General features: G+C 41.1%; 1 protein-coding gene across 1 annotated transcript; it reads right to left on the bottom strand.

Annotated features, from left to right (window-relative positions):
* Positions 1–34,823: 34,823 nt before the first annotated feature.
* Positions 34,824–99,739, bottom strand: NTRK1 (neurotrophic receptor tyrosine kinase 1). The gene is made up of 17 exons (XM_075844790.1): positions 99,490–99,739; positions 69,543–69,617; positions 68,904–68,975; positions 63,263–63,331; positions 62,511–62,665; positions 62,286–62,428; positions 61,844–61,979; positions 59,709–60,038; positions 59,270–59,287; positions 56,983–57,041; positions 55,713–55,815; positions 46,510–46,656; positions 45,580–45,710; positions 45,213–45,385; positions 41,991–42,231; positions 38,815–38,973; positions 34,824–36,155 (listed from the first exon to the last, which is right to left on the bottom strand). The coding sequence occupies exons 1-17, from the start codon at positions 99,726–99,728 to the stop codon at positions 35,970–35,972; spliced, it is 2,436 nt and encodes an 811-aa protein (XP_075700905.1). The 5' UTR covers positions 99,729–99,739; the 3' UTR covers positions 34,824–35,969.
* Positions 99,740–142,143: the final 42,404 nt, after the last annotated feature.

Below are 142,143 nucleotides of genomic sequence, written 5' to 3'. Positions count from 1 at the left end.
GGTGGCGCCTTCTTCTGAAATTCCATTTAAAGCCATTCTTATATATAGTTTACTATTTATATTTTCTCTATAATGTGCCCCATATCCTATACTCAACAGTCTCTCCATCATGTATATGTATATATCCCCTCTAATCAGGTCAACCCCCCCCCCTCATATCTATCATTATATATGACAGGTCTTGGAGCAGCACCAGTAAGCCTCTTGTTTTTACTCTGAAATACTCCATATATTCCCAGACCACTCATCAACCATCTGTAACCTTCCCATAATGCCTGGCGGCAAAGTCTCGGGGGGCATTTAAACTGAGAACAGTTGATGCCACAGTTTTTCCAATAGGCACCACTTTTGAGGGCGTTCCTTAATGGGTGTAGGGTCCCATAATAAATCATCTCTCATGTCCTCCCCACCCACATGACAAATGATGATTAAAGGACCCAAAACCTGTTTTTTTTAACCCCTTCCTGTATTTGGAAGTAGATATACATCACAAGCAGGACTAAAAAACAACTTGCGATCTTGTGGATACCGGCACATAATAATAGACATATGCCAATACATTGTACAGATAAAAAAAAAAAAGAAGAAATAAAAATCTACCAAAAAGACTAAAATAAATTTTAAAAAAAATTGATTCTGGTGATGGTTGGCCACATGATCGCCGGGATGATCGCCACTGGAAGAAGGATGCTGCTGGGTCTAATCCCTTACATTGACAATAGACACAATATTAGGGTCGATTCAGTCCCAGTTACAATGGAAAGTAGAGTTCAAAAATAATAAAATGAAATAATAAAGTCCCCCAAAGATAGTCTGACCTTTGAGGGACAGGCCACAATAATAAAAAATAAATAAATAAAATACAAAATTACACATTAAAATTCCCGCTCCATTAAAAACTCTCCCCCCGCCAATCATTCTCTGACCCAATTACCCTAAAATACACACAATTTATAAAAATTGACAGTAGAAAACAACGATCACAAATAAAGCGTATATTTGACGGTAAGGGTATGTTCACACGTAGTCAACAAAAACGTCTGAAAATCCAGAGCTGTTTTCAAGGGAAAACAGACCCTGCTTTTCAGACGTTTTTTGACCAACTCGCATTTTTCGCGGCGTTTTTCGCGCCGTTTTCGCTGCGTTTTTTACGTCCGTTTTTGGAGCTGTTTTCATTGGAGTCTATGAGAAAACAGCTCCAAAAACGTCCAAAGAAGTGTCCTGCACTTCTTTTGACGAGGCTGTATTTTTACGCGTCGTCGTTTGACAGCTGTCAAACGACGACGCGTAAATAACAGGTCGTCTGCACAGTACGTCGGCAAACCCATTCAAATGAATGGGCAGATGTTTGCCGACGTATTTGAGACGTATTTCCAGACGTAAAACGAGGCAAAATACGCCTCGTATACGTCTGAAATTTGGCCGTGTGAACATACCCTTACACTCATTTTTTTTTCTGGTTAGAATAAACAGTTAATAAGCATATTTATTTTTACTCTTTGCAAACTATAAGCCTAAAAATGCTAATAAATACAAAAAACAAAAAGCAAAAGTATGTGTATAAAAATCATGAGCAAAATTACTGCATTGGTCACGAAAAAAACATCGCAAAAAATCAGGTCACTATCTCAAAACATATAAAAGTTATAGGAGTTAACTAGCGCATGCTAAAAATGTCTAAGAAGTGCGTGGTCCCTAACCGGTTGCACAAAATATGTAAAAATCAAATTTTTATATTAATAGGTGTTTTATTCAGCACATGCATAACATAAAATAATATACGCCTGTTAAGTCATATTACAAGTACATTGTACATTACTTATCCTGTACTGATCCTGAGTCATATCCTGTATTATACTCCAGAGCTGCACTCACTATTCTGCTGGTGGAGTCACTGTGTACATACATTACATTACTTATCCTGTACTGATCCTGAGTTACATCCTGTATTATACTCCAGAGCTGCACTCACTATTCTGCTGGTGGAGTCACTGTGTACATACATTACATTACTTATCCTGTACTAATCCTGAGTTACATCCTGTATTATACTCCAGAGCTGCACTCACTATTCTGCTGGTGGAGTCACTGTGTACATACATTACATTACTTATCCTGTACTGATCCTGAGTTATATCCTGTATTATAGTCCAGAGCTGCACTCACTATTCTGCTGGTGGAGTCACTGTGTACATACATTACATTACTTATCCTGTACTAATCCTGAGTTACATCCTGTATTATACTCCAGAGCTGCACTCACTATTCTGCTAGTGGAGTCATTGTGTACATACATTACATTACTTATCCTGCACTGATCCAGAGTTACATCCTGTATTATACTCCAGAGCTGCACTCACTATTCTGCTGGTGAAGTCACTGTGTACATACATTACATTACTTATCCTGCACTGATCCTGTGATACATCCTGTATTATACTCCAGAGCTGCACTCACTATTCTGCTGGTGGACTCACTGTGTACATACATTACATTACTTATCCTGTACTGATCCTGAGTTACATCCTGTATTATACTCCAGAGCTGCACTCACTATTCTGCTGGTGGACTCACTGTGTATATACATTACATTACTTATCCTATACTGATCCTGAGTTACATCCTGTATTATACTCCAGAGCTGCACTCACTATTCTGCTGGTGGAGTCACGGTGTACATACATTACATTACTTATCCTGTACTGATCCTGAGTTACATCCTGTATTATACTCCAGAGCTGCACTCACTATTCTGCTGGTGGAGTCACTGTGTACATACATTACTTATCCTGTACTGATCCTGAGTTACATCCTGTATTATACTCCAGAGCTGCACTCACTATTCTGCTGGTGGAGTCACTGTGTACATACATGACATTACTTATCCTGTACTGATCCTGAGTTACATCCTGTATTATACTCCAGAGCTGCACTCACTATTCTGCTGGTGGAGTCACTGTGTACATACATTACATTACTTATCCTGTACTGATCCTGAGTTATATCCTGTATTATACTCCAGAGCTGCACTCACTATTCTGCTGGCATATGAAAACGGGTTTTCTAAACTGGACAACACCTTTCTTTAATAAAGGATATTTTCAGATGTCCACCAATAAAAAGAGCAATGGCAGAATTTGCATATTTTTTTTAAACCCTTCTGACAAATAATTTGAATTATTCTAGCCGTGCCCCATTGCTCGTGTTTGTAGCCCTCCACATACAGCATGCAGGAATGTCCACACTAATTCTTCATGGACTTTGTGCTAAAATTCTAATTACTCTTAACGATTTTTACAATCCAGAACATCACTACCCCCCACCCTTCTCTTTCCGCTTATAGACATCAGGACATACATCTGCCGGGGGGCTCAGCGCTCCCTAAATTAGTCACAATTACCATAAAGTGCACCTATAATGTGTCTTCGGAGGGAATTGATGTTACTGAGCTCTGCGCCCCCGGCCTAAGAGCAGGGAAAGACATTTATTTAGTTACATAAAGGGATGACAATCCCTGAGGTGACATCCAGTCAAAGACAAAAACTCAATATGATTATCATGTGCAAGTAGTAATAATAGGACATGGATATGGGGGGGGGGGGGTGTCTAAATTTATATATATATATATATATATATGTTACACAACAATGAGATATAGAGAGATATATAGAGATAGAAGAAAAAGAGATAAAGAAATAAGATAGAAAAATTGAACACTGAATTGGACTGTCTGGTTCTTCATAGATCAGTCAGGGCCGCACCGTCCATGAGGCGAGATGAGCCGCCACCCCCTCCTGCACTATAATTGTACCTGCGTCTATTGGACGCAGATACAATTCCTTGCATAAGCGCTTAATGGCGTCCGTGACCCTCTATTCAGCTTCTTTCAATGGCATAAAGGCTTTTTTTCTGTTAAAAGTGTGAGGGGCTATATGTGGTGCACTACCTACAGAGGGGCTGTATGTGGGGGCTATATGTGGAGCATTATCTACAGGTGGGGCTGTATGTGGAGCACTATCTACAGGGGGTGGGGGCTATATGTGGAGCACTATCTACAGGGAGGGCTATATGTGGGGGCTATATGTGGAGCACTATCTACATGAGCTACTATCCACAGGGGGTTCTATGCAAGGCACTATCTATGTGGGGCACTGTCTACAGGGGGTGCTGTGTGTGTGTGTGTGTGTGTGTGTGTGTGTGTGTGTGTGTGGCAAAGTGTATAGCGCTACTATAATCATGGACATTGTATGGTTCTATTATAATTAGTGGTGCTCTGTATGGCGCTATTATATTTAGGGGCGTTGTGTGTGGCACCATGAGAACTTTAGAATTCTGAGTGAGAAAACTGCAGAAATGGGTCATGGCCATCATAGAGGTCTGGACCGGATGGAGACGTCACCTGTGAGTCACTTAATGTAAATGTTTATTTTGCCTCTAATGAGTAATGTAGTCACTGTATGATCTGCAGTGGGATGATAGGTGTTGGGGATGTCAATCAAGAACTGTGGGGGGGGGGGGGGTCGCCATTTACATTTTCGCCTCAGGCAGGAGAAAAGCTAGATTCAGCCTTGATCACTGTTGATCGCTGAGGTTCTAGCAGTGAGACATCCTGTGATTAGGTTATTATGAGGGAAAACTTCTAACAAATCGGCATTGTAGAGAGCGCGTGTATTTATATATATATTCACACTGCACACATCGATATCACTACCGGTATAACTGGAATATATAAAGTGGTTCTAAAGTTTTCCTCGGTATAAACGATGTCTTAATCACTCTATATAGATGCAGACAACAAGTAAAAGAGCTGACGCTGCATCTCAGTCCGCAAGAACCCGTTATTTACATTTCCCATTCACCGCGCCTGAAAACTGAAATGAAGCTTTTCTCTCATTGAGGAAATTGACATAAAATCTAATCTATCGACCTCGGCTCCTCACATCTTAAGTACAGTATATGGGGAGAAGTCTCTGTTTTGTGGTAAACAGGGGAGGAGATTCGACCTTTTGGGTCTTGAATTGGAGCCGACCGTTAATTACATCTCACCGAGTTCTGCTCTTCAGTGGTTTCAGATGGATGCAGCTCACCACCAGGAGAGGAGATATCACTTAACTGATTTACCCATCCATGCATTGATGCCAGTAAAGACCATCTGGCCGCTATCAAGGCTTATACTGTGGTGTAAAATATTTAAAAGAAATAAGAGCCGATGAGGATATACAGTGTGAGGATCGCTCTAAAGAGAAATTCCAGTCACAAACGTCAGTGTAATGCACTATATACTGCCCCCTATATACAAGAATATAACTACTATAATAGTGAACCCTATATACAAGAATATAACTACTATAATACTGCCCCCTATATACAAGAATATAACTACTATAATACTGCCCCCTATATACAAGAATATAACTACTATAATACTGCCCCCTATATACAAGAATATAACTACTATAATACTGCCCCCTATATACAAGAATATAACTACTATAATACTGCCCCCTATATACAAGAATATAACTACTATAATACTGCCCCTATATACAAGAATATAACTACTATAATACTGCCCCTATATACAAGAATATAACTACTATAATACTGCCCCTATATACAAGAATATAACCACTATAATAGTGCCCCCTATATACAAGAATATAACTACTATAAGGGTATGTTCACACGGCGGGGGTCCGTAACGGCTGAAATTACGGGGATGTTTCAGCCTGAAAACATCCCCGTAATTTCAGCCGTACCGGCATGTGCAGGCGCTTGAACGCCGCGTCAATTACGGCCGTAATTAGCGCTGCTATTCATTGGAGTCAATGAATAGCGGCTCCAATTACGGCCAAAGAAGTGACAGGTCACTTCTTCTACGCGGGCGTCAATTTACGCGCCGTCATTTGACAGCGGCGCGTAAATATACGCCTCGTGTGAACAGACAAACGTCTGCCCATTGCTTTCAATGGGCAGATGTTTGTCAGCGCTATTGAGGCGCTATTTTCGGGCGGATTTCGGGGCAAAAACGCCCGATTTACGTCCGTATATAGGCCGTGTGAACATACCCTAATACTGCCTCTATATACAAGAATATAACTACTATAATACTGCCTCTATATACAAGAATATAACTACTATAATACTGCTCCTATATACAAGAATATAACTACTATAATACTGCCCCTATATACAAGAATATAACTACTATAATACTGCCTCCTATGTAGAAGAATATAACTACTATAATACTGCCTCCTATATACAAGAATATAACTACTATAATACTGCCTCCTATATATAAGAATATAACTACTATAATACTGCCCCTATATACAAGAATATAACTACTATAATACTGCCCCATATATACAAGAATATAACTACTATAATACTGCCCCCTATATACAAGAATATAACTACTATAATACTGCCTCTATATACAAGAATATAACTACTATAATACTGCTCCTTTATACAAGAATATAACTACTATAATACTGCTCCTATATACAAGAATATAACTACTATATTACTGCCCCCTATGTACAAGAATATAACTACTATAATACTGCCCCCTATATACAAGAATACAACTACTATAATACTGCCCCCTATATACAAGAATATAACTACTATAATACTGCTCCCTATATACAAGAATATAACTACTATAATACTGCTCCTATATACAAGAATATAACTACTATAATACTGCCTCTATATACAAGAATATAACTACTATAATACTGCTCCCTATATACAAGAATATAACTACTATAATACTGCCTCTATATACAAGAATATAACTACTATAATACTGCTCCTATATACAAGAATATAACTACTATAATACTGCCTCTATATACAAGAATATAACTACTATAATACTGCCCCCTATATACAAGAATAGAACTACTATAATACTGCCCCCTGTATACAAGAATAGAACTACTATAATACTGCCCCCTGTATACAAGAATATAACTACTATAATACTGCTCCCTATATACAAGAATTTAACTACTATAATACTGCTCCTATATACAAGAATATAACTACTATAATACTGCCCCCTATATACAAGAATATAACTACTCTAATACTGCCCCCTATATACAAGAATATAACTACTATAATACTGCTCCTATATACAAGAATATAACTACTATAATACTGCTCCTATATACAAGAATATAACTACTATAATACTGCCCCCTATATACAAGAATATAACTACTATAATACTGCCCCATATATACAAGAATAGAACTACTGTCACGGAGCGGGTTAGTGGACCCACTAGGCCGTACCGCCGCAGCGGGGAGGCAGCTGGCCAAACAACAGGACACCCCAGAAATACAATGTCCCGCACAAGGGTACCTGAATAGTCCAGATGGTGGCGCAGCTCTGGCACAGATGAGATGGGTGCAGCAGATGGCGCCAAACGTGGCGGATGACACAGGAGCCGCAAGTTGCGCCTGACGTGGCAGATTCCTCCGGACGTGGCAGATGGCACAGGACGTGGCGGATTCCTCCGGACGTGGCAGACGACACAGGACGTGGCGGATTCCTCTAGACGTGGAAGATGACACAGGACGTGGCACGACTTGATACTAGGGCAAAGCACGGGAAACAGGAACGGGGAACAAGGTACGGGTGACAACAGGAACGGGAAACACTACGGGACCATTTGCAAGACAGACTGGGAAAACTAACAACGCTCAGGCATCGAATTAGGGGGCTGGACCCCTCTTATAGCCCAGGGTACTCACGGGTCAAAGGTTGTTCAAGATGTCCGGTGCGCGCGCTGCCCTTTTAAGAGCGGGGACGAGCGTGCGCGCGCACCCTGCGGGCTCCGGCGGAGGTGAGTGGATGCAAGCGCTGGTGTCTCCTGAGGAGGAGGCTGGGGCCAGCGCTTGCCGACTTGTGGTTGCGGCTGTCAGCGGGAGGCTGGAGCTGACAGCCCGCAGCCGCGGACATTACAGTATCCCCCCTCTTACGCCCCCTCTTCTTGGGACCGGAGCGAGAGGGAAACTTCTTTAGAAGAGTAGGGGCATTGAGGTTCTCCTCTGGCTCCCAGGACCTCTCTTCGGGACCAAACCCCCTCCAATCCACCAAATACAAGGTCTTTCCTCTCACTCTCTTCGTGTCCAAGATCTCCTTTACCTCAAAGATGTCCGAGGAGCCGCTGGGAGCAACCGCAGGGCTGGGAGTCTTGGAATAGCTGTTTAGGATCACAGGCTTTAGGAGGGAGACGTGGAAGGAGTTGGGAATCCTGAGGGTAGGAGGCAGCCGAAGCTTGTAGGCGATAGGGTTGATCTGCTGCAGGACCTCGAATGGTCCAAGGAACCTGGGAGCGAACTTGTATGAGGGCACTTTCAAGCGAATGTTCCGAGAGTACAGCCAGACTTTAGTCCCCGGAAGATACTGAGGCGGCTCTCTTCTCTTAGTATCTGCCTTTCGCTTCATGCGATCTACTGCCAGCAAAATAGAGGACCGGGTCTGTTGCCAGATTTGCATGAAGTCCCCATATGCAGAGTCAGCAGCGGGAACCTGAGATGAAGTCGACACAGGAAGAGGGACTCTGGGATGTTGACTGTACACAATGTGAAACGGAGTGGAAGTGGTGGACTCACTTGTGTGGTTGTTGTAAGAAAATTCGGCCCATGGTAGAAGCTGTACCCAGTTATCGTGCTGTGAAGAGATGAAATGGTGGAGATAATTTTCCATGATCTGGTTGATCCTCTCAACTTGCCCATTGGACTGGGGGTGATAGGCAGAGAAAAAGTCCAATCTCACATCCAGGAGTTTACAGAGGGCTCTCCAGAACTTAGAGGTAAACTGAACCCCCCGGTCGGACACAATGTGAAGAGGCAAGCCATGCAAGCGGAAGATGTGCAGAATGAAGACTTGCCAGACGAGGAGCAGAAGGTAGGCCGGTCAGCGGCATAAAATGAGCCATCTTAGAGAACCGGTCCACCACCACCCAGACAGTGTTACATCCTGCTGAGGGGGGAAAGTCCATCGCAATGTGCTGCCAGGGGGCATTGGGTACAGGCAGAGGTTGAAGCAGGCCGGCAGGCTTGGAGTGAGTCACTTTGTTAGAGGCACACACCGTGCAAGCAGAGACAAAGTCCAGAACATCCTTAGGTAGCGTGGACCACCAAAAGTGACGAGCAATCAGGTCTCGGGTTTTACGGACACCGGCGTGCCCAGCAAGTTTAGAACTATGTCCCCAGCGGAGAATTCTTCTCCTGTCCGCCAACCGAACAAAAGTCCTCCCAGGAGGGATGTCTCTAACCTGCAGAGGATTAGCAGTGACGATGCAGGACGGGTCTATGATGGTCTGGAGGGACTCCACCGTGTCTTCCGTCTCAAACGATCTGGACAGGGCATCGGCCCTCACATTCTTGTCCACGGGACGGTAGTGGAGCGCAAACAGAAAACGGGTGAAGAACAGCGACCACCTGGCTTGACGAGGATTAAGTCTTTGAGCGGACTGAAGGTAAGTGAGGTTCTTGTGGTCGGTGAAGATCAGGATGGGGTGAGCAGCGCCCTCCAGAAGATGTCTCCACTCTTCCAGAGCCAATTTGATGGCCAGCAGCTACCGATCTCCAATGGAGTAATTGCGCTCAGCAGAAGAAAACAGTCTAGAGTAGTAGCCACATACTACTGCCTTTCCTTTGGAGCTCCTCTGGAACAGAAGTGCACCTGCACCGACAGAGGAAGCGTCCACTTCCAGTGAGAACTGCCGATATACGTCAGGATGATGGAGGATCGAGGCTGAAGTGAAGGCTCTCTTCAGGCTATTAAATGCAGACTCTGCCTCTGGAGTCCACACTTTGGCGTTCACACCCTTCTTGATAAGGGTGGAGATGGGAGACGTCAGAGAAGAGAAGTTAGGAATAAACTGCCGGTAGAAATTGGCGAATCCCAGGAACCGCTGTATGGCCCTTAAGCCTTGGGGACGTGGCCACTCCAGGACAGCCTTCACTTTCTCAGGATCCATCTTGAGGCCTTGATCCGAGATGATGTAGCCCAGGAAGGGCAGAGAACTCTTCTCAAAGACGCACTTCTCCAGCTTGGCGTATAAATGATTCTCCCTCAATCGTAGTAGAACCTGACGAACATGCCTCCGATGAGTTGTCTGATCTGGGGAGAAAATCAAAATATCATCGAGATAAACAACAACACAGACATAGAGGAGATCTCGCAAGATATCGTTAACGAACTCCTGAAACACTGCTGGAGCGTTACACAGTCCGAAGGGCATCACCAGGTATTCGTAGTGCCCGTCCCGGGTGTTAAATGCCGTCTTCCATTCGTCACCCCGGCGAATCCGGACTAGATTGTAAGCCCCACGCAGGTCTAGCTTCGAAAAAATGTTGGCCCCTCGTATGCGATCAAATAGCTCAGAGATGAGTGGCAACGGGTATTTGTTCTTGACTGTGATCAGGTTGAGGCCCCTGTAGTCAATGCAGGGACGAAGGGATCCATCCTTCTTTTTAACGAAGAAGAATACAGCCCCGGCCGGGGAGGAAGACTTTCGTATAAAACCCCTCTCCAGATTCTCCTTTATATAGGCCGACATGGATAGAGACTCAGGCAAGGAGAGAGGATATACCCATCCACGGGGAAGAGAGGCATTAGGAACCAGTTCAATGGGACAGTCAGAGGTGCGATGTGGAGGCAGCGTCTCAGCCTCCTTTTTGCTGAAAACATCTGCATACTGAGCAAAATGGGGAGGCAGTCCCAACAGCGACTGAGGCAGAGAAGGCTTGACAGGATGGATCTGCAACAGACAACGACCATGGCACTTGGAGCCCCATTGGAGAACCTCTCCAGAATTCCAGTCCAGGACTGAGGCATGTAGTCGAAGCCAAGGCAGGCCCAGCAGAACAGGATTGATGGCCTTGGGCAAAACAAGGAACGAAATAAATTCAGAATGAAGTACTCCAACCTGGAGCTTCAACGGCTTGGTTTTAGAGATAATGGGATCAGGCAGAGGCAGTCCATTAACTGAGGCAACAGCCAAAGATGTCTCCAGGGGAACTGTGGGCAGCTGAAGATGATCCACCAGCTCTTTCTGAATGAAATTTGCAGCAGAGCCAGAGTCAAGATAGGCAGAGACTTGATGTGTCCTGTCGCCGGATACCAGGGTCACAGGAATAGTCAATTTGGAAGCAAATCCTCTGTTAGATTCTGTTCCACCTAGTGTTGTCTCTCCAACCAATCCTAGGCAATGGGATCTCTCCGGCCTCTGGGGGCACAGACGCACAATATGGCCTCCATGGCCACAATACAAACAAAGTCCAGAAGTGCGTCTGCGTTGTTTCTCCTGGGTAGACAATTTAACATAATTACTCTGCATCGGGTACTCTGGTGGGACGACTGAGGAGGATTGCGGGACAGCAGAATCCAGCCTGGGAAGTTCTCTCCCCCGGAGAACCTCTTGGGAACGTTCCCGGATCCTCATGTCGACACGGGAGGCGAGTAGGATAAGATCGTCCAGGGTAGATGGCAGATCGCGAGCAGCCAGCTCGTCCTTGATCACTGAAGACAGTCCCTGCCAGAATGTAGCCACCAAAGCCTCGTTGTTCCAGGTCAATTCAGCAGCCAGGATACGGAACTGAATGGCATACTCGCCCACGGAGAGGTCTCCCTGGTGTAGGGTCAGCAAGGATGCAGAAGCCGAAGAAACTACCAGGTTCCTCAAAGATCGAGCGGAAGGTCTGTAAGAAGCACTGCAAGTCCCGGGTCTCTGGTCCCTGATGTTCCCACAGAGGATTGGCCCATGCCAGGGCTTTGCCGGTAAGGAGAGAGATGATCAAGGCGATCCTGACGTCATCCGAACAGAAGGACCTGGCATGTAGTCTGAAATGGATCAGGCACGGATTCAAAAATCCCCTGCAGGACCTCGGATCTCCGTCATAGCGTGGAGGTAGCGGCAAGAAACACAGGGGGTTGGTACCGGTACAGACAGGAAGTGTAGCAGGCGGAACCGCAGGAACGGGTGCGGAGATGACTGTGGACGGAGCAAGCAGCCGATGGGCTATGGCGTTCACCGACAGGAGGAGCTGGTCTTGTCGTGACTGGAGATCCTCCATCTCGCCAGCATGGCTTGTGTAGTCAACGTCTCAGGTTGACCAGCGGGGTCCATGTCCTGAGCGTACTGTCACGGAGCGGGTTAGTGGACCCACTAGGACGTACCGCCGCAGCGGGGAGGCAGCTGGCCAAACAACAGGACACCCCAGAAATACAATGTCCCGCACAAGGGTACCTGAATAGTCCAGATGGTGGCCGCAGCTCTGGCACAGATGAGATGGGTGCAGCAGATGGCGCCAAACATGGCGGATGACACAGGAGCCGCAAGTTGCGCCAGACGTGGCGGATTCCTCCGGACGTGGCAGATGACACAGGACGTGGCAGATTCCTCTGGACGTGGCAGATGAAACAGGACGTGGCACGACTTGATACTAGGGCAAAGCACGGGAAACAGGAACGGGGAACAAGGTACGGGTAACAACAGGAACGGGAAACACTAAGGGACCATTTGCAAGACAGACTGGGAAAACTAACAACGCTCAGGCATCGAACTAGGGGGCTGGACCCCTCCTATAGCCCAGTGTACTCACGGGTCAAAGGTCGTTCAAGCTTTCCGGTGCGCACGCTGCCCCTTTAAGAGCGGGGACGAGCGTGCGCGCGCACCCTGCAGGCTCCGGCAGAGGTGAGTGGATGCAAGTGCTGGCGTCTCCTGAGGAGGAGGCTGGGGCCAGCGCTTGCCGACTCGTGGCTGCGGCTGTCAGCGGGAGGCTGGAGCTGACAGCCCGCAGCCGCGAACATTCCAACTACTATAATACTGCTCCTATATACAAGAATATAACTACTATAATACTACCCCTATATACAAGAATATAACTACTATAATACTGCCTGCTATATACAAGAATATAACTACTATAATACTGCCCCTATATACAAGAATATAACTACTATAATACTGCCCCCTATATACAAGAATATAACTACTATAATACTGCTCCTATATACAAGAATATAACTACTATAATACTGTCCCCTATATACAAGAATATAACTACTATAATACTGCCCCTATATACAAGCATATAACTACTATAATACTGCCCCCTATGTACAAGAATATAACTACTATAATACTACCCCCTATATACAAGAATATAACTACTATAATACTGCCCCCTGTATACAAGAATATAACTACTAGAATACTGCCCCCTATATACAAGAATATAACTACTATAATACTGCTCCTATATACAAGAATATAACTACTATAATACTGGCCCCCTATATACAAGAATATAACTACTATAAGACTGCCCCCTATATACAAGCATATAACTACTATAATACTGCCCCTATATACAAGAATATAACTACTATAATACTGCCCCCTATATTCTAGAATATAACTACTATAATACTACCCCTATATACAAGAATATAACTACTATAATACTGCCCATATATACAAGAATATAACTACTATAATACTGCCCCTATATACAAGAATAGAACTACTATAATACTGTACCCTATATACAAGAATATAACTACTATAATACTGCCTCCTATATACAAGCATATAACTACTATAATACTGCCCCTATATACAAGAATATAACTACTATAATACTGCCCCTATAAAAAAGAATATAACTACTATAATACTGCCCCTATATACAAGAATATAACCACTATAATACTGCTCCTATGTACAAGAATATAACTACTATAATACTGCTCCTATATACAAGAATATAACTACTATAATACTGCCCCTATATATAAGAATATAACCACTATAATACTGCCCACTATATACAAGAATATAACTACTATAATACTGCCCCCTATATACAAGAATATAACTACTATAATACTGCTCCAATATACAAGAATATAACTACTATAATACTGCCCCCTATATACAAGAATATAACTACTATAATACTGCTCCAATATACAAGAATATAACTACTATAATACTGTTCGCTATATACAAGAATATAACTACTATAATACTGCTCCTATATACAAGACTATAACTACTATAATACTGCCCCCTATATACAAGACTATAACTACTATAATACTGCTCCTATATACAAGAATATAACTACTATAATACTGATCCTATATACAAGAATATAACTACTATAAAACTGCCCCCTATATACAAGAATATAACTACTATAATACTGCTCCTATATACAAGAATATAACTACTATAATACTGCTCCTATATACAAGAATATAACTACTATAATACTGCCCCTATATACAAGAATATAACTACTATAATACTGCCCCCTATATACAAGAATATAACTACTATAATACTGCCCCCTATATACAAGAATATAATTACTATAATACTGTCCCTATATACAAGAATATAACTACTATAATACTGCCCCCTATATACAAGAATATAACTACTATAATGCTGCTCCTATATACAAGAATATAACTACTATAATACTGCCCCCTATATACAAGAATATAACTACTATAATACTGCTCCTATATACAAGAATATAACTACTATAATACTGCCCCCTATATACAAGAATATAACTACTATAATACTGCCCCCTATGTACAAGAATATAACTACTATAATACTGCTCCTATATACAAGAATATAACTACTATAATACTGCCCCCTATATACAAGAATATAACTACTATAATACTGCCCCCTATGTACAAGAATATACCTACTAAAATACTGCCCCCTATATACAAGAATATAACTGCTATAATACTGCTCCTATATACAAGAATATAACTACTATAATACTGCCCTCAATGTACTGAGCTATTAATACACACACATATACATATATATATTTTGATTTCATTCTGTATAAAAATTGAGAAATTGTAAGAAGAACCATTTGGATTTGTCCTTTTCGTTTTCTTTAGATTTGGGGCTCCTCAGAATATTGATGAATTCAGACTCCTCAAGCTAAGAATGTCTTGTTTCCTGTTCGGGGGGGGGGGGGGGGGGGGAGGCGGACTATCCACAAGGATAGTGTGGGTGAAGGTGTTGAGTTGCCTCAGCAGAAGACAACCTCTTACGGAGCTGAGTTTGAAGACAATCATTAGGGTCTACTTCTTATGGGTTCACATATAGAATTCATTCGAGGAAATGTCCATGTGTCCAATTACAACAAGGATCGTGTGACATGTGGATTTGTACAAGTTCTGTATAGCTGGAAGGTGGACACTCACAATACCCTGGTGGACCCAAATAATCTCTGAGTGCAACCTTCACTCCATCTGCTACTACAAGACATCCATTGTGCTTCACTGAGATCCCGCAAATGAGTTCACATGGTGCCCCTGTCCGTGTGCCGTACCCACCAACTACCCGTTTATCCATCATAACTTCTTTCCCAACGTCTTCACATCATCTTGGAACAAAAACTGCAGGAGGAACCAAACTAAAGAGAAGAATTATAAGTTCATTAAATGGAAGGTACACGCTCCTGCCTTAGAGCCCTCTTTTAACCCCTTAACCACCCTAGATCTTCAGGAATATCAAACATTAACCCATAACCACCCTAGATCACCTTAGATATTACAGTTAATCCCTTCACCACCAGAGCTACTAGGTATTGTCTATTATACCCCTTTAAGACCACCATGAGTACTATCACTAACCCCTAAGTGAGGGGAAGGACACATAACTGCAGGATCAGACTACACAGGGTTTGATTGTAGTCTGTAACCATGGAGACACAGATCCATATCAAAGGTTTATACACAAAATGATAGGGGATTTATTTTTTTTAAATAAAGCCGTAGGGCAAAGTTGCTTTATTTTTTATTTGAGATATATTAGAGAAATAAAGAACAATGGTTTCAAAAGTTTACACACCCTTTATAGAGATATCACAGAGATAGGGGGAGGCGGCACTGATTTATCCCTAGTGCACAATTTATTTTTAAGAAATATAAAAATTAATAATATTGTCAGTAAGCCCCGAGTGCTGATCTCTCATTACCATGTCGTGCCCCCGGGAATCACAACCAGCCATTTATAAACAGATACTATAGGGTGCCCAGGACCATCACTGCTCACTATTACTTGGAAAATATTAATTTATTGGAGGGGAGCATTAAATAAAAGACAGTGACCCCCACCCTCAGGTCTGTGTGGTATAATTTCACACAATCAGAATTACATTGGCAGCACTTTAGGATGGTTTATCCCCTCGATACGTGACCATAGACAGACAGAGATGGCCCACCCTGCAGCAAAGCTAAATAGGTCCTAGGAGGTTATTCCTGCTAATAGGGTAGAGGGCGCTAAATGCTCCAAGCTTTATAGAGATAAGAGGCTGGTCTCAGAGAGGCCGCATAAGATCTTACAGCCATCAGGATATGGCTATATACAGATGTATAACTTATACCAGCTGTACCTATATAATTATATACAGAAGATACCCAGGTTATACCGGCATGCTCAATATCACTATATACAAGAAGATGTATAACTTATACCAGCTACACATATATAATTATATACAGAAGATACCCAGGTAATACCAGCATGCTCCATATCACTATATACAAGAAGATGTATAACTTATACCAGCTGTACATATATAATTATATACAGAAGATACCCGGGTTATACCAGCATGCTCCATATCACTATATACAAGAAGATGTATCACTTATACCAGCTGTACATATATAATTATATACAGGAGATACCCAGGTTATACCAGCATGCTCCATATCACTATATACAAGAAGATGTATAACTTATACCAGCTGTACATATATAATTATATATAGGAGATACCCAGGTTATACCAGCATGCTCCATATCACTGTATACAAGATGTGTAACTTATACCAGCTGTACATATATAATTATATACAGGAGATGCCCAGGTTATACCAGCATGCTCCATATCACTATATACAAGAAGATGTATAACTTATACCAGCTGTACATATATAATTATATACAGAAGATACCCGGGTTATACCAGCATGCTCCATATCACTATATACAAGAAGATGTATCACTTATACCAGCTGTACATATATAATTATATACAGGAGATACCCAGGTTATACCAGCATGCTCCATATCACTATATACAAGAAGATGTATAACTTATACCAGCTGTACATATATAATTATATATAGGAGATACCCAGGTTATACCAGCATGCTCCATATCACTATATACAAGAAGATATATAACTTATACCAGCTGTACATATGTAATTATATACAGAAGATACCCAGGTTATACCAGCTGTACATATATAATTATATACAGAAGATACTCCGGTTATACCAGCATGCTCCATATCACTATATACAACAAGCTGTATAACTTATACCAGCTGTACATATATAATTATATACAGAAGATACTCCGGTTATACCAGCATGCTCCTTATCACTATATACAAGAAGATGTATAACTTATACCGGCTGTACATATATAATTATATACAGAAGATACCCAGGTTATACCAGCATGCTCCATATCACTATATACAAGAAGATGTATAACTTATACCAGCTGTACATATATAATTATATACAGAAGATACCCAGGTTATACCAGCATGCTCCATATCACTATATACAAGAAGATGTATAACTTATACCAGCTGTACATATATAATTATATACAGAAGATACCCAGGTTATACCAGCATGCTCCATATCACTATATACAAGAAGATGTATAACTTATACCAGCTGTACATATATAATTATATACAGAAGATACCCAGGTTATACCAGCATGCTCCATATCACTATATACAAGAAGATGTATAATATACCAGCTGCACATATATAATTATATACAGAAGATACCCAGGTTATACCAGCATGCTCCATATCACTATATACAAGAAGATGTATAACTTATACCAGCTGTACATATATAATTATATACAGAAGATACACAGGTTATACCAGCATGCTCCATATCACTATATACAAGAAGATGTATAACTTATACCAGCTGTACATATATAATTATATACAGAAGACACCCAGGTTATACCAGCATGCTCCATATCACTGTATACAAGATGTGTAACTTATACCAGCTGTACATATATAATTATATACAGGAGATGCCCAGGTTATACCAGCATGTTCCATATCACTATATACAAGAAGATGTATAACTTATACCAGCTGTACATATATAATTATATACAGAAGATACCCGGGTTATACCAGCATGCTCCATATCACTATATACAAGAAGATGTATCACTTATACCAGCTGTACATATATAATTATATACAGGAGATACCCAGGTTATACCAGCATGCTCCATATCACTATATACAAGAAGATGTATAACTTATACCAGCTGTACATATATAATTATATATAGGAGATACCCAGGTTATACCAGCATGCTCCATATCACTATATACAAGAAGATATATAACTTATACCAGCTGTACATATATAATTATATACAGAAGATACTCCGGTTATACCAGCATGCTCCATATCACTATATACAACAAAATGTATAACTTATACCAGCTGTACATATATAATTATATACAGAAGATACCCAGGTTATACCAGCTGTACATATATAATTATATACAGAAGATACTCCGGTTATACCAGCATGCTCCATATCACTATATACAACAAGATGTATAACTTATACCAGCTGTACATATATAATTATATACAGGAGATACCCAGGTTATACCAGCATGCTCCATATCACTATATACAGGAAGATGTATAATATACCACCTGTACATATATAATTATATACAGAAGATACCCAGGTTATACCAGCATGCACCATATCACTATATACAAGAAGATGTATAACTTATACCAGCTGTACATATATAATTATATACAGAAGATACCCAGGTTATACCAGCATGCTCCATATCACTATATACAGGAAGATGTATAACTTATACCAGCTGTACATATATAATTATATACAGAAGATACCCAGGTTATATCATCATGCTCCATATCACTATATACAAGAAGATGTATAACTTATACCAACTGTACATATATAATTATATACAGAAGATACCCAGGTTATACCAGCATGCTGCATATCACTATATACAGGAAGATGTATAACTTATACCACCTGTACATATATAATTATATACAGAAGATACTCCGGTTATACCAGCATGCTCCATATCACTATATACAACAAGATGTATAACTTATACCAGCTGTACATATATAATTCTATACAGAATATACCCAGGTTATACCAGCATGCTCCATATCACTATATACAGGAAGATGTATAATATACCAGCTGTACATATATAATTATATACAGAAGATACCCAGGTTATACCAGCATGCACCATATCACTATATACAAGAAGATGTATAACTTATACCAGCTGTACATATATAATTATATACAGAATATACCCAGGTTATACCAGCATGCTCCATATCACTATATACAAGAAGATATATAACTTATACCAGCTGTACATATATAATTATATACAGAAGATACCCAGGTTATACCAGCATGCTCCATATCACTATATACAGGAAGATGTATAATATACCAGCTGTACATATATAATTATATACAGAAGATAAACAGGTTATACCAGCATGCTCCATATCACTATATACAAGAAGATGTATAACTTATACCAGCTGTACATATATAATTATATACAGAAGATACCCAGGTTATGCCAGCATGCTCCATATCACTATATACAAGAAGATGTATAACTTATACCAGCTGTACATATATAATTATATACAGAAGATACCCAGGTTATACCAGCATGCTCCATATCACTATATACAGGAAGATGTATAACTTATACCCGCTGTACATATATAATTATATACAGAAGATAAACAGGTTATACCAGCATGCTCCATATCACTATATACAAGAAGATGTATAACTTATACCAGCTGTACATATATAATTATATACAGAAGATACCCAGGTTATACCAGCATGCTGCATATCACTATATACAAGAAGATGTATAACTTATACCAGCTGTACATATATAATTATATACAGAAGATACCCAGGTTATACCAGCATGCTCCATATCACTATATACAAGAAGATGTATAACTTATACCAGCTGTACATATATAATTATATACAGAAGATACCCAGGTTATACCAGCATGCTCCATATCACTATATACAAGAAGATGTATAACTTATACCAGCTGTACATATATAATTATATATAGAAGATACCCAGGTTATACCAGCATGCTCCATATCACTATATACAGGAAGATGTATAACTTATACCAGCTGTACATATATAATTATATACAGAAGATACCCAGGTTATACCAGCATGCTCCATATCACTATATACAAGAAGATGTATAACTTATACAAGCTGTACATATATAATTATATACAGAAGATACCCAGGTTATACCAGCATGCTCCATATCACTATATACAAGAAGATGTATAACTTATACCAGCTGTACATATATAATTATATACAGAAGATGCCCAGGTTATACCAGCATGCTCCATATAACTATATACAAGAAGATGTATAACTTATACCAGCTGTACATATATAATTATATACAGAATATACCCAGGTTATACCAGCATGCTCCATATCACTATATACAGGAAGATGTATAACTTATACCAGCTGCACATATATAACAATATACAGGAGATACCCAGGTTATACCAGCATGCTCCATATCACTATATACAAGAAGATGTATAACTTATACCAGCTGTACATATATAATTATATACAGGAGATACCCAGGTTATACCAGCATGCTCCATATCACTATATACAAGAAGATGTATAACTTATACCAGCTGTACATATATAATTATATACAGAAGATGCCCAGGTTATACCAGCATGCTCCATATCACTATATACAAGAAGATGTATAACTTATACCAGCTGTACATATATAATTATATACAGAAGATACCCAGGTTATACCAGCATGCTCCATATCACTATATACAAGAAGACGTATAACTTATACCAGCTGTACATATATAATTATATACAGAAGATACCCAGGTTATACCAGCATGCTCCATATCACTATATACAAGAAGATGTATAGCTTATACCAGCTGCACATATATAATTATATACAGCAGATACCCAGGTTATACCAGCATGCTCCATATCACTATATACAGGAAGATGTATAACTTATACCGGCTGTACATATATAATTATATACAGAAGATACCCAGGTTATACCAGCATGCTCCATATCACTATATACAAGAAGATGTATAACTTATACCAGCTGTACCTATATAATTATATACAGAAGATACCCAGGTTATACCAGCATGCTCCATATCACTATATACAAGAAGATGTATAACTTATACCAGCTGTACATATATAATTATATACAGAAGATGCCCAGGTTATACCAGCATGCTCCATATCACTATATACAAGAAGATGTATAACTTATACCAGCTGTACATATATAATTATATAGAGAAGATACCCAGGTTATACCAGCATGCTCCATATCACTATATACAAGAAGATGTATAACTTATACCAGCTGTACATATATAATTATATACAGAAGATACCCACGTTATACCAGCATGCTCTATATCACTATATACAAGAAGATGTATAACTTATACCAGCTGTACATATATAATTATATACAGAAGATACCCGGGTTATACCAGCATGCCCCATATCACTATATACAAGAAGATATATAACTTATACCAGCTGTACATATATAATTATATACAGAAGATACCCAGGTTATACCAGCATGCTCCATATCACTATATACAAGAAAATGTATAACTTATACCAGCTGTACATATATAATTATGTACAGAAGATACCCAGGTTATACCAGCATGCTCCATATCACTATATACAAGAAGATGTATAACTTATACCAGCTGTACATATATAATTATATACAGAAGATGCCCAGGTTATACCAGCATGCTCCATATCACTATATACAAGAAGATATATAACTTATACCAGCTGTACATATATAATTATATACAGAAGATGCCCAGGTTATACCAGCATGCTCCATATCACTATATACAGGAAGATGTATAACTTATACCAGCTGTACATATATAATTATATACAGAAGACGCCCAGGTTATACCAGCATGCTCCATATCACTATATACAAGAAGATGTATAACTTATACCAGCTGTACATATATAATTATATACAGAAGATGCCCAGGTTATACCAGCATGCTCCATATAACTATATACAAGAAGATGTATAACTTATACCAGCTGTACATATATAATTATATACAGAATATACCCAGGTTATACCAGCATGCTCCATATCACTATATACAGGAAGATGTATAACTTATACCAGCTGCACATATATAACAATATACAGGAGATACCCAGGTTATACCAGCATGCTCCATATCACTATATACAAGAAGATGTATAACTTATACCAGCTGTACATATATAATTATATACAGGAGATACCCAGGTTATACCAGCATGCTCCATATCACTATATACAAGAAGATGTATAACTTATACCAGCTGTACATATATAATTATATACAGAAGATGCCCAGGTTATACCAGCATGCTCCATATCACTATATACAAGAAGATGTATAACTTATACCAGCTGTACATATATAATTATATACAGAAGATACCCAGGTTATACCAGCATGCTCCATATCACTATATACAAGAAGACGTATAACTTATACCAGCTGTACATATATAATTATATACAGAAGATACCCAGGTTATACCAGCATGCTCCATATCACTATATACAAGAAGATGTATAGCTTATACCAGCTGCACATATATAATTATATACAGCAGATACCCAGGTTATACCAGCATGCTCCATATCACTATATACAGGAAGATGTATAACTTATACCGGCTGTACATATATAATTATATACAGAAGATACCCAGGTTATACCAGCATGCTCCATATCACTATATACAAGAAGATGTATAACTTATACCAGCTGTACCTATATAATTATATACAGAAGATACCCAGGTTATACCAGCATGCTCCATATCACTATATACAAGAAGATGTATAACTTATACCAGCTGTACATATATAATTATATACAGAAGATGCCCAGGTTATACCAGCATGCTCCATATCACTATATACAAGAAGATGTATAACTTATACCAGCTGTACATATATAATTATATAGAGAAGATACCCAGGTTATACCAGCATGCTCCATATCACTATATACAAGAAGATGTATAACTTATACCAGCTGTACATATATAATTATATACAGAAGATACCCACGTTATACCAGCATGCTCTATATCACTATATACAAGAAGATGTATAACTTATACCAGCTGTACATATATAATTATATACAGAAGATACCCGGGTTATACCAGCATGCCCCATATCACTATATACAAGAAGATATATAACTTATACCAGCTGTACATATATAATTATATACAGAAGATACCCAGGTTATACCAGCATGCTCCATATCACTATATACAAGAAAATGTATAACTTATACCAGCTGTACATATATAATTATGTACAGAAGATACCCAGGTTATACCAGCATGCTCCATATCACTATATACAAGAAGATGTATAACTTATACCAGCTGTACATATATAATTATATACAGAAGATGCCCAGGTTATACCAGCATGCTCCATATCACTATATACAAGAAGATATATAACTTATACCAGCTGTACATATATAATTATATACAGAAGATGCCCAGGTTATACCAGCATGCTCCATATCACTATATACAGGAAGATGTATAACTTATACCAGCTGTACATATATAATTATATACAGAAGACGCCCAGGTTATACCAGCATGCTCCATATCACTATATACAAGAAGATGCATAACTTATACCAGCTGTACATATATAATTATATACAGAAGACACCCAGGTTATACCAGCATGCTCCATATCACTATATACAAGAAGATGTATAACTTATACCAGCTGTACATATATAATTATATACAGAAGATACCCAGGTTATACCAGCATGCTCCATATCACTATATACAAGAAGATGTATAACTTATACCAGCTGTACATATATAATTATATACAGAAGATACCCAGGTTATACCAGCATGCTCCATATCACTATATACAAGAAGATGTATAACTTATACCAGCTGTACATATATAATTATATACAGGAGATATCCAGGTTATACCAGCATGCTCCATATCACTATATACAGGAAGATGTATAACTTATACCAGCTGTACATATATAATTATATACAGAAGATACCCAGGTTATACCAGCATGCTCCATATCACTATATATAAGATGTATAACTTATACCAGCTGTACATATATAATTATATACAGAAGATGCCCAGGTTATACCAGCATGCTCCATATCACTATATACAAGAAGATGTATAACTTATACCAGCTGTACATATATAATTATATACAGAAGATACCCAGGTTATACCAGCATGCTCCATATCACTATATACAAGAAGATGTATAACTTATACCAGCTGCACATATATAATTATATAGAGAAGATACCCAGGTTATACCAGCATGCTCCATATCACTATATACAAGAAGATGTAGGTATATTAGATTTGTCTACGGCCACATTAACCCTTGCTTATCTGGCTACTTGGATCTAATTTTCCTACTTTTGATCGGACTTCCACCCGGCGCTTTTAGCTGAATAAGGTAAATTCGGACAAGAAATGGATTGAAGGGTAGTGGAAGTTACACCATATTTATTGTCTTATGATCACCCCCCGGGGACTTGATTCCAGGCCTTTCCCTTTTAAATGTTGTTAATGAGCGGTAGAGCAGGAGAGAGTCGAACATTTCTCTTCGCTCCTGTGCAGGGTCCTATGTCCAGTGATTTTGTGGTCAGGGGTAATGCACTTCACTTACAGAGACGGAACAGGATTAATGTGCTCCATATACAACTGAGTATTGATCCTCAGGCAGAAGAATAAAGAAATAATGAGGAGCGGGCTGAGACATGGAGGACCCTCGTTTTATAACTAGCATGGCCGCCATTTATAATGACATCCGATCTCGCCGTAAAGCAGTTATGCCTCACTGTAGACCCATAGTCTAATAGGACTAATAAAGTACTAATATACTTTGTAATTCAATTCCTCACCATTTTCAAGATCTCTGCTTACTGTCAGTAATTGGAAATATTCTTATTTATATGCAGAGGCTAAAAACATGCACAGATCTGATACTTCTTACAGCTTGGGGTGTGCTACAATTCTATAAAGTCTGGACAAGCGTTTGTGATGCATTTTACCTGCACTGATACATTGTAACAAATTATCGGGAAATGAGAATTTGTGCTGCTTATGTGTTTAGCACACAGATGATTGTTTAGACTGGATATAATTGTAACAACCCCTCAGCCGTGAGATTTTTTTGGTCTCTGGATGTAAATAAGATTTTTCTAATTCACTGACTGCAAGCAGAGATGTTTAAAATGGTAAGGAATTGAAACACAAAGTGTTTTAGAAAGCTATAACTTTTTAGTATACAATGATGACACTTTATTTATTATTATTATTCACTTTATTGTGCCGCACCAATAGAACAAAACATACTTACCCAGAACGCGCTCCTTCTTCCTGCAGTCCGGCCTCCTGGGATGATGTTGCATCCAAAGTGACCGCTGCAGCCAATCACAGGCTGCAGCGTCACATGGCCTGCAACGTCATCCAGGGAGGCCGGAGCTGACGTCAGAGGAGGGAGAGGGTAAGTATGATCGGAATAGAACGGAAAAATGTGGTGCGATTTTTCGGACGGAATGTCCTGCGGGTTCCAGGTCGGACTCGCTGCGGAATTTTTATGCAGCGTATCCGACCAGTGGGAACCCAACCTAAACGTTTAAAAAATATTTGACATGTCATAACGGCTTCTGCAGCTTCGTTTTAGCGATCGTTGAATTTCGCTGCGGACAGTCCGTTTTTTACATTTCTTTCTACACATTTTTAGGAAAGTTAGTTCAGACGTTGCAGAAAATAACTGTGCGGAAATTAGGCTGCGGTGCAGAATTTTCCCTCCGCGGCATGCTCATGACGTTGCGGAGAAGAAACGGAATTTCACTGCGTATTTCAGCCTTTGCAATGCAAGAACTGAAATCTGTGGCAAGTCCGCTGTGTTTTCTGCAACGTCTGAATTACCTGTCAAATATGCAAATATTGGTGCAGATTCGTTGCGTAATTGCCCCGAATCTGCACCAACATTTGCAGCGGAAAAACTCTGCCACGTCTGATCGTGGCCTAACAGAAGCAATATATAAAAGAAAGCCTAAGGCCATGGTCAAACGTGGCGGAATTTTTCGGAAAACGCGCCAAAAAACGGCCGAAAATGCCTCCCATTGATTGATTTTCGCGGGAAAAAGAAGGGATATGCCCTATCTTCGGGGTTTACGAATAAAAAATAGTAAATATAAAATAATAAATGTAAAATAATATATTTAGAATAATAATAGTAATACGAATAAAAATAACAAACAATTATAATAACCAAATAAATAATAGTAAATATAAAATAATAATAAATGTATACTACTAATAATAAAAGACTAAAAAAACTATAACAAACAATTATAATAACAAAATAAATAATAGTAAATAATAAAATAATAAATATATAATAGTAATAAAAACAATAGCAAACCAAATAAATACTAGTAAATATAAAATAATAATACATGTATGACTAATAATAATAATAATATGAAAACTAAAGGACAATAATAACAAAAATGACTGCCTGATTTGAACGATTAAAATAAATTTATTATGATATTCTTAAAAATGGGCCCTTAGAGCCAAATTAACAGGCTCAATCATTAGGTCAGCTATTATATATATATGCTGAATCCCAACGATTGACTGGTAATAGCGCCGTACCACGCTACACCTTGCGCTATGTTGCGCTCGTCCGGCTCTTAAAGCCACGTACAATACTCTGGTCAGCAATAGGGTCAAAACCTCCAAGGTTTGGTCGCAAGCCCCCTATTACGAGATCACTGACCAGTATACTTCTCAAAGTTAGATTGTTAGTTGTAATATTCTATCGTTAATCCAATATTACAACTAACAATCTAACTTTGAGAAGTATACTGGTCAGTGATCTCGTAATAGGGGGCTTGCGACCAAACCTTGGAGGTTTTGACCCTATTGCTGACCAGAGTATTGTACGTGGCTTTAAGAGCCGGACGAGCGCAACATAGCGCAAGGTGTAGCGTGGTACGGCGCTATTACCAGTCAATCGTTGGGATTCAGCATATATATATAATAGCTGACCTAATGATTGAGCCTGTTAATTTGGCTCTAAGGGCCCATTTTTAAGAATATCATAATAAATTTATTTTAATCGTTCAAATCAGGCAGTCATTTTTACAATTTAACGGAACGAAAACCTTGGTTATCAGTGAGATAGTAATATATCGACAATAATAACAACAACAAACAATCATAACAAAATAAATAATAGTAATTAATAAATGTGTAATGTTAAATATATAATACTAATAATAATAGTAATAAAAACAATAACAACAAAATAAAGGACAATAATAATAATAATAATAATTAAAAAATAATAATAGTAAATTGAAAATAATAATACATGTATAATAATAATAATAATAATAATAATAATAAAAAAAATAATATGAAAACTAAAGGACAATAATAACAAAAACAATCATAACAATAAATAATAGTAAATAATAAAATAATAAATGTCTAATAATAAATATATAATACTAATAATGACAAACAATAATAATAATAAAAAAATAAATAATAATAAATATAAAATAATAATAAGTGTATAATAATAATAAATATATATATATATATATATATATATATATATATATTATACTATATACTTGCACTAACGTTATTATTCCTGACCCTGCACTTTATTGTATATGGATCAATATGCTCTGGTGTCATAGGGGTTAATAGTGTTTCCACATTAGTATTTTTTGTCCTGCGTTATTATTATTTTATTTTTTTATAAATGGAAACTGTTTTTGGCTGAGCGAGACCAAGAAGAGATCCCCGTCATGGGAAGCGTCAGAATTTCCATTTTTTGCCTTCTCACCGGAGATTTAGCGGAGAGCACTCACCATGGATGTAGATGACTAATAATTTATTACAGAATTAACTGTTCATTGTTACCGGTTTTACCACAGTTGCAGTTTTGTTTCAATGGCAAAAATTTGCATGAATTTCCCGGTGCTCAAGAGCCAGGTCTACTATAGTCCTATCTTAAAGGACCCTCCAGCCAAATATGAAAACCCATCTCCCACATATGTTCTCCAACTATTCCTGGTCACACTATGGTTTCTACATTGCAGCAACTCTTGGCTGTTATCTCCATGACACATTTATCCCTAGACGGGTGTCAGCTGATTTAAAGGCGTTGCCTAGATTTAGGGGTTGTCTCATGAAGACAACCCCTGTCCTTATGCTCCATTAGGGCATATGGACGTCATAGATAGGAGTCACCTGCCCGGGGTCCCCCTCTATGACAGAAAACGGAGAGCTGCTCTTACAAAGCTGACTTGATCTTATCTGAATGGCCACCATGCAATACTACATTTCCTATTCTCCCGGCAAAGCCAGCTGTTTGCCAGGGGCGCCGGGAGCCGATCACTGCGATTAGTCCCTGATAAGACAACATTTTTAAGCAGGACCCCCCGCCACCTACTGATCACAGGAAGGCGAAAAATTTACATAACTGTGGCAAACAATTGCTGGCTGTTGTGGTGGGGTGTCATCTCGCTGTGTCCGGATCTGTCTGTGGAGGTACTCTGGCTAATCATTATGGGGGCACACTGCCTGGTTGTGGTCTGTTGGTAAAGCTTGGATTTTATGTGGGTACTCTGACTTTGTGGGCACTCTGGCTGTCATTATTGGGGTATTCTGGGTGGTCAGTGCCTGTGAGGGTACTTCGGCTGACATTATGGAGGCATTCTAGTTGGTGGTTGACTGTGGAGCCCGGGTGACATTGTTGGGGTACTCTGACTAGTTGGTGTCTGGGGGGCTTTATAGCGGTCGTTATGGGGACACACTAATTGGACAATATCTGCATGGGGCACTCTTACTGTCATGACCGGACACTCTGGCTAGTCAATGTCTATTGGGGTGCTCTGGTTGTCATTATGGGGATACTGTAGTGCCCTGTCATTATGGGGAACTCTGGCTGATCAACACTCTGGCTGTTATTATGGCGGCACTCTGACTGGTTAGAGTCAGTGAGGGCATGTTGAATGCTCAAAATCTGTGGGGGCACTCTTGCTGTCATTAAGAGGACACTGTAGTGCCCTGTCATTATAGGGAACTCTGGCTAATCAATATCTACTTATTATGGAACTCTGGTGTAATGATGGGGGTAGGGAAACGGCCAAGTGAGCCCTAATCTACCCACCACTCTGTCCCTACCTACTTGCAACTACCCGCCCTAGGCGACGGGATACAACTGGGCGGCGGTCCCTACGCTCAGTAAGTGCATGAGACAAACAGACAAGGGTACACAAAGCTAAGGGAAGCGGGGCAGTTGCCCACGGCAACACCGTGAGCAACAAGAATTGTGAACGAGCCGAGTCAAACCAGGAGTGTACGAGGTACCAAACGCAGAGCAGGAGAGTAGTCAGTAAGCCAGGGTCAGTATGGAGCAGGATCAAATAGTCAGAAGCTGTAGCTGGGCCAGGAAACCACACGAGAAGAATCACAAGCAAAGGAGGAACAGGAAAGGCAGGTATAAATAGACAGAGGGCGGGAGCTAGCTCCGTCTGGCCAGGCTGTGATAGGTTCTCCCACTCCTAAGCCTGCCATCCTGAGTGGTGGAAGATGGAGTCAGTCTCAGAGACATAGACTCAGGTGCAGACTGATTACCTATGGGCGTGGATACAGAAGTTGTGCCTGGCATTTCCTTTACATCTGGCTGTTATTATATGGGAACTCTGAGTAGTCAGTGTCAGTGGCGGCCCCCTGCTCAATATCTGAAGGGGCACGCTGGCTCTTATTATGGGGTACTCAGAGTGGTCATTGTCAGTGGAGGCCCTCTGACTGCTCAATATCTGTGGGGGCACTCTGACAATCATTATTGGGGCACTTTAGCAGGTGAATATCTCTTGGTGTACTCCGGCTCTCATTGACTGTGGTTGTCACTTAACATTCAGGTGCAAATTTTCCTAGTAACATATTATTATCGTTATTATTATCATTATTTTTATCATTATTATTATATATTTTATACCCGTCAGTGTTGGTTATAACAAGAACTGTAATGATTTTGGTTTTGACAAGTAGAAATTCAGAGGAATCCCATTCATGCAGCCCCTGATAGTCTAGAAATTCTGGCACATGTTCCTGACACGAAAGTGCAAGATAATCCGGAATATGACAAGACAAGATACAGAAAACTGAGCAGAGACCCAATGAGGAGGAGATCCTCTGATTATTTAGGATGTCACCTCTATATACTTTTAATTTAAAGCAAAACTATTGTGTGGTCTGAGGGGGCGGAGCATGACACAGGCATTCAAAAACACCAATGAGAAAATCCCTGTGTCATGCTCCGCCCCCTCAGACTTTGGCTTAACACAACATATCAGTTTTGCTTGACATGTTCCTTTAAATTTTATATACTTTTCTGTGACTGTCTGAACATCCAGAAATTCTACAATTTTAATAATATTAGTAATATTTATCTTCCCTTCTCCTTTAAATCTTAGTGGCAGTCAGAAGGGTACAAGCATAAAGTAGCCGTGCCAAGGCGTGCCCTCACAATGTCACCGCTGGTTACGGCCTCTCTCTCCCCTGGGGGCACTGTGGTCCTTCAGGTAAGAATGACTGTCACTCTCAATAAGACTCTGAGGTGTCTCATTCTGCCATCCTGGCGGAATATCAAAGCCGAGAGGGCACCTTGTAGGGTGCGACGCTTATCTCCGACACACAGAACAGATGCACTTTGTAGTCTAGTGTCAGACCATATTGTCTTTTATGCGTTCATTATTGATTGATATATCGTGAGATATATTTTTAACACCTTCCTGCACTGGACGGGTACGGCAGTTCCTTTTTTTGGACATCTGCATCCCCTTTTGGGTACATCTGACCTCCCTACATACCCAATTGGGGTAACTTTTGGTTAGTTGCGTACAAAAACACGTGGCCCCCTATTGAAGATCATAATGGACCCCTATTATGGTGCCGGATGGTGTTAGTTCCCCTCTGCACCCCATGACCATTGGGCCAACTCCCCCTTGTTTTCTTACAATGCGGTTCCTCTGGGGAGGGGAGTCCTGCACAGGTCATAGCAAAGGGAATGGGACCAACCAGGGCTCCATAGTAGTCACATGGTCCGCCTCTATGGTATATCCGGCCGAATCTCTGGTGACCTATGATTTATCTCTTTATACAGGAAGTCTGGGTCCTTTAAAGTACCCCAGGACTGTCCTTTGATAATGCCTGTTAGGGTATATTTTAGGTATAGACATACGGCAGTGCAATTAAAAAAGTTGCCCCACACATAAAAACACTTTTTTTTTTAGTTAACTTTATTAAATAGCTGTCAGATAACAGTAAATAATATGTACATATTTGGTATCCCCATAACAAGAACATCCTGTACAATAAATTGAACACATTGTTTATGAAAATTGATGAAGAAGCAACAGCATTTGTGTGACATAAAGTAGTGATGAAGGATTGTCTAACCCATATCTCCAGTCCTTAGATCCTCCAGAAACATTTATAGACATGTGACCAATGTAAGCTAAAGGGGGAGGCGGGCAGAAATGGAGATATACAGGAAGTGTCTGTGTAGTTATGTGTAGGCGGGTGACTGGGTGACCAAATACAGCTCTCTATAATCTCCAAAATGGCAGCAGCATCCTATCTGTTTACAGTAGGTGAAGTCCAGTTCTGGAGTACAAACTGCTGCACTAACTCGGCAAAATACTGTGAAGAATAAAATAACCAGAACCTTCATGAAGAAGAAACGGCAAAGCTGTACGGAAATAATAATGGTGAGTATCTAAGACTGTGACATAATATATTTCCTTAAACATTCTTCACCTAGCAAAATTGCTTGATTGATTAGGTCACTGTCCTCCATTCAACAAGATTCATACACTCTTCTCCTGAAATACTTTGTGCTGCTGTGGTCTCTGCTCTTTCCTCGTCTGTTACCTCCCACTTTCCACCATTCCTTGTGACATGCAAACTGGACCTCGAATAACAACATAGGTTGTTGGCCCTCCACAAGAACAGCACACTCCTCCTGAAATACTCTGTGCTGCTGGTACCCCTGTCTGTGATCTCCTCTGTGACATGTGGCCCTGTACTAACTAATATAATAACACAAATAGGCAGCTCAGTTTCCCCCGCAGAGTACTACCCTCTCCTGAAATACTCAGTGCTGCTGTGAACCCCTCTCTTTCCTTTATTTGACTTTCTAATTGTCTCCATTCCGCATTTAAATCATGAATTGCCCCTGCCACATAAGCGGACAGTTCTACATGTCTCCTGAGATCAGCACACTCCTTTTCTGAAATACTCTGTGCTGCTAGATGACCCACAAATAATCACCCATTGCAGCAAAAAGTAGACAAAAATGAGAAAAATTTAATATTTATGGTAATAAATCGATATAACGGAGGGCACAACTTATTACTGTTATTTACCGCGAGAGCGGGGGAAGCAGAATATACAATAGCAAGGCCAGAGCGAGAGACATTACTGGGAAAGAAGAATGAGGGGTCCCTGCCCGAAGAGCTTACAATCTAGAGGAAATATTAACGTCATAACCAGTCTACATATGAGGGGTAAAGGGGAGATACCAGGAAGATTATGGTCGATTTAGGCTTCAAGTCCTCAGATTACATAATATATATATATGATATATCCAAGCACAAGAAGACGAAGGGTGGAGATGCTGAGGGTCGGTATCAGAAATACATGTCAAGTTCTGGATAACTTTGGCACAAGAAACATATCTCCGCTCTAGATGTGGGCCGGTAGTCCTCCATACTGGTTCCGGCACAGACGTAATTCATGCCCAAAGGATAATGTGTCTACAGATTAATTACACACAGAATATCCCATAGAATATCCCATATGAAATGGCAGGAAAATATTGAAGGAACGTATCCAAGAAATAGGTGATATGTCTATGTCTCCATAAGGTCCACCTCATCGGTTGATGGATGGGACCTCCATTGGTGAATAAGGAACCTATTCCATAATATATTAATCCAGGATTTATCCCGACACCAAAGTACTATGCACTTCATCATTTAGGAATATTCCCATTATCCCAAGGAGCGGCATAGTGGTAATGGTTATAGACCAGGAGAAGGTCCTCAACCTTTTTTGGTTTGAGGAACCTATTTTCTTTTAGTCAACCTTTTTACCTTGAGGAACCCCTACGAAATGTTTCCGTCTACTTCAGAGAAGTTTGTTCCGTTCCCATTCTTGGACCGGCTGAGGTAATCCTACCATCCCTACTGTAGCTTTTACTTCTTCGGTCTTCTGGGGGACCCTTGACCAGATTCTACAGAACCCTGGTTGGGTAACATTGCTCCAAGGGGACGTAATAAACTTAAGTGGCTTCAATCAGAAGGAGAACAGTCTACTCATGGAGCCAAACCGTGAAGGTGCCATGTGGCTGTGACATGATGAGGCCGTTGAGTCCTTCTTCCATGTCCTATGGTATTGTAGATGGTCCAGCCTTCTGCTGAGGGATGGACATGGTAGGTATGCTCTGTCTTCTGCAGGCTGCACATTTTGGCACTGGCCCTTGGGCCCCACCTTGTGCACGTATGTTGCGAGGGTTGCAAATGGACCTAGGTCAAGTAGATGGTAATAAGACTAACAACACAATGACATCATAGCATTTAGAGACACTGAGTTGCACTCTACCTGCTTAAGGAGATGCACGGCACTGCAGAAGAGGACTGGCTAAGCTCCCAGCAAAAAGTGACTACGAGGACCTTTGGGTAATAATATGATAATGAAGTAGGGGGAATATAGTGTTAAATACTTTCAACATCCTTTTACAGCTATAATCTACATACAAAGTTGACTTTGGAAATACATTAAACTGCTTTCCTTGTACTGATCCTGAGTTACAGACTGTATTATATTCCAGAGCTGCATTCATAATTCTGCTGGTTGAAATTGTTTACAGACACACCCCTAACAGTTTGGATGAGCTCCTTTAATCCAGGGGGCAGTTAGTTTTTGCTACATCAGATTACTGTATAATGCCTGGTGCAAAGACAACATTTTAGACAGGCAGAGAATGCAGGAAGATGGCAGCTCTAAAGACAACTGAATTTTGAATGCATCTCTGGAGTGTAATAGAGGATGTAACTCAGAATAAGCACAGGATAAGTAATGTAATGTATATATACAGTGACTCCACCAGCAGAATAGTGAGTGCAGCTCTGGAGTATAATACAGGTGTAACTCAGGATCAGTACAGGATAAGTAATGTAATGTATGTACACAGTGACTCCACCAGCAGCATAGTGAGTGCAGCTCTGGAGTATAATACAAATAAAACTCAGGATCAGTACAGGATAAGTAATGTAATATATGTACACAGTGACTCCACCAGCAGAATAGTGAGTGCAGCTCTGGAGTATAATACAAGATGTTACTCAGGATCAGTACAGAATAAGTAATGTAATATATGTACACAGTGACTCCACCAGCAGAATAGTGAGTGCAGCTCTGGAGTATAATACAAGATGTTACTCAGGATCAGTACAGGATAAGTAATGTAATGTTTGTACACAGTAACTCCACCAGCAGAATAGTGAGTGCAGCTCTGGAGTATAATACAGGATGTAACTCAGGATCAGTACAGGATAAGTAATGTATGTACACAGTGATTCAACTTTATATGTACATTAATTCTATATGCAAACCCTAAGATGGTGGACATGTCCTTTAAATAAGGAGAACTGAAGACCTCTGACTTGTCCCTGTGACTGACCTACAACCACCGTTCAGCAGAGATTTTGATATGGACTCTCTTTATTTTATCCTATGAATGACACAAATCCTTACTAATCACAGCAGGACATTTCTATCAATGATACGATGCAGCTTTCAATTGCAACCGGAATAAGTATATTTTCAGCAGCAACGTGCAACTCATCGGAATGGGTAAATTTAGGTGAAGGATCCATCAGCATTACAGAGTATAGAATTCTAATAAATTAACATATATGGGAAACGATCCATTGCCTCATAGGATAGGAGGAAGCCATGTTTAAGAAAACCTTGATGGACGTAGAGGACATAACATAGAGTCATGGTGTCCACCTGGAGTCAAGACTCATCCTTGAGGGCCACGTTATAGTTGACTCAGCTATATCTTCTAATCACACTAGTGTCCTCTAGGAGACATTGGGTCTGTCCTCTAGGAGACATTGGGTCTGTCCTCTAGGAGACATTGGGTCTGTCCTCTAGGAGACATTGGGTCTGTCCTCTAGGAGACATTGGGTCTGTCCTCTATTGTGCGTTCATAGTCCTCGCCTTATTCGCCATAGTCCTCGTATATTCCATAATCTGTTTCTACTAGGACCTATCTCGGCATTAAAGTTCCCTTCCCTACCACAATTCAGCAGATGCAATGGAGACATTCTGTCCAGGCGAGATCTAGGACCTTATATCAGTCAGAAGTCTATAGAGGTGAAGCGTTAGCAAAGCTTCTTCTGCAATATTTAACAGAGTGATGGACTTGCAGGAGATATTAAAGCGGTCATCTTTGGTCTTCATAATCCGTTGCTGATTATTCTACTGCAGAATGTCTAAATATACCGGTGGGGCCTTGACAAGAGCTTGAAGCTTGCGGTGGATCTCCTTAATGTTGAGCCTCTGCTGAGGTTCTCTTTGCCAGCAGCCTTGCATAATGGAGTAAACTTCAGTAGGGCAGGTTCTTGGTCTTTCGAGAACTCGTCCTTGGGTGATGCATTCAATGGCCTAAGGTAGAAGGAAGTCAGATCAGTTGACATGAAATGAATACAGAAGAACATGGTAAACCAGGTCAGAGATGACCTCAAGCTATAGTCCTAATTTCACCATTGTCTCCTCTAGTGGAAATGTGCAAGTCAACCAGAAGTATGTGGAGAAGTTTCTCATGAGGAACCATACTTTGGAGGATACGGGACCAAAAATTATATTCTATGCCATCATATTGAGCTCCACTCGGCCAATAGATGTTTAAAGCTGACCTGCCAAACTTCATAGAGATATGTCAAAATACTTCCTACGTGGAGGAGAGCTGAAAACGACTGTAAGGCTATAGTGCACGTCTATGGGCCATCTCCAGTTCTCCTGAGTAAGCCAATAGGAGCCTCAGCAGTGCTTTGGAAGCTTCGTTCTAGTGAGCGGTAGTGATCTCATAACCCGTGTGCTATATGGTCACGCCAAGGGCATATGAGAAGGGAGACCATAAGAGAGACCTATCTATCTAATATCTATCTATCTAATATCTATCTATCTAATATCTATCTATCTAATATCTAATATCTATCTATCTCATATCTATCTATCTCATATCTATCTATCTATCTATCTATCTCTCTATCTCTCTATCTCTCTATTATCTATCTATCTATCTATCTCTCTATTATCTATCTATCAATCTCATATCTCTCTATTATCTATCTATCAATCTCATATCTATCTATCTATCTATCTATCTATCTATCTATCTATCTATCTATCTCTCATATCTATCTATCTCATATCTATCATCTATCTATCTATCTATCTATCTATCTATCTATCTATCTATCTATCTATCTATCTATCTATCTATCTATCTATCTATCTATCTCCTATCTATCATCTATCTATCTATCTATCTATCTATCTATCTATCTATCTATCTATCTATCTATCTATCTATCTATCTATCTATCTATCTATCTCATATCTATCTATCTCATATCTATCTATCTCATATCTATCTATCTCATATCTATCTATCTATCTATCTATCTATCTATCTATCTCTCATATCTATCTATCTCATATCTATCTATCTATCTATCTATCTATCTATCTATCTATCTATCTATCTATCTATCTATCTATCTATCTATCATCTATCTATCTATCTATCTATCTATCTATCTATCTATCTATCTATCTATCTCATATCTATCTATCTCATATCTATCTATCTCATATCTATCTATCTCATATCTATCTATCTCATATCTATCTATCTCATATCTATCTATCTCATATCTATCTATCTCATATCTATCTATCTCATATCTATCTCATATCTATCTATCTCATATCTATCTATCTATCTATCTATCTATCTATCTATCTATCTATCTATCTATCTATCTATCTATCTATCTATCTATCTATCTATCTATCTATCTATCTATCTATCTATCTCTCATATCTATCTCATATCTATCTCATATCTATCTCATATCTATCTCATATCTATCTATCTAATATCTATCTATCTAATATCTGTCTATCTAATATCTGTCTATCTCATATCTCTATCTATCTATCTATCTATCTATCTCATATCTATCTATCTATCTCATATCTATCTATCTATCTATCTATCTCATATCTATCTATCTATCTATCTATCTATCTATCTATCTATCTATCTATCTTTCCATCTATGTATTATAGTATGGACATATATATATATATATTTTGCCTGCCAATATAAGTCTAGACAAAGTGTGTCTATATAATGATATAACTGGCTCTATTAACAATCACAAGTACCTGTAAATACAATTACATGTCAAGAATAAATAATGTTGTGTTTGCAAATGTTCCCCATCTCCCTGCCAAGACGCCTTGGGCTTCAAGTAACCCGATCCCTCCCGATGCAGTAAAGAGCCACTTATCTGGGTGTCTCCTGAGTTCATTAACTTCTCCAGTTCCTGAGGAGGTCACTTACAGGACCCACCGGGCATCAAAATTAAATTATCCCCATTGAGCACTGGAAAAAATTAAAATCAGACTCTTCTTTCTTGATATGAATTTATTTCCTGAGAAAGCTTTCTTGGCATCAGTCAGACCTGCGTGGGCAAAAGGAACCGACGGGTGCCCAGATAAAACCTGACATTGGCACGTCTTAAAGGGGATTTCCAGGTTAATGTAAATAAATCTTAATCATTGTATAATAAAAAGTTCTGCAATTTTCTATTATACTCTTTGTTTCCGTTCCTTGTCATTTTCAAGATCTCTGCTTGCTGGGAGTGAATGGAAACCTTGCAAGAGGCAGAAAATCTGTATGAACCTAATACTTTCTACAGCTGAGAGTTTGCTACAATTGTATCCAATCAAGACTATTCTCTGTAAAATAAATACATCAGCAGCACAAATCTCTCTCCTGTCCTGATAGTTTGCTACAATGTATCAGTGCAGGCCACATTTAACAATTGTTACAAATGTTTTGTCACATCACCGCAAAGATGACACCCCATGTTGCGGCCAGTGTATATACCATACATGGCGTCTAGACAGCAGCAGAGAGCAGGGTCAGAATCACATTGGGTTAATAGAAGTAAATACTATAGAGAAAAAAAATTGGTGCACTGTGTCTTTAAAACAAAAACAAAAAAAAAAAAAACATTCAGCATTTTACCTCCGTATTGGAAAGCTGGTACCATGGTTGCTTCCCGCAGGTAAAGATCTCCCACAAGACTACTCCAAAGCTCCATATGTCACTCTCCGTGGTGAATTTACGATACAAAATACTCTCAGGTGGCATCCAGCGAATGGGCAGCATTGTCCGTCCCCCGACCTGTAAAGAGAATAGAAGCCCCCGTTATCTGAATGTTTTCCAGCTATTTATTATGATAATATGAACATAAATATACAAAAAGAAACGGTCAGGTTGTCAGAGCCACTCCCACTTACTAGCCTTTAAACAGTCAAATATCATACTGACAGGTTTTATGGTTTCCGTCTAAATTTTCCATGATGTGCAAAGTTATACAAGTTTATGTTTTCATTGATTACAATTTTCAACATCTCTGTCTGTTGTCAGTGAACAAAAACATGTTTGTTTGCATTTAAAGGCTAAAAAAAAGGTCATGATTATCTGACACAGTTACAAAAGAAAGGGATGTTACCATTAACTATTCACAACCCTAGACCACCAGGGATGTTATCATTAACTCCTTCACAGCCAGAGACCACGAGGGATGTTACCATTAACTATTCATAACCCTAGACCACAGGGATGTTATCGATAACTCCTTCATAACCCTAGACCACCAGGGATGTTATCATTAACTCTTTCACAACCCTAGACCACCAGGGATGTTACCATTAATTATTCACAACCCCAGACCACCAGGGATGTTACCATTAACTCCTTCATAACCCTAGACCAACAGGGATGTTACCATTAACTATTCACAACCCTATAACTTCAGGGATGTTATCATTAACTCCTTCACAGCCGGAGACCACGAGGGATGTTATCATTAACTATTCACAATCAGAGATCACCAGGATGTTATCAATAACTCCTTCACAATCCTAGACCACCAGAATGTTATCATTACTTACTTCACTACCCTAGACCACGAGCGATGTTGTCATGAACTCCTTCACTATCTTAGCCAGCCAGGGATGTTACCACTAATGCCTTCATTGCACTAGACCACCACCAGGAATGTTCCCATTAACCCCTTCACTGCCATATGCCACCAGTGATGTAACCATTAACTCCTTTACTACCCTAGACGATCAGGGATGTTATCCATCACTGCAGGAGAAATTAAGACTATCTGGCCGTTAACTGTAGCAATAAAGGAAGTATTATTTTTTTACCGTCAATCTTTTTAAATATTAGAAGATCTAAGTTACAGGTATGCTGGCGGAATAGGCACAGAGGCCTTAAGTTGACTGTATCTGCCCCTGTTTACAAAGGATTTTTTTTTTTAAACTCTGGATATAAAAAGGAAAAATGGTTCTATTCACTGACAACAAGCAGAGTTATTGAAAATTATAAGAAATTGAAACACAAAGTAGGCAAATTGAAACCTACCACAAGAGCCCCCAGAAGAAGTGCCAGGTCAAGGGAGTATAGAATAGAGGTGGATCTAGTGAATAGCGCCACCTACTGGAGATAACCAGTACCTTTATTTAATTTATTTTATTAATAATTAGCATCTATTATTTCTTAATTAGAGATTTTTATTACAATCACCAGCTCTACTATTAGTTCATGATGCAAAAAAGCTCCAATTACTGGACTATATTTTGCCTTTATTGATTGTATTAGAAACATAAGTCGTGATGCACCTCCCGGATCCCCATCACTCCCCCAATTTTCCCCTCCGTTTGTTTCCCTGGATTTTTCCGTTCTCTAAGTGATTTTCTTGTATTCCCATCACAGGCTGCATTAAATATGAATACAAGTCTGACAAAGAGACAACTTCAGAGCACTAAAAGGGAAAGAAAGAGGCTCGGGCAATTCAGGATGTCACAAGTTCAAATCCCGCTAGAGCCCTTGAACAATATGAAGATGGATAGGACCTCCTGACTGCAGGGAGGACTTGGCAGGTGCTTAAGGTTCACTTGGGCAATGAAATCTCGATCTGGACCGGTGCCATCACCAGACCAGGGCAGCCAAATGCTCGATAGTATCTGTTACTTACAAATGCAATGGCTTTTTATTAGGATTACCATCAAACAGAAATCCTAATTTAATAGGGCTTTTCCAATGTTATGAAAGATTTACTGCTAGTACAGGCTCACGCTGGAAGGGAGGGATTTAGTGCTCCATTCTCGCATTCAATCCCTGGGTGACCACGTCCTGGCCTTGGAAATACGCTATTTGTGCATGTACCTGCAGTTTAGAACTAATCTCTAGTTACTACATCTAGGAGGTTTCAAAGTTTAAATCCTCTTACTGTAAAGAATCCTTTCCTATATTAATGATAGAATCATCTATCCTCTAAATGTACATGATGTCAGTCTGTTGTTCTTGAGTTGAATAATTAATGAACCAATACTTTATATCGACCCTTTAAATACTTATAAATATTAGTAAGATCACCTCAGGCACCTAATTTCCCCACGCTCAACTTTATTATATCATCCCATTTAGTGTCCCACTTTTGAACACTCTCCAGCTTGGCTAGATCCTGTGTGGAACCAGAACCTGCACCCCATATTCAAGATGAGGGATTGCTAGAGGGGTAATAATATATTTGAGTCACAGATTTTTATCTCTTTTTATGCTCTCAAAAATTGTATTTGCTTTTGCAGCTGCTTATTGGCATTGAGTGCTGCTTATTGTTAGCTAAGTCCTTTCCTTTCTTTAGTCACACTACATACTCCCTCATCAATAGGATATGCCATAAGTGTTTGATCGATGGAGGTTAAACCACTGAGTCCATCACTGATCCCAAACAGGGGCTCTCCATTATTTACTAGGTGGACTCACATTGGGCCACTTCTCTTCATTCGGACACTCTTGTCTATTATGGCTATCATTGTGTTTGATAAGGATCAGTACAACGGTCAAATGATCCACATCATTCCCATCGATCTGAGTGAATGTGGAGTTGACGGGACGAGGAGCTTCAGAGTTAATCTCACAACCGCCATGGCTCTTGTTTCTCAATGAAGGGCAATAGACCCTCTGATCTCGGCAATCACTACACATCAGAATAAAAGCAAAATATATAATATCGAACTTTGAACCCCATAAATGAGGAGACCATGCTGAAACTTGTAGGACTCTCAAGCCTACTGGGCCTAATAATATACTCAGCCCTGTTTGAGACATTCCCATGTTCTTACCCGGTAGTAGTCGGTGCTGTAGATATCTCGGGACATCCCAAAGTCACCAATTTTGACAACTAAATTGTTTCCCACAAGGCAGTTCCTTGTAGCAAGATCCCGGTGGACAAAGTGGAGAGATGCCAGGTAAACCATGCCAGAGGCAATCTGGCTGGCAATTTGTAACATCTGGGTCAGGTTGAGTTGGCCAAACGGTTGTCCATTGCCGTTATCCAGAATCTTGGCGTCTGGTCCATGGGATCTGAATGATAGAGGAATGAAGAAAATTATATTTTGTAGACCATCAGAAGATCTTCTACATGAGTTATGTCAACAGTCAGAAAATGTATAACATACAGGTCGATGTCAATGGTTGGGGCCAAAAGACCTGGTGGTCTATGGGCTTCTAACTCCTCCTCCAATGGTTCCACAAGGGGCAAGCTCTGGTTTTTGGAGGCAGAGGTGTTTACTGCAGAGATTTCTAGCTGTACCAAGCCTTAAAAGGTACTTACTAGCTCCCCCTACATCAGCCATAAAATAGGCCGATGTGTGACCAGCTTAAAGGGGTTTCCTTATGATTTCTTATCCTTGTGTAGAAAAAGTTGCAAATTTTGGTGCACGTCATATTTGCACTGAAAATTGGGACTTTTTACTCGGGGGTGGGTTTAGCCTAGAAGGGGCGGGGCCACCATCACATTGACATATATACGATCATTTACGCTAGAAACAGGAGTAAATTATAGCTCATAGATGTTAAATTCTGATGCAAGGACAGCCCAGGGTGCATCTTTTAATAAATTTGGCGCATTCTACTCCGGCAAAGTCTGGATTAAGACTGGCGTATGAAACCTCAGTCTAAGTTAATATGCCCGGTGTGTTTCAGTTCTTCATTATTTCAAGAGCTCTGCTAGCTGTAAGTAAGTGAATTTTCTTGATCACATCCAGAGACTCAGAAACCTTAGGCCATGTTCACACATGTCAAATTTGCATATTACAAATCTGACCCGATCACCTACATTATCCGTAGCAGAAATGTGAGACCTTTCTGCCACGGATGTGCAACTTTCTTCTGTGGTTGATTTTTTTTCCACGTGGGAGACAAAAATCTGTCCAAATATTTTCCGTAGCATTTGAACAGGGTTGCGGAAACCTCCTTTACATGCGTGGAACGCAAATTATTGTCGGATTTGAGGTGAATACGCTGCACAATGCACGTCAAATCCGGGCACGTGGGAACGGGGGGCCTTACAGAACTAAAACTGTACTTCTCACAGCTGAGAGTTTGCTACAATTGTATCCAGTCTAGCCAATCCTCTGTGAGCTGAACACACTGATACAAACTATTAAAACAGGAGAGAAATGTACGCGGATGATGTATTTAACTCAAGGAGGATTATCAAGATTGGATACAAACCCTCAACTGTGAGTAGGACTAGGTCTGTATGGGTTTTCACTCACTGGTAGGAATGTTAGTATTCACTGACAGCAAACAGAGATCTTGAAAAAGTTGTAATCACATAAAGCCAGGAGGAATTGTCACACACACACACACACATCAGAGTCCACAAAGACACTTGTCCAAGGACTCTCTGTAGATCCACCAACTACGATGGACTCGGAGAGAATCCATGTTCCCGTCCATATTAGAAATATTTCACGTGACGGAGAGATGTGATTAGCGAGCAGCCGCCCTCGACAAGATACATTCCCAGTGTAACAATAATCATAAAATACGGTGTCTCTGCGATCTCCCCATCAGTACCCGGACACTGTACGATGCCACTGGCAGCCCATAGTCTATGTCTAATACCTACGGGACCAATCAAAAAAGTCTCTGTTTATTTCATGTGATGGGCAATCTCCTTCTATTTAAGCCTCTCAGACAGATAATCTAATCAATATTGCAAAAAGGAGTGCATTAGCCGGCGAGATGGCAGGCATAGAGAGGCCGATCCACAGTTATAATGGCAGCTCGGGAGTGGGGGCGGGGGAGTGGCGGCTGAAGGGAAGCTGTAAAAATGACAATGGAAATAGGGAGCGGGCCTAAGCATTTGGGTCCGGCTTACAAGTTGTCAAATTACAAACTTTTATGCTGGGGGGTTAAAAAAAGATATCTTGAATGTATAAGATAATTAAATAAAAAATATAACATATCAGGAAAATCCCTTAAATCCGGCAAGTCTGGAGCTACTTCTTCCAGAACCAAATCCGAGATCTCACCGGAAGCAGAAGACGGAGAAGAGATCTCCAGCGTACTCCATCCGAACCTCTTCTGACATGTCCCCAAAGCCATCCCCTTCTTACTCCCTGCTATTCTTCTCTTACCAGATGGACCAGTACTCCGCCATGAAGGTCCATATACAACCCAGACAATGATACCCTATCCCTATACCCTACTGAGTTCAATCCAAACTCTCTCGCCTTCTATTTTCACCATTAAAGGGCTTCTCCGAGTTGGACAATCCCTACTTGTTAGAAGGCATCATAACAATCAGCTAATCACAAAGTGTCCCCCTGCTGGGATCCGCAGTGATCGGCTGTGATCTGCGGAGAAACCTGGTGGTAAGCGTTTAATTTCCCTGCAGCACCACCACAGGTGAAATTAAGCATTACACCATGTCCATTCATATCAATGTGTTGTCTGTGTTATACAGGACAGGTCCTTCAGAGCTAGAGATGTTCTTTGTAAGCACTCTCCACTTGGGATAAGAGATGAGGATCCTGAACATAGGACCCTCTCTATTAACTCAGAATTCCCTAATTGGGTGTATGTTTTTCTAAACTGACCTCCCCTTTAACTCCCTTCATTTACTACCCATCTTCCCATGTCCCTACTACATGTCCCTCTTCCCCTTCAGCTCTTAAAAACATTTCTTCCCCTTCCCAATGTTATTGTTCAAAGAGATTTACATTTTCAAAATCTCAAAATATTCTCAAAAATGGGACAAGGGTTCCCAGCTGTGGGGGTTCCCAACTGTTACCAAGGGGTAATCGGCCGGTAAGTCCTCATTTCCCTGAAGTTCATGGATCTCCTTTGTGATATACCTGGATGGCTAGTTACTCATGATTGGGTCATCTATGTAGCAGCTCTAGAGGAAGGTCCTGAATGAGCCCGATCCCTTATTAACCATGAATACCCTCATAGAGTATTTGAAACGGGATTGTCTAAGCCGTTACTCCTGTAATAAAAAGTTGTGTAACATAATTTCTCAGCTTCGAGTCATGACGCTGGTGGTAACGGACCTGAGGAAGCGGTTGAGATCTCCATATTTCATGTACTCAAACACCATGATGAGCGGCTCCCCGTCAGTGCAGACGCCATAGAACTTCACAATGTGCTCATGTTGGAGGACTGTGAGAAGCTCGGCCTCACGTTGGAAGTCCTGGCGGGCGGCCTCCGTAGCTTCTTTCAGAGCCTGGATCCAGTCAAAAGGAGAATTTATCATCGATAGTAAAGAAATGTTGTATTATAATTTGAGATATCAACAGGGTTCGGGAAGTCATGGAGGGGGTCGAAGGATTTGAATTCTTGGACATTTATAAAGAGGGGGCCAATTTTTGGTGGCACTGTCAGATGGCAGAAAGTGTTGGCTCAATGTTTCTCCATTACCTTTACAGCTACCAGAGTCTTCTCTTCATCTGGTGTCAGGTTGTAGCACTCAGCCAAATACACCTTCCCAAAAGCCCCCTCTCCCAGCTCCCACTTTGGCGCAATGTCTCTCCTCTTGATGTGTTGAACACCTGGAATTGAAGATATTATTTTTATTGTCCTTTACCCCGAATATCAGTCTGTCATTGTCCTGTACCCCAAGTGTCAGTCTCATTATCCTGTACCCCAAGTGTCAGTGTCTCATTATCCTGTACCCCAAGTGTCAGTCTCATTATCCTGTACCCCAAGTGTCAGTCTCATTATCCTGTACCCAAGTGTCAGTGTCTCATTATCCTGTACCCCAAGTGTCAGTGTCTCATTATCCTGTACCCCAAGTGTCAGTGTCTCATTATCCTGTACCCCAAATGTCAGTGTCATTATCCTGTACCCCAAATATCAGTGTCTCATTATCCTGTACCCCAAGTGTCAGTCTCATTATCCTGTACCCAAGTGTCAGTGTCTCATTATCCTGTACCCCAAGTGTCAGTGTCTCATTATCCTGTACCCCAAGTGCCAGTGTCATTACCCTGTACCCCAAGTGTCAGTGTCATTATCCTGTACCCCAAGTGTCAGTGTATCATTATCCTGTACCCCAAGTGTCAGTGTATCATTATCCTGTACCCCAAGTGTCAGTGTATCATTATCCTGTACCCCAAGTGTCAGTGTATCATTATCCTGTACCCCAAGTGTCAGTGTATCATTATCCTGTACCCCAAGTGTCAGTGTCATTATCCTGTACCCCAAGTGGCAGTGTATCATTATCCTGTACCCCAAGTGTCAGTGTCATTATCCTGTACCCCAAGTGGCAGTGTATCATTATCCTGTACCCCAAGTGTGAAACAAATATTTGTTATCTAGAGATATTTGTACGAGATCATTATAAGATCTTACAGGCATCACAGAAGTATTGCGGGTTCTCGATGAAATTGTGTTTGGTTCCATCCAGCTTTCCGTCAGCAGAGGTGAGCGGGCTGCTGCCAAAATTCATGAAGTGCAGAGACATGGCCAAGTCATCTTCTTGTGCCAACACCGCCGCCCCTGAAGAAGAGAGAATCTACTGAGCACATAATACAAGATGCTCCACGGTAGAGCCAAGTGCCGACGAGAAACCCGAAGGAACATCCTAGTTATGACACCACATCATATATCCGCAGGTGTAGCTAAACTTTATCTGCATATACGGTGTACTTGAATGCAATCTATTGTCCCCTGTTATCAGCCATTTAAGGCTGGGGATTGCCTAGCTTTTGTTCTTGAATGGGATCACTGACAGAAAGTCCAGAAACTCCCTATATATATGTGACTGGTATCAGCTGTTCTATGTAAAACTCTGTATCTGATTGCTGTCAATGAATGGAAACATCCTTGTTTACATCCAGGGGCTGAAAACTCATACTGACCTTATACTTCTCGCAGCTGAGGATTTGCTACATTTTTATCCAGTCTACACAATCAGCCTGAACTCCAAGCTAATATATTTTTGCTGTACTGATACATTGTTACAAAATATCAGAACAGATGAGATAGTTGTGCTGCTGATGTATATAAAATAGCTGAGGATTGTCTAGACTGGATACAATTGTTGCAAACTCTCAGCTGAGGGAAGTATTAGGTCTTTGTGGGTTTTTGGACTCTGAATATAAACCACGTTTGTATTCACTGACAGCAAACAGAGATCTGAAACACAAAATATATTAGAAATTGCATAACTTTTTATTATAAAACAAAACTTCATTTAGATAAAACCAGAGTTCCCCTTTAATTTTTTTTACTGTGGGGCTCTGGTATATCCACACTCTCTGCTGTCCTGTATGTTATCCTGCAATATTATATGGACCCCCATAGACATCAATCCCTATAGCTTGACATAGCAGAGGCCCTAATGGTGATGATGGGCTATACAATTATCATGGCCGCACAATTTTTCCACTGAAGCTTTGTAATATGAGCTGAGATCCAGATGGATATCAAATTAATATATCTTTAGGAAGGAAGGGAAACCATAATATCATATAATAGTCACTAGGTGGGCGGATACACATTGTAAATATATATATGTTCATATATGATCAACAAATTAATTTTCCATTACAATGATTGTAAGTTATATTAAAGGGGCACTAACCCTGAAAGATGGCCGCTTATAAAAGTGCAACTTCTAATATTATTCACATAACCACAGTGTGTCAGAGAATGCTGGGAGTTGTAGTCTCAACAGTTTTAGAGGGATTACATATTTCTCTCCTAGCATAAGTTATATTATAAAGGAATGACATCACTTCTCTCCTAATATAAATTATATTATAAAGGAGTGACATCACTTCTCTCCTAATATAAAAGTTATATTATAAAGGAATGACATCACTTCTCTCCTAATATAAGTTATATTATAAAGGAATGACATCACTTCTCTCCTAATATAAGTTATATTATAAAGAAATGACATCACTGATCTCCTAATATAAGTTATATTATAAAGGAATGACATCACTTCTCTCCTAACATAAGTAATATTAAAAAGGAATGACATCACTTCTCTCCTAATATAAGTTATATTATAAAGGAATGACATCACTTCTCTCCTTATATAAGTTATATTATAAAGGAATGACATCACTTCTCTCCTAATATAAGTTATATTATAAAGGAATGACATCACTTCTCTCCTAACATAAGTTATATTAAAAAGGAATGACATCACTTCTCTCCTAATATAAGTTATAATATAAAGGAATGACATCACTTCTCTCCTAATATAAGTTATATTATAAAGGAATGACATCACTTCTCTCCTAATATGTTGTATAATAAAGGAGTGACATCACTTCTCTCCTAATATAAGTTATAATATAAAGGAATGACATCACTGATCTCCTAATATAAGTTATATTATAAAGGAATGACATCACTTCTCTCCTAATATAAGTTATATTATAAAGGAATGACATCACTTCTCTCCTAATATAAATTATATTATAAAGGAATGACACCACTTCTCTCCTAATATAAGTTATATTATAAAGGAATGACATCACTTCTCTCCTAATATAAGTTATATTATAAAGGAGTGACATCACTTCTCTCCTAATATAAGTTATATTATAAAAGGAATGACATCACTTCTCTCCTAATACAAGTTATATTATAAAGGAATGACATCACTTCTCTCCTAATATAAATTATATTATAAAGGAATGACACCACTTCTCTCCTAATACAAGTTATATTATAAAGGAATGACATCACTTCTCTCCTAATATAAGTTATATTATAAAGGAATGACATCACTTCTCTCCTAATATAAGTTATATTATAAAGGAATGACATCACTTCTCTCCTAACATAAGTTATATTAAAAAGGAATGACATCACTTCTCTCCTAATATAAGTTATAATATAAAGGAATGACATCACTTCTCTCCTAATATAAGTTATATTATAAAGGAATGACATCACTTCTCTCCTAATATGTTGTATAATAAAGGAGTGACATCACTTCTCTCCTAATATAAGTTATAATATAAAGGAATGACATCACTGATCTCCTAATATAAGTTATATTATAAAGGAATGACATCACTTCTCTCCTAATATAAGTTATATTATAAAGGAGTGACATCACTTCTCTCCTAATATAAGTTATATTATAAAAGGAATGACATCACTTCTCTCCTAATACAAGTTATATTATAAAGGAATGACATCACTTCTCTCCTAATATAAATTATATTATAAAGGAATGACACCACTTCTCTCCTAATACAAGTTATATTATAAAGGAATGACATCACTTCTCTCCTAATATAAGTTATATTATAAAGGAATGACATCACTTCTCTCCTAATATAAATTATATTATAAAGGAATGACATCACTGATCTCCTAATATAAGTTATATTATAAAGGAATGACATCACTTCTCTCCTAATATAAGTTATATTATAAAGGAATGACATCACTTCTCTCCTAATATAAGTTATATTATAAAGGAATGACATCACTTCTCTCCTAACATAAGTTATATTAAAAAGGAATGACATCACTTCTCTCCTAATATAAGTTATAATATAAAGGAATGACATCACTTCTCTCCTAATATAAGTTATATTATAAAGGAATGACATCACTTCTCTCCTAATATGTTGTATAATAAAGGAGTGACATCACTTCTCTCCTAATATAAGTTATAATATAAAGGAATGACATCACTGATCTCCTAATATAAGTTATATTATAAAGGAATGACATCACTTCTCTCCTAATATAAGTTATATTATAAAGGAATGACATCACTTCTCTCCTAATATAAATTATATTATAAAGGAATGACACCACTTCTCTCCTAATATAAGTTATATTATAAAGGAATGACATCACTTCTCTCCTAATATAAGTTATATTATAAAGGAGTGACATCACTTCTCTCCTAATATAAGTTATATTATAAAAGGAATGACATCACTTCTCTCCTAATACAAGTTATATTATAAAGGAATGACATCACTTCTCTCCTAATATAAATTATATTATAAAGGAATGACACCACTTCTCTCCTAATACAAGTTATATTATAAAGGAATGACATCACTTCTCTCCTAATATAAGTTATATTATAAAGGAATGACATCACTTCTCTCCTAATATAAATTATATTATAAAGGAATGACATCACTGATCTCCTAATATAAGTTATATTATAAAGGAATGACATCACTTCTCTCCTAATATAAGTTATATTATAAAGAAATGACATCACTGATCTCCTAATATAAGTTATATTATAAAGGAATGACATCACTTCTCTCCTAATATAAGTTATATTATAAAGGAATGACATCACTTCTCTCCTAATATAAGTTATATTATAAAGGAGTGACATCACTTCTCTCCTAATATAAGTTATATTATAAAGGAATGACATCACTTCTCTCCTAATATAAGTTATATTATAAAGGAGTGACATCACTTCTCTCCTAATATAAGTTATATTATAAAGGAATGACATCACTTCTCTCCTAATACAAGTTATATTATAAAGGAATGACATCACTTCTCTCCTAATATAAATTATATTATAAAGGAATGACATCACTTCTCTCCTAATATAAGTTATATTATAAAGAAATTACATCACTGATCTCCTAATATAAGTTATATTATAAAGGAATGACATCACTTCTCTCCTAATATAAGTTATATTATAAAGAAATTACATCACTTCTTTCCTAATATAAATTATATTATAAAGGAATGACATCACTGATCTCCTAATATAAGTTATAATATAAAGGAATGACATTTCTTCTCTCCTAATAAGTTATATTATAAAGGAATGACATCACTTCTCTTCTAATATAAGTTATATTATAAAGGAGTGAAATCACTTGTCTTGAAATATAAGTGATATTTTGTAGGAATGACTTCACGGCTCTACAGTTCCCAGCAATGACGAGGCTCATCCTATTCTGAATCACTGAACTGACAAAAGATCTTCTCTACTATCACTGGAAGCTGTAGTTGTAAGGTCTCGGGAGATTTCCTCATGTATATAAAGCTATACGCTGCTTATATCTAAGTATGTAGGGAGGTTGCGACATACCTTCCATGATGCTACAGAGCCACCATTTCCACCTAGTAGACATATACAAGATCGTAATAGACATACAAAGATGATACGTGCAGAGAAGCCCTCTCCATGATCCGGACATTCAAGGTCCATGATGCTTTGCTACATGGTCCTGAATTCCAAGATGACCTAGCTGAGATTGGTTGTCTATCTAGTTTGGAGAACTTCCAATGTAGGAAAGAGTAATATTCCTAGAGATTACCACCCAATGATCTGACCCATAATGTTAAGTTTGGGCAGTAAATAGTCCAGGTCAGTTGGTATGACCCTTTAAAGGGGGTGTTCCAAACATAGATTTTTAAGACATATCTACTAGATATAAAGTTGTAATCTAGGTAGGGAAACCCACCAATTCAGAGAATGGAGATGATCAATCCCATTGGAAGAAATGGCCACGCACGTCTGGTCACCCTCAATTAAAGTGAATGAGAGATACGGAAATGCTGCTTTATGCCATTTTCTCCACCGAATATGGGGACCAGCTGGACCCCCACTGATCACACTTTCATGTAAGAAGACCTGGGCCATGGAGTAGAGATCCTCATGGGATCATGATAATTAAATTTAAAATTAGGGTTGAAGCTCCTCTGACATAAGGTCAAGGGAATATCTATAGTTCATTAGAAAGACTGGGCTTCTGGAATTTTGAGGGCAGAAAACATAGGAAAATAGCGGCAGGTTATGGTTGGTGGTTGACGTCCTCGGGTAAATTTGTGAAAAGGGTAGCAAAGAGCAGTTGATTGGTGTCAATAGGTCACCTGGTCTTTGGTAAAGTCAAAACTGGAGAGAGGGTCTCTGTAATACCTCAAAACCAGCACCCTCTTCATTTTTGTAAGGAGTATATGTGCCTATAGTCTATAGTATATCTAGGCGCTTGTCTACCCATCGTTTCAATCTTGCTGTAGGGTTCCAACGCCATGGACCCTGATGATCAGCAGAAAGAAAAGGCCATGGCACTTGCTGGAGTCTATGTGGTTGAGTCTATATGGTTGGGTCTATGTGGTTGGGTCTATGTGGTTGAGTCCATGTGGTTGGGTCCATGTGGTTGGGTCCATGTGGTTGGGTCCATGTGGTTGGGTCCATGTGGTTGGGTCCATGTGGTTGGGTCCATGTGGTTGGGTCCATGTGGTTGGGTCCATGTGGTTGGGTCCATGTGGTTGAGTCCATGTGGTTGAGTCCATGTGGTTGAGTCCATGTGGTTGAGTCCATGTGGTTGAGTCCATGTGGTTGAGTCCATGTGGTTGAGTCCATGTGGTTGAGTCCATGTGGTTGAGTCCATGTGGTTGAGTCTATGTAGTTCAGTCTACGTGGTTGAATCTATGTGGTTGAGTCTATGTGGTTGTGTCTGGTACCATTAAAGTGAATGGGGTTGAGTTTGGGCTGAGCTGCAGTACCAGTCATTACCTCATAAATGAGAGTAGTGCTCTGATTATTACTGCGGTAAAGCGTTCTGCTGATTGTGAGGATACTGGGGATCGGTCCCCCACTGATAACACACAAGGTCCATAGCGGAATATGTAGATGCATCATAAAGGGTTACTGCTCTGCGGCCATAGCTTTGAAGTGCTGAGGCCACTTTTCCATCTCACACTCACAATCTTTTTCGGCTCTTCTCTGTCTGCGGACCCTTGGGAAACAGACGCATCAAACCCATTTAAGGCTTGAATCAATTTCAAAAGTGAATTAGCCGCTTCTTACAGCCTGGCGCGGGGGAACAAGCTCTAATGAAGTGCGGCTCTTCCAAACACTCTCTTTTCTTGCCTTAGTTAAAGTTGAGAAAATGCAGTTATGCATATTGTAGAAAAACAATCTTAAGAACGCCGATTCCCGGCTGCCGTTAACCCCTGAAGAGCCAGAACGGCTCCATGAATAGGTTCCCAAAGTGCAGTGACCAGGATAGGGACCAGTCTAGGTAATGCCAGGGCCACATCTGCCATCAAACTTGGTTTTCCGTGACTTTAATATTGATGGCGAATTCTTAGTAGAAGACATCAATGTTTTATCGACAAGGGTCCAATGCCCCTGAAGATCAGCTGAATGAAGAGGTTGCAATGTTCCAATGAGCACCACGTCCCCTTCAATGTTTGCCTAGGCACGACGCCGTCTATATGGTTGTGGCTGTGCCTGGTACTACAGCTCGTTGCAGCTCAGTCCTATTAAAGTGAATAGGACTGAGTTGCAGTACCAGGCACAGCCACAATACGGCGCTGTGCCTAGGCAAACAATAAAAGGGACACGGCACCTCGTAAACTCCGTCAGTTCAGACTAATTTTGGCCATACACATTAGATGTGTTTCAGCCAAACCCAGAGATTTTGGCAAGACCGGCTGACAATCTAATGTGTATGCCGGCGTACCGACTCTCCCCCGACAGCAGATCTCGGGGGAGGGAAGGGTCCAGCATGGTGAACTTCAACATGCCCAATCCTTCTGTTCATTAGTAGATAAACCGCTGCCAGAGGAGTCTGGCAGCGGCCTTTTTCCTTCTCCCTACGCCGAGCCGAGCGTGCATGTGTATAGCGAAGTCGGGAGGAATAGTTTTATAGCCAGTCAGACTCTGTTCACATCCGCATTGTGGATTTCATTTTTCTCATCCATCATAGAAAATACAGAATTCAAGCTGTGTCGGACCCATTTAACTTATAATGGGCTCCGTTTGGTTCCAAAATGGTGCCCCTCGATTTGGCAGAAAATATTGCGCTGCAAGCTTCGCCATTTTTTCAGAAAATTAAGATGGAATTTGTGACGAAGGCTCCAACCCAGATAAGAACTCCTTGAACTGATCCTGAGTTACAGCCAATATTTAAGTCCAGAGCTATATTCATAGTTCTTCCGTCTTCAGAGCTCAAATCTCTCAGCATCTCCTTCCTGTTCAGTGTCTGCACATAACTTGCTCTGGAGATATGCGTTCTGGGGTGTGCAGTCTTTACACCACCACTATAGGATGTATAAAAGACTTATTGTCCCACTGAATTATGGGAGCTCAGATAAGTTCAGCTTAATAGTAAAGTTTCTTTCACTGGGGGAGGAGCTTTTTCTGCTGACTGGTTCACTTTATGCTTCTGCTGAAAAAACATGGGACATTTTTTATTTTTTTTTTGTGAGGAGACACTTATGGTGGGATAATTCACTATCGAGCACATCCTTAGGGATCTATTTACCCAGATCTTATCCGGATTCGGGCTCTTAGTGAAAGATTGTAATGACACGAATCGCTCACGTATGTTTATATAGCAAATAAGGAGATGGAAGCAGCTATTATATCACAAGAGGAGCCTCCTGTTTAGACAACCTTCCCGTCACCTTTGATGTTTAATTTTTCAAATTTTATCGAGTCTGAGACTCACGGAGATAAGTGGCTGATGTCACGGTGTTACCATGGTATGGGTTTTGGAGGGACTATGTCAACACTGACGAATTTCCCTGCCTAGAAGTCCCATAATATTACCAATTTTACTTCTTCCTAACAGTGCTCTCAATATCACAGTAAAATTCCATTAATCGGTCACCAATGGGATCTGATAGGTGCCGGATTGTCAAATATTCTGGATTATTGGAGAGTTATACAAAAATATACAACACACACTTCTAAGGGTAGATAGAGACCCTCTAAAAGAAAACCCAAAATAAAATGTTAACACACATGCAGCAGATTATCAGAATTATGGTATGCCAGATTAAAGGAATTATTCTGAAACTTTAATATCATATCTATGACCTTTTAACCTGTCGCTGAACTACAAATCATGCAGACACTGAACAAGTAGGGAATGCCGAGAGATTTCAGCTCTGAAGCCTAGTTTTATGAATGTGCCAGAATATGTTCTGTGTAGAGCCCTGAAGGATATAATAAGGGATGAAGAAATGTATATTCTCTATAGTATTAAGTATATATTGAAAAGGGTTGTAATCTCCCCTGTTCTTACCCCCCATTAGCCAGAGCAGCGCTCACCATGCAGGATACTATATATCTGTCCACTGTGAATGTATCAGCAGGTTGTTCCAAGGTTAACAGATGATTTCTGGGGGTTCATCAGTCACCCCCTAACATATAGCTCATAATTGAGAGAGATGCCAAATGTAAGGGTGTTGATCAGGATGGACAACCCCTTTAAAGAAACACTGCAGGCTGAAATATACACAGTATATTCATTAATGCAGGGAATAAGGGGGCGGAGCATGACACAGGGATTCGAAGAACACCAAAGAGAGATTCCTTGTGTCATGCCCCGCCCCCTCAGGTCCTCAGGCATAACACAGGGTGTCAGTTCTGTCTAATAGTCTTCTTCATGATATTAAATTCTGAGTTCTGGGCATCTTTTATCTTGGTAATAAACATGGTGAAATGACATAGGGCTTTGTGAGGTTTTTCATTAGAACAAAGCTAAAGGAAAAACGATCATAGATTTTTCTACATATATATTTCCATGGCTCATATACAACATGTCAATCAATAAGGTAGAACTTACGGTTGATTCCAAACTTAGAATGTCGTCCACACTTATTAAGTACAATCAGCATAATGAGAAGGAACATGCAGGCAAAGACGGCCAGGCCCACCGCCACAGAGACCTGATGGAAAACACAAACTCCACAGTCAAAACTCTCAGCTTCACGTAAATGCACATTACATGCATTTTATTACATATTTTGTACTGATCCTGAGTTACATCCTGTATTATACTCCAGAGCTGCACTCACTATTCTGCTGGTGTAGTCACTGTGTACATACATACATTACTTATCATGTACTGATCCTAAGTTACATCCTGTATTATACTCCAGAGCTGCACTCACTATTCTGCTGATGGAGTCACTGTGTACATACATTACTTATCCTGTACTGATCCTGAGTTATATCCTGTATTATACTCCAGAGCTGCACTCACTATTCTGCTGGTGGAGTCACTGTGTACATACATTACATTACTTATCCTGTACTGATCCTGAGTTACATCCTGTATTATACTCCAGAGCTGCACTCACTATTCTGCTGGTGGAGTCACTGTGTACATACATTACATTACTTATCCTGTACTGATCCTGAGTTACATCCTGTATTATACTCCAGAGCTGTACTCACTATTCTGCTGTACAATACACTTCCCAGAATATAAATCAGCAGAGACACTAAATAAGCCAGAAATGCTGGGAGATTTCTGCTCTGAAGCCTGCAGAATTGTTAATGCAGTTGTGGACTACAATACATTCTGTTACTCAGGGAAAGATACATAATGAAATGCATTTACTAATTTCTTTATATCAATTGTAAAATGATGTTCAATGGGGGGCATATATGTCTTAAGCCACACCCACCAAACTGAAAACTGTCAGCAAGTAGGGTAAACCAATACGGCAGTGCTTGTACTTACACCGTTTTTAGCTTCAAATCTACTGCCTGCACTGATTTTAATAAATGTTCATTTCCAGGGACCACAGTTTGACCTGTCTTCCCCACAACACAACGGCTCTTAGGATGTGTTATAAAATATATTATAATGCTGCCATCAGCCATATTTATTACTTAGTGGTTTCTGCTTTTGCCTCAGGCCAGAATATTTTTTTTTTATAAATTACCAACAAATTAACACACTGTCAACAGAGCATCAATTACGTCTTCAATTACCTCCAGCCATGTAATTACGCTGCTGTGTGAGCGTCCTGCGGTTCTACGTGCCGGTAACCTGAGGTTTGTGTTTTATGCCGCAACATCAACAATTTTCAAGGTAACAAACTCACCCCAAATGTATTGTCCTCCACCGTCTCCACTGGGTTGACATACGTGCTGTTGCCTCCGCCTGTTGTATATAAGTTGTTATAGCTATATTAATCACATTCAATTAATTGCACTATACGTATTACAGTATACATCCACTTTTGACCACCAGTAGTTTCAAGTCACTGTGTACATGTAGATTCTGAGTATTATACTCCAGAGCTGCACTCACTATTCTGCTGGTGGAGTCACTGTTTACATACATTACATTACTTATTATGTACTGATCCTGAGTTCCATCCTGTATTATACACCAGAGCTGCACTCACTATTCTGCTGGCGGAGTCACTGTGTACATACATTACATTATTTATCCTGTACTGATCCTGAGTTACATCCTGTAATATACTCCAGAGCCTGCACTCACTATTCTGCTGGTGGAGTCACTGTGTACATACATTACTTATCCTGTACTGATCCGGAGTTACATCCTGTATTATACTCCAGAGCTGTGCTCACTATTCTGCTGGTGGAGACACTGTGTACATACATTATATTACTTATCCTGTACTGATCCGGAGTCACATCCTGTATTATACTCCAGAGCTGCACTCAGTATATGCCGTGGAGTCACTGTGTACATATAATACATTACTTAACTTGTACTGATCCTGAGTTACAGCCTATACTATGCTCCAGAGCTGCACTCACAATTCTGTAGGCTTCAGATAGAATCTCTGTGCATTCCCTGCATGTTCAGTGTCTGCACAGAGCTTGCTCTGTAGATTTACATAATGGGAAGTGTAATCTACACCAGGTACTGTACAGTAATCTGATGTAGGTAAAACGAACTGTTTGACTACATTATTGAAGCCAAGGTGCACATACCCTTTAAGGAGTGATTATATATTTTAGTTCCTATTGAAATGCAATAAAGGCTATGTAAACCTTTGAGCACATTTTTTTTTTTTAAATAAAACAATGTATTAAAGTATTTAAAACCAATTTTTAATAGTTTTTTTTATTATTATTTTACTTTTTGATACAGATTCTATGTATCCCGGATACATGAAAGCTGTATCTTGCGCTCAGAACCGAATCCGTCAGGTCAGCGTGACTTGCGGCTTCGGTGACCGCTGGTCCTGCGTGTCTCTGAATCGCAGGATCCACCTGTTATCGATCACATCTAAGTTACACATTTCTATTTATGGGGTATTGCCAATCATAATAAAAATAAAAACATACAAAGTCACATAATCCCAAAACTGCTTATCGTAATATAAATAAATTAATGTATTTTTACGGTTTCCAATTTTGCAACAAATTTTTTTTTAGTGTTCCAATGCATCTATGGTGAAAAGCGAAGTCAATTTGCAAATAATGTTGATTAAAAATCTTCTACCGTTTTGTGTATACAGCTCCTATGCAGACCAGGTCCAGTGTCAGGTTTCCGGACATAGGAGAAGCCATAGACTATTACAAATGTACCCATCAAGCACCATATAAATTTATAGGCTCCATTTTGTCGTAGTCCAGAAAGCCTCCAGGCAGGACTGATTCAGCAGCTAAATTATTATTTTATTGCATTTGCCTGGGCAAGGGAAGGAGCTAATCTATTTTATAAAGTTCGCGAAATACTTCTTATTATATTAGCCGCAATCATGTTTAAGGTCAAAAGCAGAAATCATAAATGACAGAAGGTGTCCAACAATAACCGGTGTATAAAGCAGGAGCTTATCTTGTCCCTTGCCTTAAAGGGGAAGTGAATTATTAATATATTCATTCCTTAATGGGGTTTTCCAGTCACAAGAAGTTATCTGTTCGATCTGTGGGGGTCCGACTGCTGAGCAGTTTTTGCCAGTCCGATAGTCTTTGAATGGATTGGCAGGGCGCATCCTGTGCGGAACGGGGGACAAAGAACCACCATTCTGGCGATCAGTGGGGGTCCCAGAGGTCGGTGCTCCATCAATCTAACAGTTATCACCTGTATAATGGATAGGTGATAACTTCTTGTAACTGGAATACCCCTTTAAAGGGTTATACACCAAGGACAACCCCCTTAATGAGACAGAGCCCCTGATAGTAAGCTGATCTCCGGGGGTCTGACTACTAGCACAAGTTGTATTATATATCAACAATTAAAGCCAATGGGCTTTATTCCAGAAACAGCGCCACTCTTGTCCATGGGCTGTGTCTGGTATTGCTGCTCATCTTTCAAGTGAATGGAGCTGGAAAGCCTAGTTATAGTCAAATTTTACCAAATGCACGTAAAGTCAACCATAGATCTGAAAACATAGCAGAATATCTTACCAGATGGGGACAGCGATACTGTAAATGAAAAAGACACAACATATAATTACAATAAACTCAACTCAAAGCGTAAAGTAATATTATACTAACTTAAGTCAGATGAAAGATCTACATTTTCTACATAGTGGAGAATATTTTAAGGTGCTGCTTATACATCAACAAGTAACCCTAAAGATGGTGGCATAAGGATAATATATATTCCCGCCGCTCCCCTTCATTCTTATGGAGAGTGACCATCCATGAGTGACCACCCCTTCAGCCAGGAAACAGGGGTGACCACCATTCACGCTTGCATCACATGTTTCACTGACGGTTGTTGTTATTATATATTCTTTGCAGTTTGGCTGAAATTTTAATTACATGATGCACTTTGCATTGCATTCTGGGAGATATATGTAAATTAGCATTTGTTTTCATTGCAAATGTAAGCATTTCTCACCTGGAATGGGCTCCTCTGGGTTAAAGTCAAACGGATTATTCATAAAGATACTGTAGACACTCTTGTTGTCCTCCCCGAGCCGATTCTTCACCAGTAGCGTGTAATTACCATTATTGACATGCGTTGGATTATTAAAGTATAAGCAGCCATGGATAAGGGTCCCATTTTCTCTGTACTCAAGCTGCCTTGTGAATATGTAGGTGTTCATGAGTAGAATCTCTCCATTTAACTGCCAGCTAACCTCCGGGGCAGGGTTCCCATCAATTGTATAGGGGATACAGGAGTGATGTTGATGAATCACCTCACCCAAGTCAACTATTACTGCCGGAACTAGGAAAGAGAGAAAAGGAGTAAATAATTTTTTCAAAAAGTCAAAAACTCTATCTAGTGAACCACAAAAGTCCAAACTGGAGAAACGGGGCGAGAAATTGGGAAAGGAACTATAGCATATTCCCAAATTTAAGGTTGCACAAGACATACTATGTAGGAGTCTAACCATCCTAAGTATAGAGGTAGAGACATCATAGACCATGGCCTACAATGTGATATTGATGTTGGCCTTTCGGACTGAGCATCTAGAATGCCCTAGGAGATTAATTTTTAGCTTCATGATGTTGGCATCTACACACCCCTACTATCAAGGGCGGGTGGACACCATACACCATAATAATGGCAGCTAAAGCCTAGTGCCACGGTAGGTCTACTACCACCTAAGCTAGCTCTAAATGGCTCTCGATAGGATGAGAGTGTGAAGTATTGTGGAACAGTTGTAACAGCCCAGAAGGTGACGTTAGAGTTAAACTTCATCTCTATAATATTTCCTACTACGATTCCATTAGGTTTTCTGTGGGTATTGGTTCTCTGAATTAATTAGAAGGTTTTTCCATTGAGTGAGATTTTCTTCCCATAAGTCAGGATGAGCGGGGTCTGCCGGGAAGAAATGAATCCCTGCCTAAAATGAAGACTGTTCCATCGTGACGCTCCCCGGAAGTCATTATCTGGTTTTGGGCAACATAAACTGGTCAACCAACTGGGACAACGTTAGAGAGTCAAAACAAGTACAGGTTATGTACAAAAAGACTCATTTTTATAGTCTCAGCTGATATTATATGGGCAGTCGACATCCTTCAGTCCAATAGTTCATTTATTGGACACTGTCTGACCAAGACGGTATAAGCTAGCCCTTGAGGTATTATTTGGTGCAATTTAAGTGGCTCTATAACTATTTCTTATGTCTCTTGACAGATATGTATGGTTGATACAAGCCAAGGTCACTGTATCTCTCATCTGACCATCATGCTATATTAATCCCTCTACCCTGTGTCCGTGACTGCTCTTGTTGTCCATTCCCATTCATTATCCAAACTTATATCTCGCGTCTACAATCCTCTCCACAGTGCTGCATCTTCCTACATCTCTTCCCTCATCTCTGTCTACTGCCCTACCCGTGCTCTATGATTAACATCCTTCATAATCCAAACCTCCTGTCTCCAGAACTTCTCTCGTGCTGCACCAGTTCACTGGAATGCCCTACCCCAGACAATCAGATTACTTCCCAACAACCACAGTTTTAATCGTACCCTAAAAACACCATTTTATGGAGGCCTGCCATGTTTCCTAATTTAACTCCTCACCTTTTAACACCCCTCTACTTTATTCCACAGAATCCGATCCCTCCCTTCAGCAATATCCTACAGACTTTGTCTATACAGGTACCTTCTGAAATGTAAAGTGCTGCGGAATGTATATAAAGATTATTATTATCATCATTGTGTCTGGTCAGACCGGTTCAGGCCACCCAGTTCCAAGAAGATAAAGTCTCAGTCCAATCTATGAGATGGTCAAAAGACGATTGTTGACTGTTGATTGCCTTCAGGTCACCCCATTTACCGACAGATAACCCTCACATTCACCATTAATTTACTCGAAGAATAGGAACCGTTAACTGTTCTTCCCTCTTGCATATGATCTTTTGACCAATCTACCTTATGGTGAATAATTTTATTCTCCATGTGGATTCAAGGTAAGCATGGACCAAATCTTCTCGCATCAGTCAATATATCGACTGCATCACTACAGAAACCTCTAGGTTATGCTACGAATACTTAGAACTCAAAGTTTGAAGGTGAACTTACAGTGGACATCTATCTGAACTGACTTTTTGGTGGGACCAGCCATGTTCTCAGCCCAACAGCTGACATCACGCTTGTTGAACCCCGAAGAGATGTTGAAAAGGTGCAGGAAGATCTCGATATAAGGACCATCAGACTGCTGCAAAGGAACAACATTGAGAAGAGTGCACAGATTGTTTTCTCCACCCTGTGTAGATAGCGGAAAACTACAACATGATGTTCACAAATGAAGTCCTTCAACATCTCCAGTAAAAGCCCATGGGAAACCACTACAATCTAGGCAAAAGTTGTAAGTATAACTTTTTGCATTGCACCCTCATGCGACATTCTCAGATAACTAACCCTTAGAGAATCATTTCTGATCATGTTCAATCTACCAGGGGTTGGAACCATCAACATTTTTTTATGGCAAGCTTTGAAGAAATGATAGTAAACATTTGAATACCTCAATTTCATACTGTGCATTCAGATCTGGTAAAATCCAGGTAGCCGTTGGCATAGGCTGACCGGCTACATTACACTGAAGGGTCAGGTTGTCGCCATGAAGAACTGTAAGATTTTGTTCTGCAATGTAGACTTCTGGGCGATCTAAAAGAAAAAACATACAACATGCTATAAACCTTAGTGGTCCCAATATATAAACACATTCCGGGACACATGGGATGCCTACCACACTGGGAGATGTTGTCATCTTCTATGAAAATCTCCACCCCGTATTTCCAACAGCTTAGGGATTGGTTTCCAAGATCAGCCCAACCTTCATCCCTACGAATCTGAATCCACCGAACTTCACAGGAACATTGGAACGGGTTTTCAGTTAGGACTCTAGCAGAGGAAGAAGTTAAAAAAGAATAAACTCAAGGTGCGCATGATGGTCCACCTTCTCAGAATACAAAATCATGGATAGAAGGACAGATAAGTCGTAGATCATGGATGAGACAGAAGTTCTTCTTCATGCCAACCTCACGAAAGGTATGGATTCTTCTTGATAAGATCCAGTCTTAAGGGGAAATGCTCCTTTGGAAAAGTACGCAAAGTCCATCAGAACCGACTCTGTACTAACGAAGAGCAACAACACCGAGACAGTGCTGTCTACAGATGGTCTCTGGTTTGGCTGATCAGCTGAGCCATGTTTCGAAGGTCTTTAAGGGGTTAATTGATATATAGTATAGTCACCTATAGATGGCACTAGAGATGCAGTATTATTTATGGAGATAGAGAAGAGTTGAGCTATTTTGCATTCAATTGTTCAATGTCAACAATAAACCCCGATGGAGAGATGATCCTACCCCTTACCGTTTGAGGAGCAGGGTCGTATACTATAATAGCTTATAGGACATGCATTCGAAATAAGTACTTGTCTTCAGAGATAGTCACATATAATAGTAATTATCATGGTAAGAAAAAAAAAGGTTGACCTACAACTCCTGAAGAGGTAGACCATGAAATGTCCTCCAAGACAGCGAGACCAGTGAATTAGAAGACAGGTTACTGTTGAAAGAAGAAGAAAAATCAGCTTAGACAAGACGCCAAACACATGTGTTCTGCTGTGACGAGACAGAAGACTACAGTTGTCAACAGTCGAAGGAAGAGGAAGGTTAAAGGGCGAAGAGTTGGGTTCCTCAAGACACACGACCGCTTGTGATGGATCTAAAACTATAGCATGACCTCCTGATAGATGCCAGAGTTTTCACTGTAGAAATTATTTTTTCTAACCTCCAAAGGAACAAAAGAAAAGCCCTACAAGAGACCTTTTTAATGATTTCCAGGTAAAGACCAATTGTTAGGACAAGATCTTTCATCTGTATACACTTGGAGCTTCTACAGCACCGGGGTTGACTACTTATGCAAACAGAACCGGCGGCACAGCTCAATAAGTGAATGGGGCCTGCACAGACGGTCACCAGGAGCGGTCATTTCCAGAGGAAAAAATTGAAATGGGTCACAGCGCCAAAACCAGCGCTGCGGTCCCTTCATTCTCAGGGTCAATGGCGCTACCGGGATTTGGGCCACCATCGATCAGAAAGTGGTGGCGTATCATAGCGATATGCCATCAGTTTATGAGAAGGCAGAACCAAGTGTCATTTGTTAGCCAGACACATCTGTAGATTTTTTTTAGGGGTTGAATACTTTTGCAAGACACTGTATACATACTTCAATGCAACAAGACTATCTAAGGAATCGGCAAATTTTTCAAATTTTTTTTCATTTCACCTCCCTTCATCTATATTTTTATATTGCTTTTATGTATTTTTCGCCTGCTATCATGTAGGTGACAAAAGATCTAATCAGCTGTAAATAAGACCGCGCGTGCCTCCATTTGTAGGCCGATTTGCACACAGCCCTGGGTAGTGAGGACGGATACATTTCAGCTCTCGTCAGGTCAATGATTGTCCACAGGGGAGTACAAATGAGCGCTCGCTGTCAGTCCCCACACTAAGTCCCCGCTGTACCCAGCTGCTGAGAGATAGTGTTTGGCTGTAACCATTGATTTCAGCAAACAAGACATCTGACAGGAATCACTTTTCACTGTCACTTATTACTCAGAGACCGAAGACGAGTCGTAACACCTGGAAAAACAACGCCAAGAATATGACCGCCATTAGGAAAAATAAGACAAAAACGTGACATTATTACCTCTAAATATATATTACTTGTTTCATTATAGTTCAACTTAATGTTATAATTAATTCTTGTAATAAAAAATATAATTATTTATAATAATAATAATTATAATTCTTTTTATTAATATTATTAGTAGTAGTATTAGGCGCAATATCATTATTATTATTAGTAGTATATGAGAAGCAGTAGTAGTATCATGATTATTTATTTTACAAATTAGAATTATTATAATATTTTTAGGTATTTATAAAAATTATTTTTATTTATTTATTATACAAAATATTTTTTTAGATATACTTTTATTTTTTCTTTAACTTTAACTCTTTTTAGGAGCTCTGTAAAATGTCTCCCAAATTATTGTTACATGTTTTATATACATATATATATATATATATATATATATATATATATATATATATATATATATATATATATATACAAATATATTTATTTATTTTTTATATATATATATATATATATATATTTTTTTTTATTTTTTATTTTTTTTTTATTTTTTTTTAAAGATAATTTATATGAAACGGAATTTCAATTATATGCTATACCTATGAAGAAAAAAAAATCACTTTACATACGTATGTTTCTTATCTTTTTAATGTATTCATGTATGTATTTTCACTTGTGTCGTTTTTTACATATTTAGTCTATATATATATATATATATATATATATATATATATATATATATAAAAAATATATAGGTCTGCTTTTCAGAATCTAAAATAAAAAAATTATGATATTTTTTGCTTTCACGAAATATAATACCTAAATGTAACCTTGGAACCATCATATATATTAATTACAATACGGATAAATGTGTCAATTTATTATTAGGATTATCTCATATAGTGCTTAAATAAGAGCGCATACCTTTCCTAAATACTACAGTATTTTATTTAAAAAAAATCTGCTTTTAAATTATACCCCCAAAAAATTCAAAAATCTAAAAAAAAATTACGAATAAAAAGTTAAAAACTTTAATAATAAGAACTATTGAATTTCTGCTTTTCGGGATAGGAGGTCCAGCTGATTGATGATAGTAAAATATTAAGACTCCCCTCCTATGATGAATTCGATACCTACAATAACATTTTGCTTGGCAGAAGATCCGCTTCACAGAAGCCCATTGTTTCACACGAGGTGGAAGAAGCTGAAGTCAATAACTTAATGCAGTGTCCAGCAGAGATCTTACAGAACGTAGCCTGCGGACACGGTGTTTATATTCCCATAATAACATTTTATTATCCTACTTTCCCAGTCATAGGATTTATTTCATAGACCTGTTAACCCCATAATTTAAAAAAAAAAAAATTTTTAATTTTAATTCAGTAATTTTCTCCTTACTATGACCTATGCCTACTCTAAAACCTAAATCTATCTAATCTCCATTTGGTATTCAAAAAAATGCATTTATTGCTCCCTGCTGACATCACTTCCTGTGACATTAGAACATCTGATGAGCGGGAGCGGAAGGTCTGTATCGGGGAAAGGACCAGAAGTTTGGTGACCTACATGGATTCCATTCATGGTCTTGTAGAGAAGTGGTCGGATCAAAGAAGAAGACCAATACAGATACTGTATAAGGGAATTGGAAATCCATCACACAAAAATCTACTCTAGTGCCGGGGCGGTCTTCTCAAACAGTTGGTCTTTTGGAGAGGTTTATATTATCCAAAGTGGACAACCCCTTTAAGGAAGGTTCTCGGATATTTTCAGGACGATTGGAATTATGGAATGGAACTATCAAAGCATATCAAATATGAAAATACATTGTTCTGTGTGTTGTATATCTCATGGATAAGAGAAGACTTTGATATCCATCCTCAGGACGTGATGTGTTCTTCAAAACAGAGCTGCCTCGACCCCAGGTCCTCTGTTTAGCGGCCTGTAGCCAAAACAATCACAAACGGAACTGAAAACCCAAACAAAGCAAAACGATGATGTACACGAAAAGGCAAAAAACACAAATAAAAAAATAACAACTACAAGATCTAAACCTAGATTATAACCAGCCACAGATGAGGGACCTTTGGAGAGTGGGAGAGTTCCCTCAGAACATCAGGAACCTTCATCTCCCCCTCTTTATAGGGACAGGACCGGCGGGGAGTTGATTTTGTTTTTGTTTGTGATTGTTTATGCTTTTGTCACTTGGAATTGACATGATGGGTCATAAATGATCGTGCGGTAAGGGTTTCAATTATTTTTGTCTTCCCTCTGAATCTTCAGTCCAGTATGAAGTCTTCGTTCAACCTTGTTTCCCCATGTGTAATGAGTTGTACATCCTTGATCAAGCCATAAAAATTACCATCACTGCCCAAAATTTTTTCTTTTTCCTATGTACTTTGTACTCAACATCAGAACTCCATCAGAGAACCCAGATGTTTGAGTGCAGTTCCAGTCAAAAGTTATATTAAAATCAGTTGTAGCAGTAAACAGGCCTCCAGAGCACATATTTTATATTCTCTTTATCCTGGGAGGAGCTTTGTCTTGTGCTCATTATCGCCCCCTGCTGAGTGATTCGCTTTATGAGCTGCCATGAGGACCGGGGGAAGGGAAGTGACAACAGCTCTGAGGACATTTCTGGCTCAGCAAATTTGTTGTCACTTTTCAATCCCAAATTGCATATGATTATTACACTAGTATTAACTACAACAATTATGCTGCCCCCTATAGACAAGAAGAAGAACTGCCACAATTGTTTCATTTTATTTGCCCTAGCTTATTTCAATGAAATGGGGGCCAGTGTTTCTCTACTATTGAGTTGTGTTTTGGAGCACTATATTGGTACCTGCAAGCCCATCTTTATTTTTACTGTTGTGTATATTGTATAATAAGATCCAATATGTTAAAACGGCACAACTTTGACAAATCTAATATTATACAGTAGTGGTTGCCCCATGTCAGACAAGTTTCACTCATCTGTGAGTTTGATTAGAAAATAAAAACTTTGGAGCTGATTGGTTGACATAGATCTCAGCGATCACCTGTAATCTCTGAGGGAACCTGGTAGAAAGTGTTTAATTCTCCTGCAGTGCCACCACAGGGGAAATGAGGCATTACACAGTGCCAATTGAAATTAATGGGTTGTCCATATGATTCAGTCATGTAGGGTCTTCCAGAGCGAAAGACACTCTTTGTAGGCGCTTTCAATTCTGGCTGGTGAATAAGGGTCCTGAACAGTGGATTTCCTTAATAGGATATCTTAAAATAAGGTTTCTATACCAGATAACCCCTTTAAGAAAGCAACTAAAAGATTTGAAATATAACAAGGATTTATGCTACTGTATGTCCCCAATTAAACCCCATGATGATGGAAAATAGTTCCATCTGTACCAGGAAGGATCTGGTAAATTCTCTGGAGGATAAATATGGTGCCAAGGGATGAAGAAGTGCCTACCTATGAAAAACATATTCCCATCAAACTTTAAAAAATAAAAGGGCTTTTTTTTTAAATTTAATTACATATTCAAATCACCTCATCGGTGAGAACTCCATTAGTGGCGGGGTCCCTGCCAGCAACGCTCTCCTGCAATTAGGAACGCTCCAGGAGAACACTTAATAAGTTTGCAGAACAACAAAACAAGTGCTCAATAAGCCATTTTATTAATGACAAGGCAAAATCAGCCCAACGAAGCACAAAATCCTCAGAGAGCTCCGAGGAGATCAGTGGTAGGAAGTAATATGGAAAACTAGGCGTGTGGGGAGCTTAAAATAATTGTACCTACGTAGCCTCCAACTGATTGCACCATATCTACAGGAGAGAGGCCCTCTTCCCTACCAAAATCAAAAAAACTTTCCCCTTTCTGGTGAGAGTTCAAACCCCTGGGTTCCCCTATGACTAGGGCTAAATAATGTTACATAGCCTATGTGGTCCTGGGACAGAGGAAGAACTGACACACTCCCAAATTACAATTTCTGACTCATTTGGGTTAGGGACAATTCTTTTCTGTTAGATGGGTCCCCTGACATTAAGCTGATCACAGGGTTCCCCACTGCTGGGAATCCTAGCGATCAGCTGTGATCTTCAGGGGAACTAGGTAAGTGTTTTATTCCCCTGCAGCACCTCCACAGGAGAAAAGGGGCATTACACAATTTCAATTAAAACCAATGGACTGTCGGTAAAATGCATGGACATGCCTGCTCCTTATGAAAGAGAGACACTCTTTGTAGACACTCTATTCTGGCTAAGAGATGAGGGTCATAAATAGGGGCTCCCGCTCTATTAACCAAGAATTCCCTAATAGTGAGTTGTCCTCAGATGAAATATCCAATCTTTAAAGGGGCTTTGTACATTAATGTGAATTGTATTCTTATGAGTGGAGGTCATTGATTCTCTTTTTCAGATTCCAATGTCATGTCCTATGTTGGGTAGACACCCTTGCCTTACAAAGTGCATGCACAATATCTAAAATTCACTTACATATGAGTCATCCGAGGGTTCATGTGAAAAGCATCTTCAGAAATATACTTCAACCCGGTGTTAGAAATAGTCCTGTGTGAAGAAAATAAACTTCAGTACACTTAAAGAGCATGTTAGTCTGTTTTTTCCAGGAAACAGCGCCACACTTGTCTATAGGCTGTGACTGGTATTGCAGCTAAACTCCATTAACTGGTTCTCGCCCTGTCCTTAGGTTGAGTAGATGCAAAATGGAGTATTGTGCCAATAGGAGGCGTTATGACAAAATAAGGGACTTTTTAATCCCTAAAACCCTACAGTGTCTGGAACAGCTACAACAATATATTAACATTAGTTTAATTTAAAAAAAAATGTATACATGGAATTTGGACTGTCTGACAATGAAAAATGGGCCTTCAAGGCTGTCTTACATTCTCTGTAAGAAAACCAGGAATGCTGGAGTGAACTTTTTGTCTCCGTTCTGGCCCTAATTATGCTCGTTTCATTCCACCCCAGGCTCAAGGTCATGTCCCTTTTCTTCACACTTCCTGAATCATTTGTCTTATTTCCCCCTTATGGCACCAAGAGACATGATGACAAGGAGAATTAATGTCTCTCCACCCAAAGACAAGTAAAGGATAGAGCGTAGAGTCGAGTACTCACAGATTTTTTAGTTCTCTGAAGTTCTTCATGTCCATCTGAGTTAGGTTCAACAAGTCCTTCTGGTTCTCGATCACACTGTTGGATAGGACACAAACGTCAATCAAGATTTAAGGATTCCCCGAGGAGGAAGAGATTCTCAAGGCTTCGATGTCTACTTTACAATGTCACTAAGGATACATAGTTTGGGTCATTATACTATAATGCTTCACTGGGCAAAATCCTTTGCCTGTCGTTGACCTCTACAGTCTCATGGAAAATGATTAGTGTCATTAGAGGAGGACATTGTTAGAAAGACGCCCCCACAAAATATTCTGTAGTTGTAGTCAATTTGAGACCTTGCAGTCCAAGACTTACGGTATGCGTCAGAATTTTTGAAAATCGATAAAAATGATAAGTTCTAATAGTTTTACTGTTTTAATGGTTACCAAGAAATTCTACACCTAGTCCCTTAAATATTCCTTAAAGGGGTATTCCCAATTCAGACACTTATGGCATATCCTGTAGAGTTGGGAATACCCCTTCAACTATTCCTTTCTCTAAGCCTTAAAGCCCCGTCCCAATCCTTTAACCCTGTTCCCCTTATTTGCCCCGGTCACAGGTCTCTATTATCCTATGCCTCTCATTCCTAGACAACCTCGAGCGAGCCTACCAACTTCCTCTCACTTCACTTTGCTCCCAATCCCGAATTGATTCTTAAAAAAAATAAAAATAAATCTCCAGTCCATAAATATATATAAAATATCCCCGTGAAATGTAGAATATAACTCAAAGACTGGGAGAAAAATCTCTACATAAATTTGCGAACTGGCCTCAATTTCTGTCTCTATACACCAGACAAGTAAATCTTCTACTTTGATGTACAATGAATATTTTTGAAATTATTAAGATAAAGCTCTGTGTCTTAAACCAGGACCACCCGCTTATAAAACTCTTCAGTAGTCAGAACCTCCAGTGAAGACCACCTGAACTTTGTTTCTCCCCTTTGAGAGTTCACAGCTGCACAATTGTTGGCCAGTCGGGGGTCTCAGATCGAAAATCCTTTGAAGATTCCCGAAAGGGTTATTGTGCAATGACATTAATAAATAACCAGATTAGGAAGTAAATAATTTTGCTCTGTTGGGAGTGGGAGTCACATCTGGAGGAAGCTCAGGTGATGAACCAAGTCTGTACGGTCAGGAGGGACAATCGGTTCTTAAATTAACTCTTCCCAACTCAAACCCCAAAATTTTATTTTTGGCTAAATTTTTTCTCCAATTTTCACCAACCAGCAACATTCATGTTGACAATTGTTCAAATTTTTGCCCAGATAATTAGAGAAGATGTAACAAAGTAGGAACAGGTCTTACTCTTTTTACTTGTTCAGAAGTATCGGACCCTGGACATTGAAGGGATTGTCTCAGGACCCCTCTCTATTATCCAGAGTGGAGAGCCGATAACAAAGGGCATCTCTCGCTCTGGTGGACCCAACCCATCCATGTAACACTTAAGGGGGTTTTACACTGGGCGATTATCGGGCAGACAAGTATTTATAGAACGCTCGTTGCTGATAATTTCCCTGTGTAAACCGGGCAGCGATCAGCAGATGGACGAGCAATCGCTCGATCATCTGCTGATCGTATCATTTTAAAAATGTAAAAGATTATCGTTGTTGGTTATTGGTGTAAACAGGGAGACGCGCTGCCAACATCATAATAATGTATGGGGACGAGCGATCGGAGTAAAGACCGCTCATCCGTATCCATAGCTCAATGAGACAGGAGCAAGCGAGAGCCGATCAACGATGTCTCGTTGATCGGCGCTCGCTGCACCGGCCAGTGTAATATGGGCTTTACAGTAGTTGACCATGTAATACTACATTTCCTCTGTAGCTTCCCTTTGTGATCATGCGAATAATTTATGGGGGAGTCTAAAGCTGGACTTGCAGTGGTTAGCTGATCGACGATCATGATCGGGGTTGTCGTGATAAGAGTAGATAATGGCCTAAAATTAGGAAAATTTACCCTCACGGGGACCGGTCGGTGTTATTAATGTTTCTCTATTTATGGGATCGCACTACTATTGGTCAAATGAATACATATAAAATAAATGCGGATAGAATAATTAATGTACTACAGCTTTGGCGCACCTGGTATGTAATCCAATTTCACCAGTAAATTAAGGGGATGAGATATTTAAAATCCATGGATTATAGGGATTAGGGGACAGATTAACCAGGAGCAAAGATTACATGTTCATTTTATGTGAACGTCCTCTACATAGATCATATACCCAGACGTGAATATTACCCATGTCACTCAATACAATGTAATAGTTTCAAAATATTCTATAAATAATATTCAAAAATATTTAAAAAAATTATACAAAAATTGTCATTGGGTCTAAAAGTATAATTATTACTAATTTAAGATCCTGTCCTAAAATTTGGTCCAAAACATTGTTGTTACACAGAGTATAGGCGTACCACAATTCCCAGCATGCCCGGCCTTGACCTCACTGTTTGTGTATATGGAAAATCTGAGAAAGTAGACAGATGACATCGCTCCCAGACAGGTATTAAATTTCGCACGTCCCTCCATCCCACCAATAACACCCACTAGTAAAGAGCGTGCTTTTAATGAAGCGGGTGTCCTTTTACAACATGAGGTCATCGCTCTTCATCTACAGAGTGGGGTTATCTTATTATCACCTTCCGTAGATGGCCTCTACCCGTTGTATCAGATGAAGATAGAGAATGTATGACACACATGTAATCAGTGCAAACATTGAATTATTTCTTTATCTGTCAAAACAGTCAGGGATAGTTGCCAAAGAGGTGGGACCCATGTGGATTTATAACCTGGGGTCCTCTAGGCACATGACCTCCACGCTGAGGTGTCTCCAGGACTGCAACTCATGGGGATTATTTGACAAGATTGAGCATCTCTATGGAAAAAATAAATTATATATGGGATCCACAGCAGTAGAGGTGAAAAAAAATAATCCCTATAGGTAGTGACTATGGTGACAAAAACAGACCCAACGTTAGGTCATGCCTGATGTGCCAAGGTCCAGCAGGTCTAAGAACCATGAGAATGATTCGCAGATATGGGTAATCTAATGGCAGATATTTCCAAAAACAAAATGTTGTCCATAGTAACCAATCAGATTGTAGCTTTTACTGCAGGCGGGCATAAACTCAGACAGCTGACAGTGTCCTGGCCCTAAAATATACCGATTCTGGTGGTAAAGTATCACATTTGTTTACGGACCAAAATCTTTCCTACCGGCATTTGGTAGGTCACACGCCAATCTGCCCCAGTCAAAGCCCTAGGAAAGTGCTTGGCTGTGGCTAATATGGGGTCACATCTGAGGCAGACTCCTAAAGGGGCACACCTGTGATGGGGCACACCTGTGATGAGCGCTACTGACTGGGGAACATACACGGGCAACTGTGGCAGTGGCACTTGAGAAAGTATCTGGAAGGCTGATAGGGGCACATCTAGTGATGAGGTAATTATGGGGCTATCTAAGGCAGTGCAGATTTATGGGAGCATCTGTGGATGGAGCACTTAACAACATTTGTGACTGGAAATTTTACAGGGGCACCTGTATCTGGGGGACTTATGGCAGTATCTATGCCTTCAGTACATATGGGGGCACATCTATTGATGAAGCACTTATGAGGGCACATCTGTGACTGGGGAACCTGCAGGCGCATCTGTGGCAGTGACACCTAAGGAAGCATCTGTGTCTGGGGGACTGATGGGGGCACATCTATTGATGAGGCACTTATGGGGCCACCTTGGGGCATCTGTGGCTAGGACACTTTTGGGGACACCTCGGTGACTGGGTAACTTAGAGGGGCATGTATATCTGTGACACTTATTGCAGTATCTATGGCTTGAGCACTTTGAGGCCCAACTATTGATAAAGCAATTATGGGGGCACCTAAAGGTAAGGCACCTATGGGGCACATCTGTGACCGGGGAACTTACAAGGGCATCGGTGGCTGTGAAACTTATTGGGGCACATCTATTGATGATGCACTTATGGGGCAAATAAGACTGGAGCACTTATGGGGCGCATCTGTGGATGAAGCATTTATGGGGTTACACATATGGCTTGGTCACTTATGGGAGCATCTTTGGATTACTATCAATTACAAACATTGAATACACGTGCCCCATTGGGTTTTGGCGCTATTTGGCCAGGATAAACTTTTAGGACTATTATTATAACTTTATACATTTCCCCCGGCACACTTACACAAGGATATACACAATCGCCATTAAACAAGTTCAAGTCCTCCTCTTAAAGTTGAGTTGCTGCATACAATTGTCTTATTATAAGTGATGGCCAATCAAATATTCATACATTAAACTCATCCCAGTTGTTGGCCGTGTCCTTGGCATCGCCTATCGCTGTTGATCTGTTTCCAGGTCTCGGGAGGGGTGATTAAGCATAATGAAGGGAAGTAATATTTGTTATGCTCATGTTGAGCCGTCCATCTCTGGAGACTTCATTGATAATGTTAATTTATCTACTGATGCAAAAAACAGGGACTGGGTTCGAATCAGATCAACTCATGCGAGGTAATGTCTCTTCTATTGTCTCACCCCATGTGCTCTCCTGCTCCCTGGTGTAATGTGTATTACATCAGGGACCATACAGGACAATAAAGGCAGGTCAATACAGAGCCGTAAAATAAGACACTAAAAAAATGAACGGGGTGGGGGTGAGATGCAAGCCTATGAGGGCAAGATCAAAGTCGGTACAGGTCCGTTGGCAAAGATTTTGCTGGTATTATCGACCATACGTGAATGGTTGAGAAGAAGTGGAGGCCACTCGGTGGTGGAAACTGAGAATCTGGACGGCCATTGTGTGGAGAATCGGCATTGTCATTCATATTCACTAGAAAAACCGGGACCCAGTGGAAGGGTATGGAGAGGAACTGCATGGACATGATGTCCGCCAGTTTAGTGTTGAGTAGCATTTTTGCCAGTCTAAATGAAGACATAAATCTGCACAAATATCAGCGATCCCCCCCACTATGTAGTAATGAGGAGCGGGACACACATAAGTGATAATATTAGCCAATACCATTTCAAAGGAGCTGAGGTCCCACCTTCATAAAACCATTACGAGATGAGTCGGAAGGGAGACTGATTTACAGGCTCCACTCCACCCATTAGAGCAGACATGGACCAGAAATGACAATTATCGGACTATTTTCTATTACGGAGTCACACATTTAATTACATTTTCAATATTCTTTAAATAACCATAAATCCGTCCCAAGGTTTCGGGGCTTCTATTATATTATCATCCGTGAAGGCTAAATGGGACAGGACGGCCATTTCAAGTAGCCCAACTAAAGCCTAGGGCAATATGATCCTAAGTGCAAATATCACCTTATTGCTATTATATGTGTGACAGTGATGCCTGATAGGTTATAATTGGACATGAAGAGCATGAGGTCATAGATATCAACAGAGGCAGAGGATGAAGCTCCTGGGCCTAAACGGCAATTTGAAACACAACCCTCAACCTTTTAGGTCCGGCTATAGGGGTGTACTTCCTATGCGGTTGAATGGGCGGGACACCAGACACTACTGAAGGTGGCGCCACTGGTCTTTATGATCTCGGCACCTGTAGGTCCCCACTAGCTTCCCTACTTTATGGACTGAGCAGTGTTACCGGAGAACCTCACCGCAATGTTATTTGGGCACTGTGCGATTCTATTATTTGGGCATTATATGGTACAGCATAGGGGGACATCAATAGAAAGTATTGCACGGGGCACCAGCCAGCCTTGAACCATCACACAACATTTATACCAGGACTGCCATATTCTTATAAGGCAGAATGGCCTTTCGGGGTGACTGGTCAACATTGATGTGATGCTTAATGATAATGACATGATGCTCCCATGGTATCCATCCATGTTTAGACTCTGCAAATGCCAGACCTTTAGGCAAATTCCTGATAACCTGACGTTGGGGGAAAATTTTTTACTATTGGATTACCATAAATTCTTGACCACTGGATTGTCCGGGATGTAAGAACGTGGGGCAATAGATTCATCAACCCGTAGACCTGACAAATCGTGGTTAAAAGTTGCTTTTTCTCCAACTTGAGGGTAGCCCTTCATCAGGATGATATTTTATTATATAGATCATGGATGAGCTTCATTAATTTCTTTACACGGTCACAGTCGCACATCTGTGGACCTAATGATCTTCGACTGGGCCCAATTTGTGATACAGTTTTTAGGCCCATACACAACAAAGCCAATGAGATTTACTATTTCTTGTTGAAGTTTATGACTTCTAGGTTTTCTTTGGTGGGCCCGAGGTACCCCAGTCCCAAATAAAAAATGCTTAACTTACAGACACTTGATAAATATTCATGACAAATTGGACAAATAACAATAAGTGTAATATAACTACTATAAAAGAGCCTCTTATTGAAGGCCGGGAGTTTGGTTGAGAGTTTCAGGCTCTTCCTGGGATAAAACCCTTTTAGGACTGAGCAGATTATCACTAATAGCCTCTAATGCAGCTGGGATTCGATTAGGAGCAGTGATTAAACTTGGCCGTCCTTATTCGATTGCGCTCACAACTCCCCGAGCTTCCTGGTGTAAATAGAATATTCCATCATATACCTTGTTCAACACATGTTCTGTGTGTCTGGATCAGACTCTTTACATTCCCACAGTACGGGTGTAACATTAAACTTCCCGGCCTTCTCAGTACTCATAACTCCTGTCCCAGTCATAAGTCACGGCGGACTCCAGTAATGTAAGATTTTATTACAAAATAAATACATTATACATGCCGAGAGCTCCTCGCACTGAGCATTATATCAGACACCCCCTCCAGGAGATATATGATGTTATATCTGTGCTTCCTGCTCCCTCCAGTGATATGTCATATAAATCATCATTGCCTGGATATAGGATCATTACTGCAGCCAGAATGCACAGAGATTGTTGGGTCCTAAAAATAACCTGTTAGAGGTTCACAACTTTTTACTATGGGGGAAGACCTTACTTTTCTTCAAATTCTGTGGAATTTCCTATTTCTACGTTATAGAAGATTGGCATGGAATAATTTTTGATTGCCACTATGTTCTGGCCCAGATTTGTTGACTACTTTGTCCATCCCAAATAGTCAAAGCAGACCAGACAAGTAATCTTAAAGGAAGGGAATTGAAACAATGACCAAGAAGGACCCAAGATGGCCAGGACACCTCTGACGGCTCTTCTCTGTTCACCAGTGTCTCAGGTGCTTCAGCAACACTCATGTTCACTATCTCACTAATCTTGCGTCTAAAAAGTATTGATATCAGTGAAAGATAATTATTCGGTTACTTTGACCAGTGGTGCAGCAAAATAAGATGCAGACACAGTTAGGGCCCTTATGAACAATACTATATGTGTGTCAAGATCTGGATCAGATTCAGAGTACAGTGGCTGACACAATCTGGAATGTAGGTAATAATTTCAAGAATAGTCAAGTAACAGACAAAGTTCAGTACACAGAAAAGTGGAAAGAGTTTGCAGGGTAAGGCAAATACATGGTCAGGAAACAATCCAAGTTCAGCACACAGACAAGCGGCAAGTGGTTGTAGTGTGAGTCAGAGATGTGGTCGGGAAGCAATCTAAGTTTGGCACCCATATAAGCTTCAACAGACTGCAGTGTGAGGCAGAGACATGGTCAGGGAACAATCCAAGTTTGGCACACACATAAGCGTCAACAGACTGTAGTGTGAGGCAGACATGGTCAGGAAACAATCCAAGTTTGGCACCCATATAAGCGTCAACAGGCTGTAGCGTGAGGCAGAGATTTGGTCAGGAGATAAGCCAAGTTCGGGACACAAATAAGCAGCAACAGCTTGTAGAGTTAGGCAGCAATGAACTGAACTAAACTAAAGGCAGGAAGCCCAATAGTCTGGTACAGAGAAAGTGCAACCGTGCAGGCTTATATAAAAAGCCAAAAGGGTGAGACTAACCAGGTTATCAAGGTAAGGAATCTAAAGAGGCAACAAACAAGAGAATGTAGACAATAGGTTCAGCATTGTAGCTGTCCAGCAGCACCAGTAGCTCAATGAGAAGAGTCACTGCCTGGGACACAGGAGTTTCTGGGTTAAAAGCCTGACAATGTGATCAATTCCAATACTATTAGTGAGTAGTCCAGGGACACAAAAATATAAAGTTATCAAAATCAACATTGTATATCATAAAGGCAAGCTAAAGCCTTCAAATTCTCCTGATTTTAGTTGATAATGTAGAGATTCTTTGGATTTTAGTTGGACATTCGTGATTTTGGGACCTCAGACGGTTTACAAACAATAGGGGAGGCAGTAATAAAATGAAAGACAAGCCAAAATGGTTGGATGTATGGGCAAACTAGACATTGGCCTTGGTCAGCTGTAGCTCAGGATAACTCAGAGGAAAAATAATAAATGAGGCATATGCGATGGTCAAGAAGAAGAAGATTGAACAGTATTAACTAATTACGAGAACTAAAATAGGGACATTTTAGGGAAAAAGTTGGAACAGAACTTATGTTATAGGACTCCATAGAGGAAAACCATGTGACTGCTATGGGGTCCTTGAATAAAGGGAACCCTGGTTGGTACCATTTACTGGGTGACTAGAGCCTGTGCAGGAGTCCCGTCTCTAGAGGGACTGCATTATTGCAAGTAACGAGGTGGGAAATTGGCCCAAGCGCCATGTAAAGGGTTTGGAGCACCAGCCCCTTCTGTCCTGGGTTGAAATAAGCGGTACCGTAATGGGCTCATTTAGGTCTTTGCCATGGAGCCCCTTCTCTTCTATGTATGCCAATGATGGGATTTAGGTTAAACTAAAGGGGGGCATTCTGGAGAAAGTTGATCTATAAGCCCAGTCGCTGCTCCATCTCATGTACCAGACAGAGGCCTCAGTCAGATGTAATCAGTGCTTACGACAGTGATGATAACGTGCGTAATTAATTAGTCATTTTTATGTAGCCCTGCATTGTAGCCTCGTTTGATATCATCAACCTTCCAGTCAATAAAGGTCTGGGAGATTAAAGAGGTTTTTAAACTCCATTACCCCCCCCAACCTATAAATTAACTGAGATTATGATCTGTGACTGACTCTTTAATGATGCGTTATCTGCTCGAGCTGTAAAGCAATAACTAATGGAAGCCATGCTGTTCTTCTGCCTTGTAATTGGTTAAAGACCTTGCCGTTTCTATCTCCTCAGACTCATGAAAGATCAAAGAGCCGGCGTCCTTCATGTAATTAATAAAGAAACACGGTTCCAGAGCTGTTAACAGGGAAATCTTTTCATTTATAGACCACAGGGAGGACAGGTGACAATGTAATGTACTGTCCCTGACTGGAAGGGCTGGGGACACTAGCTACCAAGTAGCTTGGACTTTCTTGGAACTGTCTTAAAGAACTTTTGCCAAATTTCAAAATTTACACAATTAAAATTTGAGAAATCATCATTAGAAGGTGGTTGCGATTACACCCTGTCAATTTCATGGACACCTAAATATCTCAAAGGGACACTATCATCAGAACGGTGAAATTTTTTGCAATTTTTTTTTGTTTGTGTTTTTTTTGGCATGCTCTCTCTCCCAGTTGCAGTTTTAACATTGGCCACTAGTTGACACCACCACAGACCACACTCTAGACTCTTCTTACAACCCTCAATGAAACTCAATCGCCTTATTATGACTAGCAGGCAGGGGGGGTTAATGATAGAATGACAGGTCTATTGTACTGCCTGAGCCAAGATAAGCAGTATTCACACTGGTAGTTGTAAAGATTGTAAGCATCTGACACAGAGTCCATTTGCCACTGCCCATCTCAAGTTACAGATTTTATTGACTATGCTGTAAAGCAAACTCACTCATGCTGTGAAGAGAGGAAACAGAAGAGTTCTTTTAAGCAACTAGTAGAAACCTCCAACAAGCTACAAAAATTGACAATAGCGTCCTTTTAAGTAAAATATGTTCACCTGGCTCTTATTAATATATAAGAGGTTAAAAAAATTGCTATACCCTCTCTTTCCTCCTGGTTGGGAATAGTAAAGAAACATAATTTGGGAGCCCAGATAGTTGACCCTGGACATCAGTGACTTGACATAGCCCACTGGGCCACCATGGACTAGAATATATTACCACTCAGATATTAGAGGCTTCAGGGCCGACCTTAAGTTGTATGGTGCCCTGTACAGTACGTTCTATTGACGCCCTCCATAATAGGGTATCATATAGTGCCCAAATAACATTTCTTTAAGGTGTCCAAATAACAATGCCCAGTCAATAAACTTGGGTAAGTAGCTCCATTCCGTGGCTGCCTTTTCATAGTATTGGGTATCAAGTATGGTATCAGTTTGCCACCTTTCTGGGTTCAGACTAGGACCACTGGTGCCTCCTTTAGTAGTGATAAGTATGCCCAATGTGACCGCACTGGTTGCACAACCCTTAGGCCAACCCTGAAAGGCTTGGCAATGTACCAGTAGTATATCTATTAGGGTCCCCATTGTGTGCACACTCACAGACCATGAATTGTTCTGTAGGGATGATCTGGGCTTTTAAAGCGATACGTGGTTCTATTGAGTGTCCCTCGCGTACAAAGTTGGGTGAACTACATGTATCATGAGCAAAACTGCATGGCAGAAAATTCTAAATTTCATTAGCATCGCTTGCGATGTAACTAGAGATCATGGAACCTTGCAAAATTTTCATTCCAGTTGTAAAAGCGGATAATGGATTGACTGCGGTTAAGCCTTTTACCATTTGTGCCAATTTAGTCATAAATCTTCCCTCCGACTTGCACTGACAATAGAGGGCGCTATAGAGAACCTGCACTGCATGTAACCAGAAACATACACTACCGTTCAAAAGTTTAGGGTCACTTAGAAATTTCCTTATTTTTGAAAGAAAAGCACAGTTTTTTTCAATGAAGATAACATTAAATTAATGAGAAATACACTCTATACATTGTTAATGTGCTAAATGACTATTCTAGCTGCAAACGTCTGGTTTTTAATGCAATATCTACATAGGTGTATAGAGGCCCATTTCCAGCAACCATCACTCCAGTGTTCTAATGGTACAATGTGTTTGCTAACTCGGTTAGAAGGCTAATGGATGATTAGAAAACACTTGAAAATCCATGTGCAATTATGTTAGCACCGCTGTAAACAGTTTTGCTGTTTAGAGGAGCTATAAAACTGACCTTCCTTTGAGCTAGTTGAGAATCTGGAGCATTACATTTGTGGGTTCGATTAAACTCTCCAAATGGCTAGAAAAAGAGATCTTTCATGTGAAACTCGACAGTCTATTCTTGTTCTTAGAACTGAAGGCTATTCCATGCGAGAAATTGCCAAGAAACTGAAGATTTCCTACAACGGTGTGTACTACTCCCTTCAGAGGACAGCATAATCAGGCTCTAACCAGAGTAGAAAGAGAAGTGGGAGGCCCCGCTGAACAACTGAGCAACAAGACAAGTACATTAGAGTCTCTAGTTTGAGAAAGACACGCCTCACAGGTCCTTTAACTGGCAGCTTCATTAAATAGTATCCGCAAAACGCCAGTGTCAACGTCTACAGTGAAGAGGCGACTCCGGGATGCTGGCCTTCAGGGCAGAGTGGCAAAGAAAAACCCATATCTGAGACTGGCTAATAAAAGGAAAAGATTAATATGGGCAAAAGCACACAGACATTGGACAGAGGAAGATTGGAAAAAAGTGTTATGGACAGACGAATCGAAGTTTGAGGTGTTTGGATCACACAGAAGAACATTTGTGAGACGCAGAACAACTGAAAAGATGCTGGAAGAGTGCCTGACGCCATCTGTCAAGCATGGTGGAGGTAATGTGATGGTCTGGGGTTGCTTTGGTGCTGGTAAAGTGGGAGATTTGTACAAGGTAAAAGGGATTTTGAATAAGGAAGGCTATCACTCCATTTTGCAGCGCCATGCCATACCCTGTGGACAGCGCCTGATTGGAGCCAATTTCATCCTACAACAGGACAATGACCCAAAGCACACCTCCAAATTATGCAAGAACTATTTAGGGAAGAAGCCGGCAGCTGGTATTCTATCTGTAATGGAGTGGCCAGCGCAGTCACCAGATCTCAACCCCATAGAGCTGTTGTGGGAGCAGCTTGACCGTATGGTACGCAAGAAGTGCCCATCAAGCCAATCCAACTTGTGGGAGGGGCTTCTGGAAGCATGGGGTGAAATTTCTCCCGATTACCTCAGCAAATTAACCGCTAGAATGCCAAAGGTCTGCAATGCTGGAATTGCTGCAAATGGAGCATTCCAAGACCAAAGCAAAGTCTGAAGGAGAAAATTATTATTTCAAATAAAAATCATTATTTCTAACCTTGTCAATGTCTTGACTATATTTTCTAGTCATTTTGCAACTCATTTGATAAATAGAAGTGTGAGTTTCAATGGAAAACACTAAATTGTCTGGGTGACCCCAAACTTTTGAACGGTAGTGTAGGTCGTAGATCTCTTCTACCTTCTGATTTTGGTTTCGAAGTGCCAACATTCACCAGTGCTGGCAGAAGACCCTGACCATGGTCCCCAGTAAAACAGGAACCCCACATTAACATAGTAGCATCACTATGAGCCTGTCCTTTCTCATGTCCATCAATTATTCTGTTGGCCTATTTATGATCCCAGGGCTTTGGGTGATCGACAAAATTATTTTTATGTGTAATTATGTGGACACCCATGAAATGATATGTGACAGCTGCACGTTAACAGCCTTAGGGGTCGGCCGCTGCACCTCATTCTCCTCCACTGCCGGGTTCATCTGACGAGCTGATAATGTGTGCAGAACAGGAGAGGGGAGGATTCTAAGCAGGTCGTTAATGAGCTTCACCCCAGGGGACGTCCATTAAATAATATGATGTTGGAGAAATGTGGCTGCTTATAGAAAATCAATACTGTGCTCTCTTGAGGCCGGGGCCTGTAAGGGTGGAAAGTGGAGCTGTCGACAATTCACCAACAAAGGACTTCACAGAACAGAACCATTTCACAGGTTAAAGGCGAATACTGTACGGTCCTCCAATATGTAATGACATTGGAATAGATAGATAGATAGATAGATAGATAGATAGATAGATAGATAGATAGATAGATAGATAGATACAAAAATGGCGACAGCACACTGCGAACACTAATGCCACCTAAACACTGTAAATAAATAAATATGCATTACTGCTAAATCTATTTAGAATAGGGAGGTTCTTAGAGCACATTTTGATCAAATTGCGTGAGCCCACCTGCCACGACAAGGCGACCTCTATAAGGTGGGTCCCTACGCTGCACATATACCCAGAACTGGGGCTAAGCCTACATATATCCGGTGATGGTAGGAACCAGCATTAAACTAATTAAAATCACAATGGGCAGAATGGGAGGAGTGCAAGAACAAAAAATGGAGGTAGTCAATAACCCCACATATATGAGATAGATAGATAGATAGATAGATAGATAGATAGATAGATAGATAGATAGATAGATAGATAGATAGATATGAGATAGATAGATAGATAGATAGATATGAGATAGATAGATATGAGATAGATAGATATGAGATAGATAGATATGAGATAGATAGATATGAGATAGATAGATATGAGATAGATAGATAGATAGATAGATAGATAGATAGATAGATAGATAGATAGATAGATAGATAGATAGATAGATAGATAGATAGATAGATAGATAGATAGATAGATAGATATAGATATGAGATAGATAGATATGAGATAGATAGATAGATAGATAGATAGATAGATAGATAGATAGATAGATAGATAGATAGATAGATAGATAGATAGATAGATAGATAGATAGATAGATAGATAGATAGATAGATAGATAGATAGGATAACGAGCTGACACCCCTCTAAATACCAGTCAGCAGGGGCTGGGGAGCGCTAGTGGACACTAGATCCTTCACATTGAGATTCCCATTGCTCCTAGTAAAGCTTCTGGCTCTCTTTAGCGGGACTTTGGTGACTTCTCAGTGGAGGTCTCACTTTTTTTTTTATTTTTTTTTTTAAAGGTGCAGCTAGGATTTCATATTCATTTTAATTAACAACTTTTGCGAGATTCTATATCTCTAAATACTATGTATGGAGTGCTCATAAAAATATTATCATCATCCTCACCATAATCATCATCATCCTCACCATTACTGTACTGGTCATATTTTTTTCCTGACCGTAGATTTTGTTCAGTGTAGAATCCCCAGTCACAGAGATTAATCTCTCAACACCGAGACATTTCTATGTATAAACAACACACTCAACTTAAAAGCCCTGTAAGGTGATATCTCCCAATATGCAACGCAGCAGTCGTGTGTTGTGTCAAAGCCCCCAACAACCCAATCACCCACCACTGCCTACATGCTCCTTGACTGGCTCTATTATTTCCAGAGTTAACCCTATATTCACTATATATATATACACGGTCTTTGGAAGAGACCACCAGCTTGGTACTAAATGTGTCCTGGCAGCATGATGGACATTCCGGTCCAGGATTTTTTTTCCTTGTGCCAATCACAGGGTCCCCTGAGGGAGAGGTAACCAAACTCTTCTGATGTATTGTGGTCCTGTTAAAAGCTTTCAATCATTATCACTCTGTAATCCTGCTATGAAATGGCCGGTCAGGCTTAAAATTTAACCTTTTGCCACTCCCTGTGGGTACAGTACACACCTGGGTATCTTACAAATTCTGCATCTTAAGAATAACCGGCCTGTAAATGTCCAAAAGCACCTGGAGAAGTAACAGTTCGTGGGGATTTATAATACTGTAAATATCATCCTAGACAATGTCAGCATTAAATTGGTTGATGCCCTGTGCGGTACCTTAAATATTTGCCACCTCCCACCCCATATTATGAATTGTCAAACAGTGTATCAATAACCATACTATACATGTCTAATTATCAAAAATCGCAATGCCACACCAGCAAACTTCAAAAACATTGTAATATACATAAATAGTACTACCACATAGTACACAGTACTGTACAGTGCTCAAATAATACCAACATGCAATGCTGAAATCATACCAACATAGAGTGCTCAAATAATACAAACATACAGTGCTCAAATAATACCAACATACAGTGCTCATATTATACCACCATACAGTGCTCAAATAATACTAACAAACAGTGCCCAAAAAATACCAACATACAATGCTCAAATAATACCAACATACAGTGCTCAAATAATACCACCATACAGTGCTCAAATACCACCATACAGTGCTCAAATAATACCACACTGCTCAAATAATAACACCATACAGTGCTCAAATAATGCCAACATATAGTGCTCAAATAATACCACCATACAGTGCTCAAATAATACTAACAAACAGTGCCCAAAAAATACCAACATACAATGCTCAAATAATACCAACATACAGTGCTCAAATAATACCACCACACAGTGCCCAAATACCACCATACAGTACTCAAATAATGCCAACATATAGTGCTCAAATTAAACCACTATACAGTGCTCAAATACCACCAACATACAGTGCTCTAATAATACCACCATAAAGTGCTCAAACAATACCAACATACATGCTCAAATAATACCACCATACAGTGCACAAATAATACCACCATACAGTTCTCATATAATACCACCATACAGTGCTCAAATAATACCACCATATAATGCTTAAATAATACTAATATACAGTGCTCATATTATACCACCATACAGTGCTCAAATAATACTAACAAACAGTGCCCAAAAAATACCAACATACAATGCTCAAATAATACCAACATACAGTGCTCAAATAATACCACCATACAGTGCTCAAATACCACCATACAGTGCTCAAATAATACCACACAATGCTCAAATAATACCACCATACAGTGCTCAAATAATACCAACATACAGTGCTCAAATAATACCACCATACAGTGCTCATATAATGCCACTATACAGTACTCAAATAATACCAACATACAGTGCTCAAATAATACCACCATACAGTGCTCATATAATGCCACTATACAGTACTCAAATAATAATAACATACAGTGCTCAAATAATACCACCATATAGTGCTCAAATAATACCAACATACAGTGCTCAAATAATACCACCATACAGTGCTCAAATAATACCAACATACAGTGCTCAAATAATACCAACATAGACTGCTCAAATAATACCACCATACAGTGCTCAAATAATACCACCATACAGTGCTCAAATAATACCAACATACAGTGCTCAAATAATACCACCATACAGTGCTCATATAATGCCACTATACAGTACTCAAATAATACCAACATACAGTGCTCAAATAATACCACCATACAGTGCTCAAATAATACCACCATACAGTACTCAAATAATACCAACATACAGTGCTCAAATAATACCAACATACAGTGCTCAAATAACACCACCATACAGTGCTCAAATAATACCAACATACAGTGCTCAAATAATACCAACATACAGTGCACAAATAATACCACCATACAGTGCACAAATAATACCACCATACAGTGCTCAAATAATACCACCATACAGTGCTCAAATAATACAACCATACAGTGCTCAAATAATACCAACATGCAGTGCTCAAATAATGCCACCTTATAGTGACCAAATAATAGAAATATAAAGTGACCAAATAATACCACCATACACTGCTCAAATAATAAAGCCTTACAGTACAGAAATAATACCAACATACAGTGCTCAAATCATCTAACGGTGCTAAACAATATCTAAATAATACTGCTATAAATTAATCTTTGGTTTCGTGCTAGTCTCAAGACTTATGTGCATGGCCACCAGTGGCGCCCCCTTCAGCAATCAGTGCCTTGTGTGACTTGCATAGATTGCACACCCTGGATTCACCTGCTCAGCAGTACTTTCAATAGCTGTAACATGAGTACTTGGTTGTAAGCATACTATAAAACTTCATGGTTCTTCATTCTGACCGGAGAATATTTCTGTTAACGGGAGGATTTATAGATGATTATTAATTTTTATGTCTGAATTATAGAAATACAGAGGAGTGCAGCCCTTCCTCATCGGCCCATCATTCTACAGATATTTTCTATAACTTGTGATCTTTCACTTTATTCACTGTCATTGATTTGTTATTGTAACTTCTTATATGTTTATTTTATTCCCTCTAGAGAGTCCGGCCTTCACAGTCTGACATAACTTAGGGTCACTCTCAAGACCTTTTAGATACATTACAGCAAATATGGATAGAAAAGGGCCAATACAACTATTTTCCCTACTGAGTATAATAGGGAGATTAACTCTTTTGTGGCAAGGTTGAAAATCAGAATTTATTAGTCAGCATGAATTAGGATTGGTGAATTAATTTGCTGTTAAAGAGGATCTATCAGCTCTCCTGTGTGGTGTAGTATAGAGGAGCTGTCTGCTCTCCTGTGTGGTGTAGTATAGAGGAGCTGTCAGTTCTCCTGGTGTGGTGTAGTATAGAGGATCTGTCAGCTCTCCTGTGCGGTGTAGTATAGAGGAGCTGTCAGCTCTCCTGTGTGGTGTAGTATAGAGGATCTGTCGGCTCTCCTGTGTGGTGTAGTACAGAGGAGCTGTCAGTTCTCCTGTGTGGTGTGGTATAGAGGATCTGTCAGCTCTCCTGCGTGGTGTAGTATAGAGGAGCTGTCAGCTCTCCTGTGTGGTGTAGTATAGAGGATCTGTCAGCTCTCCTGTGTGGTGTAGTATAGAGGAGCTGTCAGTTCTCCTGTGTGGTGTAGTATAGAGGATCTGTCAGCTCTCCTGTGTGGTGTAGTATAGAGGATCTGTCAGCTCTCCTGCGTGGTGTAGTATAGAGGATCTGTCAGCTCTCCTGCGTGGTGTAGTATAGAGGATCTGTCAGCTCTCCTGTGTGGTGTAGTATAGAGGATCTGTCAGCTCTCCTGCGTGGTGTAGTATAGAGGATATGTCAGCTCTCCTGTGTGGTGTAGTATAGAGGAGCTGTCAGTTCTCCTGTGTGGTGTAGTATAGAGGAGCTGTCAGTTCTCCTGTGTGGTGTAGTATAGAGGAGCTGTCAGGTCTCCTGTGTGGTGTAGTATAGAGGATCTGTCAGTTCTCCTGTGTGGTGAAGTATAGAGGATCTGTCAGCTCTCCTGTGTGGTGTAGTATAGAGGAGCTGTCAGTTCTCCTGTGTGGTGTAGTATAGAGGAGCTGTCCTGTGTGGTGTAGTATAGAGGATCTGTCTGTTCTCCTGTGTGGTGCAGTATAGAGGAGCTGCCAGCTCTCCTGTGTGGTGTAGTATAGAGAAGCTGTCAGCTCTTCTGTGTGGTGTAGTATAGAGGAGCTGTCAGCTCTCCTGTGTGGTGTAGTATAGAGGAGCTGTCAGCTCTCCTGTGTGGTGTAGTATAGAGGAGCTGTCAGCTCTCCTGTGTGGTGTAGTATAGAGGAGCTGTCAGCTCTCCTGTGTGGTGTAGTATAGAGGAGCTGTCAGCTCTCCTGTGTGGTGTAGTATAGAGGAGCTGTCAGCTCTCCTGTGTGGTGTAGTATAGAGGAGCTCTCAGTTCTCCTGTGTGGTGTAGTATAGAGGAGCTCTCAGTTCTCCTGTGTGGTGTAGTATAGAGGAGCTGTCCTGTGTGGTGTAGTATAGAGGATCTGTCAGCTCTCCTGTGTAGTGTAGTATAGAGAAGCTGTCAGCTCTCCTGTGTGGTGTAGTATAGAGGATCTGTCAGCTCTCCTGTGTGGTGTAGTATAGAGGATCTGTCAGCTCTCCTGTGTGGTGTAGTATAGAGGATCTGTCAGCTCTCCTGTGTAGTGTAGTATAGAGAAGCTGTCAGCTCTCCTGTGTGGTGTAGTATAGAGGATCTGTCAGCTCTCCTGCGTGGTGTAGTATAGAGGATCTGTCAGCTCTCCTGTGTGGTGTAGTATAGAGGATCTGTCAGCTCTCCTGCGTGGTGTAGTATAGAGGATCTGTCAGCTCTCCTGCGTGGTGTAGTATAGAGGATCTGTCAGCTCTCCTGCGTGGTGTAGTATAGAGGATCTGTCAGCTCTCCTGCGTAGTGTAGTATAGAGAAGCTGTCAGCTCTCCTGTGTGGTGTAGTATAGAGGATCTGTCAGCTCTCCTGTGTGGTGTAGTATAGAGGATCTGTCAGCTCTCCTGTGTAGTGTAGTATAGAGAAGCTGTCAGCTCTCCTGTGTGGTGTAGTATAGAGGATCTGTCAGCTCTCCTGTGTGGTGTAGTATAGAGGATCTGTCAGCTCTCCTGTGTGGTGTAGTATAGAGGATCTGTCAGCTCTCCTGTGTAGTGTAGTATAGAGAAGCTGTCAGCTCTCCTGTGTGGTGTAGTATAGAGGATCTGTCAGCTCTCCTGTGTGGTGTAGTATAGAGGATCTGTCAGCTCTCCTGTGTGGTGTAGTATAGAGGAGCTGTCAGCTCTCCTGTGTGGTGTAGTATAGAGGAGCTGTCAGCTCTCCTGTGTGGTGTAGTATAGAGGAGCTGAGAGCTCTCCTGTGTGGTGTAGTATAGAGGAGCTGTCAGCTCTCCTGTGTAGTGTAGTATAGAGAAGCTGTCAGCTCTCCTGTGTGGTGTAGTATAGAGGATCTGTCAGCTCTCCTGTGTGGTGTAGTATAGAGGATCTGTCAGCTCTCCTGTGTGGTGTAGTATAGAGGAGCTGTCAGCTCTCCTGTGTGGTGTAGTATAGAGGAGCTGTCAGCTCTCCTGTGTGGTGTAGTATAGAGGAGCTGAGAGCTCTCCTGTGTGGTGTAGTATAGAGGAGCGGTTTCAGTTCTAGAAATGTATGAATAAAATGACAATTGGGTGTTACCATTCCCCAGCAACTAAGAAACAGCAACTAGTAGTTTTTTGCAATGGAATAGCTGTCATCCTTATTCCCTCAAACGTGGCATTCCGAAAGGCCAATTCATGAGAGTACTCAGGAATTGTAGCTCTATGGGTGATTTTGAGTGCCAGGCCCAGGAACTCAAAATAAGATTGAAGGATAGAGGCTTCCCCGAGAGTGTCATTAGGAAGGCCTATGAGGGAGCAAGGGATGCAGATAGGCAATGTCTCCTGGTCCCTAAAAAACGGAAAGAAGAACAAGTTACCAGACTCATAGGCACCTATGACTCAAAACAAAATGACATTATGCAGATACTGAATAGGTATTGGCGTATTCTCAGTTCTGATATAGATCTAGTAGACCAGATCACACAGAGGCCATCTGTCACGTATCGGAGAGGGAAAAATATAAGGGACAGAGTCATGCACAGCTGTTTCGACCCCATTTCACCTAGGGGTACATGGCTGGATAGACAAACACCAGGCACTTTCAGATGTGGTGGCTGTAAAGCCTGTGATTTCATTCTTAAAGGGAATAGTTTTACCAGTGTTGTCACACAGAAAAAATACAATATTCGGGATTATGTCAATTGCAAGACAGCTGGAGTAGTTTACCTAATTTCATGCCCATGCCCCCTAAATTATGTGGGTAAAACAGCACGACAATTTCGTCGTCGTATTAGGGAGCATGTTGGAGATATTATCCATGGTAGGGACACCCCAATATCCAAGCACGTGCATGCTAAACACCAAGGCCAGGCAGCAGTGTTAAAGTTTCAAGCAATTGAACTCGTCAGACCCCCCAAAAGAGGAGGGGACTGGGACAACCTGATTTTACGGAAGGAAGCGCAATGGATCCATAGACTGGAATGTATACAACCAGCAGGTTTAAATGAGCAGACTAATTATACATGTTTTATCTAAATGTGTGATACCATCCCCCTATAGGTGGTTTACCTCGGGGTGGGTGAGTGTTTATCTGCATTTTGCATTACTTATTTGAGATGGCTACACTGATCAGCCAACACATAAAGAGATCGTTTTGTCAGTTTTTCTAAGGAATAGGGACTTCTGCAACTTCGTCCACCTTATATGTATTTATTTACTCTTGAGTTGCTTTGTGAGGTTGCCCACTTGCGGTGTTATACTGTCCCGCAAGATATACTTATAACACATCATCTTTTAGCGCTTACCTCCTCGTGTCTGGCAGTCCGGGCGATATGTCCTTGGCTTCCACTGCGCCTGCGCGTTCGGCATGATGCGGCCGATGATGACCCCTGGCTGTCAGCTGACGGCGGGGGGTCACATGGGCAGGTGTCACGAATCGAGAGGGTGTTGTGATTGGTCAATTCATGTGTTGCCGCCGAATACGATGGGTGGAGTTTAGCGTTTATAGTAACCTAGCGCCTGCAATGAAGTATGCCGTTGACATCGATACGTGCATCTTCCCGTGACGCACAGCGGAATATCCGCTGTTGAATACTAATATCGCTGGTGATGAGGCCAGAGTTACCAAGATACGGACCCCTGAGGATGAGTATCTGAAACGCGTAGGGTCGTTTAATGTCTATGGAATGTGTGCATTGGGGACAATTATACTGTGTTACACCCAGCGTTAGGAGATCCAATTTTGTTGGACACCTATGCTTCAATTTGGGTTTGTACTACTGTTGTGCCCTGGGTATATGCTGATTCCTACAAATATCGTTTAAACACAGAGATATAGGTATCATAATAACTCAGTGTTTTTTTGTTTAATACATTTTTTAATTTTCACGGTGGGGCTTATGTCACAGTGGTGTGTTACCCCTGTTTTTAAACTAGTTACTATTAAAGATATCTTTTTACTCAGTTGTCATTTCAGTGAACCTTATAATTAAATTTCTTTATATTGTGGGAGCACAATTAGATTTCTATCTAACTATACAGTGAAGTTACCATTCCCCAGGCCAATTTTTCTCTCCTGTGTGGTGTAGTCAGGGCCGGTATTAGGGGTGTGCGACTTGTTTAATTGCACAGGGTGCATAAGTCCAGCAGATGTAAGGGGATGGTGTGCTGGCTCCCTTCCCCTGCTTGTTTTAGAAGCGCCCGAGCCCAGCGACTCAGCAGCTGCCTTTCCACATGGGCGCTTCACTCAGTGGCTTCGCTACGGCTGTAGCAGGCATAGTGGCTGCTAGCAACGACACCATGCCTGAGGGCGCCTGTGCCGCCCGTCAGGACAGCCCCCCTATGGACGGCGGCGAAGCCACATTCAATAGTATCTGCGTCCTTTGGATGCAGATACTATTGAACACTATAGCAGAGCAGGGAGGTATCTCTCTACTCTGCTATATACTGGCGCTAGTGTAGCTCCCATTTATGGACAGTGACGTTAAAGGCTTCTCCTGGAGGGGAATCCCCGGTCACAGAGTCAGCAACGCTGTGGACGGGGATTCCACTTCAGGAGTTCCCCCGGAAGTCACTGTCCATATATGGACAGAGACATCAAGCGCTCCATCCAGGAGCAGCATCTCCGGCCAAAGGGGATTCCGCTCCTTCAGGGATCTACAGTGGCGCTATCTACAGGAAGGGGGGCTATCTACAAGGGGGCTGTGCGGCACTACCTACAAGGGGGTGTCTGGCACTACCTACAGGGGTGGTATGGCACTACCTACAAGGGGGCTGTGTGGCACTACCTACAAGGGGGCTGTGTGGCACTACCTACAAGGGGGCTGTGTGGCACTACCTACAAGGGGGCTGTGTGGCACTACCTACAAGGGGGCTGTGTGGCACTACCTACAAGGGGGCTGTGTGGCACTACCTACAAGGGGGCTGTGTGGCACTACCTACAAGGGGGCTGTGTGGCACTACCTATAAGGGGGAATCTTTGAGTGGGGTCTGATGGTTGTTTTACTGTGAGTGGGGGGCTGATGGTCTTCAAGTGGTTTCCACCTCAGACCTCTAACTGAATTTAATAGGAGGCAGAAAATACCTGGAGTGCTTTTTTGCCTGTGTCTTTAGCATTACAAATAACGCTGTGTGAACATACCCTACGAGTGTAGTGCTTGTTTGTAGCCATTTTCGGTCTTTCTCAAAACAATTTTTGGTAGGGGTGCCCTGAGGAAATTTTATTTTTCCAGTGGTGCCTCGAGTCTGTAAAGGTTGGGAAACTCTGTACTAGTCTACAGGATCACGCCAGCCTACACTAGGATCATGAAGCAGCTCAGTTCGTCGTAGGAACCAGGCCTAGGTGAGTTTTGTTTGGGGGCACTGTCTAGATGGGCAGGAGGGGGGCTGTATGGCACGATCTACAAGGGGTAGGTGGGGGGATGTATGGCACTGTCTACAAGGAGGAGGTGGGGGATGATTATGGCACGGTCTACAGGGAGGCTGTATGGCACATACTACAGGGGGACACTATCTACAAGGATGGGCTGTGTGTTGCAGCCAGGGGAGGGGGCATTATGCTGTGTGGAGGCCACTAAGCAGACATTATACTGTGTAGGGGCACTGCAGGGGGCAATATACTGCGTGTGGCCCTTAGGGGGCATAATACTGTGTGGGCACAAAATACTGTGTCCTTGAAGCGGTTATAATATAATAGAATATATTATTAATTATTATACTGTATGGGGGTACTAAAGGGGCATTCTACTGTTGGGGGCACTATATAGGGCATTATACTGTGGGGGGCATTATATATTTTTAAGAGGTATTTTTTTTATGATGGGGTGGGGCGTCGAAAGTTAATTTTGCACGGGGCGCCATCTATCCTAAGGCTGGCCCTGGGTGTAGTTTGTAGTCCAAGTTACTGGATCTCCACAAAAATGATGAGCTTCAGCAGTGCTACACACCAGCCATGCCCCCCTGCTACTAAGCAATGGGCGCAGCATAGTTGGGCACTAGCCTTAAAGGGGGTGTCCATTTAGGAAAAACCTTGTCCATATGCCCTATTAGAATATATAAATGTAATAGAGGAGGGTCTCCTGCTCAGGACCCATCTCCTTTTGCCAGAGTGGGGAGCTGCTATAAGAAAGAGGGGGGTCCAACCACCCAGATAATGTAAAAAAAAATAATCTCTACAGCACACAGAAAAGTTGGGACGCTGTCCCATGTCACAGACGACTCACCCAACATGAGACATTTTTTGCACATGTCACACAGCTGAGACATTTTCTCAGAACAATCACAATTTTGTGCAGACCCTTTTTCGATATGACCCTTTTCTGAATTTACCATTGACCCCTTCACTACCCTAGAAAAAGGGAAATTACAATGAACCCTTTTAGTACTCTTGACCACCGGGGATTTTATTAATAACCCTAGGCCACCAGGGAATCTAAAAAATAACTCCCTACACATCTTAGACAGCCAAAAAAAATATATAATTTTAACCCCTTTACCACTCTAGACCACCAGGGATTTCATTATAAATCCTTTTACCACCCTAAACCACCAGGGATTTCATTATAAACCTTTTTACCACCCTAGACCACCAGGGATTCTATTATAAACCTTTTTACCACCCTAGACCACCAGGGATTTTATTAGAAACCCTTTTCCCAGTTTTCAAGTTATAGAAATTCATACAATTTCCAAGGGTGGTTGGGGCGTTATACTGATCTTCAGGGCCCCTTGATTTTAATCATCTGAGCAGGTCTCAGCTCAAAAAAAACGATTAATGGGGACATCTTTTTATGTATCTCTATGATGTCACAAGCCAAGTAATATTGGCCAAACGGTCATTACGGTCACCGAGTCTACAATCAAATTATAACATATTTATAACTTACTGCTTGTGGAACATTCAACATTTTTAGAGTCCATTTAAGAACAACATGTATCACAAAGGAGATAATGGGGGTTATGCTTAAATGATGTATGTATAACCCCCATTATCTCCTCGAGAATGTTCCGGGAGAACAGAGCTGGATCATTGAACCTGCTGTATAATAATCCAGCTGTGATTCTGTGTATCTGCTTCTATTCAATCCCCGATTGTTGTGGAGTGACCCACCAAGTGTTCCTGTAGTACACAAACACTACACCTTGGGGGGCAATCCATCAGACTCGGCAAGTGCCGGAACTCCCACTCAACACAGTCCATTAATACGTCAGGCCCAGCAGGGGGGGACTGTCATTAGAGGGGATAGTGCCATTACACGCACAGTAGCAGCTCTCCGATCCACTCATTATAATAAACATTGACCCGCAGTATCTGATTTTTATAAATACATCATATTTTTTAAATGACATTTTTTATTCAAAACATTTTTTCACATCATGTTTGCATTTATAGCCGATACTTTTGGAATCTTTTCTTTAAAGGGGAAATAGGATTTGAATGAAAAAGAATTACATGGAAATAGTTAGAAAAGGGCCATTGCCCCTTTAATAGTCATAGAAAATCCAACACCACAGACAGATTGATCAGTGGTATTGGACAATTTATCAATAATAATCCATAGCAGCCAATCAGATCTTTGCTTTGACAGTCGCTCGGTGCCTATTATAAAGTCTCTTCCTGCAGATACTAAAGGGGTCCTCTGCCTTCATACTAGAAATTCATTTTCTTAACATTTTACACTTTCAGTCACTAAGTTGGGGGCCCTCCACATGTATCATTAAAGGAGCACTATACCCTCTTGACTTGTTGGGCAGATAAACACAATCTATTGTTCCCTGTTATCAGCCATTTCAAGCTGTGGTATTGATCTTTTTTGGGACATCCGACAGGGAATAGTTTCTACGCTGCTAGATTAGATTTCCTAACATAATATTTCTTGTAGTGACATTTCAATATCTGTGACTTAATAGTTTGACTACGCAAATAAAAAGTTATATTACTACTATTACTTATGTTACTATTACTACTGTTACTAGGACTATTGTTAATATTACTACTGTTACTAGGACTATTGTTAATATTACTTATGTTACTACTGTTACTATGACTACTGTTACTATGACTACTGTTACTATGACTATTGTTACTATTACTTATGTTACTATTGTTACTATTACTACTGTTACTATTACTATTGTTACTAGAACTATTGTTACTATTACTTATGTTACTATTGTTACTGTTACTATTACTACTGTTACTACTGTTACTAGGACTATTGTTAATATTACTTATGTTACTACTGTTACTATGACTACTGTTACTATTACTACTGTTACTATGACTATTGTTACTATTACTATTGTTACTATTACTTATGTTACTATTACTACTGTTACTATTACTATTGTTACTATTACTTATGTTACTATTACTACTGTTACTAGGACTATTGTTAATATTAATTATGATACTATTGTTACTATTACTATTACTTATGTTACTATTGTTACTGTTACTATTACTTATGTTACTATTGTTACTGTTACTATTACTATTGTTACTAGGACTATTGTTACTATTACTTATGTTACTATGACTATTGTTACTATTACTACTGTTACTATTACTATTGTTACGAGGACTATTGTTAATATTACTTATGTTACTATTGTTACTATTACTAGTTACTATGACTATTGTTACTATTACTTATGTTACTATTACTACTGTTACTATTACTATTACTTATGTTACTATTGTTACTATGACTATTGTTACTATTACTTATGTTACTATTACTACTGTTACTAGGACTATTGTTACTATTACTTATGTTACTATTGTTACTATTACTACTGTTACTATTACTACGGTTACTATTACTACTGTTACTAGGACTATTGTTAATATTACTTATGTTACTATTACTACTGTTACTAGGACTATTGTTACTATTACTTATGTTACTACTGTTACTAGGACTATTGTTAATATTACTTTTGTTACTATTACTACTGTTACTATGACTATTGTTACTATTACTACTGTTACTAGGACTATTGTTAATATTACTATTACTACTGTTACTATGACTATTGTTAATATTACTTTTGTTACTATTACTACTGTTACTATTACTACTGTTACTATGACTACTGTTACTAGGACTACTGTTACTAGGACTACTGTTACTAGGACTACTGTTACTAGGACTACTGTTACTAGGACTATTGTTACTATTACTATTGCTTATGTTACTATTGTTACTAGGACTACTGTTACTAGGACTACTGTTACTAGGACTACTGTTACTATTACTTATATTACTATTGTTACTATTACTACTGTTACTATGACTACTGTTAATATTACTATTGTTACTATTACTTATGTTACTATGACTACTGTTGCTATGACTACTGTTATTAGGACTATTGTTACTATTACTATTGTTACTATTACTATTGTTACTATTACTTATGTTACTAATGTTACTATGACTGCTGTTACTATTACTTGTTACTACTGTTACTATTGTTACTATAACTTATGTTACTACTGTTACTATGACTACTGTTACTAGGACTATTGTTACTATTACTACTGTTACTATTACTACTGTTACTATTACTACTGTTACTACTGTTACTATTACTACTGTTACTACTGTTACTAGGACTACGGTTACTATTACTATTGTTACTATTACTACTGTTACTATTGTTACTATTACTACTGTTACTATTGTTACTATTACTATTGTTACTATTACTATTGTTACTATTACTACTGTTACTATTACTACTGTTACTATTACTATTGTTACTATTACTACTGTTACTATTACTATTACTATTGTTACTATTACTACTGTTACTATTACTACTGTTACTATTATTACTGTTACTACTGTTACTATTACTATTGTTACTACTGTTACTAGGACTACTGTTACTATTACTATTACTACTGTTACTATTACTACTGTTACTATTGTTACTATTACTACTGTTACTATTACTATTGTTACTATTACTACTGTTACTATTACTACTGTTACTATTACTACTGTTAATATTACTATTGTTACTATTACTTATGTTACTATGACTACTGTTGCTATGACTACTGTTGCTATGACTACTGTTATTAGGAATATTGTTACTATTACTATTGTTACTATTACTATTGTTACTATTACTTATGTTACTAATGTTACTATGACTACTGTTACTATTACTTGTTACTACTGTTACTATTACTATTGTTACTACTGTTACTAGGACTACTGTTACTATTACTATTGCTACTATTACTACTGTTACTATTACTACTGTTACTATTGTTACTATTACTACTGTTACTATTACTATTGTTACTATTACTATTGTTACTATTACTACTGTTACTATTACTACTGTTACTATTACTACTGTTACTATTACTACTGTTACTAGGACTACTGTTACTATTACTACTGTTACTATTACTACTGTTACTATTACTATTGTTACTATTACTATTGTTACTATTACTACACATACTTGTTTTGAACTGTAGTAATGAGTACCATGTGTAAAGGTGTTCCCTGGCTGAGGACATATAAAGTTGGTTGAAGTAACTTCTGGATGTGTTCCCATATTGTCGTCTACTCGCTGTAATATCTATTCCCCACCAATAGATCTTGTTGACCGCACTACAGGGACAGTGTTATCTATCTATCTAATTATCTATCTATCTAATATCTATCTCATATCTATCTAATTATCTATCTATCTATCTCATATCTATCTATCTATCTCATATCTATCTCATATCTATCTAATATCTATCTATCTATCTATCTATCTATCTATCTATCTATCTATCTATCTATCTATCTATCTATCTAATATCTATCTAATTATCTATCCATCAATCTATCTCTCTCATATCTATCCATCTATCTATCTCTCTCATATCTATCCATCTATCTATCTCTCTCATATCTATCCATCTATCTCATATCTATCTATTATCTATCTCATATCTATCTATCTCATATCTATCTATCTATCTATCTATCTATCTATCTATCTATCTATCTCATATCTATCTACCTATCTATCTATCTATCTATCTCATATCTATCTACCTATCTATCTCATATCTATCTCATATCTATCTATCTATCTATCTAATATCTATCTCATATCTATCTAATTATCTATCCATCAATCTATCTCTCTCATATCTATCCATCTATCTATCTCTCTCATATCGATCCATCTATCTATCTATCTATCTCATATCTATCTATCTATCTCATATCTATCTATCTAATATCTATCTCATATCTATCTATCTCTCTATCTATCTATCTAATATCTATCTAATATCTATCTAATATCTATCTCATATCTATCTATCTATCTATCTCATATCTATCTATCTCATATCTATCTATCTATCTCATATCTATCTATCTATCTATCTATCTCTCATATCTATCTAATATCTATCTATCTAATATCTATCTAATATCTATCTAATATCTATCTATCTCATATCTATCTATCTCATATCTATCTATCTCATATCTATCTATCTCATATCTATCTATCTCATATCTATCTATCTCATATCTATCTATCTAATATCTATCTCATATCTATCTATCTATCTATCTATCTCATATCTATCTATCTCATATCTATCTATCTCATATCTATCTATCTATCTCATATCTATCTATCTATCTCATATCTATCTATCTATCTCATATCTATCTATCTATCTACCTACCTATCTATCCCTACATTTTATATACCTAGCTCATATTTATCTCTCCCACTATCTTCCTTACATTTATATATATACTGTACGTATTAAAATCGCTCGTCTGTTTATCCATCTTCTATATATTCATCGACTTAATTATCGCCTATCTATATACAAAACTGTCTATGTTTCTACCAATATCTATCTAATTACAAACTCTTTGGCTCATTCTTTTCTTCCTCATAAGTCGTTCACTTTTACTTATTGTAACCTTTGTCTTTTTTTATTTGTTTTTTTTTTACACCCACCGCTAAACCATATAAATATGATAACTAAACCTAAAAAGTATATAAAAAGAAAGTCAGAAGATCCCATAGCTCCTTAATATCTTTATATCTATACCCGCCATCCACCCACCACACTTGTCTCCATGCTCAAGAACAAAGTTCATCAAAAAAACTTCTACAGAACATCTCCCCAGCTCTAGTAGGACAAGACGTAGAAAAGTGACACTCACGCTTCCGTGATGTTCTCCACATCTCTTAAGAGCGAGACGTTGCTGATGGTGTTGGGCTCCAAGCAGTGCATCAAGGACCCGTAACACCTGCAGTACTCAGGGCAAGAGGTCACCGTGCCCGACATAAGGAAGACCATGAGACCAGCCAGGATCCAGGAGGTCGGACGCTCAACCATCTCCACAACCATCGTAGAATCCAAACGGGGTCTCAGCCGTTGACGTCTAAGAAAAGCCCCCATATTCCGGGAGGTCTCCACCACCACTTTAGTGCTGGTCCTGGATGATCATTGCTGTGAGCTCATCTACCACTACTCAGTGAAGTGATGCTCCGGCCCCTCCTTGTTCTTCTCTCCAACCTTCTCCTCTAAGCTCTGCAGGCACCAGCCCCAGTGTATAGGAGGGTCCGGGACGGGGAGGGGCTGTGCGACTATCATCTTCCCACTGGACACACAACTCGCTGATGGCCACATTAATAAATACTTAAAGACACCAATAAAAATGTCCACACACCGAATTTACCCGGAGCCGCGAGCAGGACCCCCCTCATTTCTGCTCAGCGTGGAGTCAAATGGAACTTTTTTTTTTTGCAGGATTAGGCAGAAATTAACAGAGGAAAACCAAGACCCGAGAGAGGAATTTACCTAAGAAAAAAGGAGGAGAGGGGAGAGAAAGAGGACGGAGTGTGGGCTCCAAATGAAGCAAAAAAGGTAGAGAGCAAAATAAACTGTGAGAGCATGACTGACAAATAGAATCTCCAGGGACAGTGTGCTGCTGAGCCATGTATCTAAGCCTATCATGTGAGATACTGGCTGCTGAGCCGTGTATCTAAGCCTATCATGTGAAATACTGGCTGCTGAGCCGTGTATCTAAGCCTATCATGTGTGATACGGTCTGCTGAGCCATGTATCTAAGCCTATCATGTGAGATACTGGCTGCTGAGCCGTGTATCTAAGCCTATCATGTGTGATACTGTCTGCTGAGCCATGTATCTAAGCCTATCATGTGAGATACTGTCTGCTGAGCCGTGTATCTAAGCCTATCATGTGTGATACTGGCTGCTGAGCCATGTATCTAAGCCTATCATGTGAGATACTGTCTGCTGAGCCGTGTATCTAAGCCTATCATGTGTGATACTGTCTGCTGAGCCGGGTATCTAAGCCTATCATGTGTGATACTGTCTGCTGAGCCTGTGTATCTAAGCCTGTCACATGTGATACTCTCTGTGGAGCTGGTTTATCTAAGCCTATTATGTGTGACACCGTCTGCTAAGCCTGTGTATCAAACTGTCATGTGTGATACATCGACTCTGCAGACAGTATCACATATGATAGGCTTAGGTACAATGGTTCAGCAAACAGTATCACACATGATAGGATTAGATACACGTGCTCAGCAGACAGTATCACACATGATAGGATTAGATACAACAGTTCAGCAGACAGTATCACACATGATAGGCTTAGATACACTGGCTCAGCGGACAGTATCACACATGACGGGGTTAGATACACCGTGCAGCAGACAGTATCACACATGATCAGATTAGATACACAGCTCAGCAGACATTCAAGTGAATGGGGCTGAGCTGTAATACCAGACACAGCCCATGGACAGGGGTGGCGCTGTTTCAGGACAAAAAGCAAACCCTTTTTTTTCTAATACCAGAAAACCCCTATAACTGAAAACGTGCTGTGTAAACGATAGATAAGAAATAAACAATATTACAATATTAAGCCAACAGTATGGCCGACTTTACAAGCAATGCCATCATGCCTGTTAGATGAGGATGTAGTTTGTTGTATCACTATGAGTTTTAAGTAATACAGAGGCTCCTGACTTTTGCTTTCTCTTGTCATTGGGTCCAGGAATTAACTACAACCGGCATTTTCTGAGGACATCACACTGTCACAGAGTCACCCAAGCTTCACAGAAATGCATAGCCCCTGCACATTCATCTCTTTCTTTTACACTGATTCAATGCACAGCCTTAGATTTGGAATTTTTCCCACAACATTTTAATTAAAACATTAACATCCATCTTTCAGGATAGGTATGCTAGATTCATAAAACATTGTTTTATCTCATTCCATGTAACCTGATATAACGGCCTCATCCGTACCAGAGAACGACCGTGTTTAATCCAGCCCTTACTCTCTCTGCATGGTCTATAACTACTGAAGCGTCAGTCATAACTCAAACTATGGCTCCTGGCCAATTCTTACATATCTGAGCCATCTTGAGATCCCTGGAGGTACAACATCTCCTGAAAACACGCTCAGGTCTTTTGCACTCTCTCTTCTTCTTCTTCTTAAAAGGTTTATAATGAAACAATTCTCCGATAAGCCACGTTATCAAGGCCAACTGCTCAGGCTCACCTTGACCTAGTATAATAGATGAAGACTGCTCAGCCCTTCTCATCCCCCATAACAGCCACATATTGATAAGACAGGACTATGTAGTGAAGTAGTGCAGCTCCATAGTACAGTGGGTTCCATCATCCAAGCACTTCTTCATCTGCTTTAATTTAATGTAACAGCACCAGAAGCTCCTTACACAGTAAGTTTCCTATCTCAGGTCCTGCCAATGATTTATGGTCATGAGAAGAGAACTGATGAAAAACACATGGCCAGTTATACCTTCTATTTGTGCTTTCAGGGTCCAATCTCTTGGTTTTTTTTTATATTGTAAACATCTCATACATGGTGGAGAATGCGGGCAAGCAAGCTTTGGTGGCCATCATTTTTGGTTGAGTTTACATAGGGTTTATGTGGGTTTCTACTTGGATTATAAGTTTCCATATACTAAAAAGGTCTAGTATTGGACTGGGGTACTTTTGGCCACAGTGTAGAATGTGGGCAAGCAAGATCTGGGACATTGGTGGCCATCATTTTTGGTTGAGTTTGCATAGGGTTTATGGGGGTTTCTACTTGGATCATAAGTTTCCATATATTAAAAAGGTCTAGTGTCAGACTAGAGTACTCTGGGTCACCAGAAAAAATTAGTTAGAGGGTCCTCCCGCTATTACATGAGCCCTATACATATACATGCTATATATGGGTACTGTGCCTCATACTAGTATATGGGCACTGTGGCAATGATGGGTATGGTAGTATATGGAACTGTTATACTGTAATATGGAAACACGAAGGGCTAGTACTATTATAGTGATATTGTATGGTCATGATGACTGGAATATATGGGCATTAATACAGCTTCTTGAATTTTATTGGGTGGGGGAGTGGACCCATCAAAGGATCTTCTAATCCTCTGGTGGGCCAGTCTGACCCCGATTCCGCAATGAGGACAACATATGAGGTTGGACGTTCTGTCTATTTAGTGCATTACATATTGATTAACCCTTTACTGTCCAGCCTATTTTGGCCCTTAAAGGGGTATTGCCATCTTAGACATTAATGGCATATTCATAGGATATGCCATAAATATCTGAAAGATGCAGGTCCCACCTCTGGAAACTGCTCACTATCTCCCGCCACATTCCGGTTGCTGCATCCAGATGGAGAATCAGCGCAGAAGTGGACGGGAATTCTGGAAACAGCCGAGTTCACTAGAAGTGAATGAAAGTTACGGAAAAAGTGTAGCACAGCTAGTTGCGCTAATTCCATAACTACTAATTCCGGAAACAGTTTTTTTATTTGACAAAACACTTTCTTGAACAGTTTTTTACTTTTAGTCCCAGTAAGGGACTTGAAGAGGCGATCCTTTGATCGCTTCCATAATATATTGCAATACTTCTGTGTTGCAATGTATTATGCATACCAGTTTTACACTAGCAGGCTTCCTTACACGGCAGACCTGGTGGCCACTTTTAGACCCTTGGCTGCCATGGTAACCCATGGTCATTCCGCAGTTGTGTCGGTGCTGTGGGCTTACATAGAGGATACCCTCCCTCCGCAAACCACTTAGGTGCCGCATCCTCTAATGACTGTGGCATCTAAAATGTTAATTGACAGGGACCGTCCGGGACACCCCTGCAGCACTTAGACTAGAGCACCATAAAAAGGCAGCACTCTAGCCTAGGGCCCCTTAGTGACGCCATAAAAAGCCATATTGGGGGGGGGTTACGGAAAGGGATATTCCCATCTCACTCATCAATGGTTATTGTAAGAAGGTGTTTTTGCTGGAATGGAAATATATCAAACTAATCCCAGGCTACGGGGATCCATCCAGTCCGGGCATCGATGGGTAATGATTGATCTCACTCACTACCGGCGACCTAGTCCTCCTGCTCTTACCATGGAACGCTCTCATCCTGGTCATTAGAAACCCTACCAGTCCTGGAGGTATCCCGCATGGTGTCCCATACAATACTGGGGATGGTAACAAAAAGATGGGCACATTTTTTTATTAACCCCTTGACGCATTATCAAGTACATGTACGTGAGAAGTGTCATAGAGAAGTATGGAGGGCGCTCACGGGCTGAGCGCCCTCCATACCCTGCGGGTGTCAGCTGTGTTTTACAGATGACAGCCCAAACTAAAGGCCGGGAACAGCAATCGCGCTGATTCTGGCTGTTTAACCCCTCAAATGCTGCTGTCAATCGTGACCACAGCATCCGAAGCATTGAAAAGAGGGGGGCGGCCCGCTCCGACGGCTCATGCGCGCCGCCACACCGCGATCGCTGGGGCGCTAGTGATTGTCATGGCCTCTGTTAAGCTGTGTCTCATTTTCACAGACTTCTGTTAAATCCTGTCAATGTACTGCAATACATTAGTATTCAAGTCCCGTAGGGGAACTAATAAATGGGGTAAAAAAAAAAAGTTTAATAAAGTTATTAGTAGTGAAAAAAAAAAAACATGGTACCAACAAAACCTACCGCTCGTCCCGCAAAATACAAGCCCTCACACCGCTCAATCCACGGAAAAATTAAAAAAAAACAATTTATGGCTCTCACAAAACAATTTTTTTTTTTTAACAAAAAGTTTTTTTAATAAAAAGTTATAATATATAAAAAAAAACGATATAAATTTGGTATCACCGTAATCGTATTGAGCTGCAGAAGTTGTTGTTTTTACCGCACGGTGAAAGCCGTAAAAACGAAAACCAAAAAAACAATGTAAGAATCGCAGTTTTTTCCAATGTCAGCCCGCAAATATTTTTTTTTCAGTCTCCCAATACATTATATGGTATTTTAAATGGTGCCATTAGAAACTACAACTCCTCCGGCAAAAGAAAAAAAAGTTATGGCTCTTGGACCGTGGGGCGTGAAAAAGCAAAACGAAAAAATGAAAAATGGCTCGGTCCTTAAGGGGTTAAAGGTCCTCTGGGGCTGTCAGGTGATTGCTTTAGGCCAATCAGTTGACAGGGACATGTTTTTTGCATACACTCAGTCCCTTTAGGACCCTGATGGAGATACTGTAGACACTTGTTTGCCCAATATTTGCCCCGTATAAAACGGCCTTTAGAGACCGAAAAAGCAAAAAAAATAAAAAATAACATAAAAAACATAAAATATAAAACATAAACATACCGAAATGATGGCAAAATGAGACACGATCAATATGATCCTCCTCCAGGTCCAAGCACTTCAAGAGTAAATTGATTTAACCTCTCGTTGAGCTGTAGTAAGGAAGTCTATAATTTGCTTATTCTGCACCTGGTCATGGATCCCATCAGGCCTGTAAATCTGTCTCCTGCAGTGTCGGCGTCCGAAATAACAATGGAGAAGACCAGATTGTATCAAAAAGATGGCGGCCACAAGACAAAAAAACCTGGACGATCACTGTGGTGCATCAGCCCCGATCTGATGTGACCTTTGGGGACAAGGCTACTTCATCTATTAGTCTGATCTCCCACTTGTCTCCATTCCTCTCCACACATCATGATACTGCCCCGTCACTGGCAGCTCTGCAAGGGTGGTCACTGCCTACCACCTAAAGTACTGCTGAGATGCCCTACAGAATACTCAGCTCCCTCCATGACATGTCTTAAAGGGAATGTGTCGCTAGGAAAAAAATATATATATTTTTAGTTAAACAATTAGTGTATAAATGATTAAACATTGTTCTAATTTTTTCATGAGTCAGGAAATATTATAAATTAGATTCTAATTTATAACATTTCCATGTATTGGTCACTAGAGGGAGCAATTCCCAAAATTGCAGCATTGCATGTGGTAAAGCAACCACATTGCTTTATGCTGCAAAATTTGAGAATACACACTCGCTCTAGTGAGCTCACAGAATCCCCCCTCCTTTATCCTGGCTAGTGCCGGGAGAAACGAGGGGATTGAACGGTCAAACCTCCTACACTGTGTGTCGCCATTTTTTGAGCTAACACACAGTGTAGTAGGTTTACATACAGTAGTAAAACACACTGAAACACGAACATACATAGAAATCTCTTACCTGCTCCTGCCGCCGCCGCTCCCTCCAGTCCATCCGCTCCGTCTGCTACCTCCGCTCCAAGTGCACAAGTCCGGAAGCCGCGACCGGAAGTAGTAATCTTACTGTCCGGCCGCGACTTCCGGTCCACAAGAAAATGGCGCCGGACGTCGCTCGGCCGAAGACCTTCAATTTGGACTGTGTGGGAGCGGCGCATGCGCCGTTCCCACACAGACGGCGTACAGCATAGTGGATGGAACGGGCGCCGTTCGAATTCACTATGGGGCTGTATGTGCCGTATTCCATGTCTGTATGTGTCGTTAATCGACACATACAGAAATGGAGAAAAAAAATGGCAGCCCCCATAGGGAAGAAAAAGTGTAAAAATAAAAAAAGTAACACACAAACACACAAATAAATAAAAAAAATTTTTAATAAAACACTAAAAGCAAATTGATAGAAAATTATTTTTTTTCGCGACACCCGTCCTTTAAAGTGGTTGTCTAGGATTAGAAAGGATCTGCTTTTTTGTCCATAAACAGCGCCACTCTTGTCTAAAGGCTATGTCTGGTATTGCAGCTCAGCCCCTTTCGTTATAGCCCATGCAGTGACACTGTCTAGAAAAAAAAAAGCAGATCCTTTTTTCTAATATTGGATAACTTCTTAAAGGGATTCTATAATAGGAGTGCCCCTTTAAAAGTGTTTTTTTTTTGTTTTTTTTTTTTTAAATATTCGATTTATGGGATGAATTACATATTGGCTCCTTTCGCTTTTCTTGGACAATGTACAGAAGTTCTGTGATTGGGTAATTACGTTTTTGAGCGGTTCCCACTGAACTCCCCCAGTAAATACAAGTCCTTGACACGTCCTCTGCGTTACTACTACCGTTTTGCTCAGATCATATATTATCTCCATGAGTCAGCACAGGCGGCCGTGAGTCACACACTGGAGCGGGAGAACCTTTAAGACAGGTGATTTTGACAAACCTCAAGGGTCCGGTGTGCTCATATTTACTGACAATGTGAGGAAATCAATGGACATTAACCCCTATTTTGCTTTATCTCCTGCGTCGATTTAGTTATGATGAATGGACACTCAATCCCCTGCCCAGAGGGAAAACATGAGGTGCGCTCTATATATTCCAAATGTTGTCACAGCCACTCCCCTGTTACTAGACACACTAGATGGTGAGGGTTTGAGAAAAAAGTTGGCACAGCCACTCCCCTATTACTAGACACACTGGATGGTGAGGGTTTGAGAAAAAAAAGTTGTCACAACCACTCCCCTATTACTAGACACACTTGATGGTGAGGGTTTGAGAATTTTTTTTGTCATAGCCACTCCCCTGTTACTAGAAATAAGCGATAAGGCTCTGAGAAAAATGTTGTCACAGCCACTCCCCTGTTACTAGACACAGTGAATGATGAAGGTCTGAGAGAGATGTTGTCACAGCCACTCCCCTATTACTAGACACAGTGAATGATGAAGGTCTGAGAGAGATGTTGTCACAGCCACTCCCCTATTACTAGACACAGTGAATGATGAAGGTCTGAGAGAGATGTTGTCACAGCCACTCCCCTATTACTAGACACAGTGAATGATGAAGGTCTGAGAGAGATGTTGTCACAGCCACTCCCCTATTACTAGACACAGTGAATGATGAAGACTGCAAGGACCCATTATCCACTTTACCTGCCCAGGACCTTAACCATCCTTCTTTGAATTAACACACCAACACCTTCTTTATGGAAATGTGGAAGTGGCCACAGCTTTATTCTTATTTACAAACATCGGCATGAAGACATATATATATATATCTTTGTCTCTCCTTCTCCTGAAATGCCGATGCTCCCTGTCTCCATCAGGCATGTAGGGTGCTACCTCCGTCTTCATCTGCCGTACTTTCCGCCAGCTGTGACATCTACGAAAAAAACTGAAAAAATAAACAAAAAACGCCAGAACAAGAATATAACCGTAGAAATTTTTTTCAAAACCAACACCACCAGGGGAGGGAGGGCGGGTGTTTCTTCCACTGCAGCTTGAAGGTAAGAGGGCTTTCTGCTCTAAACCCCTGCCTTATATCTTCTTAACCACGCCCCTCTTACCCCTTGTTAACCAATCCTGGTCCTGGGCATTATTTTAAACCGTTCCATCCTTTCTTAACCCCTTGCAGTCCCTGACACTCTCCCTAGGCGCTTCAGTGTCTGCAAGGTCTGAGAGAGATGTTGTCACAGCCACTCCCCTATTACTAGACACAGTGAATGATGAAGGTCTGAGAGAGATGTCACAGCCACTCCCCTATTACTAGACACAGTGAATGATGAAGGTCTGAGAGAGATGTTGTCACAGCCACTCCCCTATTACTAGACACAGTGAATGATGAAGGTCTGAGAGAGATGTTGTCACAGCCACTCCCCTATTACTAGACACAGTGAATGATGAAGGTCTGAGAGAGATGTTGTCACAGCCACTCCCCTATTACTAGACACAGTGAATGATGAAGGTCTGAGAGAGATGTTGTCACAGCCACTCCCCTATTACTAGACACAGTGAATGATGAAGGTCTGAGAGAGATGTTGTCACAGCCACTCCCCTATTACTAGACACAGTGAATGATGAAGGTCTGAGAGAGATGTTGTCACAGCCACTCCCCTATTACTAGACACAGTGAATGATGAAGGTCTGAGAGAGATGTTGTCACAGCCACTCCCCTATTACTAGACACAGTGAATGATGAAGGTCTGAGAGAGATGTTGTCACAGCCACTCCCCTATTACTAGACACAGTGAATGATGAAGGTCTGAGAGAGATGTTGTCACAGCCACTCCCCTATTACTAGACACAGTGAATGATGAAGGTCTGAGAGAGATGCTGTCACAGCCACTCCCCTATTACTAGACACAGTGAATGATGAAGGTCTGAGAGAGATGTTGTCACAGCCACTCCCCTATTACTAGACACAGTGAATGATGAAGGTCTGAGAGAGATGTTGTCACAGCCACTCCCCTATTACTAGACACAGTGAATGATGAAGGTCTGAGAGAGATGCTGTCACAGCCACTCCCCTATTACTAGACACAGTGAATGATGAAGGTCTGAGAGAGATGTTGTCACAGCCACTCCCCTATTACTAGACACAGTGAATGATGAAGGTCTGAGAGAGATGTTGTCACAGCCACTCCCCTATTACTAGACACAGTGAATGATGAAGGTCTGAGAGAGATGTTGTCACAGCCACTCCCCTATTACTAGACACAGTGAATGATGAAGGTCTGAGAGAGATGTTGTCACAGCCACTCCCATGTGACTTCTCACACCTATTCACAAATGCTATTGCTAAGGCTGCGATGGACGGGCCATCCCTAAGTGCCAATGTCTCACCCTGCCCAGCTGGCATCTAACCTTCCTAGTCTGCAGATATAGTCCATACAGCCCTGACCATATAAACATGCCATACAAGTCCTCCAAAAAGTTTCCACAAACTTTCTTCTCCGAGTTGACGTGATCAGCACTGATCCTGCAGACTGCTGGCGCTTCAGAAACGGATCCTCTTGCGTCTGCAGTCTCTGAATACAGTTCATTGACAGAGCTCTATAGGGATTAATTGTTCCCATTATGTTCTCTAGGTCCCGAGTGACCACCACCAAGTACGGAAGAGAAGAACCAAGAGTCACTAGAGGAAGAGAGCAACGTAGCTCGGCTCAAACTGCAGCTGCGGCCTTCTGTCCTGCCCATAAATCACCGCACAGGTGCCCTCCGATTCCCGGCCTGGGTCATCGACTTCAATGGCACCCCAGAGGTCCATCCAACTCGCTATCCTCCAACCTTCAATCCCGCCACAAATCAAGGCTTAATAACTGCTCTGGCAGGAGATGAATGGCGCGCACCTTCGTTTTCTGCCCCCTTAGTGCTTAGTCTCACTTATATCCCCATTAATCCCTAATAAATGAATCAGAGATTTACGCCCCATCAAAGGCTCCTCTGTCCCTTTAAACCTGGCGCTGATGTCCCATTCGTCACTGGCCGGGGTGGCAGGTTTATTGAGCCTGATGATGGGGATGGTTTCCATAAAGGACATCATTTGGTTTCTCATGACACGGCCAGAAATGGGAATTGGACGTCGAGATCTGCTGCTGAGTGCATTACCGCTCCTTACTCTCATCAAGACGCAATTACGTTTAATTAGATAATGCGTCGTCTTCAGCTTTTCTTCTAGATGCAGATGGCTGGTGCGGCTGCAAACAAACCATTTCAAATAGGGCAAATACCAAGTAAAATATTGTGGGGGATTTTTAGATCATTATTTTTAGGTGATTATTATATGAGGATATTTTCACTGACGAAAAAGTCATATAATAATGTAATGTGATGTAAATGTACTATATATAGAATTCAGCTGCAAGACATGAAATTCAAGAACTTCGGCATGCAGGGACGTAACTATAGCGACTGCAGGGGGTGAAGACTCACCAAACCCTGTGCCCAAAATACCCCTCTGCCCCATATTAAGAGACTAGTAGTATAAATGACACGTGATAATTGTGGGGCCCCGTTATATACTTTGCATTGGGACAAGGAGCTTCACGTCGTGCAGGTAGATATAGAACACTCCTCTCCATCTCCCACCCCCACAAACATATAAGCTGTAAGGGGGGGGGGGGTTATGAAGCCAAATGCCCCCATTCTCCAACTAGTGGTGGTCAAGAGTTATCACTGAGTCTCCTGGGTCACATGACCCAAACCCTAATAGAACCCCTCCCCCAACTTCTTCCTAGAAGTCCTATGTATGAACACATTTTCTGTATTATTTCTCCAGTTAAAGGGGCCCCGATTCTAGTTTTTCTGCCTGAGGTGAAAATTGAAATGACATATATACAGTACCACAACCAAGCCCAGTACATAAATACAGTACCACAACCAAGCTCAGTACATATATACAGCACCAGAACCAAGCTAAGTACATATATATACAGCACCAGAACCAAGCTAAGTACATATATACAGCACCAGAACCAAGCTCAGTACTTATATACAGCACCAGAACAGAGCTCAGTACTTATATACAGCACCAGAACAGAGCTCAGTACATATAAACAATACCAGAACCAAGCTTATACATATATACAGTACCCGAACCGAGCTCAGTAAATATATACAAAACCAGAACCAACCTCAGTACATAAATACAGCTCAGTACAGAAATAATTAGCAAATTCAGTTTAATCCCTGCCGTATAGGTTTGTACGGCGTAAAATTACAGCTCCCAGTATAGCCAGAACAATAGTGAGGATATGCTGGGAGATGCTGTTTCATCTCTCTGCAGATTTAACAGTGACTACAGTACTGATTAGAGGAAGAATAAACATTTACATTGAGTGACTCACAGGTGACTACTTCTCAGATTCCAGCCGTTCTTTTTCTCTTATCTTCTCCATCCGGTCCAGCCCTCTATGATGACTTCTCCCGGCCACGGCCCATTTCTGCAGTTTGTCGCTCAGATTTCTTCAGCTTCTCACTGTTCAAACATTTCCGCACCTATAAACGAAGATAAAATTCTCATGTTGCCAAACACTACACCAAGAATATAATAGCACCAAAACACTGTGCTCCGCCCCCACACACAGTGCCCCCTGTAAATAGGGCCCCCTTTAGATATTGACAACCTATAAATAACAGAAGGTACATACCCGGTAGTAACATGTGATATGGATACTAGGTACTACTTCAATATACAACCAATCTCTAAAAATCAAAGGATAACAAAATGAGAATATCAATATCTTTATTAACAATCCATTCAAAACAAGAACAGTTGTACACAGACAATTAAAATCAACAGGGTAGTAGGACAATGCGGTACACAGCGGGTTTGATATGTATGAATACAATGCCTGGGAGCAGTATATACTGACACAAATACAAAAATAGATATATATCCCAAATATTATAGTACAAAGAAGAAGAGTAGGATTTAGGCTATACACGTGTATATAATAATACTCCAAAATTAACGGTAGTGCGAAAGACGCCTTACATAGATAGGGGTTTCAAATCATAGTTAGTATATACATTATTTGGACCGATCACCATTGCGTGGGAAATTTGCCACTAATTGTGCATACCCTATCATTTAGTGACCTACCTAAAAACGCACACGTTTGTGAGTGATGATTCATTTGAGTATTTTTATATACACGTGTATAGCCTAAATCCGACTCTTCTTTATTGTACTATAATATTCTGTATATATATCTTTTTTTGTATTTGTGTCAGTAGATACTGCTCCCTGGCATGGTATTCATACATATCAAACCTGCTGTGTACCACATTGTCCTACTACCCTGTTGATTTTAATGGTTTACAGCGGTTCTTGTTGTTAATGGATTATTAATAAAGATATTGAACTTCTCATGTTGTTATCATTTGATATTTGGAACTATAGTTATAGAAATTGGTTGTACACTGTAGATATTGCCCCATAGAGACCCCCGTAGATATTGCCCCATAGAGCCCCCCGTAGATATTGTCACTCACACTGTTAAAGGGATTGTCGACCGGATAGGTCATCAGTACATGATCTGTGGGGGTCCGACATCTGGACCCCGCACCGTTAAGCCACTCTGGCTGCCTCCGTGCATCGGCCGTACATGCCGGAAGCAGTCGGCTCTGGCCACGGAATAGCGGCCGAGCTGCAGTACAATTCAAGTGAATAGGAGCAGTTCTGCAGCACGGCCGCTATGCTATGTACGGAGTCAACTGCTTCCAGCTCTGTACATAGCATAACGGGCAATAACATCCGATGCTCGCAAGCCACCGGAACGGTTGATCAGTGCAGGGTCCGGGTGTTGGACCCGCACCGATGATATACTGATGACCTATGACCTATCCAGTGGATAAGTCATCAGTTTTCAAGTAGTGGACAACAAAACAAAAACAAAACAGACGTTACATGGTTACCTGATCCTGTTCCCGCACCGTCCTCTAGCAACGCAGGCCTGCTGGAGCTGAATGATGTAAGTGGCGTGATGACGTCACCGCGGCGCCTGCGTGATTGAAAAGAGCGGAATGGCAGGGCAAGAAACGAATGTACAGTACATACATTACACGCTACATACACTATACACTACATACATTACAATACCCACTAGACATACACTACAATACATACATTACACACCAGACATACACTATACACTACAATACATAAATTACACACCACTATATACATTACACACTAGACATACAGTATACACATACATTACACACCACTATGTACATTATGCACTAGACATACAGTATACACTACAATACATACATTACACACCACTATATACATTACACACCACTATATACATTACGCACTAGACATACACCATACACTACAATACATATATTACACACCACTATATACATTACACACTAGACATACACTATACACTACAATACATACATACATTACACACTAGACATACACTATACACTACAATACATATATTACACACCACTATATACATTACACACTAGACATACACTATACACTACAATACATATATTACACACTAGACATACACTATACACTACAATACATACATTACACACTAGACATACACTATACACTACAATACATATATTACACACCACTATATACATTACACACTAGACATACACTATACACTACAATACATACATTACACACTAGACATACACTATACACTACAATACATATATTACACACCACTATATACATTACACACTAGACATACACTATACACTACAATACATACATTACACACACTTACCTTTTGTACAGGCTGCTGCCTATATGGATCTTCTCTTGCTGTGCACGGAGACTCCAAGGGAAACCACTAGCGAGTGTTGGTGAGTCCATCACGTCAGGATTTCCCTTCAGTTGCAGAGCAGACACCCTGCGCACCTCCCTCTCCGTCCCGACACTGAGCAGGATCGTATTACAATGGCGACTGGAGAGTGGACAGCAGGGGAGGGGGGTCAGGGAGGTGCTGTTCTTAAGGAGGCAGAACATCCTGCAGCTGCTAAGTGGAGGGAACCTCAGCCATCGGCTCTGTAATGCCGCCCCCTCTGAGACACTGCAGGGTGCCGCCTGAGACCAGAGGCTCAACACGGCCTCATGGTAGATGCGGCCTTGCCTCTCTTGACATATCTCACATGAAATAACAATTCTAGAGATGCTTTTCTTAGAACGCTACGTTGAGCCGTTCCTCTGTTACTCTTCCTAGAAATGTGAGCAAAAATTGACAACTGGGTGTTACCAGTTGGGGGTGTGTCCTTACGAAGGCTGACACTGTCCAATCAGTGCAGTCAGTCTCAGGGGAATGGTTACACACAGTTGTCAATTTATTCATAAATTTCTAGGAGGAATTACAGAGGAATAGATAAAATATGTTCTAAAATTTTTAATTTCATGGGAAAGTATTTACTGAAATAGAAATGACAGAAAAAATGACAGTTCCTCTAAAAGATGGGAACACATCAATTATACCTGTGAAGGGGTCTCTATACTGTATACTATATACATCCTACGTCCGCTATTACTACCAGCTCATATACAGGTACACGTATGTCCTGGCAGTGAAGGGGTCTCTATACTGTATACTATATACATCCTACGTCCGCTATTACCACCAGCTCATATACAGGTACACGTACGTCCTGGCAGTGAAGCGGTCTCTATACTGTATACTATATACATCCTACGTCCGCTATTACCACCAGCTCATATACAGGTACACGTACGTCCTGGCAGTGAAGGGGTCTCTATACTGTATACTATATACATCCTACGTCCGCTATTACTACCAGCTCATATACAGGTACACGTACGTCCTGGCAGTGAAGGGGTCTCTATACTGTATACTATATACATCCTACATCCGCTATTACCACCAGCTCATATACAGGTACACGTACATCCTGGCAGTGAAGGGGTCTCTATACTGTATACTATATACATCCTACATCCGCTATTACTACCAGCTCATATACAGGTACACGTACATCCTGGCAGTGAAGGGGTCTCTATACTGTATACTATATACATCCTACGTCCACTATTACCACCAGCTCATATACAGGTACACGTACGTCCTGGCAGTGAAGGGGTCTCTATACTATATACATCCTACGTCCGCTATTACTACCAGCTCATATACAGGTACACGTACGTCCTGGCAGTGAAGGGGTCTCTATACTGTATACTATATACATTCTACGTCCGCTATTACCACCAGCTCATATACAGGTACACGTACGTCCTGGCAATGAAGGGGTCTCTATACTATATACATTCTACGTCCGCTATTACTGCCAGCTCATATACAGGTACACGTACATCCTGGCAGTGAACGGGTCTCTATACTGTATACTATATACATCCTACGTCCGCTATTACTACCAGCTCATATACAGGTACACGTACGTCCTGGCAGTGAAGGGGTCTCTATACTATATACTATATACATCCTACGTCCGCTATTACTACCAGCTCATATATAGGTACACGTACGTCCTGGCAGTGAAGGGGTCTCTATACTATATACATCCTATGTCCGCTATTACCACCAGCTCATATACAGGTACACGTACATCCTGGCAGTGAAGGAGTCTCTATACTGTATACTATATACATCCTACGTCCGCTATTACTACCAGCTCATATACAGGTACACGTACGTCCTGGCAGTGAAGGGGTCTCTATACTATATACTATATACATCCTACGTCCGCTATTACTACCAGCTCATATATAGGTACACGTACGTCCTGGCAATGAAGGGGTCTCTATACTATATACATCCTACGTCCGCTATTACTACCAGCTCATATACAGGTACACGTACGTCCTGGCAGTGAAGGGGTCTCTATACTATATACTATATACATCCTACATCCGCTATTACCACCAGATCATATACAGGTACACGTACGTCCTGGCAGTGAAGGGGTCTCTATACTGTATACTATATACTATATACATCCTATGTCCGCTATTACCACCAGCTCATATACAGGTACACGTACATCCTGGCAGTGAAGGGGTCTCTATACTGTATACTATATACATCCTATGTCCGCTATTACCACCAGCTCATATACAGGTACACGTACATCCTGGCAGTGAAGGAGTCTCTATACTGTATACTATATACATTCTACGTCCGCTATTACCACCAGCTCATATACAGGTACACGTACGTCCTGGCAATGAAGGGGTCTCTATACTATATACATTCTACGTCCGCTATTACTGCCAGCTCATATACAGGTACACGTACATCCTGGCAGTGAACGGGTCTCTATACTGTATACTATATACATCCTATGTCCGCTATTACCACCAGCTCATATACAGGTACACGTACATCCTGGCAGTGAAGGGGTCTCTATACTGTATACTAAATACATCCTATGTCCGCTATTACCACCAGCTCATATACAGGTATACGTACGTTCTGGCAGTGAAGGGGTCTCTATACTGTATACTATATACATCCTATGTCCGCTATTACCACCAGCTCATATACAGGTACACGTACATCCTGGCAGTGAAGGAGTCTCTATACTGTATACTATATACATGCTACGTCCGCTATTACCACCAGCTCATATACAGGTACACGTATGTCCTGGCAGTGAAGGGGTCTCTATACTGTATACTATATACATCCTACGTCCGCTATTACCACCAGCTCATATACAGGTACACGTACGTCCTGGCAGTGAAGGGGTCTCTATACTGTATACTATATACATCCTACGTCCGCTATTACTACCAGCTCATATACAGGTACACGTATGTCCTGGCAGTGAAGGAGTCTCTATACTGTATACTATATACATCCTACGTCCGCTATTACTACCAGCTCATATACAGGTACACGTGCATCCTGGCAGTGAAGGGGTCTCTATACTGTATACTATATACATCCTACGTCCGCTATTACTACCAGCTCATATACAGGTACACGTACATCCTGGCAGTGAAGGGGTCTCTATACTGTATACTATATACATCCTACGTCCGCTATTACCACCAGCTCATATACAGGTACACGTACGTCCTGGCAGTGAAGGGGTCTCTATACTGTATACTATATACATCCTACGTCCGCTATTACTACCAGCTCATATACAGGTACACGTAAGTCCTGGCAGTGAAGGGGTCTCTATACTGTATACTATATACATCCTACATCCGCTATTACTACCAGCTCATATACAGGTACACGTACATCCTGGCAGTGAAGCGGTCTCTATACTGTATACTATATACATCCTACGTCCACTATTACCACCAGCTCATATACAGGTACACGTACGTCCTGGCAGTGAAGGGGTCTCTATACTATATACATCCTACGTCCGCTATTACTACCAGCTCATATACAGGTACACGTACGTCCTGGCAGTGAAGGGGTCTCTATACTGTATACTATATACAGCCTACGTCCGCTATTACCACCAGCTCATATACAGGTACACGTACGTCCTGGCAGTGAAGGGGTCTCTATACTGTATACTATATACATTCTACGTCCGCTATTACCACCAGCTCATATACAGGTACACGTACGTCCTGGCAATGAAGGGGTCTCTATACTATATACATTCTACGTCCGCTATTACTGCCAGCTCATATACAGGTACACGTACATCCTGGCAGTGAACGGGTCTCTATACTGTATACTATATACATCCTACGTCCGCTATTACTACCTGCTCATATACAGGTACACGTACGTCCTGGCAGTGAAGGGGTCTCTATACTATATACATCCTACATCCGCTATTACTACCAGCTCATATACAGGTACACGTACGTCCTGGCAGTGAAGGGGTCTCTATACTGTATACTATATACATCCTACGTCCGCTATTACCACCAGCTCATATACAGGTACACGTACGTCCTGGCATTGAAGGGGTCTCTATACTGTATACTATATACATCCTACGTCCGCTATTACTACCAGCTCATATACAGGTACACGTACGTCCTGGCAGTGAAGGGGTCTCTATACTGTATACTATATACATCCTATGTCCGCTATTACTACCAGCTCATATACAGGTACACGTACATCCTGGCAGTGAAGGGGTCTCTATACTGTATACTATATACATCCTACGTCCGCTATTACCACCAGCTCATATACAGGTACACGTACGTCCTGGCAGTGAAGGGGTCTCTATACTGTATACTATATACATCCTACGTCCGCTATTACTACCAGCTCATATACAGGTACACGTACATCCTGGCAGTGAAGGGGTCTCTATACTGTATACTATATACATCCTACGTCCGCTATTACCACCAGCTCATATACAGGTACACGTACGTCCTGGCAGTGAAGCGGTCTCTATACTGTATACTATATACATCCTACGTCCGCTATTACCACCAGCTCATATACAGGTACACGTACATCCTGGCAGTGAAGGGGTCTCTATACTGTATACTATATACATCCTATGTCCGCTATTACTACCAGCTCATATACAGGTACACGTACGTCCTGGCAGTGAAGGGGTCTCTATACTGTATACTATATACATTCTACGTCCGCTATTACCACCAGCTCATATACAGGTACACGTACGTCCTGGCAATGAAGGGGTCTCTATACTATATACATTCTACGTCCGCTATTACTACCAGCTCATATACAGGTACACGTATGTCCTGGCAGTGAAGGGGTCTCTATACTGTATACTATATACATCCTACGTCCGCTATTACCACCAGCTCATATACAGGTATACGTACGTTCTGGCAGTGAAGGGGTCTCTATACTGTATACTATATACATCCTATGTCCGCTATTACCACCAGCTCATATACAGGTACACGTACATCCTGGCAGTGAAGGAGTCTCTATACTGTATACTATATACATGCTACGTCCGCTATTACCACCAGCTCATATACAGGTACACGTATGTCCTGGCACTGAAGGGGTCTCTATACTGTATACTATATACATCCTACGTCCGCTATTACCACCAGCTCATATACAGGTACACGTACGTCCTGGCAGTGAAGGGGTCTCTATACTGTATACTATATACATCCTACGTCCGCTATTACTACCAGCTCATATACAGGTACACGTACATCCTGGCAGTGAAGGGGTCTCTATACTGTATACTATATACATCCTACGTCCGCTATTACCACCAGCTCATATACAGGTACACGTACGTCCTGGCAGTGAAGGGGTCTCTATACTGTATACTATGTACATCCTACGTCCGCTATTACTACCAGCTCATATACAGGTACACGTACGTCCTGGCAGTGAAGGGGTCTCTATATTGTATACTATATACATCCTACATCCGCTATTACCACCAGCTCATATACAGGTACACGTACATCCTGGCAGTGAAGGGGTCTCTATACTGTATACTATATACATCCTACGTCCGCTATTACTACCAGCTCATATACAGGTACACGTATGTCCTGGCAGTGAAGGGGTCTCTATACTGTATACTATATACATCCTACGTCCGCTATTACCACCAGCTCATATACAGGTACACGTACGTCCTGGCAGTGAAGCGGTCTCTATACTGTATACTATATACATCCTACGTCCGCTATTACCACCAGCTCATATACAGGTACACGTACGTCCTGGCAGTGAAGGGGTCTCTATACTGTATACTATATACATCCTACATCCGCTATTACCACCAGCTCATATACAGGTACACGTACGTCCTGGTAGTGAAGGGGTCTCTATACTGTATACTATATACATCCTACGTCCGCTATTACTACCAGCTCATATACAGGTACACGTATGTCCTGGCAGTGAAGGGGTCTCTATACTGTATACTATATACATCCTACGTCCGCTATTACCACCAGCTCATATACAGGTACACGTACGTCCTGGCAGTGAAGCGGTCTCTATACTGTATACTATATACATCCTACGTCCGCTATTACCACCAGCTCATATACAGGTACACGTACGTCCTGGCAGTGAAGGGGTCTCTATACTGTATACTATATACATCCTACGTCCGCTATTACTACCAGCTCATATACAGGTACACGTACGTCCTGGCAGTGAAGGGGTCTCTATACTGTATACTATATACATCCTACATCCGCTATTACCACCAGCTCATATACAGGTACACGTACATCCTGGCAGTGAAGGGGTCTCTATACTGTATACTATATACATCCTACATCCGCTATTACTACCAGCTCATATACAGGTACACGTACATCCTGGCAGTGAAGGGGTCTCTATACTGTATACTATATACATCCTACGTCCACTATTACCACCAGCTCATATACAGGTACACGTACGTCCTGGCAGTGAAGGTGTCTCTATACTATATACATCCTACGTCCGCTATTACTACCAGCTCATATACAGGTACACGTACGTCCTGGCAGTGAAGGGGTCTCTATACTGTATACTATATACATTCTACGTCCGCTATTACCACCAGCTCATATACAGGTACACGTACGTCCTGGCAATGAAGGGGTCTCTATACTATATACATTCTACGTCCGCTATTACTGCCAGCTCATATACAGGTACACGTACATCCTGGCAGTGAACGGGTCTCTATACTGTATACTATATACATCCTACGTCCGCTATTACTACCAGCTCATATACAGGTACACGTACGTACTGGCAGTGAAGGGGTCTCTATACTATATACTATATACATCCTACGTCCGCTATTACTACCAGCTCATATATAGGTACACGTACGTCCTGGCAGTGAAGGGGTCTCTATACTATATACATCCTATGTCCGCTATTACCACCAGCTCATATACAGGTACACGTACGTCCTGGCAGTGAAGGGGTCTCTATACTATATACTATGTACATCCTACATCCGCTATTACCACCAGATCATATACAGGTACACGTACGTCCTGGCAGTGAAGGGGTCTCTATACTGTATACTATATACATCCTATGTCCGCTATTACCACCAGCTCATATACAGGTACACGTACATCCTGGCAGTGAAGGGGTCTCTATACTGTATACTATATACATCCTATGTCCGCTATTACCACCAGCTCATATACAGGTACACGTACATCCTGGCAGTGAAGGAGTCTCTATACTGTATACTATATACATGCTACGTCCGCTATTACCACCAGCTCATATACAGGTACACGTATGTCCTGGCAATGAAGGGGTCTCTATACTATATACATCCTACATCAGCTATTACTACCAGCTCATATACAGGTACACGTACGTCCTGGCAGTGAAGGGGTCTCTATACTGTATACTATATACATCCTACGTCCGCTATTACCACCAGCTCATATACAGGTACACGTACGTCCTGGCAGTGAAGGGGTCTCTATACTGTATACTATATACATCCTACGTCCGCTATTACTACCAGCTCATATACAGGTACACGTACGTCCTGGCAGTGAAGGGGTCTCTATACTGTATACTATATACATCCTACATCCGCTATTACCACCAGCTCATATACAGGTACACGTACATCCTGGCAGTGAAGGGGTCTCTATACTGTATACTATATACATCCTACATCCGCTATTACTACCAGCTCATATACAGGTACACGTACATCCTGGCAGTGAAGGGGTCTCTATACTGTATACTATATACATCCTACGTCCACTATTACCACCAGCTCATATACAGGTACACGTACGTCCTGGCAGTGAAGGGGTCTCTATACTATATACATCCTACGTCCGCTATTACTACCAGCTCATATACAGGTACACGTACGTCCTGACAGTGAAGGGGTCTCTATACTGTATACTATATACATCCTACGTCCGCTATTACCACCAGCTCATATACAGGTACACGTACATCCTGGCAGTGAACGGGTCTCTATACTGTATACTATATACATCCTATGTCCGCTATTACCACCAGCTCATATACAGGTACACGTACATCCTGGCAGTGAAGGGGTCTCTATACTGTATACTATATACATCCTATGTCCGCTATTACCACCAGCTCATATACAGGTACACGTACATCCTGGCAGTGAAGGAGTCTCTATACTGTATACTATATACATTCTACGTCCGCTATTACCACCAGCTCATATACAGGTACACGTACGTCCTGGCAATGAAGGGGTCTCTATACTATATACATTCTACGTCCGCTATTACTGCCAGCTCATATACAGGTACACGTACATCCTGGCAGTGAACGGGTCTCTATACTGTATACTATATACATCCTATGTCCGCTATTACCACCAGCTCATATACAGGTACACGTACATCCTGGCAGTGAAGGGGTCTCTATACTGTATACTAAATACATCCTATGTCCGCTATTACCACCAGCTCATATACAGGTATACGTACGTTCTGGCAGTGAAGGGGTCTCTATACTGTATACTATATACATCCTATGTCCGCTATTACCACCAGCTCATATACAGGTACACGTACATCCTGGCAGTGAAGGAGTCTCTATACTGTATACTATATACATGCTACGTCCGCTATTACCACCAGCTCATATACAGGTACACGTATGTCCTGGCAGTGAAGGGGTCTCTATACTGTATACTATATATATCCTACGTCCGCTATTACCACCAGCTCATATACAGGTACACGTACGTCCTGGCAGTGAAGGGGTCTCTATACTGTATACTATATACATCCTACGTCCGCTATTACTACCAGCTCATATACAGGTACACGTATGTCCTGGCAGTGAAGGGGTCTCTATACTGTATACTATATACATCCTACGTCCGCTATTACTACCAGCTCATATACAGGTACACGTACATCCTGGCAGTGAAGGGGTCTCTATACTGTATACTATATACATCCTACGTCCGCTATTACCACCAGCTCATATACAGGTACACGTACGTCCTGGCAGTGAAGGGGTCTCTATACTATATACATTCTACGTCCGCTATTACTACCAGCTCATATACAGGTACACGTACGTCCTGGCAGTGAAGGGGTCTCTATACTGTATACTATATACATCCTACGTCCGCTATTACCACCAGCTCATATACAGGTACACGTACGTCCTGGCAGTGAAGGGGTCTCTATACTATATACATTCTACGTCCGCTATTACTACCAGCTCATATACAGGTACACGTACGTCCTGGCAGTGAAGGGGTCTCTATACTGTATACTATATACATCCTACATCCGCTATTACCACCAGCTCATATACAGGTACACGTGCATCCTGGCAGTGAAGGGGTCTCTATACTGTATACTATATACATCCTACATCCGCTATTACTACCAGCTCATATACAGGTACACGTACATCCTGGCAGTGAAGCGGTCTCTATACTGTATACTATATACATCCTACGTCCACTATTACCACCAGCTCATATACAGGTACACGTACGTCCTGGCAGTGAAGGGGTCTCTATACTATATACATCCTACGTCCGCTATTACTACCAGCTCATATACAGGTACACGTACGTCCTGGCAGTGAAGGGGTCTCTATACTGTATACTATATACAGCCTACGTCCGCTATTACCACCAGCTCATATACAGGTACACGTACGTCCTGGCAGTGAAGGGGTCTCTATACTGTATACTATATACATTCTACGTCCGCTATTACCACCAGCTCATATACAGGTACACGTACGTCCTGGCAATGAAGGGGTCTCTATACTATATACATTCTACGTCCGCTATTACTGCCAGCTCATATACAGGTACACGTACATCCTGGCAGTGAACGGGTCTCTATACTGTATACTATATACATCCTACGTCCGCTATTACTACCTGCTCATATACAGGTACACGTACGTCCTGGCAGTGAAGGGGTCTCTATACTATATACATTCTACGTCCGCTATTACTGCCAGCTCATATACAGGTACACGTACATCCTGGCAGTGAACGGGTCTCTATACTGTATACTATATACATCCTACATCCGCTATTACTACCAGCTCATATACAGGTACACGTACGTCCTGGCAGTGAAGGGGTCTCTATACTGTATACTATATACATCCTACGTCCGCTATTACCACCAGCTCATATACAGGTACACGTACGTCCTGGCATTGAAGGGGTCTCTATACTGTATACTATATACATCCTACGTCCGCTATTACTACCAGCTCATATACAGGTACACGTACGTCCTGGCAGTGAAGGGGTCTCTATACTGTATACTATATACATCCTATGTCCGCTATTACTACCAGCTCATATACAGGTACACGTACATCCTGGCAGTGAAGGGGTCTCTATACTGTATACTATATACATCCTACGTCCGCTATTACCACCAGCTCATATACAGGTACACGTACGTCCTGGCAGTGAAGGGGTCTCTATACTGTATACTATATACATCCTACGTCCGCTATTACTACCAGCTCATATACAGGTACACGTACATCCTGGCAGTGAAGGGGTCTCTATACTGTATACTATATACATCCTACGTCCGCTATTACCACCAGCTCATATACAGGTACACGTACATCCTGGCAGTGAAGGGGTCTCTATACTGTATACTATATACATCCTATGTCCGCTATTACCACCAGCTCATATACAGGTACACGTACATCCTGGCAGTGAAGGGGTCTCTATACTGTATACTATATACATCCTATGTCCGCTATTACCACCAGCTCATATACAGGTACACGTACATCCTGGCAGTGAAGGAGTCTCTATACTGTATACTATATACATCCTACGTCCGCTATTACTACCAGCTCATATACAGGTACACGTAAGTCCTGGCAGTGAAGGGGTCTCTATACTGTATACTATATACATCCTACATCCGCTATTACTACCAGCTCATATACAGGTACACGTACATCCTGGCAGTGAAGCGGTCTCTATACTGTATACTATATACATCCTACGTCCGCTATTACCACCAGCTCATATACAGGTACACGTACATCCTGGCAGTGAAGGGGTCTCTATACTGTATACATCCTACGTCCGCTATTACTACCAGCTCATATACAGGTACACGTACGTCCTGGCAGTGAAGGGGTCTCTATACTGTATACTATATACATCCTACGTCCGCTATTACCACCAGCTCATATACAGGTACACGTACATCCTGGCAGTGAAGGGGTCTCTATACTATATACAGCCTACGTCCGCTATTACTACCAGCTCATATACAGGTACACGTACGTCCTGGCAGTGAAGGGGTCTCTATACTATATACAGCCTACGTCCGCTATTACTACCAGCTCATATACAGGTACACGTACGTCCTGACAGTGAAGGGGTCTCTATACTGTATACTATATACAGCCTACGTCCGCTATTACTACCAGCTCATATACAGGTACACGTACGTCCTGACAGTGAAGGGGTCTCTATACTGTATACTAAATACATTCTACGTCCGCTATTACCACCAGCTCATATACAGGTACACGTACATCCTGGCAGTGAAGGGGTCTCTATACTGTATACTATATACATCCTACGTCCGCTATTACTACCAGCTCATATACAGGTACACGTACGTCCTGGCAGTGAAGGGGTCTCTATACTGTATACTATATACATCCTACGTCCGCTATTACCACCAGCTCATATACAGGTACACGTACATCCTGGCAGTGAAGCGTTCTCTATACTGTATACTATATACATCCTACGTCCGCTATTACTACCAGCTCATATATAGGTACAGGTACGTCCTGGCAGTGAAGGGGTCTCTATACTGTATACTATATACATCCTACGTCCACTATTACCACCAGCTCATATACAGGTACACGTACATCCTGGCAGTGAAGGGGTCTCTATACTGTATACTATATACATCCTACATCCGCTATTACTACCAGCTCATATACAGGTACACGTACATCCTGGCAGTGAAGGGGTCTCTATACTGTATACTATATACATCCTACGTCCACTATTACCACCAGCTCATATACAGGTACACGTACGTCCTGGCAGTGAAGGGGTCTCTATACTATATACATCCTACGTCCGCTATTACTACCAGCTCATATACAGGTACACGTACGTCCTGGCAGTGAAGGGGTCTCTATACTGTATACTATATACATTCTACGTCCGCTATTACCACCAGCTCATATACAGGTACACGTACGTCCTGGCAATGAAGGGGTCTCTATACTATATACATTCTTCGTCCGCTATTACTGCCAGCTCATATACAGGTACACGTACATCCTGGCAGTGAACGGGTCTCTATACTGTATACTATATACATCCTACGTCCGCTATTACTACCTGCTCATATACAGGTACACGTACGTCCTGGCAGTGAAGGGGTCTCTATACTATATACAGCCTACGTCCGCTATTACTGCCAGCTCATATACAGGTACACGTACGTCCTGGAAGTGAAGGGGTCTCTATACTGTATACTATATACATCCTATGTCCGCTATTACTACCAGCTCATATACAGGTACACGTACGTCCTGGCAGTGAAGGGGTTTCTATACTGTATACTATATACATCCTACGTCCGCTATTACCACCAGCTCATATACAGGTACACGTACATCCTGGCAGTGAAGGGGTCTCTATACTGTATACTATATACATCCTACATCCGCTATTACTACCAGCTCATATACAGGTACACGTACGTCCTGGCAGTGAAGGGGTCTCTATACTGTATACTATATACATCCTACGTCCGCTATTACCACCAGCTCATATACAGGTACACGTACATCCTGGCAGTGAAGGGGTCTCTATACTGTATACTATATACATCCTACGTCCGCTATTACTACCAGCTCATATACAGGTACACGTACGTCCTGGCAGTGAAGGGGTCTCTATACTGTATACTATATACATCCTACGTCCGCTATTACCACCAGCTCATATACAGGTACACGTACGTCCTGGCAGTGAAGGGGTCTCTATACTATATACAGCCTACGTCCGCTATTACTACCAGCTCATATACAGGTACACGTACGTCCTGACAGTGAAGGGGTCTCTATACTGTATACTAAATACATTCTACGTCCGCTATTACCACCAGCTCATATACAGGTACACGTACATCCTGGCAGTGAACGGGTCTCTATACTGTATACTATATACATCCTACGTCCGCTATTACTACCAGCTCATATACAGGTACACGTATGTCCTGGCAGTGAAGCGGTCTCTATACTGTATACTATATACATCCTACGTCCGCTATTACTACCAGCTCATATATAGGTACACGTACGTCCTGGCAGTGAACGGGTCTCTATACTGTATACTATATACATCCTACGTCCGCTATTACTACCAGCTCATATACAGGTACACGTACGTCCTGGCAGTGAAGCGGTCTCTATACTGTATACTATATACATCCTACGTCCGCTATTACTACCAGCTCATATACAGGTACACGTACGTCCTGGCAGTGAAGCATTCTCTATACTGTATACTATATACATCCTACGTCCGCTATTACTACCAGCTCATATACAGGTACACGTACGTCCTGGCAATGAAGGGGTCTCTATACTGTATACTATATACATTCTACATCCGCTATTACCACCAGCTCATATACAGGTACACGTACATCCTGGCAGTGAACGGGTCTCTATACTGTATACTATATACATCCTACATCCGCTATTACTACCAGCTCATATACAGGTACACGTACGTCCTGGCAGTGAAGGGGTCTCTATACTGTATACTATATACATCCTACATCCGCTATTACCACCAGCTCATATACAGGTACACGTACATCCTGGCAGTGAAGGGGTCTCTATACTGTATACTATATACATCCTACGTCCGCTATTACCACCAGCTCATATACAGGTACACGTACGTCCTGGCAGTGAAGGGGTCTCTATACTGTATACTATATACATCCTACGTCCGCTATTACTACCAGCTCATATACAGGTACACGTACGTCCTGGCAATGAAGGGGTCTCTATACTGTATACTATATACATTCTACATCCGCTATTACCACCAGATCATATACAGGTACACGTACGTCCTGGCAGTGAAGGGGTCTCTATACTGTATACTATATACATCCTACGTCCGCTATTACTACCAGCTCATATACAGGTACACGTACGTCCTGGCAGTGAAGGGGTCTCTATACTATATACATTCTACGTCCGCTATTACCACCAGCTCATATACAGGTACACGTACATCCTGGCAGTGAAGGGGTCTCTATACTGTATACTATATACATCCTACATCCGCTATTACTACCAGCTCATATACAGGTACACGTACATCCTGGCAGTGAAGGGGTCTCTATACTGTATACTATATACATCACTGGCGTAGCTATAGGGGTCGCAGCGGTCGCAATTGCGACCGGGCCCCGAAGCCAGGGGGGCCCACGGCCCCCCGCACCACATCAATAAAAAGTTACTATAGTAACTCGGGCCGCGGGCCCCTGTTACTATAGTAACATACTTTACTTACCTTCCTGGTTCCGGATCGCAGCGGAGGTCCTGACGTCAAGCGCTGTGCGCAGCGCATGACGTCACAGTGCTATGCCGCCGCGCACAGCATCGAGACTACAGAACTCCCGCCGCGGCCGAAGAGGAAGGTAAGCTTAGCCCTGACTGGCGGGGTCTGACTCCCGGGACCCGCCAATCAGCTGTTTTGAAGGGGCCGCAGCAGAGAGCTGCTCCCCTTCATTCCTGTCACTTCATTTCGGTCACACTGTGAATCGGTGTCGGCGATTCACAGTGTGAGCGAGTAGTGAAATGAAGGGGAAGCAGCTCTCGTACGAGTGCTGCGGCCCCTTCAAAACAGCTGATTTGCGGGTCCCGGGCGACACATCAGCTATTGATGGCCTATCCTGTGGATAGGCCATCAATGTTTAGGGACTGCACAACCCCTAAGCCTACGATGTATCAGGCTTAGGGGGCCCATGAGACAGGATCACAGATTGTGTGATCCTGTCTCCTGGGCCCTGTATCTAAGCCAATCACATGGTAGGCTTAGATACATGGCCCATGCGTGATCCTGTCTGCTGGGCCCTGTATCTAAGCCTACCACACTGTAGGTTTAGATACAGGGCCCCAGCACACACTAATCTTATACTGTATAAGATTACTGTCTGCTGGACCCTGTATCTAAGCCTACCTTGTGGTAGGCTTAGTTACAGGGTCCCACAGACAGTATCACACATGGGCCCTGTATCTAAGCCTTAGGGTATGTGCACACACACAAATTACGTCCGTAATTGACGGACGTATTTCGGCCGCAAGTCCCGGACCGAACACAGTGCAGGGAGCCGGGCTCCTAGCATTATACTTATGTACGACGCTAGGAGTCCCTGCCTCTCCGTGGAACTACTGTCCCGTACTGTAATCATGTTTTCAGTACGGGACAGTTGTCCTGCAGCGAGGCAGGGACTCCTAGCATCGTACATAAGTATGATGCTAGGAGCCCGGCTCCCTGCACTGTGTTCGGTCCGGGACTTGCGGCCGAAATACGTCCGTCAATTACGGACGTAATTAGTGTGTGTGCACATACCCTAACACATGTGTTACTAATCATTTTTTGTGTGTTTTCTTACAGGTTCGGTCGTTGGACTACGGCGGATTCCAGGACTACTTCGATGACAGCTTTTTTTTTTATTAATAAAATGGTTAATGAGGACTGTGTGGGTTTTTTTTTTATTTCAATAAAATATTTTTTCTATGTCTTTGTGGTTTTTTTTTAAACTATATTACTACCGCCTTAGTAATGGCCGCCGGCTGATTGACAGCATCCATTGCTAAGGCGGGGCTTAGTGTTAGCAGGTACAGAGGCTAACACTAACCCCCATTATTACCCCGTTACCCACCACTACCAGGGGTGCTGGGAAGAGCCGGGTACCATCCAGTACTTGACCATCTGTAGTGATGGTTGGCCACTGGGGTGGCCGCAGGCTGGTATTATCAGGAGGGGAAAGGTCGAAAACAGTGGCCCTTCCCATCCTGGTAATGCTAGGCTGTTGCTGCTTTATTGTATCTGGCTGGTAATGAAAATGGGGGGGACCCCACGTCATTTAAAAAAAAATAATTGGAAAGAATGATGTCGGGTCCCCCCCAATTTTCATAACCAGCCAGATACAACACAGCAGCAGCAGGCAGCATTACAAGGGTGGGAGGGCCACTGTTTTTGGCCTTCCCCAGCCTAATACTACCAGCCTGCGGCCACCCCGGTGCCTGCCCGTCACTACAGATGGTCGGGTACTGGTTTGTACCCGGCTCTTCCCAGTACCCCTGGTGGCGGTGGGTACCGGGGTAATAATGGGGGTTAGTGTAGCCTCTGCACCGGCTGACATTAAGCCTCGCCTTAGTAATGGAGGTTGTCAATCAGCCAGCGGCCATTACTAAGGCGGTAGTAATAAAGTTTAAAAAGATACAAGCACATAGAAAAAATATTTTATTGAAATAAAAAAACACAACCCTCATTAACCATTTTATTGAGAATAAAAAAAACGCCGTCATTGAAGTCCTCGAATCCGAAGTCCAACAACCGAACCTGTAAAAAAAACACAAACACAAAAATAATCAGTAACACATAAAGAAGCAAAATTATTATTCTTACCTATCCTGGGTCCAGCGCTGGAGCCGCAATGTCAGCGAGCTGGGCCCTGTATCTAATCCTATCATGTGTGATACAGTCTGCTGAGCTGTGTATCTAATCCAATCATGTATGATACTGTCTGCTGGGCCCTATATCTAATCCGATCATGTGTGATACTGTCTGCTGAGCCACTGTATCTAATCCTATCATGTGTGATACTGTCTGCTGAGCCACTGTATCTAATCCTATCATGTGTGGTACTGTCTGCTGAGCCACTGTATCTAATCCTATCATGTGTGATACTGTCTGCTGAGAAACTGTATCTAATCCTATCATGTGTGGTACTGTCTGCTGAGCCACTGTATCTAATCCTATCGTGTGGTACTGTCTGCTGAACCACTGTATCTAATCCTATCATGTGTGATACTGTCTGCTGGGCCACTGTATCTAATCCTATCATGTTTGATACTGTCTGCTGAGCTGTGTATCTAATCCTATCATGTGTGATACTGCCTTCTGAGCCACTGTATCTAATGCTATCATGTGTGATACTGTCTGCTCAGCCACTGTATCTAATCCTATCCATAGTTTATAGGGTCGTAGTGCTATAGATATTCTATGCTGTCTCATATACACACTTTTTTTGGGGGCGGACACATATGTATTGGGGCTATTTCCCGGACATTTTAAGCCCTGAGGGTATGTTCACACGGCAGCGTCCGTTACGGCTGAAATTACGGTGCTGTTTTCAGGAGAAAACAGCACCGTAATTTCAGCCGTAATGGCATGTGGAGGCGTCTTTTGCTGCGTCCATTACGGAAGTAACTGAAGCTGGTTTTCCATGGAGTCCATGGAAAACGGCTCCATTTACGTCTGAAGAAGTGACAGGCACTTTTTTACGCGCCGCCTTTTGACAGCGACGCGTAAAAAAAAATGACCGTCGGCACAGAACATCGTAAGACCCATTCAAATGAATGGGCAGATGTTTGCCGACGCTTTTGAGCCGCATTTTCGGACGTAATTCAATGCTAAAACGCCCTAATTACATCCGTAAATAGTGTGTGTGAACCCAGCCTTAGTGACGCCCCCGGCTGCTAGTGCTGCATTGTTGGGTCATTTAGGAGACCCAGCGATGCAGCTGAAAGTGGACCGTCGGCCATGAGAAGTTTGCGGGGGGGGGGGGGGGGGCCCAGTAAGAATTTTTGCATCGGGGCCCATGAGCCTCTAGCTACGCCCCTGATATACATCCTACGTCCACTATTACCACCAGCTCATATACAGGTACACGTACGTCCTGGCAGTGAAGGGGTCTCTATACTATATACATCCTACGTCCGCTATTACTACCAGCTCATATACAGGTACACGTACGTCCTGGCAGTGAAGGGGTCTCTATACTGTATACTATATACATCCTACGTCCGCTATTACCACCAGCTCATATACAGGTACACGTACGTCCTGGCAGTGAAGGGGTCTCTATACTATATACAGCCTACGTCCGCTATTACTACCAGCTCATATACAGGTACACGTACGTCCTGACAGTGAAGGGGTCTCTATACTGTATACTAAATACATTCTACGTCCGCTATTACCACCAGCTCATATACAGGTACACGTACATCCTGGCAGTGAACGGGTCTCTATACTGTATACTATATACATCCTACGTCCGCTATTACTACCAGCTCATATACAGGTACACGTATGTCCTGGCAGTGAAGCGGTCTCTATACTGTATACTATATACATCCTACGTCCGCTATTACTACCAGCTCATATACAGGTACACGTACGTCCTGGCAGTGAAGGGGTCTCTATACTGTATACTAAATACATTCTACGTCCGCTATTACCACCAGCTCATATACAGGTACACGTACATCCTGGCAGTGAACGGGTCTCTATACTGTATACTATATACATCCTACGTCCGCTATTACTACCAGCTCATATACAGGTACACGTATGTCCTGGCAGTGAAGCGGTCTCTATACTGTATACTATATACATCCTACATCCGCTATTACCACCAGCTCATATACAGGTACACGTACGTCCTGGCAGTGAAGGGGTCTCTATACTGTATACTATATACATCCTACGTCCGCTATTACCACCAGCTCATATACAGGTACACGTACGTCCTGGCAGTGAAGGGGTCTCTATACTGTATACTATATACATCCTACGTCCGCTATTACCACCAGCTCATATACAGGTACACGTACGTCCTGGCAGTGAAGGGGTCTCTATACTGTATACTATATACATCCTACATCCGCTATTACCACCAGCTCATATACAGGTACACGTACGTCCTGACAGTGAAGGGGTCTCTATACTGTATACTAAATACATTCTACGTCCGCTATTACCACCAGCTCATATACAGGTACACGTACATCCTGGCAGTGAACGGGTCTCTATACTGTATACTATATACATCCTACGTCCGCTATTACTACCAGCTCATATACAGGTACACGTATGTCCTGGCAGTGAAGCGGTCTCTATACTGTATACTATATACATCCTACATCCGCTATTACCACCAGCTCATATACAGGTACACGTACGTCCTGGCAGTGAAGGGGTCTCTATACTGTATACTATATACATCCTACGTCCGCTATTACTACCAGCTCATATATAGGTACACGTACGTCCTGGCAGTGAACGGGTCTCTATACTGTATACTATATACATCCTACGTCCGCTATTACTACCAGCTCATATACAGGTACACGTACGTCCTGGCAGTGAAGCATTCTCTATACTGTATACTATATACATCCTACGTCCGCTATTAGTACCAGCTCATATACAGGTACACGTACGTCCTGGCAGTGAAGGGGTCTCTATACTGTATACTATATACATTCTACATCCGCTATTACCACCAGCTCATATACAGGTACACGTACATCCTGGCAGTGAAGGGGTCTCTATACTGTATACTATATACATCCTACATCCGCTATTACTACCAGCTCATATACAGGTACACGTACATCCTGGCAGTGAAGGGGTCTCTATACTGTATACTATATACATCCTACATCCGCTATTACCACCAGCTCATATACAGGTACACGTACATCCTGGCAGTGAAGGGGTCTCTATACTGTATACTATATACATCCTACGTCCGCTATTACCACCAGCTCATATACAGGTACACGTACGTTCTGGCAGTGAAGGGGTCTCTATACTGTATTCTATATACATCCTACGTCCGCTATTACTACCAGCTCATATACAGGTACACGTACGTCCTGGCAGTGAAGGGGTCTCTATACTGTATACTATATACATCCTACGTCCGCTATTACCACCAGCTCATATACAGGTACACGTACGTCCTGGCAGTGAAGGGGTCTCTATACTGTATACTATATACATTCTACGTCCGCTATTACTACCAGCTCATATACAGGTACACGTACGTCCTGGCAATGAAGGGGTCTCTATACTGTATCCTATATACATTCTACGTCCGCTATTACTACCAGCTCATATACAGGTACACGTACGTCCTGGCAATGAAGGGGTCTCTATACTGTATACTATATACATTCTACATCCGCTATTACCACCAGATCATATACAGGTACACGTACGTCCTGGCAGTGAAGGGGTCTCTATACTGTATACTATATACATCCTACGTCCGCTATTACTACCAGCTCATATACAGGTACACGTACGTCCTGGCAGTGAAGGGGTGTCTATACTGTATACTATATACATCCTACATCCGCTATTACTACCAGCTCATATACAGGTACACGTACATCCTGGCAGTGAAGGGGTCTCTATACTGTATACTATATACTATATACATCCTACATCCGCTATTACTACCAGCTCATATACAGGTACACGTACATCCTGGCAGTGAAGGGGTCTCTATACTGTATACTATATACATCCTACGTCCACTATTACCACCAGCTCATATACAGGTACACGTACGTCCTGGCAGTGAAGGGGTCTCTATACTATATTCATTCTACGTCCGCTATTACCACCAGCTCATATACAGGTACACGTACGTCCTGGCAATGAAGGGGTCTCTATACTATATTCATTCTACGTCCGCTATTACTGCCAGCTCATATACAGGTACACGTACATCCTGGCAGTGAACGGGTCTCTATACTGTATACTATATACATCCTACGTCCGCTATTACTACCTGCTCATATACAGGTACACGTACGTCCTGGCAGTGAAGGGGTCTCTATACTATATACATTCTACGTCCGCTATTACTGCCAGCTCATATACAGGTACACGTACATCCTGGCAGTGAACGGGTCTCTATACTGTATACTATATACATCCTACATCCGCTATTACTACCAGCTCATATACAGGTACACATACGTCCTGGCAGTGAAGGGGTCTCTATACTGTATACTATATACATCCTACGTCCGCTATTACCACCAGCTCATATACAGGTACACGTACATCCTGGCAGTGAAGCGGTCTCTATACTGTATACTATATACATCCTACATCCGCTATTACCACCAGCTCATATACAGGTACACGTACGTCCTGGCAGTGAAGGGGTCTCTATACTGTATACTATATACATCCTACGTCCGCTATTACTACCAGCTCATATACAGGTACACGTACGTCCTGGCAGTGAAGGGGTCTCTATACTGTATACTATATACATCCTACATCTGCTATTACCACCAGCTCATATATAGGTACGTACGTCCTGGCAGTGAAGGGGTCTCTATACTATATACATTCTACGTCCGCTATTACTGCCAGCTCATATACAGGTACACGTACATCCTGGCAGTGAACGGGTCTCTATACTGTATACTATATACATCCTACATCCGCTATTACTACCAGCTCATATACAGGTACACATACGTCCTGGCAGTGAAGGGGTCTCTATACTGTATACTATATACATCCTACGTCCGCTATTACCACCAGCTCATATACAGGTACACGTACGTCCTGGCAGTGAAGGGGTCTCTATACTGTATACTATATACATCCTACGTCCGCTATTACTACCAGCTCATATACAGGTACACGTACGTCCTGGCAGTGAAGGGGTTTCTATACTGTATACTATATACATCCTACGTCCGCTATTACCACCAGCTCATATACAGGTACACGTACGTCCTGGCAGTGAAGGGGTCTCTATACTGTATACATCCTACGTCCGCTATTACTACCAGCTCATATACAGGTACACGTACATCCTGGCAGTGAAGGGGTCTCTACACTGTATACTATATACATCCTACGTCCGCTATTACCACCAGCTCATATACAGGTACACGTACGTCCTGGCAGTGAAGGGGTCTCTATACTGTATACTATATACATCCTACGTCCGCTATTACTACCAGCTCATATACAGGTACACGTACATCCTGGCAGTGAAGGGGTCTCTATACTGTATACTATATACATCCTACGTCCGCTATTACCACCAGCTCATATACAGGTACACGTACGTCCTGACAGTGAAGGGGTCTCTATACTGTATACTAAATACATTCTACGTCCGCTATTACCACCAGCTCATATACAGGTACACGTACGTCCTGGCAGTGAAGGGGTCTCTATACTGTATACTATATACATCCTACGTCCGCTATTACTACCAGCTCATATACAGGTACACGTACGTCCTGGCAGTGAAGGGGTCTCTATACTGTATACTATATACATCCTACATCTGCTATTACCACCAGCTCATATATAGGTACGTACGTCCTGGCAGTGAAGGGGTCTCTATACTATATACATTCTACGTCCGCTATTACTGCCAGCTCATATACAGGTACACGTACATCCTGGCAGTGAACGGGTCTCTATACTGTATACTATATACATCCTACATCCGCTATTACTACCAGCTCATATACAGGTACACATACGTCCTGGCAGTGAAGGGGTCTCTATACTGTATACTATATACATCCTACGTCCGCTATTACCACCAGCTCATATACAGGTACACGTACGTCCTGGCAGTGAAGGGGTCTCTATACTGTATACTATATACATCCTACGTCCGCTATTACTACCAGCTCATATACAGGTACACGTACGTCCTGGCAGTGAAGGGGTTTCTATACTGTATACTATATACATCCTACGTCCGCTATTACCACCAGCTCATATACAGGTACACGTACGTCCTGGCAGTGAAGGGGTCTCTATACTGTATACATCCTACGTCCGCTATTACTACCAGCTCATATACAGGTACACGTACATCCTGGCAGTGAAGGGGTCTCTACACTGTATACTATATACATCCTACGTCCGCTATTACCACCAGCTCATATACAGGTACACGTACGTCCTGGCAGTGAAGGGGTCTCTATACTGTATACTATATACATCCTACGTCCGCTATTACTACCAGCTCATATACAGGTACACGTACATCCTGGCAGTGAAGGGGTCTCTATACTGTATACTATATACATCCTACGTCCGCTATTACCACCAGCTCATATACAGGTACACGTACGTCCTGACAGTGAAGGGGTCTCTATACTGTATACTAAATACATTCTACGTCCGCTATTACCACCAGCTCATATACAGGTACACGTACGTCCTGGCAGTGAAGGGGTCTCTATACTGTATACTATATACATCCTACGTCCGCTATTACCACCAGCTCATATACAAGTACACGTACGTTCTGGCAGTGAAGGGGTCTCTATACTGTATTCTATATACATCCTACGTCCGCTATTACCACCAGCTCATATACAGGTACACGTACATCCTGGCAGTGAAGGGGTCTCTATACTGTATACTATATACATCCTACGTCCGCTATTACTACCAGCTCATATACAGGTACACGTACGTCCTGGCAGTGAAGGGGTCTCTATACTGTATACTATATACATCCTACATCCGCTATTACTACCAGCTCATATACAGGTACACGTACATCCTGGCAGTGAACGGGTCTCTATACTGTATACTATATACATCCTACGTCCGCTATTACCACCAGCTCATATACAGGTACACGTATATGTCCTGGCAGTGAAGCGGTCTCTATACTGTATACTATATACATCCTACATCCGCTATTACCACCAGCTCATATACAGGTACACGTACGTCCTGGCAGTGAAGGGGTCTCTATACTGTATACTATATACATCCTACGTCCGCTATTACTACCAGCTCATATACAGGTACACGTACGTCCTGGCAGTGAAGCGGTCTCTATACTGTATACTATATACATCCTACGTCCGCTATTACTACCAGCTCATATACAGGTACACGTACGTCCTGGAAGTGAAGGGGTCTCTATACTGTATACTATATACATCCTACGTCCGCTATTACTACCAGCTCATATACAGGTACACGTACGTCCTGGCAGTGAAGCGGTCTCTATACTGTATACATCCTACGTCCGCTATTACTACCAGCTCATATATAGGTACAGGTACGTCCTGGCAGTGAAGGGGTCTCTATACTGTATACTATATACATCCTACGTCCGCTATTACTACCAGCTCATATATAGGTACACGTACGTCCTGGCAGTGAAGCGGTCTGTATACTGTATACTATATACATCCTACGTCCGCTATTACTACCAGCTCATATACAGGTACACGTACGTCCTGGCAGTGAAGCGTTCTCTATACTGTATACTATATACATCCTACGTCCGCTATTACTACCAGCTCATATATAGGTACAGGTACGTCCTGGCAGTGAAGGGGTCTCTATACTGTATACTATATACATCCTACGTCCGCTATTACTACCAGCTCATATATAGGTACACGTACGTCCTGGCAGTGAAGGGGTCTCTATACTGTATACTATATACATCCTACATCCGCTATTACCACCAGCTCATATATAGGTACGTACGTCCTGGCAGTGAAGGGGTCTCTCTCGGACCTGAGTGATCTATCAAATCCAATTTGTCGTGCTCCGGAGTGGATTGTAGCGGGTCGTGTATCTTCAGTGCCCGCTTTGTCAGGTCACATACATCACTCATTATTATTAAACCAGTCTGACTGCGTTAAGTTACTAAATATTGATTAGGCGGCCTGGCTTTTCAGACAGGCAGTAAGAGGGCGGCAGAGGGTGCCAGGGTCCCGTCATATGAACCCCGCTCATCTGCCCCATCAGGGAAGAACAAGGTAAGAAGTATACATTACATTATTATGGGCATCACTACTGGTCTATATAGTGGCGGTATCTTCCATGGTGCTGTATCGACCCGGGGCAAAGATGGTGGCGCTAACCTTGTATCTAAACACCCTGGGTAAGGTAGAGGGGCTCGGTAATGCCGCCCCTGGCACTCCACGCCCAGGGCATAGCCCCTTCTGCGATTATATTGTTTTTTTAAATGTTACTAATTTTACAAAATAATTTTTTTTACATTTTTGGGGAAAGCAAGGGACCAAAAAATAACAATTGTGTTTTGTTTTTTTATGGCTTACATTTTCCGGAAAAAGTTGTAAAAATTGGTTTTTTACGTAATTTTATTTTTTTACAAATGTTACGATTTTTTTTTTTACTTGTCATGTAATACACTGCAATACTTCCGTATTTTGGTGTACTGCCCTTTTCTGTGCTCTACTATTAAGCCTAGCTCCTGGCAAGGCAGGACACAAACATTTTGCGCTGCCGGCTGATGTCCTTCTTTCATCTATCTTCACGTTTTGTGGTATGCTGTACTGGTTTTTAGCTTTAGAATGGAAAAAAAAAAGAATGTCCCCATTCACTGACAGCAAACAGAGATCTTCAAAATGTTAAGGAATTGAAACAAAGTATATTAGAAAGTTGCAAAACTTTCCATCTGTGCAACGATAAAGCTTTATTTACATAAAACGGGAAAATCTGTAAAATGGGAAATCAAAGATGCCGCCTTCTTCCTTTCATCTGCTGATTACTTTGATTTCTGGCTTCCTATACCGATTCTTCACCCTCTTCTTACAGTCCACACTGCCCCCTTGTGGGCAGACGTGGCATCCTGGATAATGGACACATCAAAAAAAGCTTTTACAGCGTGTGATTTATACCTTTCAATATTTAACCCTAAATTGTGGAACATTTTACAGCTCACCGCCGTTTCACCCAGGAACACCCTTTTTTATGCAAATTCACATAAGCCCCGCCTTATAAAAAAGGGGACTTGGAGAATGACATCATGCTGCCAATCTCCCCTGTGGCACAGTGCCCATCCAGCTTTGAGCTGAACAGTTGAGACCTTACTGTACATTCAAGGTCTCCGTTCTCCAATTTTTAGGCTCTGTTCACATCTGCGTCTGTCGCTCCCGCAGTTCTGCTCCATAAAATCACAATTGCTCTGCAACTTTTTTTTCCACATACGGAAAAAAGTTGAAAAAAAACTGATGTATTATTTTGTCGAAGGACGGTCGTGACTTTTTTTTTCCCAATATGGAAAAAGTGTGAGCGACGCCTATCCGTAATCTGTGCGGTCTGTACGGTGGACCACTATTTAACACTGCCATCTTGTGGCCAATACAGGGACTCTCCACACCTTTCATGAAATTCACCTGTAGCCCTTTAATTTTTTTCCCATTTTTTTTCAGTCGTCTCCTCACACTTTGATTGAATAATAAAAATATAAGATTAGAAATAAATACCGTATACGGACCCAACGCGGACACGTGACTGCGCTTCGTTGCTGGAGTCCGAGCAAACGCTCGGTGAGAACAGAAAATCATTAAATCTAGTGCCAGGACGGAACTGAACCCATGACCCCGGTGCCGCAAGGCGTCAATGCTAATCCCGGTAGCGCCATCTCGGGAAATCTTAATGACTATTTGATCGCTTGCACCCGGCGCCATTTTTAGACGTTATTTATTTTATGGTGATTTATAATGATATAAATTGCCGTCGTGGATTAGAGGTGTCAGGAAATCGATATCGTGCTGAGAAGTTTGTGTGTTCCTCAGACCGGTTGCTAGGGGTAAGATTATGACTTCTGTACAATCCGGCCGGATGAGGACTAATGAGCGCGGAGAGCTCGGTAAACATGGCGCTCCTTTATCTCGGACGGGTCCTTTGTCCTCTTCCTATGGAGAGGAGGGGGATAAATGAGCACATATGTGCTGGTCTATAGGATGAGCGCAGATACGTCAGTGCAAAAACTACTGTGGACACGGACAAAGGGACTATTAGGGACCACCGAAAATAACAAGCTGGTCCTTCACACTATTTATTACATCAGGACGGCGCACTGGAAACGGAAATGAAAAACCGATGATGTCATGCGAGGGGTCGTTTCCTGGACTTCTTACACACGTTGCGCAAATACCGCAGATTTTCCACAACAGATTTCACTGCGGAAAATCGACAGCGTATTACAGTAGCAGCAGAGTGCATGAGATCTGAACAGATCTCATCCGTAAATAAGCGGGATAAAAAAAACACTCAGAAATTCACCTACGGGGCGGTTTTTTAATCCGCAACATGTCAATTGTATTTGTGTAATCACTGCTTTTTTTTGTTGTTGCAGGCTTTCCCCAATGGGGAGGTAAATCTCGCTACAAGTCGTAAACGTTGTGATTTTTGTGGTGAAAAAGCTGCGATTCCACCACAAAAATTACAAATCAGAAAAAAAAAATCTTATACTTACCCAGAATTCTGTGCTTCTTTGTCCAGGCCGGCCTACTAGGATGACATTTCATCTGATGTGACTGCTTCACAAACGTCATGCCAGGAGGCCGGGCTGTAGGACGGCAGAGGGACGCGTTCCCATGACTATGGGTAGGCATGAAGCTTTTATTTTTTTTTACGTGTAGTTTTCTGCAGCGGACATGCCGGCTGAAAAACTGCACCACAACTTGGTGGAGTTTTTCTGCCAAAATTCCCTGCGGCGGCCAGGGCGGACAAGCGGTGTTCTTTTACACAGCATAGTCGCCCTGTGTGAACGTAGTCTTAAACCTGCAACAAATCATTACCTTCATATAATGGGAATCAGGGCTGGTCTTATGGGAATGTGACGAGTTGAAAAGGGCACCACAGAGAACCTGGCACCCGAGTCTTGTAACCATCAGGGTTCCCACGGGACGGATACGCTGCATAAAACTACGCAGTGTATCCGACTTGGAACCTGCAGCACATTGTGGTGCGGTTTTTCAGATGGAATTTGAACTGCGGAAGAAAAAACAAACAAAAGACTTTCATACTTACCGCAACCGTTGTCATGGTGATACATCCCTCCTTTGACATCCACTCCAGCCTCCCTGGATGACGCCGCAGCACACGTGACTGCAGCAGCCTGTAACTGGCTGCAGCGGTCACATGAGATGAAACATCTTCCTAGGAGGCCGGACTGGAGGAAGAAGCACAGAATCCTGGGTAAGTATAACTTTTTTTTTTCTGAGTTGCGATTTTTGCGGCAGAATTGCTGCAATTCCTCCCACAAAAGCCACAACACTTGGCTATTTGTTGCAGGTTTTGCATCGATGTGGATCCATCTGGCTCCATTGTGGTGTTTGTCGTTTTGAGGGAAAGAATAGAGCTGCAAATTTTCTTCCCATCAACCCTGATGGAATCTTAATCCGATGCCCAAGATTTTTGTAAACACAATATATTCTGAAATTCTTGGACATCAGATATAAGGTCTGCGATTGTCGGTTCTGGAGAACAAAA

This window comes from Rhinoderma darwinii, chromosome 12 (genome assembly GCF_050947455.1).
Source record: "Rhinoderma darwinii isolate aRhiDar2 chromosome 12, aRhiDar2.hap1, whole genome shotgun sequence".
NCBI classification, from domain to species: Eukaryota; Metazoa; Chordata; class Amphibia; order Anura; family Rhinodermatidae; genus Rhinoderma; species Rhinoderma darwinii.
This window is presented reverse-complemented; position numbering and strand designations above follow the sequence as displayed.

What these genes read in the sequence shown, in the direction of transcription:
- NTRK1 (XM_075844790.1), bottom strand. Translation starts at nt 99,728, where the DNA reads ATGGGGGCTTTTCTTAGACGTCAACGGCTGAGACCCCGTTTGGATTCT. An exon ending in AGTTCAGATAGATGTCCACT is followed by an intron (nt 60,039 to 61,843) that starts GTAAGTTCACCT and finishes TCTCTTTCCTAG; the next exon opens with TTCCGGCAGTAATAGTTGAC. An exon ending in ACCAGCTTTCCAATACGGAG is followed by an intron (nt 36,156 to 38,814) that starts GTAAAATGCTGA and finishes CTTCTACCTTAG; the next exon opens with GCCATTGAATGCATCACCCA.